The sequence below is a fragment of the Pyrgilauda ruficollis genome, unplaced genomic scaffold, assembly GCF_017590135.1.
Source record: "Pyrgilauda ruficollis isolate IOZ18807 unplaced genomic scaffold, ASM1759013v1 scaffold16, whole genome shotgun sequence".
NCBI lineage: Eukaryota > Metazoa > Chordata > Aves > Passeriformes > Passeridae > Pyrgilauda > Pyrgilauda ruficollis.
Genome location: NW_024514764.1, coordinates 5,077,233 through 5,212,427, shown reverse-complemented (window position 1 = coordinate 5,212,427; position 135,195 = coordinate 5,077,233). Strand labels below are relative to the sequence as shown.

General features: G+C 40.1%; 2 protein-coding genes across 4 annotated transcripts; one reads left to right on the top strand and one right to left on the bottom strand.

Moving 5' to 3' along the window:
• Positions 1-14,436: 14,436 nt before the first annotated feature.
• TMEM130 (transmembrane protein 130) lies at positions 14,437-24,826 on the bottom strand. Its single transcript, XM_041462434.1, has 8 exons — positions 23,983-24,826; positions 21,249-21,539; positions 19,648-19,816; positions 19,089-19,258; positions 18,352-18,436; positions 16,474-16,676; positions 15,378-15,490; positions 14,437-14,613 (listed from the first exon to the last, which is right to left on the bottom strand). The coding sequence occupies exons 1-8, from the start codon at positions 24,374-24,376 to the stop codon at positions 14,437-14,439; spliced, it is 1,602 nt and encodes a 533-aa protein (XP_041318368.1). The 5' UTR covers positions 24,377-24,826.
• A 175-nt stretch (positions 24,827-25,001) lies between these two features.
• Positions 25,002-100,404, top strand: LOC121350780 (transformation/transcription domain associated protein). 3 transcript variants are annotated; one of them, XM_041462433.1, is made up of 72 exons: positions 25,002-25,138; positions 25,340-25,414; positions 25,950-26,100; positions 26,467-26,516; positions 27,457-27,567; positions 28,122-28,226; positions 28,852-28,935; positions 29,678-29,734; positions 30,331-30,456; positions 30,781-30,858; positions 31,090-31,178; positions 32,052-32,148; positions 32,514-32,652; positions 33,150-33,228; positions 34,125-34,359; positions 35,120-35,447; positions 35,561-35,658; positions 36,328-36,522; positions 37,061-37,252; positions 38,660-38,825; positions 40,078-40,334; positions 40,929-41,129; positions 42,948-43,099; positions 44,124-44,323; positions 45,076-45,293; positions 45,413-45,610; positions 46,037-46,297; positions 47,253-47,414; positions 47,725-47,821; positions 48,271-48,392; positions 49,833-50,003; positions 50,719-50,787; positions 54,470-54,589; positions 54,908-55,027; positions 55,367-55,531; positions 55,934-56,115; positions 56,387-56,585; positions 57,004-57,132; positions 57,746-58,012; positions 58,539-58,745; positions 59,621-59,779; positions 59,866-60,000; positions 60,173-60,283; positions 61,116-61,262; positions 61,574-61,787; positions 62,466-62,591; positions 64,389-64,535; positions 65,711-65,913; positions 66,582-66,703; positions 67,563-67,776; positions 68,597-68,776; positions 69,110-69,256; positions 69,872-69,991; positions 70,285-70,572; positions 71,128-71,265; positions 71,650-71,762; positions 72,272-72,407; positions 74,732-74,923; positions 76,776-76,971; positions 77,590-77,855; positions 78,595-78,695; positions 80,868-81,069; positions 82,191-82,355; positions 84,340-84,430; positions 85,890-86,089; positions 86,844-87,105; positions 93,587-93,812; positions 94,197-94,414; positions 95,129-95,313; positions 96,849-97,052; positions 98,095-98,289; positions 99,113-100,404. In XM_041462433.1, exons 3-72 carry the CDS (start codon positions 26,001-26,003, stop codon positions 99,395-99,397), a joined length of 11,514 nt encoding a protein of 3,837 aa, XP_041318367.1. In that variant the 5' UTR covers positions 25,002-25,138; positions 25,340-25,414; positions 25,950-26,000; the 3' UTR covers positions 99,398-100,404. The 3 variants fall into 3 exon arrangements, with proteins under 3 accessions (XP_041318367.1, XP_041318365.1, XP_041318366.1); XM_041462431.1 differs by having other exon boundaries at positions 42,948-43,126; XM_041462432.1 differs by lacking the exon at positions 25,340-25,414 and having other exon boundaries at positions 25,059-25,138; positions 42,948-43,126.
• Positions 100,405-135,195: the final 34,791 nt, after the last annotated feature.

Here is a 135,195-nt window from a genome sequence, read left to right as displayed (position 1 = left end):
TTGTATGAGAGTGAGTGAGCAAGCAAGCCACACAGAGCCTAGCAGCTCTGGATTTCTGGATTGCATTCCTCAGCACAAGAGCTGGCAGGCTGTCAAGGATAGTCTTTAAGTATGCACATATATTTTACACTAAATATCTTAGCAGAAACCTGGTACAAATAGGAGATGTTTCCAATCAAAAGTCAACATGCTGCTGATCCAGCTCATCACTGTATCTTGCCCTTGGGGAGTAAACACATTGAAGTACCTGTCTTACATGAGAGGACAGATAAAGGAATTGGGTGGTTGGGACTATTACTTGTTGACTCACGCGCCTCTCAAGCTGCCATGGTTCCTGCACCAGCCCTGCAGCACACTGTTCAAAATTCCAGCTTTATCCCCTTTCCCATCCCTGGTTTATCTCCAGTCTCCTGTCCTGGGAGTCCTTTGACACCAGTGTGAGTTCTGAAAAATCTTTGTCTGAAACATCATTTAGACTATTTAGAAATTGTGTGACTAAATTGTGTGACTATGTGTCAGATCTGTGAATGTTGTCTGGGGCTTTGAAAAAAAGTACACATGAAGGAGCGAGGAGGAAGTGTATGAAAATCCTTGCCTTGGGTTTAAACAATGATGACTAAGGATTGTCTATGCAGGAGTTTCCTGTGCAGTGAGGTAGGTTTCGATGTGAAATGCTTTACTTAGCTGCAACTTCCATCTGCAGTGTCTGGATCTATCCCTCCCACAGGTTTCTGAGGTAGGAGCATAGATGAGTTTTCCAGGGATAAGAGAGTGGCACCTGAGGTGCTGTTAATGGAGACCTTGCACAGACTGTACACAAAACTGGAAATTCCTATTCCTGGGTATTGCTGAAAAATCTGTGTTCTTTAGAATATTGGAACAGAGACTGGGAGAGTTCATCTGCAGTGCTTATGGGGCAGTCAGAGGCAGGTGGAACATGCCCCTTATCATAGGATCCACATATATGTTTACTGTATGTCTTTAGAGCTTTGTATTCTAAGAGCACCTTTGCTGCTTGCCTTGAGTTACTGGCAGACCTGCAGTGCCTCCAAATACCTGAGATTGTACAGCTAGCATGGTACTCTGACAAACATTCTTAATAACTTGTTACTAAAGTCCGAAAGGGCAAAGAACTGCAAAGGTGCATTCAAAATAAATGAAATTCTGCAGTTCTGAGTTGTTTATTTCACAAAAACCATCTTGATAAGCAGGAAAGTAGAAGGACAACTTTCCAAAGCAGATGTAGGGTTGTTCCTGGCAGGACCCCTCCTGCTTTGTTGGCTTTCAGAACTGCCCATGGCCTTACCTGCTCTCTGGACTTCTGAAAATGTCCATGCCCTCTTGACACAATTTTTTGATAAAAGATAAAAATGCTTTATTGTGTATACTTTCCTCTCAATCCACTAAAACAAAGCCCCTTTTTTTGTTTTGTTTTCTTGTGAGATGGTCTGTGTGACATTCATCTTCCAGGCTGTGACATTAAATGCTCTATTCAGGTATTAGAGAGAGGAAGATAATGTCAACAGCAGTTATCAGTACTTCAGCTTTCAGAATATTTTGAGGATTCTCAGGCAAACTGAATTCAAGGTGTTGGAATGTGAGGACCCTTGTTTTCCTCCCTCCCCTCATAGTGTCTCTGACTCTTGCAGAGCACCAGAGCTCATCCTCCTTGAATCCAGGGAGAGAATGTGAGGAGTTGTTTCAGTGCACCTTCCTGGATCCTTGATGCACTCTTGAAGGGTCTTTGATTGCAGTGTTATTTCCTCTCAGAGCTGATGTGATTCTCTCTGTGCCACAATAAAACTTAACAATCTTTTTTCCCTTTCAAGAGAAAGGAAGCAATTTCAAAAAATATATAGCCACATATATCCCCAGCATTTCTAGGCGAAAAAATATATCACATTTAAACTGTTGTGGCTTTGGCTCTGCAGGCTTTCCCACATCTGAACAATACAGTGTCATGCTCCAAAACTTCATGAGCTATAAGATTCAGTGCTGGGTTGGTAACTTATATGTTGTATTTTTTGAAATGTTGCAGTGTTGTATATCATTGGAAAGAGAAAATACTTATTTGTCCTCTGATACTGAGCACTGATTTGTAGCCTTGTCATATTTGAATTAGAAATATTTTAAATTGTGGCACTCACCAACATATAAAAAGTATATTAGATTATCTTAGAATGCTTTTATGGCTCCATGTGAGTAAGTCGGCAGATGGTACAAAGGCACTCAGTTATAATGTTAAAGGAATGTAAAAAATTATCTTGTTTAAAATAAGAAAGTAAATTCTCTACAACACTTTCACAAGTGTGCTATGTGCTGCATAGATAAAGGAGTGAATGTGAATCCTTAATGCCATGCCTGCCTTAGAAACTCAAGTTTCAAAATCTCAAAATCTCATGAAAGTAGTAATGTTGTCCCACATGTACACTGAGAAAACATTTGCATTCCATGGCTCTGTATCTGTCTTGAAGATCAATGTGCATATGCAGGTACAGGCCATGTTCAGAGAGTACATGAGTTAGGGAAACATATCCAGCTGCTGTGAAATCAGGCAAAATTTGCAGCACACAAATTAGGTGGAAATTTTCCAGATTTGTATATAAAACCAGCATACTCAAGAGCTTTGGAACTAAACAAGCCCCATCTGTTTTAAAAATTATACAGCACTATGAAATAGCCACAGTATACATCAAAATTTGGGTTGTTGTATAAGAAACAGCAATTTCTAGGGTAGAAAGAAGTTTTCCAAAAAATGATTTTGTATGTCTCTTCTAGAAGTAGTTGATTAAATGCACTCATTGCCTTAAACAGTATACTAAGTTTTTCATGTTAATTTTGAACTATTTCCAAGTCCGATTCTCTGATGGATGTGTTCCCTCACACCTTATGGCTGAGCTTTTATTAGCTGGTGGGTCCTGCTGAGCTAGGAGAGGGAATGGCACCAGCCAAGCCATGGTTGGCATTGAGTGAGAATTTCCAGTGATATATGTATTTTCCACTGTCTGTGTCACATACCTGTTCTTCCTGGGACACAAGGAGGAGAAAGAAGGTGGTCAGAAGCAGTCAGCATAGATTGAAGAAGCAGGCCTGACTGACCTGATTGCCTTCAGTGATGAACCAACAGCATTTGTGGATGGGTGAGGAGCCTGCCTGTCATTTACCTTGACTTCAGCAAGGCTTTCATCAGTCTCCCAGACACTCTGGGCAGTGTGGGACATTACATTCTGGATGGACAGAGAGCTCAACAGATGGACAGAGAACTCAAAGAACCATATAACTTAGCTCATTGATCCCAGGCACACCCACAGGCATATACCAAGTGTGGCACTCTGGTATCTGTCCTGGGACCTGTTCTGTTCCTGACCTTACCAGTGACCTGGGGGAGGGGATGGAGCATGCTTTTGTCCAGTTTTCAGGCGGCACCAATTTCCAGGTGCTATCTGTCTGTAGCTTGAGGGCAGACCAGCCATTCAGAGGGACCTTGACAGGCTGAAAGGCCAGCAGGAGCCATACAAAAGTCAATAAAGATCAATACAAACTCTTCATGTGGGAAGAAAAAGCCCCGTAACAGTAAAGACTCCAAAAGGCAGAGCCAGACTCTTCAGTGTAATTGGTGGAAGGATCAGAGACAGCAGGCATAAACTGCACAAGAGAGATTCACACTGAGTGTAAGGAAAATTGTTTTCCCCAGGATGACGCTCAAGCAGTAGAGCAGGCTGCTAGAAGGGCTGTGAAGTTTCCATTCTTGGAAGCCTTCAAGACCCGACTGGACAAAGCTCTAAGCCACCTGGTCTGACCTCAGGCTGGCAGTGCTTTGAGCAGCAGGTTGCACATGGAGATTTCCTGGGCTGCCCTCCAACCTGAATTACCCTCTGTGATCCTCTAAGAGCTGAACATTTGGGATTGAATATTTTTTAGTCTTTTTAGGTGATGTAAACCAGAGCTGACCACAGAGGAGTCAGACCTTCATATATTAACCTAGGATTTGGTATCTCAAGTCTCCCAAAGAGTCTGGGACATAACAGGAGATGCGGCTCTGTAAAATGACAAACCTGCTGTACATTTATTGACTGAGTCTAACAGGCCTGCTCAGCTCTGTTTTCTCTCAAGTATCTCTGCTGGCTCAAACACTGGAATGTGTTACTATAATAAACAGGTGGCCACTCATCTGGGGTTTGCAGCAGGGCATCTGTATGTTCATTTTATCCAGGAGACACTATTGCCTGAATTACTGATAGTAGATTTTCTGTTCTAGCAAGAGAAGGAAGAAAACAGAAAAGTTGACTCAAAGCTCCTGTAAACAATTAGTAGCAAGTAGACCAGGGTGTGAACTGAGAGCACATCAGCTAACGCCCTGAATTCCTCTGTGTGAAGCAGCTGACTTCACCCAGAAGGTGCAGCCAGCAGGTTCAGCTGAGCAGGCAGAAGAAGCTACAGATGCAGGTGTTCCTCAGTGCTGCTGTGCCAGAGGCTGCTGCCCCTTCCTCTTTGCTGGCAGAAGGGTTTTGCCCAAGCACAGACAACTTTGTCCAGGCAACATCAGCAGAGGTGGCACAAAGTGGCCGTGTGGTGGGTGTAAGCTGCTGCCAGGGGACAGCTGATGTGGCTTAGGGAATGCTCCCGTGGGCTGCTCAGGGTGGCAGAGCCAGTGCAGGGACAGGTGCCAGCAGCACCTTGCATGGAGGAACATCTACCTGAAAAAGGAGAGGAACAGATGAGCTGTGAGTTCACACCCCTCTAGCATTGGCTTTGTCACTTCCAGAGGGTGATTAGGTTGCTGTGTCACTGCCAGTGAGTGATGGCACCCACCCACATTTTCTGAAGTGTTGTACACAGGCCTTGATTATCATTGTCTTCCTCACTGACTCTCAAGAGTATGAATGTTTTACAGAAGTACAGACGTTAACCAGAAAATTCTGAAGTTGTAGAATTGCCTCATACTTATAATGCTTTTAGCTTCACTTTGATATTTCCCTGAAGGATGCAATGCCTTCGTACATCTTTTTTTGGACAGAAAGTCCCTTTCTAATGTCCTGATACTGTGACTTCTTTTCTTTTTTTTCTTCTGTTTTTGTTTTTTTGGTTTTTTTTTTTTTTTTGGTTTATGCCTTCGTATATCTTTTTCTGGACAGAAAGTCCCTTTATAATGTCCTTATACTGTTTCTTCTTTTCTTTTTTTTCTTCTGTTCTTTTTTTTTTTTTTTTTTTTTTTTTTTTTTTTTTTTGTTTTTGTTTTAATTTAAAAGCTTGCTTTGGGAGTTGTTTCACCTTATATGACAGTGAGTCCCCACGAATTATTTCACTTTTATATAATGTGCACATCTGTGTTCTGTCTGTGGTGTGAAAACCAGCAGAATGCTGGCTGTTAATAACAGTATCTTATAACATATATGTTAAAAACATATGTCCACTGCTTTCCTATTGCCCCTATGACACTCCCCAAAGTCATTGACAATTCATCATCTTGTAGTAACTCCTAATGAGCAGCATGCATGGGGTGAATTCCTGATGGTTTAGTGTGGCTGTTGAGCATCCTCACTGGCCCTTCTGTCCTGAAGAGTTCTGTACTCTAAGGACAGTTTCAGTTCACCTGTCACCCAGCTGTGACCGCCTCTGCAACAGGCATGGCAAGTATTGAACAGGCTCCATTTGATCAAAAATAGGCTCTAAGGGTAGGATCTCTTGATGATTATTTATGGCAGACATTTACCTGTCCTGCAGTGACATGGGAGAACAGTTCCTTAAATCACAGGACTGTCAGCAGCTTCAAACATCTGTGGATGTGGCATCTGTAATCTCTCAGACCTTGACATTGCTGCTTAATCTCTTCCTTTTGCGACTACACTTTTGTTTTTATTTTATTTTATTTTATAGGAGTCATATAAAATCCACTGCAGGAAGAAATCACTGCACATTTCTCGTTTGAATGGCAGTAGATGCTGCAGGAATACATGTATATGCTTGGATATGTGTATCTATACACACACATATATATATATGTAAATAAAACCACAGGAAGCTTATTGCAAACATTACCACATACTGTGAGGCTAAATGGAGGCAATAGATATAGAGGCATGGGAAGGAGGTGTTGAGTTTTCAGGTGGTACAATAAGGAAAAGTTGATGTGCCTTGGTGTCCTGGTGGTGACACCCATGAGAGCCCAACACATGCCTCAAGGACAACACTCCCAGAGAGGTGCAATCGCTCCCTATTAAAGTGCTCATTGTTTTGGAACACAGGACTTCCTTTACTGATCAAAGAGCTGCCTTTGATTAATCAGTTTTGAAATGAATGAATTTCTAAGTTCTTATTTTTTGCTTTTCTTAGGGGAAATATTTCAAAAGCCTTTTGATCCTTGGTGATAGGCATTTAGTAAAAGGCAGGTACGCTTCTACAAAAAGAACCCAGGAAGTCTTGTTGTAAAGGGTAACGTGTATCAGAAAACATTCAGAACATGTTCAGCAGGTCTGTTGGCTTCAGCAGACCCCTGCACACTCACAGAATTGCTCTTATGCTCATTCTTTAACAGGATCAACGGTTTTAAAAGGTAAAATCAGGCTGCTGGTCTGGAAAAAAAGGGGCAATATCTACTTTAAAGGTCAGAAAATATTAATGTGGCATCTAACACTAACAGAGTACAGGCAGCACAAATCTCTACAAATAGGCATCCTGCTGGTAACCAATTGAAATGTAGGAGGTAGTTAATGTCTTTCAATTGTAAGTGTCATTTGATCCCCAGGGAGACATTTAATGGATGGTATTTTCCTACTGAGTCTTGTCTTTTCCTTCTGTACTTCATTAGTAATAGTTCAGGGTCCTCATGTTAATAAAAAATGTATGCACTGCTTACCTGATTTTTCACATTTCACACACTGTATTAGGAAAATGGATGTTTTTCTTACAGAATTAAATAGAATAATTTACCTTTAATTATACGGTGTCTTCCTGTCTGCAAGCACTTATTAACAAGCCAAAGAGAAGGATAGAACAGAACAGAAAAGATAACAGTACCTGAATAAAACAATGGCTATTTGCAAATCAGCTTGCTGTGAAAGTTTTCCCCCTCCCCATCCAAGCTGTGTGGTCTGGACTGGTCTTGGGAATTGTCCAGAATGCAGGGCCTATCTGAGGTGTCTGTGGGAAATGGATGCCTCACTTCTGCTGTGGAGGTGGACCTGTGATATGGAACACCCATTTAGTGAGTATGAATAATTTTGTCCATAAGTGGAATATTGCAGTTGTTTGACAGGGTAGAGCATTGATATCCTACTGCCATTAAAGGGGAAAAAAAATCACTGAACGAACTCAAAATTCCACAAGTAGAGCTACCTGGAGTAATTTCAAAAAAAACCTAATTTCAGGTTCCAAACTCAAGCTGTTTCCCTCCAAGTGTTTCCCTGGTGGCTCAGGGAGTCTATACCGACCCATCTCTCTTCCCCAGGATCAGGGGCTGGCATTCATTTTCTGATACTGTCTTGGGTGACTCCTGTCACGTTTTCACAGTGTTTTAACTCAAACTTACTTTCTGGTAATCTTGATGAACTCCCCAATAAGCAGATAATTTAGTAACAGAAACATCTTACTTTAATGATCTGACTAAATACAAAAACCCAGTCCAACATGCAAATAAAGAGCCTCCCAGGAGCTGTTCTGTGTTGATGGGGTTCAGTTCAGAAGTGCAGCTCAATCCATGTTAGTGACTGCAGTGTTCCTGCGTGGGGCACTTGCCTGGGATGGCAGAGAACAGGCCATGCTGTCTGTCATAAACCAGTCCCCTGTGACCCACAAAAATACTCTGGATTCATTGCAAGTGAACTCATTGAGGGTGGGAAAAACCTGATGGTGGCTAAAAAGTGTTTTTTTTTGGGTTAGACATGAGCTCTGCAGGTGCAGGAGCACACTGCACATGTACAGTGTGGTCCTGAGCACTGGATCTTCTGCTGCTCAGCTTTCCATCGGGCACTTTCCACCACCACAGGGAGCTGCTCCTCCTGTGTTTGCACTGACACACGTGTTTGACTGCTCTGCTGGAGCAGAATCAAGCGACCAGTTTCAATATTGACTTGTTTTTGTAAAGTTGAGCATGTTGTGTTTCGTTACATAGCTTGCAGTGGTGAGAGAAATCCATTAAACTTGAAGTTAATTAGTATGGGAAGATTGTAATTTATTGAGATTGCCTGAATGGAAGTAAGGGCATTGCAATTTAATTAGCAAGTACATTTGGATTTTTAGATTATTTTTCCTTTTTGATTTTATTCAAAATATTGTAAGTGCTTTGCATATAATGAAGGAAGAATAGATTAAGGACAGGCAACTGAAAAGACATTAAAAACCTATGGCATAATATTAATTTTTTTGCTATTAAGTGTGTGCTTTTGATCAGATAAGAGAACTTTTATTGCTGTGGTCTATTCTCATTTTGTATCTTAATTATGCCTGAAAAGATTCCTTAAATGACAAAGTCCTAATTTATATTACTACAAAGGACCAGTCTTACAGAGTTATTAAACCAGAACGTGCCTGTTTGTTCCTCCTTCTGCTTCCCTGCTTCTGAGACCTTCCACTGAAGTCATGGGCACCTTCAGGTGATTTCCATAAATATTTACACTCAGCTGTGTTTTATTCTGTGGGCTGCTCTCATTGTTTTCCTTAATTCAAGTCATTGTAGATTGAAACTCCACTAACAACACTACTTCTCCAAATGAAAAATGATGGGACAAGAGGAAATGGCCTCAAGTTGCACCAAAAAAAAGGTTTTAATTGGATATTAGAAAAGATTTCTTCACCAAAAGTTTGTCAAGCCCTGGAATAGGCTGCCCAGGAAAGCAGTGGAGTCCCCATCCCTGGAGGGCTTTAAAGGATATGTGAATGTGGCGCCTGGGGACGTGATTCATCGGTGGCCTTGGAGGCGCTGGGGGAAAGGTCAGACTTCATGATCTTGTTTCCAGCATCAGTGGTTCTAGAATTCACAGCTGCTCTCCTCCATGGAGAGTGAAGCTGCTGCTGCTGACAGGATGGACCTTGTTCCTCAGTTCCTAATCATGCAGCGTGTTGCACTGAGGGATGGTGGGATGGGGCACTGAAGAGCACTGGACAAAGCAGGGAAAATTCTCTCTGAGGAGCGCACAGCATGCTCAGTCCATCCATCCATCCATCCATCCATCCATCCATCCATCCATCCATCCATCCATCCATCGCCTCCCAGTGAAGGGCACAAGCCTTGCACAGGACAGGACAGCATTTTGCCACAGTGTTGACCCCGACCTTCGGGGCAGTGATGACCCTGAGCGTGGTCTCAGGGCTGCACGGGGCGTCACCGCACCCTCGCCGCTGTTTTTCGGGAGCGGCCGCCCCTCAGCCCGTCCCGTGTCCCGTGTCCCGTGTCCCGTGTCCCGTGTCCCGTGCCCCGTGCCCCGTGTCCCGTGCCGCGGCCATGGCTCTGAGGCGGCTGAGGGAGATCCCCGCGCGGCGGGCGCTCCCTGCCGGCCGGCTGGTGCGCGGCGGGGCCCGGCCTGGGCCCGGAGCCGGCCCCGCTCCGCAGGCCGCAGCAAACCCCCGAGCCCGCCGGGGAAATAAACTCTAACAGAGCCTTTTTAAACCCTCCGGGGTAGATAAACCCTCTGATACCTTTTAGTGCCAGCGAGGAAGGTGTTGCTTTATTTTGCTCAAGAGAGGTGTGTGTGTGTCTGTGTGGCCGGCAAAATTTCCCGGCCTCCACACAAGGTGCTGATATAAAACTTCTTCACCTGTTTGTGTATTTTTAGCAAACAAAGAGATTAATGTTCACTGATTCCAAATCACACAATTCGTTCATGAATTAGTATTCTGTCCTCTCTTGGTTATGGATTTCTCACTGTTCCTGCTAATTCATATTTTTAGTCTTTTTAGTATCTTTTTTCCTTCAGCAGGGATTTTCCAACACAAATATACTGAGTCTTTGTTATCTTCTTCTTTTCCTTCTGGTTCCTGAAAAACATCTTTGTGGTCCATAAATTTTTCACTTCTCGTATCCGATTTCAACAATACATCACTCTCTCCCAGGCCTTGCTCATTGAAGCGTATCAAAGTTAGATAAGCAAAACTTTAAGTTTCTGTAATTTCCCCAAGCTGTATTCCCCCAATACAAATTTAGCCCATGCTAAATTTTGGCTAAAAGTAATTTAACACATTGCTTATAATTAATACACTGGTTATGATTAAATAAAACCAATTAATTTAAATTAATTAAAGCCATTAATTAAAAATTAGAAAAGTTATATAATTTCCAACAGAAGAACAAGGATTTGGTAGATGGTTGTAATCTTTTTAATCTCGAATTTTATGCAGGTATTTGCAGCTGCCTGTGCTCGAGCAAGCTCCATATCTCTGCACGGCTCCCTTCTGCCTCCTGTGAACAGTGATAATATCACTTCTCTGCCTCCCAAGACTGCTGTGAGCAAGTGCATTAGAAAATAATTTGGCTGGGCTAGTCTTTTCTCTAGTGCTCTAGTATTATTTGCTCCTGTAGTTGGGAGAGTTGTACGACTGCAGTATTTTATAAAACACCATTTAGAGGCAGGGGATTCTGCACCCCTCAGGTGAGACCCCACCTGCAGAGCTGCCCCCAGCACAGGAAGGACCTGGAGCTGTTGGATGAATCCAGAGGAGATCACTACAGGGATCAGAGGAATGGAGCAACCCTGCTGTGAGGAAAGGCTGAGAGAACTGGGATTGTTCAGCCTGGAAAAGGGAAGGCTTTGGGCTGACCTGATTCCCCTACCTGAAGGGAGATGACAAGAGAGGTGGAGAGAGTACTTTTTACAAGAACATGTAGTGACAGGACAAGGCAGAATGGCTTCAAACTGACAGAGAGGAGGTTTAATTTAGATGCCAGAAAAGAATTGTTTACTGTGAGGGTGTTGAGGCCCTGACACAGGCCCAGAGTTGTGGATGCCCCATCCCTGGAAATGCTCAAGGTCAGGTTGGTCAGGTTGGATGGGACTTGTAGCAACCTCATCTGGTGCAACCATGGCAGGGATGTGGAACTAAATGATCTTTAAGGTCCTTTCCAACCCAGGCCATTCTATGACTTCATGATTCCATGATCTGCTGTGACTGCTCTCTTTGTCCACACTGCTGCAGGAGTTACACATGCTCGTGATGAGTATACCAGCTCTGAAAGAAGTTTCTGAAACTTCTGTGTTCCCCACTTTCGTGGCTGCAGTTTAAAAATCCACATTTGTAGTGCACGGTGTGCTGTCAAAGCTGAGATCTGCAGGATCTGAGCAATTTTGTGACAGCTGCAAGATGGCATTTCAGTTTCCACGGAAACTAGCACAAAAATCAAGGTGAAGTGTTGGCTGATTATCTAATAATAAAGCTGAGCATTTAAATATGAAGTTCTTCACCTTCCTTTTGCTGAGAAAACCTCTGTTCCTACAGCACCCAGCAAATGCTACAGAGGCCTCGTGTGGTAACAGCTTGGGCTGTGTAATCTCCTTTCCAGAGAGGACAGATGAAATTCAGCCTTGACCCATTCAGCCACAGAGCCTTATGCTCTGCTTTTAAGATAAAAGGCTGATTTGTCCTCACAATTACTGCACAAACCAACGCCATGGTTTATATGACAAATTACCGAGTAAAAGAAGTTCTTTTGCTTTGCTGTGTGTTTTTCTACTGTGCATTTCCAAAACTTTTCTGTGCTCAAATGCATTTCCTTGTAAAAAGTTCTCATTGCATACATTTTTTATCTGCCCACACTCTTGCTTATCGCCTGAATTTAATGGCTCTTTGGCTTTGCACTCACTGGACTCTTGTTTTGAGTCAGTGAGTTTGATCCTTGTGCTGAACATTCCTTTTTCAGGTCATTGATTTCTAAGGTTAACAAAATGAATCCTCCTCCTGATCCGTGCTGTGTCCCACTAATCTCATTGCTATATCCTGAACTGCTCAATTACCTTTTGTCTTCAATTTCAGATGCATTTATCAAACCCACAGATCAGTCTTTTGTGCAGGAAGCAGTTTCATATTGGATTCAAAAACATATTCGTGTGAATATTTCTCATACTTATATTTCAATTTGCGAAGGCTGTTTAAATTTTCTTGGTTAATTGGCTTCTTGACATACCCTTTTAAGTGTACTTTCTCCACTGCTTATTTTTTGCCAGAGATGTCTTTCTTTCTAACCTCTATTCTTGTCTGTTCTTGAAGAAGTGTCTTCCAGTATTTGATACTGTTGACTTTCTACTTTGCAGCACTTTATCTTTTCTACCCTCCTGAATAATTTGATTCATTTGCCATCCTTTCTTCACTCCAGGAAGAGTAAGAGCCAATGTTCTTTTGAAGGACATTTGTTCTGTTTTTCTCAGTAGGAAATTGGGGATTTTCTTAGGCCTGTCTTTTGTATCTCTAACTCCATGTCCGACTTTTTTGATGGGGGTTGATGCCTACTTTGCCAGATTTGGCATGATCAGTGGTATCTTGGCTTATACATATGGAGGAGAAATACAAACGCAAAAACCCAAAGCAGCAAAGTTCATGGCCTAAGTCCCCATGCCACTCTGGATCACCTGGGTATTAATTCAAAAGGGGGCCAAGAATAAGTCTTATTCCTTTTAAATGACCTGTTTCAAACCCAAAGGATGCCAGTTTCATGTATCTATAACTGAGTCTGCTCTCACAGATATTGTCTTTGCTAGTAGTACAATATGGAGAAGAAAGGGCTTTTTACACATCATTAACATGTCAATGGGTTGTCTTTAAGTGTATTGCAACAACAAGGACCACATGTCTTTCACAAATGTAATAAAAGAAGCCCAAAACCAATTCTGGCTGCAGAAACCCCTGTGCAGTCTCAGGACTCTGTCATTCTGAGCTGCATTTTGCATATCAGAAATCTCTTCTTTCCACTGCCCAAGGACCATGTAGCCATTTCCAAACTACACTGACATCCCAGAACAAGTCACTGCCTTTGGCAGTGGCTCAGAGGGCTGGGATCTCGGAATAAACAATGAATCTAAAGCTCTCAGACACAGTAGCTTCTTTGCTAAAGAGAGGCACATTCTTAGCAGTAACTGAATATGGCTGAAGATAAGAGTTTGATACCAGAGCACTGAGAAAGAATACAAAGAACACCACTCTCAATCAACAAGCTTGCTTAGAAATATCATTTCTAAGGAAGAAAAGCTGAAAGAGGTTCTGCTTTGGAAGGGACCTTTTGACAAAAGCTTGGATTTATAGGATTTGTTATCTTACATGATCCTATTCTATTTTAAATGTATCGAATTAATTAAGGGTCATGTAATTTCTTTCACATAAGAACTGAAGCTCTGGGCTCCTCTGAGGAAGCATAGAAGTTGAACATGTGAGATGAGTACCCCAAAAACCTCATGGTAAATCCCCTCACATTCAGACAATTATCTTCTCATCATTTGAGATAACATGAAAAACCTTAAGTCCACAATACCTGTAACATATGCTTTAAACAGAGGTGGGGAGGGTGTGTCACATTTAAAAAAAGAAGTGGACACAAAGGCACTTCTGTTTAAAAGCCTCCAGGGTACTCTGAAATGCCAGTGGGCAAAGCCTGGCTGAGCAGGAAGCTGATAGTAGATGATAGTCTGCAGCAGGCATGGAGTTTATACAGCCTTGAACATTGATTAAAAATTTCAATTAAATATGTTTTGCTGAACAGCTTTGAGCTACTAGTTGTTGCATTTTTTGGAAGAGGAACTTTGATGGCTAATTGGGGAGCAATATGAAGTATAAAACAAACATGAATAGCCTCAAAAAAAAGATAGTTATACAGATTAGAGTGGTATTCCATTTTAGAAAGTGGTGGGCATGTGGAGGTTTATGCAGCACCAAAATACTGCTAGCAGGTGAGCATGTCACTACCACTGCAGTCTGACAGAAGTCCATTAGCTTAAAAAGGAGTTTTTTAAGACAGGAAAAAGGACAACATAATTAGGCAGCCTGGTTCATTGGAAACACCTCTGTTTTCAACGTGGACACATCAGTTCCTTGGTAGAAGAAATACACATTCAACAGTATTTTGGGTGACTTCCATTTCCAGTAATGCTGTTGTACATAGGAAAGGAGGTATGTTTGTCTTAGGCATTTTCTTCTTTGGAACAGAGAACAGAAGGAACAGAGAAATTACAAGAGGTAGTGAATTTAGCAAACCTGCACATAAAACAATCTTTCATAAGAATAAAATGCTGCATTTACAGCTGTAAATGTACACACCCGTATAAGTTAAAAATACAAAGCTACTTTTACTGTGTTTCTTGTTCTTTTTAAGTTCAGAAAATGAAGTACTCAAGTGCTGGACTTAAAGTGGTGAACCTCATTGCACTGGTAAAACCAAACCATTCATGCAGCACCAGGCTTTTGACTTAGCCTAAGTGAGAAAGTTAGACAGTTAGTGCAACCAAAGTGCAATTGTGTTCTTCACAGTGTGTACATTTTGACTGGCTTGTAAAGTGAATGTAGAAGTTCATGACTCTCCCAGGCATCTTCTTTTGATGGTTGAAGAAAACAATATCTGCAACATACTGGGCCACAGCCTGACTTGGAATGATTAGACCGGTGTTCATCAGACAGTGGAGAAAAGTCAAAGTCAGCTACCTGGGAAAGGAACATCAAAAAGATAACTTTTAGTTCAGCTCCCACTGGCTCAAATCCAGCAAGAGCACATTGGGCTACAAATGGCACTTGGTCCTCAACCATTTTCACTCAGTCACTAACTTCAAATAGGCTTCTGATTTATACCTGCTGTGCACATGGCTTATAGACAGTGTCTCTAGAGGTATATAATTTATATTGTGGCACAGTGTAAAGGGTATTAGGTACTTTCCATAAGTACCGTGAAAGCTACTTTTGATTTAAGAACTCATGCTTATTGCAAGCACCTTTTGTAGCAAGTGAAAGTATATTAGAAATGGCAGAGAGCTGGGGAGATGAAGGCCACATACAAGGGGTAGGTAACAATTCAGGGCTGCTTTAGGTTTATTTTTATTATCCTGTACCCTCTTGCACTGTCTCCTTGCTTTCTTTCATGTAACTACTGTGAGACAGATCCTCTGGAATGGATACTTCAATGCAAGCATCTGCTTGGGAATATTAAAAAACTGCCCATTATTATTCTGACAATTCAGAGCTCTCTGCATCAAGCCAGAAGAATGGCTGTTTCTTCATTTGCCTACACGGCTTGGATTTTTTTTTTTTTTTTTTTTTTTTTTTTTTTTTTTTTGGGAGAATCACAATTAGCAGGAAAATTCTCCCTCCCACTCTGTTTGTCTGGGGATTAAAGAATCTTTCATATCAGATACCTTTCATGGCTGAAAGCTACCTAATTACTATCCCAGCTCAAAGTAAGAGTAACTGAATACCTCCACGAGATCTTTTTGTTGTGTGTGACTTCGAAAAGTCATGTACAGCACCAGTATTAGCATCACTGAAACCAGAGCAGTGCAGAGCAGAACAAAGAAAGCTGGGTGGATTCCTAGGAAAAAGCACAAGGATGCATTTCTGGAGTGACACAATATCCCAGAAAAAGGCAACAGTGAGAAGGAAACAATAATGAAATTTTAGGAGTATTTTTAGAAAAAAGAAGGAATGTGTGTAAGAAGGAATAAACTTTTCAGCTCCAATCACTCCAGGTGTTTCTGAAATCTCAGGAGTGGGAGAGGGATTTGTAAGGGTCTTTCCCTTTATGCCCTCCTTTGCACTGAAGAGCCTAGAAACCTCTACCCAGTTACATATGTTACCCCTGACTCCCCAGAGTGTTTGGGCTACCCCAAGACAACGGGAAGGACTCTCACCTTCCCAGCAGCCAAGAGCCTCCAGCACAGAGGATTCAGCCCTGCATGCACACCAGTGCCTTCTGGAGTGAGCTGCCCTGTGTGTACACAGCTGGCTCACAGTGACATGGTGTGACCACTCTGTGTCACAGCCTGGCTGTGCCCCGTCCTCTTCCCCTGGGCACCTAACCACTCTCCCAGGTGGTTTAGGGACCCAAGAGGGCCATGTGTGACCACACATGGGGGAGCCAGCTGGGGTCACTGGCAGGAGGGACAGAGACTTGGAATGAAACAGAGGCCTAGAAAAATCTACCCTCAAAATTCCATAACTGAACTAAGCAAAAAGAATTGAGACTGTTTAATTAAGGTAGCGTTTCAGATGCTTATGTTTTCCTAGTTATCCTCTCTAACTAAAAAAGCTGGACTATTTAAACTGAAAAATATTTCATCTAAGTAATACAGCCTTCCCAGTGTACTTAGTAGCTTCAAGACACTCTTGGGACTGAGGGTTCAGCAGAACACAAGAAGCTCAGGGCAATTGCAGCAGGCACATTATAAATTCTCATTCCTCTCATTTTAGGGATCTACACCACATTCCTGATACCTCATCTGCAGGCTGGTTAATCCATGCTTGTTCCTAACCTGTTTGGGACTCTCCGTGCTGCTCCGACTCCCTGCCCCTCACCTGCTGGCCGCACTTTGATCCCGTGGTAGGTCTGCAGCATTGTCACGCCGTTCTCCACCCTGACACTGAGGCAATACTGCCCCGCGTCCCTGAAGGTGTGGCTGAGGTTGTAGCAGGAGCCACTGATCTCCACCAGATGGCATTTGTCACCTTCAAGTGGAATGCACTCGGATTTTATAAGCCAGCATAATGCCAGTGGTGGGCTGAAACGACAAGAGCAAAAAGGCCAAATAAAAAAAAGGTGAAAACTCTGCACAAAATTTCAGCAAAGAGCTTGGTTAAAATAGCAGAATAATTTTTAAACTAATGAAGTTAATTTAGATACAAATAAAGAAATAACAAACTGCACTGTTGTTTGGTTTATAGCACATGCCAAATGAAAAAGTTCTTTGTGATGCTTCTATAAAGGCAGGTCTTTCACCTGAGAGCTGAATACCTGCAAGGGTCATCAGTGGGCCACTGGGTGTAGAAAACTCCATAGTCCTTCCAATAAAGTCCTATCCAATAAAGATAAAAGGAATCTTTTTTCCTGCACTTCCAAGGGAAGGTAGTTTTTAATTTGTCCTTCTCACACAGAGATCACTGTCTGTACCACTGAAGCACACCCAAGACTGTTTTATTTAAAACACCCTGCACATGAACCTGGAAAGAATATAAGATGAGCTCTGCACAAAGGACTAGTAGATGGAAAATGTAAGTAAATTTCAAGGATCACAGCATTCCCTTACAATAACAAAAGGGTTTTTATTTGCTATCCAGCAATTTAGTGCACTTCATGGCCATGTGGCTTCTCACCACATCTAACTGAAGCCTTTTATTTACCTTTCCAGATCCCTGTTTCAACTGATTCTGCTTGAACTCACCTTATGCACTATAGACTTTGATTCTGACAACAGACAGAGCTTTTCTTTACCCTATTTTATTAGTTTTTTGTTTCTTATCTCATTACAACATTCTTTGCTAAAGAAAGCATCATGTTTATGTGTTTAGCTCATTTTCTAGCTTTGTTTTTGATAACCCATCTCTTTGTCCCTGCATCTCTATCTTAAACTCCTCTTGCATCAGCCCCAGTCCTGTGACTAGGAGGTCACCAAGCCTGCTCTAAGTGATCTCAGGTTTGCCTGTCACAGTATTTGGCTGTTCCCCTTTACTGGGATGCCATCTCCAGTTCCCATTCCTGCCAATATGCCTTTCACTTTCTGAATGGAAACTGTGCTGCTTTGTCTGTTGGGACTGTTTATGCCTTTGCTAAATGATTCGGTTTGGGTGCTGCTCACTCCAAAACTCCAATGTGCTCTAATGCTGCAACTTGAGGGAGCTTGTGCTAGGACTGAGGTGCTCACAACCCTCCTATTTTTCTATGATCCTTGCTGCATGGGGCTTCTGTGTCTTGTTCATCTTGTGGCAATCTGAACTTTGCCAGAATCACTCCCCAAACCTATTAATCCCCGATGCCAGTCAGGCTTTGCTGCTATGCAACAGGGCTTGGAATATATTTCAATTTAATAACAGGGAAATTGATGAAGGAGAAAAGTTCAGAAAGAAGCTTTCAGATGTATTTTCCCCCACTATTTCTCTGGCTACTTGTCTTTTAACATTCCCTTTACCAAGAATGAAAAAAAAAAAAGGCATTTGCTTTACCTAAGAGGATTCTACTTTTCTGTAAAGATGAAGGGTCTTTCAGGCTCCTAGAGCCCATGGCATTTCAAGTCTGGAAAGTGCAATATTCAGCAGTATTTTGAGGGGGAAGGAGGTGGTTCTGGTTTTTTTAAAAATAATTGTTCTGTGGGGTTCAACAGACTATTTTTAGTAAACATTGGGGAAAAACACTTAAAGAGACAATTATGAGGGGGGAAAGAAGTTGTGTTTGCTACTTACGTGCCATTGATATGAAGAGATAAATTCAAGTTTTCCATTACGTGAGTCTCTCTGGAGCCCACTATGTTAATACTTTTAACAGCATCTGAGAAGAAATGAAAAGCCAAGGATGTCACACAACACGTGTAAACTTAAGTCTCACTGGTTTCCCAGTGAAGGTTTGTTTCCACAGCACAGACTTGCAGGTTTGAGCTTCATCAGTCACACAAATAATACTATTTTTCTCACACCCCAAAAGGAAACCTACCACTAGAGATGTTGTAAGTCTCCTGACTTTTTGTCTGATTCCTTTTTATATGTATAATCAACTTTATTAATTATTTACATTTTTAATTCTGTGTTTATTTACTCTTGAAGCTGATCAAATCAATGAGACTTTCCTAATGCTTGATTTAACGGATTTATTGTTTAGGGATAGCTGGTGTAAATTGAACAAACAAATCCAGCATAAGTTACCATGAACATTTTGTTGTTTGAATTGTGTGTAAGACTTTTATAAAAGACAGTAAAATTGTCTGCAGATTAAAAAGAAACTGAAGATTTTATCTGTTTTCACCGATTTTTCCGCCCTAGAAGAGCACGCAGTCAATTCTGCAATTGAAACACTTCTCCGAATGATGTTGACCAGTCCTTGTGCTTGAAACAACGTTGAAGTTGTGTTACCACGTCAAAGCTAGATTGTATCTGTACATGTAGGGCTAGTTCTGCACTGGAGGTGCAAAATGTTTCATAATTACCCAAGAGCTCCAGAGCTGTGGTAAAATCACCAGTTTTCTGCATCATTTCTCTCTCGTGTATGATGCTTCCAGTCTGCTCCCACTCAGCTACGACCTTCAGATGCACCGTGCGGTTCCCCCTGGAGGAGCAGTTGCAGTAGACAAAGGGCTCCTTGGTAATCTGGTAAACTCTGTGTGCAACAGGAGAACATTTAGCATCAAAACTGCCTTTTACCAAGTGCTTGCATATTTCTGGTTTAAAAAGGGACAAGTTCTAATATATTTTCTTTACAGACAACGTTCCAGTGGCTGTGATTCTAATACTACTTTATGACCATATAAACGAGGATTTATGTCTGTGGCATTACCTATAGAACTACAATTAGTGCAAGATCCAGAGTTAATCTCCACATGTTTAATTAAAGAAACTAAAAAAAAGAATTCACAAAATTTATGAAAACAACATTTATAGCCTGCAGACTACTGGCTAACTGATTTTATTGGGATTTTTTTCTAGATGAACATCTGCATCAGAGCCATCCTGAATACTCATTAAAGCAAACAGAGTAACCACACCTACCCATCTCCAAAATCCCAGTTGTAGACAAATGATGCTGACTTGAAGTAATGACTTGGGTCATGAAGAGAGAAAGAAATCCGGGTCACTGTGTCTGTGGAGGAGCTAGAACCATGTGTGGTAACTCTGCTGTGTTCTATCTGGGCTATGTTGAGGTTCCCTGTGATAAATTCTGAAGAATAAAAGAGGGGAAGGAAGAATGACAACATATGTGACAGAAGAATGACAGCATGTATGGCAGCATATGTGACAGAAGAATGGCAGCATGCTTCTACAGTATGCTCTGTGTGTGCATGAAAACATTCTTTCAGATGTACTGGGTAAGTCTTGCTGTGTCCCAGTCCAAGTGGTTAAGTGTATTTTACATCTATTACTCAGTGTTGTCATGCGTGTGAATGAGGCAGTGAAATTAAAATATTTATTGAGGGTTATACAATGGGTCATGATAAAACATCAGTAGAACTAAGATAAATAATCCTGGACTGATTGAGCTCAATATAAACTTTTACTATTTATTTTAAAATAACTGGTATCAATATCAAGCATCTAGTTTCAGAGTCAGGCCAGTACACAAGCTCATCATGTCTGGGATGGTGGTTTTTGTTTGTTTTCTGGATTTTTTAATGTAGCTTTTTTTCCCCCTTAGTTTTAGCTATTTCTACAGAAATTAAAATTTGACTACCGTGAATAACAGACGTGCTATATATTGTGAATACAGAAAGGGGGGATGTTTTTGTCAGCGAGATGTTCTTTGTTGGACAAAGAGTGGCAAGGACTGATCTAAAAAAATCCTCTCTAACCTGTGAACAAAGAAATATTATGAGACACCAGCTCATTATAAAATTAATGGGCTATTGATTACCAGTAACAGACTCTTATCCTGTTAACAATTCATTAAATCTGGTTAACAGTTTTTTTTGGTGATGCACAAATAATAATTGCAGTTACTGTTGGAATGGGGCTGTCAATCCCTGTATCAGAGATTTGGTTAACCATAGCACACCAGTGGTTAATTTGTAAATAAAAAAGCATATTTATGGTTATGAATATTCCCAAAAAACTGAAGTTGCACTTAGCAACATTTAGAAATGCAGCCATGACTTTAGATCCAATTTCAGTGCACTCAGACAGACCTTTAAAAGAAAATGTAATGCTCTGCTGTGCTGATGGGCTAAGATTTGCTGTGTCATGCAACAGGAGAAAGCAGGAGATTGGCACTGCTGATGGTCGTCCTAACTTTAGGTCTAGAAATGCTGGGAGGCAGTAAAAGAAGCATTGTTCTAGGAGTTTGGACATCACTGATCCATGCTGATGTGTGAATTGCAGCTGCTGAAGCATCTGGTTTCCAGTTCAGTTTCTCTAAGTGACAGAGGTAGGAAAACATGGGCAGCACCACACTTTCCTCCTGGTGTAGAGAGACTAGAGCGTGGCTGTAAAGGTACTGATTGCACCACACCCCCAAAGCCACCTTCAGCCACAGGGCTACAAATCAAACTCTGCTGTCAGAAGCCATATCTACACTGGCTTTCTCCCTGATGCTGCAGGGGCATGTATACTGAGTTCCTGGAGAGGTACAGGGTGTAAAGCCATTTTGCCCATTTTACCTGTAAGCTGGAGCACGGTGATGTTTCTTGCAATCGGCCGACACAACCAACAGTTTTTGTGAGTCACCCAGACAGACACAGGGAAAGTGCCAGGGAATTCACCAGTCACATTAATTATGGAATTAAACTGCTGCTCGAATTTCTCTATCAGAATCAGAGGAGCATAGACCCAGTTAAAGTGATACCAGTTTGATGTGACATTTTCATTCTTCATTCTTAGCCTGGCTTGAACAGTAGCTTGAGCTCCCGTTGTGATGGGACCATTGTTGGTTATTTCCAGACTATACAACTCTGTGGAAAGCACAAGAAAATGAGTAAACCAAACCTTGTTGTATGGCATTTTAAATTTCATTTATTTATTTATACATTTGAACTAGTCACCTCTAGTAATATGACTTACAATGACACTTATCCCAGCAAAGAATTTACCACCATAATTTTTTACTGTTTAAAATCTGGAACAGAAACTGTTGCATGTTTATATGAGTTCAAATAAATAGCAGTAAACAACATGTCAGACTGGGTGCTAGAAATGTTTGTAGTAGAAGACAGCTTCAGTCTAGGACATCACAAAATCTTTGATGAGGTTTTACACCCAGAGCTGGGTGCTGGCTACAGGTTCATTGTCACTAATGATCTAATGTGATCACTAGACTTCCAGCTACTGGAAGAGGCTCAGCTCTAATCTCTGTCCTAATGATGTAAACTTTCAAACTCAGGTGAGATTTCATTCACTAGATGCCTTTGCCAGCTCTGTTGAAAAATTTATCTAACTTTCCTCATAAGTAAACATAAAAAAACTCAGTAAAATCATTTTCTGTGCTATGGTCCACCTTAAATTTCCTTTTCCAGGGAAGGACCAGAAGTCCTAAGGCAAATAAAAGATGTACCATGCTGTAGTGGCAGCTCAGTTGCTGTCCACAGGGACCTGGACAAGCTGGAAAAGTGGGCCCATGGGAACCTCATGGGGTTGAACAAGGCTGAGTGCAAGGTGCTGCAACTGGATTGGGGTAACGCCCGGTGTTCAGTACAGACTAGGGGATGAAGGGATAAGAGAAGGACTTGGGGTACTGGTGGATGAAAATGTGGATTTGAGCCAACAACAACAACAAAAAAAAAACAGCCAGCAGGTTGAGGGAGATGATGTTTCACAATGAGGGTGGTGAAACACTGGCCCAGTATAAACATTCGTGGTCAGGTTGGACTGAGCTCTGAGCTACCTGACCTAGTTGAAGATGTCTCTGCTTGTAGCAGGGGGTTAAACTTGATGATCTTGAAAGGTCCCTTCCAACCCAAACCATGCTATGATTCTGTGAGACATCAAGGCATGAGAGGTGCAGGACCTGTGATGCGGAGCCAGCTCTGCTGCTCTGAATGACTCACCATTATCTTCTCTGCCATGTTTACTCAAACTACTTCAGATCTTCCAACTACTGCAATAGACAGTGTGGAGTTTTGTGGAAAGAATACATTAAATAAAAAAAAAAAAAAATAAAAAAAAAAGCAGTGCAGAAGCATTAAAGAATGTGCATGTGTTAAACAACAAAATCAACCCCTAAGCCCCAAAACAAAAGGAAAAGCAAAATAGCTGTGGATTGGGACAGAGCTGGGAGCAGGATCTGGTTGCTTGCCTCCAGCATGGAGCAAGTTCCCTGTGTCAGAGCTCTGCCTGGCTCTCCTCTCATCAGCAGTGCTGGGCAGAGCAGCAGAGCTGGGGGGGTCTATAGGCAGGTGCCTTTCCTTATCCCCTCTTTCAGCAGCCACCAGAATGCTACCAGGCACCTGAATCTCTGACCTTTAGAAACTGCATTTCTCACTCATCCATGGCCTCTGATACGAAGGGAGCATGGGGCTAGCTAACTCCTGTGCTGGCTTTTCTGCACCCATCATCTTGGGATGAGATGAAAGAGATGGCATTTGTGCCTGCATTTTATTTTACAGATCACAGATGCTGAACAATTCTGGAGGCAGAAGAACTGTGAGAAATGAACTGTAACACTACTGCCTGAGAAAGAACTCCACTGTTCCCATTTCACAGCACAAGAAATGGCCCTGAGTTCAATTTTCTGAGTTAAAAGAGAAATGCTTGTGATTTGATGAAATCTGGCAGAGGGAGGTTTCATGTCTCTATCTCTAGAAGATTCAGGCTATGTTCCACTTAGTTCCAGCAGAATTCAGGAAAAAAATAGCTGACTACCTCATGCTTATCTAGCACTTCTCCTTGGAGGATATCGCGGTGCTTTACAAATCAGGGCCATATCATTCCAACAGCTGCAGCAGCTGGGTTCAGTGGCTAACCCAAGGTCACCCAGGGAGTGACCGGCACAGCAAAACACTCCATCCAATTCAGGGATTTCTCCGACCTCTCTCTGCAGAACTGAGCTCTGTGAGTGCCACAGCGAGGGACAGCAGCTGCCCATGTGCCCTGTGACCTGCGGCGCGGGGTCAGCGGGTGAATCAGAAGTGCACTTTTGGGTCAGAAGTGCAAATCAGAACCCCGGCTTCCCGGGATGCCCCACCTTCACTGCAGGCACCAAGATCGCAGAGCTGGAAAATAAAGTCTGGAGAGGTGGGAGCGTGTCCAGAGCTGCTTCCATCCCTTGTCACACCTATCAGGCTCGGGCAGGGAACCACCCCCATCCGTGATGCAGCTCACTCCTGAGGTCTGAGCCCTCGCCCCCAGCACCCCGCACCCTTCGCCCTCTCCCCGGCGGCGATGCCAGCGACCCCTTACCTGCGGCCGGGGAGCGAGCGCGGCCAAGCTGCAGCAGCTGCAGCAGCAGCAGCGCGCAGAGCAGCCGCCGCATGCTGGGGGCGGCGGGGACGGGCTCTGGGGCCGGCTCTCGAAGCGGGAGCGGCTCTGGGCGCGCTGGGGCCGCGCTGCCCCGCGGCACTGCGGCTCCGTGTCCGCGCCCCCGGGACGCTCCCCCGCGGCAGCGCCCAGCCCGCCTCTCCCGGGGGCAGTTCCTGCGGGATCGCGCTGCTGCGCCACCGGGATGCAGAGCCGCCGGCGGTTTATACAAATAGTCAATAAAAACCACAAATGCCTCCCATCTGCCGAGAGCGTGAGGACATCCCGGAGCGTTTGGGAAGGGGTTTGTGCTGCTCTTTGGTTGCGGCAAGCACATATAAAGTATTCCTGCGGTGGCGCGGGGATGCCTCTGCGGGGGCAGTTCGGCTGCTGTTACCGGTCCCGCAGCGCTGCGAACGGCCTGTAACGGGTGCGCTGCTGGAGAGGAGCGACAGCAAAAGCGCCGGAATGTGGTTTTCTAGTGTTCTTTTTTTCTTGCTTTATTTTGTTTTTTCCTGTTTTGTTTTGTATATTTGGGTTTTCATTCGTTTACTTTTATTTTTTTTGTTTTCTTAAACTCAACATTCGAAGCTCTTTCTCGCTCTTTCTTCTGGCGGATCAGTCTCTCTGCGCGCTTCGTTTCCGGTGGTGCCGCCGCTCCCCCGGGTCACCGGCGGGGCGGAGCGGGCCCTGCGCTGGCCGGAGGCACCGGCCGCGGCCGCCCCTGCCCCGGTAACTCCTCTCCGGCTGTTACCGGCGGCCGCGGCGGTAGCCGAGCCTCCGGGGACGCGGGGACGGGCGGGGCTGGCCTCAGGCAGCGGCCGCCGGCAGCGCCCCGGCGGGGCGGGTCAAGGCGGGGCTGTGCGAGGGTCGCGGGACCGGCGGTCCGAGCCGCGCCCGTCTCCGCCCGGGGAGAGGCGCGGAAGGCGGTGTCGTGCCCGTCTCCGCCCGGGGAGAGGCGCGGGAGGCGGCACCGGGAGGAGGCGGCCGGAACTGAGCTCGGGCGCTTCCGTTGCGCCCATGCGCTGCCGCCGGCCTCCGGGAGCAACAAAGGAGGGAGCCGGGGGGCCGCGGCCGGGCAGTCCCGGGGAGCCGCGGGGTGAGGAGCGCGGTGGCGGCGCCCCGGTGGGGCCCGGGCTTGGGCGCGGTGGAGCGGGGCGGGGGGAGGCGGGACCGGCGCGCTGCGGGCCGGAGGGGGCGGCCGGAGCCCCGCCGGAGGCCTGGGGCCGAGCGCGGCACCGGGAGGGCTGAGGGACGGGGGAAACGCCACTGCGGCCGCTCACGGTGCCCGTGTTCGCAGGGCGGAGATGGGCTCGGCGTGACGGCGCCCTGGCGGCGGGGAGCGACCCGGGCGAGCAGCGCTGCGGCGGGGAAGGTGAGGGGCGCGGGGTCCCGGGCTGGCTCGGCCGGATCTGGCCGGGAGCAAAACTGACGGGGACCCCCCGGGGGAGGAGGGAGATCGCCGGTGTCTCAAGCTAGATGTGATTTTAGGCTTCTTTACGAGGGAGACAGGCAGCTTGTGGCGGCAGGACAGCTGCAGGCGGTCCTGGGAGCGAGTCCCGCAGGGGGGTGTCCGAGGGTCGCTGTGAGTTTGGGGCAGAAGGCAGGGGATGACAGGTGTGCGGTGTCGGGAGCATCCCCGAGCCTGGAGCCTGCTGCTGGGAGAGAGGAAACCGCGCAGAACACGTGAATGTTTGTGCTCAATAAACATTCATCTGTTAGTGAAGTCCTGTCACAATGAGTGCTGTACGTGCTTGGTGTTGTATTTGTAAGCCCTAAGTAAATGTTACAGTTGTGCTTTTTGGAAAAGGTGGTCCTCTTCAGTATGTTAGAAGAATGGATGGAGGTGATGGGATAGCTGCTGTTTACAAACTGTGTAAACTAACAAATACTTCTGTATTCTTTTGTAGGTGTGTTGATCTTGATTTTATGTACTGAAAGCTGATCTTTGCTCCTCCAAGATGGCATTTGTTTCAGCACAAGGGCCTACGGTGGTGGACCAAACCACTTTGATGAAAAAATACCTTCAGTTTGTGGCTGCTCTTACAGATGTCAATACACGTAAGAGACTTTTTTCTTCTTGTAAATTGCAGCTCTTCAGTAGTTTGTTTCACAAGCGTTGCAGACTTGTTTGAACAGCTGATGAAAGAGACAGTGAAATCTGTCAAATTCACTTTGAAATTTGTTTGAGTTTTGATTTTTGAAGAAGCAAAATGATGAGAAACACTTGCATGAGCCAAAGTGAGTGAGCTGTGTGTGTGTGTGTGCAGTTGTGTGGTGGTTGTTTGAGAGAACTGTGTGTCTTATAGTTGGGCAGTGATAGCTAAACTGATAAGATCTGATTGCTTCTTTGATCAATGAGTTTGTTGTTTTCCTTCATGACCTAGCTTTACACTCACATTTTTCTGCTTGAATTTTCATTTTCAGCTGATGAAACCAAATTGAAAATGATGCAAGAAGTCAGTGAGAATTTTGAGGTAAATAAAAAGATAATAACCCCAAGCAACAAAACCCCAACAAAACCCTCCTAACTTTCTGCAATGGCAGACTTTCTTGTGCTTAATGTATATTAATTGAATTTCTGATGTTATGCAGTTAAAATATTAATAGTAGTATCCTGTGACTAATGATTTATGTGGTTACAAGTCATTGATTCTAGGTTTGTATTTAGGAATTAACCAGGTTGTTGAAGAATTACATTTGGACTTAGTGAGCTTTCATTGCCAAATTCATTAACATTTAAATAAAAGTGAAGTAAGAAATTTTTCTTCTATTTTTTGAATGATGTCAAACGTCTGTATTTAGAGCTTTCTTTTATTTAGTTCAAATGTGTATTGTGCTCTTGTGAAACAGAGGCCCTTCAGATTCCTCTGAATATTCCACGGTGTGGAAATGAGAGAGGAGTTGTCAGATGCAGAATCTGACATCAGGAGTGGAGATGTCTCCAGGGACATCTTTTGCATGATGATGGACCATCTTTTTAGATGAGCAGCAGAGAAAATGTGAAACACAAGTTAACCCAGCCTTGTGTTAGCAGAAATTATACTTTAGTTGAATACTTAGTTGTTACGTGCCTGTTGTTATAGAAAACGAAAAATGATTCTTCTGGAGTTTATCTGCTTAAACTGTTTCTGAAAAAATTTATCTGACTAAAATAATAGTTTTAACTGCTTAGGCTGGTGATATGTTAGAATCTGAAGACTTAGTTGATTCTCTTTGCTCTTCCCTTCAGTAGGGAAGGGCTTGTATTTGTTTTGCTAATGTTCTCTTGGAACTCATGTGGTTCTGTAGTGTCAGCACTTAGTCACTGAATCTATTCAAAATTCACTGGAAATGTTTAATAGTGGCTTTGAATGTAACTGAGTATAATCTGTGTGATGTCTATTTTATAAGCCCCCATTTTTTGTGCTTAATTAGAATGTGACATCATCCCCTCAATATTCTACGTTCCTGGAACACATCATCCCTCGGTTTCTCACCTTTCTACAGGATGGGGAAGTTCAGTTTCTGCAGGAGAAGCCAGCACAGGTAAACTGTGTGGAGCATCTCCTGCCTTTTTGCTGTCCTTGATTAACCTAATGAACTGATTTAAGACTCGTTAAAAATAGATCTGTCATTTGGAGTGGAGCTGAAAAAGTCCTGTTTCTAAATAAGTTACTTATAAACTTTTGCTGATCTGGGCTTCTGTGAAAAAGGAGGAAAAGTAGGTGCAACAGAATTGGCTTTCTTTGTGAAATACTACACATTGTTACAAATTACTGACTTTACTGAAGGTTAGGAATGAAAGGCAAAAGTTGAATCTTTGTCATTAAATACTTGAAATTGTATTCCTTAAAAAAAGTCTAATTTTTCAGCTGTACATTAGTTACATTTGCCTCATTCACATAGGTGGGTAGTAGGAAGAGTTATGTCTTTGTACACAAGCCTATGTTTACATGAAATAAAATGGCTTTTTTTCTATTTCAGCATGCAGAATTATTAAGCTGAAAAAGATGCTGCAACTAATTGTTGGGTTTTGTGGCCTTTTCAAAAAGTTCTGTCATATCATTATTTTTATTTTTCCTTTATTTTTTTTTTTACAGCAACTCCGGAAGCTTGTGCTTGAAATAATTCACAGAATACCAACAAATGAACATCTTCGTCTTCATACTAAAAATATCCTGTCTGTGATGTTCAGATTTCTAGAGGTATTTTTTACTTCCTCTTAAAACTGTCAGAAACTTTCAGAAATATTTTCCTCTACTTTCTTCATCTCCAAAGTTTGCTGGGGGTAGGATTTTCAATCTGTGCTGTGCTGCTGGAGCAGGAATGGAAAGACATTCTGTTTTAAGCTTCACCCATGCCCTCTCTCACCATCTACAGGTTTTCTGCATGTTCTCTTTAGAAACTTGGAGTTTCTGCCCTTTAGAAACTTGGATTTTACAAATGCAGGGAGCTGTTCTCATGCTGGGCAGGATTTTCTGGCAGATAGAAAACAAGCTCTCAAAAATAAGCTATCTAGGAATTCACAACACTGTCATTGGAAGCTCACATGGAGGTCTCTTTTTGAGGGGCAATGGGAACAGACCTGATGGTACGGAGTGGTGGAAATGTCTGGGTTTTATTCCCCCAGGGGTGGATTTAATTTCAGCCGTAGTCTAGGGCTGCAGGGTATCCAAGGAAAGGCATCTTGCTCACACAAACCCATGTTGATGGGGCACTTCAGATTGTTGAGAAGAATATAATTTTACAGGGTTTTGAAGTACCCACTGAGTAGTTGGAGAATTCAGCAGTTAGCTCACTAAAAAGTTTCTTTTCTTTTTTTTTTTCCAGACAGAGAATGAAGAAAATGTACTGATTTGCTTAAGAATAATTATTGAATTGCACAAACAGTTCCGACCAGCAATCACTCAAGAAGTAAGTCATAACTCTTGTTATATGGTATAAAACCTGCTGCCATGCTCTTCAGAATTGCTATTTTGTTCAGCTGGGTTGATTGGTTTGTTTTGCTGTTATCCTTTTATGTTGCCTGACCTGTTGTCATAACCATATGTTTAATTTTATTTCCTTTTTTTAATATTAAAGTGATTTTTGAAAGATTGCATAATGGTAGCACTCTTGGGGAAAAAACCAAACTGTTAAAGTTTTGTTGTACTTGGTATAAATGTTTATGGACAATATGAGCAGTCTGAGGAATAAAATTCCCACACAAAGGAAGAGAATTTATGCCTTTTTAGTTTGTAAAGGAAAATGCTGAAAAGGAATTTACTCTGATTGACTTCCCCCTGCCTCCCCTTTTTTCTCTTGTGACTCATCAAGGGAAATTTGGAAGTTTGCATTGTTATTCTCTTGCTTTTTGCCTTGATTTTCTTTTGGGAAGACTTAGTTGTTTCACAGTAATTATACCTAACAACACTGTATTGGAACTCTGTAGAGATGATAGGTAGATCAGATTCTTTCCAAGTGAATTTTGAATTAATGCTAACTAAGCAGAAGGTAGGAGAACACTTTCAGATTATTTTCAATTATCATGAAAAATATGCTGTACTGGTGAATAGAGATTTGATGTGTTTGTACTGTTAAAACAGAATTCTAAAATTGTGGTTTTAAAATTATCTTTTAAAAATTTTTTTATGGCAACTGTCTTCTTCCTTCCTAGATTCATCATTTTTTGGACTTTGTGAAACAGATTTACAAGGAACTTCCAAAAGTAGTGGTAAGCTTTTTATTTCTTAAATTGCCCTTGCTATAGTCAGAAAATTAGTTTTTGTTTCTTAATTTTATCTCTAAAAGATATTGACATAATTATTTTGCATCTGGTGATATAAAGTAAATATAGTTTTAGTGAATCTGGTTATCAAAACTATGTTTAAAAAAGGAGACATTAAGATTTTGATTTGGAAAACCTTGTGCTTCTGGCACACTGTTAGTGGTAGGAGAAGATGGAGGTGAGCTGGAGTTCTGAAGCAGGGTGAGGTTGGCTGCAGTTGTCTCCAGGTACCCAAATGCATTAGTTTTGAGGGAAGGGTGAGGTCATGAAGGGAGGCTCCAGTCTGATCCTCCCTCCCTGATACAGAGTAACTTTGGGATGTTTCCTTTAGCAGAAGAGCCGCCTTGGCTGGGGGAGCTTTTCTGCTGCTCTGTCCAGGGGGAGAGCTTGCAGGGTGCGTGTCTGGCCCGGGCAGTGCAAACATCCCTGCAGGGAGGAGAAAACTGCTCCAGGGAGAATTACATGGGGCAGTTCTGAGGAGATGGATGGCCTTTCCACTGCTGCTGGCATTGTGATATTTTTCTTCTGCTCTTTGCTTGTAGAATCGGTATTTTGAGAACCCTCAGGTGATTCCAGAGAACACTGTTCCCACTCCTGAGATGGTTGGCATGATTACAACCATTGTGGTGAAGGTGAACCCTGAGCGAGAGGACAGTGAGACGAGGACAGTGAGTGTTCTGACTGCTCTTAGCTGGGGGACTGTCTGGAGCACAGGACCACAGACCATAATGCCAAAAATAACTGACTTCCTTTTTGCTTGTTTTCATTATCAAAACTTTTCTGTAGAAGCTGAGTGAAACTTTCCAGGTATTTCCTATGCAGCTGTAATTACAGGATTTTTATTTAATGTAATACACAATGCTTTTGTGTTTTGAAGATGTTATTGTTAAATATAGTGCTACTAAAATGAGCAGTTTCTGTAAAAATGTGTTTTACATACTCTTTTGAATTAATAATTAGACTGTTTATAAAGCTTGTATTCTTTCTTTCAGCATTCAATAATTCCCAGAGGATCTTTATCACTAAAGGTCTTGGCTGAGCTACCTATTATTGTTGTTCTCATGTATCAGGTTAGTACACTTCAGTATTTTGCATGTAAATACTTCATTACTGGGTGGCTCATGTAACTTCTGTTGGCTATCATATTAGTAAAAATTTATATGATATACTTTTGAAATTAAAATATCATCTAAAAATAAAGCTGGTGAGATATATTAATTTTTTTTTGCTGATTAGCTCTCCAGTAATTTGACTGCAAGTGTGACTTGTGAATTTTTCTAATAATACTTTCTTTTTTTAAGCTCTACAAACTGAACATTCATAATGTAGTAGCTGAATTTGTGCCCTTGATTATGAACACTATTATAATACAAGTTTCTGCTCAAGCAAGGTAAGAGCATTTAATGGTATTTTGATGATGTTTGAGATAGGTTTAAGTATCATTCAATATTGCTCAAAGTATTTTTGTCTTCTGTCTTGTGATTTTTCATTCTAATCTTATGCTTTTAATCTCAAAAGTAGCAATGATTATTTGACTAAAAATTACCAAGTTTCTGTAGGTGAAGTTACTGACATTATATGTCATTGGTTAAGTCCATAGTTGTGCAGTAGGTTCCAGTTTATTATTTGATAATGAGTAAATATAATAGAAATTATGATTTGATAATTTTTTAAAAATAGAGTTTCTGACAAAAATCCACATTGTCACAGACAGTGATGAAGACCCTGGGAGTGTGGACACTTGTCACTGTCTAATCTTTTTCCATACCATCAGTGATAGATCTGTGCTCTTCAAGGTGTAGCTTATATGAAGCCTTGTGATGTTGCAGGGATAGGCACTGCTTTCCTTGCCTCAGAGGGGAATGTTTCTGGAGAGCAGCAAGTGGTTCTGGTCAGGGCAGTGGGAGCAAGACCTCTGCCTTTCCCTGTCTGCCTGGGTGACCTGGTTAAGTGGTTGGAGCTTGAGAGAGACAGACAAGTCTGTGGGAGGGAATATTGCTTGGAAAAAAAAATTGGCCCCAGTTAGGGGAGCTGAGCCAAATGCGTGCTGCTTTGTGTTGGCTTGGCTTTCTGTAGAAAGGTGCTGCTGGGAATTTGAGTGGCAGAGGGCTGGTTGAAAATTGGCTCTTCCAGAGAGATTGTATTCTTTTAAGAAGCAAGAACTTCACTACAAGATGATGTAATTTGAAACTTCACTGAATTTTCTGAGTGAAGGTACTGAAGGGGAGGACAAAAACGTAACCACTGTTCCCTTTAATTTCAGACAACATAAACTTTATAACAAGGAGTTGTATGCTGATTTCATTGCTGCTCAGATTAAAACATTGTCTTTCTTGGCTTACATCATCAGAATTTACCAGGTAGGATGAATTTTTAATACTTTGGTACTTAATGCACGAGGTTTCTAGTTGCTTTATGTCAGGCAAGTGACTTGCATGTCTGCAGTGCATTGGGGTTGGAGATGGGAGCACTTGTGTAGAATATCTGGAGGTGGAGCTGTACTTGGTTATCCTTTCAAAAGTTTCCTCATGTGAATACAGAGTAAAAATGTGCCATTCCCCCTCCCTGGGCATTTATGGAATGACTACTGTGTTTTAGTTTTAGGATCAGATTTTGCAAGAGAAACTAGTGAATTTTAATGGAGTACTATTTTGCCAATGTAACACAAACTTTAAGAATAGAGCATTTTAGTAGTTGTACTCATGTTACTCTTTTTTTGTTGCAGGAATTAGTGGCTAAATATTCTCAGCAAATGGTAAAAGGAATGTTGCAGCTGCTCTCCAATTGTCCAGCTGAAACAGCACACCTCAGGAAGGAGCTCCTGATTGCTGCTAAGCACATCCTCACAACAGACCTGAGGAGCCGTATGTAGCACTCTTTATAAGTGTACCTGTAAACTGGAAAGATTTCTGCCATTGCTGTCAATTTTAGAGGCATATTACTTATTTATATTGGACTATCACAAGATGCCAGGCCAAATAGAATTGTTGTGTGCAGGGTTGCCCAATTTGTCATTTCCAGTAACTCATTAGTTATATACAAAAAGTTTTTCAAAGTTGTAAATAACCTGAGCACATTTTTTCTCTTTGCAAATGTAATTGGCTTTGACTGGGTACTGCAGTGTTACTCAAGGGGCAAGTGTCAGTGGAGTAGACAGTCATAAGAGATTGTTTGGAAATTTCCTTGTAAATGGTGCTGCCTTTTATAAGCTTCAGGAATTAATTTGGGGATAAAATCACTTTCTAACTTCAGGTTTAAATACTGAAGTTAAATGGTCTAATGCTTAACTATCTTATTTTGATTATTTCCTTTGCCAATTGTTGTGTATGGCTTTTTAATTTTTCTGTTTTTTAAATTCTAGAGTTTATTCCATGCATGGACAAGCTGTTTGATGAATCTATACTGATTGGCTCTGGATACACTGCCCGGGAGACGCTGAGGTATGAGAAAGTTCAGAGTAATGATCTGAGTGCCTGCCAGGGCTGCTTACTTTGGAAATTATTAATATTTACAGCAGCTTCTGTATAGGGTCCTAAATCTTCGCTTCCAGTAACTAATTTTACTGGATTGTTTTATTGGCAGAGCTTCTGCTCCTGTAATGGTGGCTTTTGTTTAACACTTTCATGGCACAGCATGGTAATGTGAGTGTAGGGCAAAATAAGAGAAATGGGTGAATGAAGATGATTTCAGTTTTTTGAATTGTGGAGGATGACCAAAACAGAGAAACCAACTCAGTATCTGCCCAATATTTCATGAAACATTTTAAATCTTATATCTGGTGTAAAATCTGAATGAGATTTAAACTGTTTTGTCAATGAATACTTTAAAACATACATGTTTGCAACTGAAAAAGTAAATGGAGAGAATACCTAACTTTCTATGTCTTCAATAGTCTAAATCTGAACTTCTTTTTCTCTAAGTATCAAGTGTACCTTATTGACAACATGTATTAGATTTAGAAGTATTTTCTCTGCTATATTAATTTATGATTAATTATGAAACAGATTACCAGCACTGCTCAGAATGTGGCTAACATGCATGTTAACTGCACGTAGATGAAAATATGTGGTGGGGTGTTCTGCAGTGAAGGAAGAAAGATCAGAGAAGCAGTACCACAATTGTAGGATAGATTGCTGCATCATTGGTTAAATTGCACAGGGTAAATTCCCTTGTGTAACTGAAAAAGCCTTGTGAACTCTGGGTTTGCATATGGAAATAGAAAACTTACATTGAGAAATTTGGAAGTACCTCCAGGCAGTAACTATTTGTTTAGTCAAATTAAGAACATTTTTAGTTGTGCTCAATGTGTTTTCCTCGTTCCTTGTTTTGGCTGTAGACCCCTTGCATACAGCACCCTGGCAGACCTGGTGCATCACGTCCGGCAGCATTTGCCTCTCAATGACCTCTCCCTGGCTGTCCAGCTGTTTGCCAAGAACATTGATGATGAATCCTTGCCAAGCAGTATCCAGACCATGTCTTGCAAGCTCCTGCTAAATTTGGTAGACTGTATCCGCTCTAAAAGTGAACAGGAAAATGGAAATGGTAGAGACATCCTTATGAGAATGCTGGAGGTATTGATTTGTTTAAAGCATTTGATAATTGCTTGGATACCCTGTTTTGTAGTGTGTTGTCAATCACATTCTCCTTCAGAAATGGGAATATATAGGAACAGCCTGTGTACTGTATTTCACTTCAGTGCTTCACAGGAGGGCTCTTTAAAATGCTCTGCAGCTGGGATAATATCTCAAGTGTAGTGGAGATGCTTTGTCAACTCAGCTTCATTCAGTGGTTAGTTTCAAAGCAGGAAATTTGATGCCTGTTTTGAGTAGCTTGGGTTTTTAAAAATAATTTTATTTTAAACTTTAGTTATAATTTTTTTTTGTTGTGTAGAAGTATGCAAGAATTGTATTTTTTAATGCCTTCCAGTTATGGATGTGCTTTTTGGTGTGTTTTTTTTTTTAAGCCCTGAAAGAGGGTCTTTGCACAGGTCCTTGGCATGGCACAATACAATCTGTACAATTAGAAATATCTGCTCTTTGAAGACCTAATGATCCTTTTTAAGGATCTTTATATGGAATGATTTTTTTTGTATTTTTGAAAATCAGGGATGCACTAGATGTTTGAAGAAGGCAAACTAGTTTATTGATACACTTAAAAATGTTTGCTGTCATTTGAATGACTTCAAAAATAGCTGAAAGTTTTATTGATCTCAGTCTGCTGATTTGAAATACCAGTGCTATTAAATTTAGGATGATTTTTGAAGAAGCAACTTGTTTTCTTTTTCTTTCCCCCCTCCCTGCTGTTTGATCTGCCTCTCCTCCTTTGCCTTAGGTGTTTGTTCTGAAATTCCACACCATAGCACGCTACCAGCTGTCTGTCATCTTTAAGAAGTGCAAGCCCCAGTCCGAGCTGGGGGCGGCTGAAGCTGCCTTACCTGGAGTGCCCACAGCAGCAAATGCAGCCCCTGTTCCTGTCCCATCTCCTGCCCCAGCCACTCCCGTGGCCCCTGCACCTGTACCTGTGTTTGAAAAACAAGGGGAGAAAGAAAAAGAAGACAAGCAGACATTTCAGGTCACGGATTGCCGGAGCTTAGTGAAAACTTTGGTCTGTGGGGTCAAGACGATCACGTGGGGCATCACCTCGTGCAAAGCTCCTGGTGGTAAAACTGCATATTTAATTGCATTTATCTCTCATAACTCTGCAGAAAAAAAGCCTCTCTAGAATGAAAGCAAATAGTATTTTTAATGCTTAACTATCTTATTCTTCTTTCAGAAGCACAATTCATTCCTAATAAGCAGTTACAACCTAAGGAGACTCAAATCTATATAAAACTGGTGAAATATGCAATGCAAGCGTTAGATATTTATCAGGTATGTAACCTGCCCACACAGCATTTCTATTTGTACAGTTACTGTATGTTACATCTTTTAATAAGGATTTATTTGTCAGCTAAAACAGAGATTACACATATAGTATATTTTCACTAAGTCTTTAATTGGTACCACAACTATTGAGAAATGCTCAATATGAAGAATTAATTTCAAAAGTGAATTTCAACGTACTTACTATTTGCAAGCAACAGGTTATTTTCTCAACAGCCATTTTTGTCTGTTCATGCAGGCAGGTCAGACTGCAAATAATTGTCTTTCATGTAGTGAATTAAATCTTTCCTTGAAAGAGGTAGTTTAGCTAACAGTTGAAGCATTCACGTGTCTGTGTTTTCTGTAGTTACACAAAGCACTAATGAAATGTAAATGTGTTTGATTGGGTATTAAGTAATTTAAAAATACACTGATATCTCCTGCTGTTGTTTTTCTCCATTTCTAACTTCCCAGTTTTAAAATCTGTTCTGAAAACACTCAATTTTTGTATTTTTAGTATTTTTGTCATGGTTGGCTCTTGTGCCCAACTTCTGTTTGTGGGGGCTTGCATGTAAAACCCATAACATCTCGGTTACTTTCAAAAGCTATTTTAAGAATAATGGAGACTGAGCTACTCAAATTCTGTAACCAGTGTATGTGTTTTCTCCATTGCTGTAGGTGCAAATAGCAGGAAATGGGCAGACATATGTTCGAGTAGCAAACTGTCAGACAGTCAGGATGAAAGAGGAAAAGGAGGTTCTGGAGCATTTTGCTGGTGTGTTCACAATGATGAACCCTTTAACTTTTAAAGAAATCTTTCAAACTACTGTTCCTTATATGGTGGAGAGGATCTCTAAAAACTATGCTCTTCAGGTATGTTGCTGTTTACTTTTTACATTGATAATGAGCAGCATGTAGGAAAGAGCTTATGCCTTGAGGTACACATGACTGATGTAGAATTATAAATATTGATATTGAAATTAGCATGTGAGATTTGAAGCAGTCTATATAAAGAGTAGTCTATGAAAATAATGTAAAAATGGGTTTTCAAAAAACCTTACCTAAGTGATGCAATACAAACACGAATACTTCAGTTTAGAAGATATGAATGGGATTCATTCTTGAAAAGTACTGAGCATTATGGACTTGTTGTTTTGTTCAGCTTGTTGTGCTAATGTTCTACTATTTTACAGAATGCAAATCCTATAATATCCATTTAAAATCTAACCTGAGACTTCAGCATTAAGCTACACACATGGTTGTTTTCCACTGAGGACAAACAGAATCATTTGGGTAGCAGCGGAGATGGGGAAAGAAATTTGTCTTAGGTTTTTTTTAAATGGATAGTGCATTTATCCTTTTGTTCTTTTTATTACAGTAGTAATAAGTTCTTTGTGATCTCCTTTTATAGATTGTTGCCAATTCTTTCTTGGCAAACCCTACTACCTCTGCTCTCTTTGCAACCATTTTGGTGGAGTATCTTCTGGATCGTCTGCCAGAAATGGGCTCTAATGTGGAACTCTCCAATCTGTATCTCAAGCTGTTCAAGTTAGTTTTTGGCTCAGTTTCACTATTTGCAGCTGAAAATGAGCAAATGCTGAAGGTAAAGGTCATTTGTTTTAAAAATAAGCCTGCTTTAAAAACAACACTCCTAAGAGTTGTGCACAGTCTAACATTTGAGAGTAATTTAATGTTTGAAGCACTATTTGTGACACATCTCCATTTTTTTTTTCCCAAATTCCAAGTACGTTGTCTTGTTTATGAGAGATGGTTTCTGTGAATATTTTCTTCATGTTTGAAACTATGGAGTGATGTACTAATTCTGAGTATAAATGGCTGATACATGACTGTGGTCTGTGATTGCTATAAGCCCATGTAACTTCATGGTCAGGACATGCACAAATTCTTGCATATTTTCTCCCTTTGTATTAACTTAAGAGTTTTGCTTGGATTGAAAGCACTTTTTTGTGTGTTGGTGAATCTTGTTCACTCATGTCACATTCAGTGACGTGGACCTCTTGAGTTAGATTTTTTTATGCTCTTGGGAAATCTGGGCTTATAGGAATGCTATTCTTTCTACTGACATTATCTATTCCAAGGGTCTATTTATGTTGATGAGATCATCTCATTATTCAGTGAATTTAGAAATGCTGAGCTTGTAGCAAGAGTGCACTTTCCTCATAAAAGCAGCAGCTGCCTGTATCTAGAAAAGACATTAAGAATTTAATGGAACACTGATTGTTCTCCCATACCTTCTCTTGTTTTAATTCCTTGTACTTTGTACCAAACAAAATTTCTGATACAGGTAACTGTAGAACAGAGGGGGATTACCAATTTCCCAGAATCTTTGAAAATTAACAGTAATATGAAGCAATATTCATATAATCTTCCTTTAATTCTTGCAGTTTGTCATCAGAATCAAGGTCATTTGGATTTTATAAGATGGTGATGAAGTTTAAAGAGTGTAATTTACTACCTTCACAGTTTCATGCTTCTGTTACTTTGTTTTGTTTCTGTAGGATGAATGGTAGGGGCCTTGGGCAGACAATTTAATTGAATGATGAAGGCTGTTTGCAGCATTTGCATAGCAATGTAGAAAGCTTTTTAGATGTTAATAATATCCAGACATGTTGCTTTTTGTCTCTGGTCCATGAGAATACTGGTATTTATCAACTATTTTTAATGAATCTTGCAAGATGTTCATGTCCTCTGCTCAAGGCCACCAGCTCCATAGCCTTTTTTACTTGAGAGAGTTTGCTTTCAAAATGAAATTTTAGCATTCACAAAAATTAAGAACTAACAATGAAATTAGATCATGGGTAAATTAATATTGTTAGGTGTCCTCTCTTTCATTCTGACACCTCAGATTTCTGCTCCCCCTTCCCAGATACTTGAGAGGAAATATTTCCTCATTGTGTCAGATTTGCAGAATCCCATGCTAAACTCTTGTACAGTATGATGATGAGAAAATTGATATTTTATTAATCCTCAAACTTTATTTTCTTTATAGCCACACTTGCACAAGATTGTGAACAGCTCTATGGAACTTGCACAGACTGCCAAAGAGCCCTATAACTATTTCCTGCTGCTCAGAGCACTGTTCAGATCTATTGGAGGAGGCAGTCATGATCTGTTATACCAAGAATTCTTGCCGCTGTTACCAAACTTACTGCAAGGTAGAGCAACACCTTCCTTCCCTGCTCCAGCTTCTGATTTTTTTATGTGAATAGTAGTAATAAAGTTATATTATGTAGTTGAAAATCACTCAAAACTAAAACCCTACCTCTGATAAGTAGCTTCTGATTTTGAGTTCAGTGATTGATTAAAATACCTTGAGTGTGCTTGTTTTCATTTACTATCAGCTGCTTCAGGCTCCATAGTTTTGGCTGTGTCACAATTTCTGCTGCTTGTTTTTCTTCTTTTCATTGTGGGGCTGCTGGGGTTTTCTTGTTTGTTTCTTTTACTTGTTTGGTTTTTTTTTTGCAGTGGGTAACTTTGTTGGCATAAAGCGTTTGGGGGATGAGTGAGTAGGCGAAGCAACGTTGCCAGGCCATTGCTGGTTTTGTGGGGAGAGCACGGCAGTGAAGCTCTGACTGTTCTGCAATTTAGGGCATGTGTGTGCACCTGCAAGGGCATGATAAATAGAAATTCAAGTAGTGCTAGACTGCAAAGAGAAATGGAAATAACAATCAGTTTGATTAATTGAGCATTTATGCTTGCAAGAACTGTGTTCCAGAAATACTGAGAGTGAGCAAGAAAATGTGGAGGGCTATTTAAACCTAAGGACAAGCTAATCAGAACTATTCCAGGACTGTAGACTGGTTCAGATCTACAGCTGTAGGGACAGTTTTTATTGTAGTTAGCAAATATATATGTTATCAATGAATCATTATGTAAAACTCATGTCAGTAGATTTATAGACTATGTCTATATCTTTATGGGGAGATCTAAATCTTTATGGGGAGAAAAATCACTTGGGGAGTGTGCTTAGTCTGTATGGGGCAATTAATGCGCTTGAACTCACTGAATGTTTCTTTCCAGGATTCAAAATATTTTAAAAAAAGTTCTGTGAGGGTTTATTTTTTATTGTTACAAGGCTGAGGTTTGAGTCAAATTATCTTTTTTCTTTTCTATCTGCAGTATTCAAATACTGCCTTATTGAGTCTAATATTAAACTTTAAAATATGTAGAGGTGCTTTTTCTTCTATATGTGTGTACATAAAAAAGGCATTCACTGCCTGACATCCTTAGATGTAAGTTAGAATAATGAATGGTATTAATATTTTGTAAATCCATTCTTTACAGAGCTGTAAGCTCTACAGTGTTTAAAGACGTCAGGCTCTTCTGAATTGAGGAAATAGCAATTTTGAACAGCAAACTGTGGACTGTCTTTTTCCTGTGAGTGTATAACTTATCCATAACTTTCAGGACTTAATATGTTGCAAAGTGGCCTTCACAAACAGCACATGAAAGACTTGTTTGTGGAGCTCTGCCTCACTGTGCCCGTTCGTCTGAGCTCGCTGCTGCCTTATCTGCCAATGCTCATGGACCCCTTGGTGTCAGCCCTCAATGGATCCCAGACCCTGGTTAGCCAGGGCTTAAGAACTCTGGAATTGTGTGTGGATAACTTGCAGCCAGACTTTCTGTATGACCACATTCAGCCAGTTCGAGCTGAGCTCATGCAGGTAAATGTGTTGTTTCCTCTTAGACCACAAGAGGTCATTGATTTGCTGAAGAATATCAGAAATTTGCGTGAAGCTTTGGTTACAAAAACATGAAAAATCTGTCATGAAACCCATACCAGTCTGATGTGAGTGTAGAAGGATAGTTGGTGTTGTGCCAAAACTATGAAAATTTAGAAGTGAATTAATTGTTTCTCCTATATACTTTGTTAAATGGTTACATTCTATTTACTTTATTAGCTTCTATATTTCAAAACTAGCTCTGAGCTTAATTCAGTTCAGCCTTAACTGGCCTGCTTTTTAAATTAACAATGTTGTTTAATATTTATCATAAACATGAAACTACACTCCAAGATAGCAAAAATTTTGTAGCTGATGACAGTAGTCTAAATCTCGAACTGCATTTAGGACTACCTTGTTACAAAGCACTTAGGCTGTTATGAACTGAGACTGCTGATACTCAGCCTTGATAAGGAACTTATGCAGGGTCAGTTACCCAAATACAAGAATCAAGTGTTTTCCTTGACTTTTTTTTTACATTACAAATTGAACAATGTTGGAGTAAGCCTGGCCTGCCCATGTACCTTAAACCCCCAGGCTCTGTGGCGAACCCTGCGCAATCCTGCTGACAGCATCTCCCATGTGGCTTATCGTGTGCTTGGGAAATTTGGTGGAAGTAACAGGAAGATGTTGAAGGAATCACAGAAACTACAATATGTGGTCACAGAAATCCAAGGACCCAGTATTACAATTGAATTTTCAGACTGTAAAGCATCCATTCAGCTCCCAATGGAAAAGGTAAGGGCTTAAATTACTTCCAATGCTGAGAAACTAACTTTAAAAATATCTGTCTGGAAGTTCTTTCTTGATTTCTTCTATAAACTGTGTAAGATTTCACCCCCAAAATGACAGATTTAGGCATGCTGTACTGCTCTTACAAAGTGATAGGCTAGGGAGCTAAACTGGCCCAAATAAATGTTTTCACAGAATGGGTAAGGTTGGAACTCCTGGTATATTGCTTAGGTTAGGAGCAGGAATCTCATCTAAAAGTCCCTATTTGCTTTTTGAAATGTATCAGAAATTTACTGTAGAAGTTCTTCAGTGGTGGTTATTCTCATGACTCCAGTGATTTGGTTTTGTTTGTTGTCTCTAGAAGCACTTTGTACTGTACTGGCTTTCATCTGGCAGTAATGGTGTATCACAAGTGCTTAGTTCTCACTAATTACAGCAATCTAATTTCTGAGACTGAAGCTGGATTTGGAGATAATTTGGTCTGTAGAGTTTTAAGACTTACCTTTTCAATTAGACTTTCATAAGTAGATACCATCTGAATGTGATAAGCAATTTTCTTCACTGACAGCGGCTCTCTGGCTCCATCCAGCCAACAGGATTAAAAATAGCTTGGAAAAGTGATTCTTAAAATGCAGATTTACTGATTTCTCTACTGATTTCAGCTGTACTGAAGCTGATTTATTGAATATGTATAAATACTGTAGTTGCTGACATTTACCTGTCCTGCTAGGCTTAATTAAAACTAAGTTTTCCAAAGGATTTTAGCATCTGGCATTGATATGGAGCAATCTTCCGCTGCTCGATGTTGACCAAGAAAATGTTATCTACTGAACACTTTGTATCTAAGAAAAGGAAATGCCAAAGTAAAAATGAAAAAAAAAAGTGGAATAAATTGAAAACAAGAAATCCTTGTTTTCTTTTAATGCCTTGGTAGACTTTTGTGGCTTGTACAAAACTAATTTTTCTTTTCATTCCTGTGATAAAAACTTAGGATGACAATATCTTAAGTAAGTGGAAATGCTAGGGAAGGAAAATGCCCACTTTGTAGCAGGGGCTTTTTCTGCATAAACTTAATAAGCATGGATGGTTAGATTTTACTTGCAATTGATAATTCCTTTTTTTATGCATTCCAGAACAATTTGTGCATTATTTTTTAACTTAATGCCATCTCATTTATCTTCCTGTCTTTTGTGGGAGAAGGATAGAAATCAGGCGGTTGTACTTTTATGTATTATCTTTATATATATAAGCACAAAATAGAAATTTCCCAAAGAGATGTACTCCCCTTTTTTAATCATCTTAATGTCTTAAAAGATTGATTAGAAGTATTCTGGAATGTATTAAATCTTCTTGCAATGGAAGAGTACTATTTCCATTAAATAACTGGTGTTTAGAAGTTGCTTGCAGGGACGTTTCATCATGCATGGAAAGGTACCATTTATATATGGGTATAAATGCATTGTATACATACAGTATAAAGGGATTAGACACAGCAATTATTGCTGAAGGGAAGACAAGGGAAATTACTTTTTGGGAAAGGGGAGGGACACAGTGAGGGTTTACGTCACTCATAACTTAAAATGCTTTCTGACCATGGAGATATTTGCCATGAAACTCAGCAAGTACAAAACCACAGAAAACACCATGGCATTTTCAAGCCACACTCTCAGGCCCTCTCTGCATTTCCTAACTTGGGCACTCCAACCTGTGCCTACTTTGAAAGCTACTTTTAATATATATATTAATGATGCCATTCCCTTGATTAATGACCTTATGGTAAATGCCAAGAGTAAGAGGTGTGTGGATTCTCTTGTCCCATTCCAGGCAATCGAGACGGCCCTGGACTGTCTGAAGAGCGCCAACACGGAGCCCTATTACCGCAGGCAGGCCTGGGAGGTCATCAAGTGCTTCCTGGTGGCCATGATGAGCCTGGATGATAACAAACATGCATTGTACCAGCTCCTTGCACACCCCAAGTATGACAATTCTCTAAACGTAAATGTGTATGTAAAATTTATGGTGTCTTTGGAGCAATCTAGTTTAGAGACAATAATTAGTCTGTGCAATTCATGGGGTTTTTGCCTGCTGGTGAAAAGGAGTTTTGTTAGCATGTTTTTTAATGCCAGTGACATGTTAATGTTTCATAGTTTAATTTTCTTTCCCTAATTACAGCCCAGTGTATAATCTATTACATATGATCAATATGATTAATTTTAGTTTCATATATTTAAATAATTGGAATATTCTGGTGCTTAATTGTATTTTAGAGATTCATTTAGATTGTGACATTTTGTATGTACATGTAAGCTTTTACTGAAGTGAAAGACAAAATTCAGTTTCATTTAGTGACTAAGCTATAGCATAGTCACACGCAGCCTCTGTTTATCTTGGTGTGGGAGCCTTTTCTTGGAGCTTTTGTTACATGTTTTGCAATTTTAGTCATTGATATTTCACGAGTTTATTGCTTTTAGACAACCTTAACATCTTTTGCCCAAGAAGTGTGGGCTGACTTTGACTCTTGCAATGCAGTAAGTGTAGCTAAAGAGCATAGTAGCTTTCACAGTTTGGGCTTGTTAGATTTGACATAAATATAGCTTTGCAATGAATAAGTTTTGTTGGGCAGTGATTTGATAAATAATGTTTCAATCATTCAAGATTAAAATCAAATGTCATTTTAAAAACGGGAAAAATGTCAAAATATTGAAAATGACATTCTGTAATTGAGTTGCAGTGCGAAGCCTGTATACCTATTATTGTACATACGTGGCTTCTTCTGAACCACTCTCTTTAAATGTTCCTGATGAAATTGAGCTATCCATCATGCTGGAGACCAGTGGCTGACAAAATTAATTCGTACTGAGCAAACTGGTCTAGCTCTACCAAAAAGAGGGGAAAACAGGAGGTGGAGAAGGAGTTAGATATGGACAGCAAACTTTGAATGCAGTTTGAGCTGGGGGTGCTGCAGTTCGGGGCTCTGTTGAGCACAACCTTGTGTTTCAGCTTCACAGAGAAATCCATCCCCAGCGTGATCATCTCGCACCGCTACAAGGCCCAGGACACCCCGGCGCGCAAGACGTTCGAGCAGGCCCTGACCGGGGCCTTCATGTCGGCCGTCATCAAGGACCTGCGGCCCAGCGCCCTGCCCTTCGTGGCCAGCCTCATCCGCCACTACACCATGGTGGCCGTGGCTCAGCAGTGCGGTGAGTGAGGGCACGCAGCTCCTGCGGCCTCCTGGGCACAGCTCGGTGCTTTTACACACAGCTGCTTGTTTTAAAAATCACAATATTGCAGTTGCGTCTGGGTAACTGCACTGGATTTTTGTTTGACGGTCGAATTGTGTTTTAATTCTTTAGAGCAGTGGGAATTATTAAACAAATTTTAAAAGGCAGTCAGTTACCTAATAATGCTCTGTAAATGCTACAGCAATGAAATAATTGCAGCATGGAACAGCTTATACAGTTCCAAAGCGTTTGTGTAACATAATACTCACAGTACTATTTGCAGATGGTCTTTAATTAGGTTGTTTCCAGTTGTGGTTTTGAAGGACCTTTAGGGGAACTAAGTAAATGCTGGAGCATTGCAGTGTCTTATATCCAAGAAGAAAAGTTTTTGTTTGGGCTGTATGACAAATAATTTGGTAAAAGGCATATTATAAGCATATCACTCTTCATTGTCACATTAATGTAACTGATTCTTCATTTTTAATTAATCTTCTTGCAGTGCATAGTCTAGTGTATAGAAGAAAATGTTCAAGTAGATGTAATCTTTTTTCCTTCTAGAAGTGAAGGATGCCTTATAATCCATTTATATGCAAATAGGCACAGGGCTTACTGGTTTTGCCATCAGCTAGTCCGAGGAGTAGTAAAATCTAATTAAAAGACTATTCATATTGAAATATCCATTGTTTTGTCTTTATTTTCCCTCCCCTCCCATTCCCTGTTACAAATTCCAGGTCCTTTCTTGCTGCAGTGCTATCAGGTTGGGAGCCAGCCTAGCACAGCTATGTTTCACAGTGAAGAAAATGGGTCAAAAGGCATGGATCCCTTGGTGCTTATTGATGCCATAGCCATCTGCATGGCATATGAGGAGAAGGAGCTCTGCAAAATAGGAGAGGTGGCCCTAGCAGTGATATTTGATGTTGCAAGCATCATCTTGGGTTCGAAGGAAAGGGTAAGATTTTCAAAAGTGTATTGAAATGATTGAGTTTCAGCCAATGCCATTTTGCTTCTAAAATTTTGTAGTCTACCAGTAAGCTGAGAAAAGGAGACTGACAATTTCTTTGTTTCCAGGCTTGTCAGCTTCCCTTGTTTTCATACATTGTGGAACGTTTATGTGCTTGCTGTTACGAGCAAGCTTGGTATGCTAAACTAGGAGGTGTTGTGTCCATTAAATTTCTTATGGAACGGCTGCCACTGATCTGGGTCCTCCAGAACCAGCAGACTTTCCTGAAGGCACTTCTCTTTGTTATGATGGACCTAACTGGAGAGGTATGAATTTTATCAAATTGAATTTTGTCAAATAGTGTGGGGAAAATTTCTGGCCTTAAATTCACACAGATTGAACTCTTAGTAATCTTGATTTTGCTGAACTTCAGAATGCGTTTTACCTGCAAGAGTTAGTGAATTCTAGTCATTTTAACTCAATTCAAGATCTGAAGTTAGAAATTAGGTCAGATTTTTCCACTTAACTTTGCTGAAGTTTTTGAGACTACACTTGCTGCTTTCAGAGTAGAAATGTGCGTGTAGATCACAAAAGAACACAGATTCACTGTCACTTACCACGGAATCCCTAAGCTTAGTTGGAAATCAAAATCACAGGATTCATCAAAATAAAATTCTAAGTTGATGAGTAATGTGTAGATTTGTGATCCTTGTTCTGTACTTAGCTGATAAAAATGATCTCTGATGCCTCAGGTTTCCAATGGAGCAGTTGCTATGGCAAAGACCACATTAGAACAGCTCTTGATTAGATGTGCAACTCCTTTAAAAGATGAAGAAAAAACAGAAGAAATCCTTGCAGCACAGGAAAAGTCTTTCCATCATGTCACACATGACCTTGTTCGAGAAGTGACCTCTCCAAACTCCACTGTGAGAAAACAAGCCATGCATTCCTTGCAGGTGCTTGCACAGGTCACTGGAAAAAGTGTCACAGTCATCATGGAGCCACATAAAGAGGTAAGCAGAAATATTTACTGAACCCCATCTTAAAGTTGTTTTCCAGTTTGGATTTGCAGAAATGCTTTCTTGGTATGTTTTTGCATACCAGTGAATTAAGTTCATAGTGTTTTGATAGCATATGTTTGTCATTTGCTAAGTTTTGTTGTTCAAACATACACAATGGCTGGAGCACTACAGAGATTCATACAGGCTCTGCCTGACTCTTAGCCAGTATTTATGCTGTCTTCAGGATGATTTACTTCCTTAAATTATGGGCTGCCCATCCTGCCACCAATCAGACATAGGCTAGGCCATGTTGCAGTACATTTTGATACTCTGTTTTGTTATTCTCTAAATATGTGGCATTATTGCTATGACTTTCCCTATCCAGAAAGAGACTATAAAATTCAAAGCTGGTTGAATAGCTTTTGGCTGGATACTCCTTAAAGCTGATATTGTTTAGTCTTTTGGAAGAGAATTGAATACACATAAGTCTTAAGGGCCATGACAACATTCCAGATTATACTGAGAAGCTCCCTAGTTATATCTTTGCTAAAGCTGTTTAATGAGGAAAGTGAGAAGTTGATGTAATGGAAAAAAGTTACACTAACTTTTTTTGTTTTCTGATGTTTTAGGAGCTTAAAATATTCTTGTTACTTGACTGTTTGAAATGCTTCAGTCTATGAATTTCTTTGTTGTTCATGATGTTAGTGTGAAGTTATTAAATATCACAGATCTGTTCACAGAGAATATGTATTAATTACAGCTACTGTAATTAATTAAACTGTTTTGCAAACTGACTGTGAATCAAAGTAATTCAGAGAATTTCCTCTAGCTTAATTTTTGCTCAAGACACATCTGGAGCGACAGTAGGAAATGGATAGAAACCTAGAGCCATGACTAATGGGGTCTTCTCGGTCTGTGGGGTCATTTCAATAGCTGCTAATTCAGTAATCTAAATTACATCATGTAGGTACTCCAGGACATGGTTCCTCCTAAAAAGCATTTGCTTCGGCACCAACCTGCAAACGCCCAGATTGGCCTGATGGAGGGAAATACATTTTGCACAACCCTGCAGCCCAGATTGTTTACAATGGATCTGAATGTTGTGGAACACAAGGTTTTCTACACAGAGGTACTTTGTTTTTATGTTATCATCTTTGAATGTAGATGCTTCTGTATGATGGCATTAGTACTTTCATTGTTAAAAATACATATTTTTCTTTTTGCATTTTAAACTTTGACTGAAATGCAAGAATTTCTCTTTTGAAACATCAAGTGAAGTCTGCTTTGACTGCAGCAGTCAATGCAGAAGATCCTCTGGTTTTGAGTTAAGACAAAAACAAAATGCTGTAGATGAAAAGCTGTCTGTAAAGGTGGGGGTGAGATAGTGGTGTTTCAAATGTGAGTAGCAATATTAAAATGACTGTTTGTTTTTTTCCTAGTTACTGAATTTGTGTGAGGCTGAAGATGCTGCCCTAATGAAACTGCCTTGCTACAAAAGTCTTCCATCACTTGTACCTCTGCGAATTGCAGCCTTAAGTAAGTGAAACATCCTAAACAAGACTTGATGCAGTTAAGTGTCCTTGTGAGCAATGGGCAGTCTGCTTCCTGAGATCAGCAGAAAACCTGAGCCCTGGAAGACTGATGACTGCTCTCCTGAGGTTACAGTTTAATGGAGAGAATAATGGGAAAGTATTGCTGCCTTTTTAATGACTAGAATTCAGTTTTCTGAAAGGAACCCAAAATATTTTAAGATTAATTATGTTATAAAGTATTAGGAAAACTATAGAATGTTAATAGAATTCTCATTCTTTTACTATTTTATGATGCCTGTTGATTTTGGCAATGCATACAATACTTTAGCTGTCTGCAATTTGAGATGACATAAAAAGAAACTATAAGAGAAGCAGTGTAGAATTAGGGTTTATTTTCTTCTCTCCTTTGAAATTGAGTTAACAAAGAGAACAAATTTACTTTGATATTTGCAGATGCTCTAGCTGCCTGCAATTACTTGCCTCAGTCAAGAGAGAAGATCATTGCTGCACTTTTCAAGGCACTGAATTCAACAAATAATGAGCTGCAGGAGGCAGGAGAAGCATGCATGAGAAAGGTGACTGTATTCAAACAACATTCCTTTTGAGGCCATTGTTCTCTCTGCTTTACTTCCTTGGTACAAGACTTCTTGGGAAAGTTCTCTACAGGAAATACTGTTGCTCTGTTCAGCTTTTGTTAGTGATGCTGATAAAAGTTTGTGTCAGATGTGTTTGTTTGCGATTTGAACTTTTCCATAAAGAATTATCCAGGTTGCAATTAAGAATTATAAGCTTTTGGATAAGGACCATAGTTAATCTTTCAGTCTTTCTGTGCAGTCTTTCTCTCTTTCTGTTGGGCTAGTCTTTGCAAATGAGTCTTCTTTTCTAAATAGCTTTAGTCCTTCTCAGCTGTTTTGCAAATGTGCAGGCTTGGCACTATTGTAAAAGCTCTTCCCATGTTTTGTTTGTGTTCCTAAAAGAAGTGGTGGAGATCCCATAGTTGGTTTTGGAAAAGTAAAGCAGGACAGCAGAGTTAGACCTGCATCACAGTGTGATGGTTACCTTAAGGAACAGGACCCTGGCTGTCCTGTTTGAGGTCAGAATTAGTGTCCCTGCCTTACACTGCCCTGTCTGACCTGTGGATGCTACATTATCATCTCTAAAAGCTGGAAGGACAGGGAAAGGATATTCTTTCATTGCCATTTGTTGTTCAATAGCTGTACCTAATTCTGATTCAGCATGATTTTAATTCCATTCTTTTAAATAAAAAAAAAAAAAAAGCTAATGAAATTACTTACAACCTCTTTGCAATGCTGTGTAGATGGGCTGACATGGGACAGAGAATGTAACTGCAGTAATATTGGTGGTTTGCATTTGTTTGTGCCATTGACTGGCCAGAGGTTGTGTGACTTTTCATGTCACTGTGATCATGAGAGAGAATGTACTTATCATTTATGGCTTGTTAACACACAGTTGGGTTGAGGGGTAGCAAATAGGGGTTGTTCTGACCTATACATCAGATTTGTCTGATTGTTTTTTTTTTCCCCTGGGATAAACTCTTGCCCACAGGATATTTGGTTATGACAGAAAATATTCTCTCTGGCTACTTGCAGCCAGGCTCTTTTGACCTTTTCTGTTGCTCAGGATGCATGCAGATTGTAACATAGGAATTTGCTCTATTGCCTTCAGCCAGATTCACAGGCAGCTCTTAACAGAGTGTCTAAGTAATTTGTTCATAGCTGTGTATTTAATTTATAGCTGTAGCAGTTTTTCAGTCTGTCTGTAATTACGATCTCCTACTTGATTATTTTATGGAATGTCCTACTGTATGTCACAAATACCTCAGTGCTTCCCAAATCCATCTTGTCACTGTGTCAATTTGCAGCATTAGATTGTATTGTATTGTATTGAAGGCAAAAAGTAAAGAAGTCAAGTCAGCTGAATCTATTTTAAGAACAATGTTTGCACAAAAGTCACGTCCCTCTCCACCTGTATCTTAATTGTGCACTCTCTTGCAGTTCTTGGAAGGAGCTACCATAGAAGTTGATCAAATCCATACCCACATGAGACCATTGCTGATGATGCTGGGAGACTATCGGAGTCTGACCCTCAACGTGGTGAATCGTCTGACATCAGTCACTAGACTTTTCCCAAACTCTTTCAATGATAAATTCTGTGATCAGATGATGGTAAGCCCATCCAAGTTTTTATTATAGCTCTTCCAGAAGAAATTTTCTTCTAGCTACTATTTTTATTGGTGAAAAATCAAAGAAGTTCAGTAGTGACTCAATGTATATGTTGGAAGTAAAAGATTTTTGTTTCACTATTAATAAAAAACCCCAATTTCTTTAAACATTTTGAGTAAATTTCTAAAGGGCTTCTAAACCAAAAAGTTAAGAGATTTTATTTTTTAGTGAAGACATAACTAGTTATGCTAAGATTTGTTTGGACAAATTTATCTTTAAGCAAGGTGCCACTTTCACCTTTAACAATTTTACTTCTCAATGCACTTAATCTGTTTTGGTGCTTTCTTGATTTATAAAATTTTGGGAGGTATTGCTCTGTGTATTTGCAGCGATTAAACTGAATATGTGAATTCTTTATCCCCTTTGCATGAATATTTAAGTATTTAAATGCATAGACATCAAGCAAATCATCAAAGAGCGTAAGACTATCAGATTTAAGTTTTTTGTATATATATGTACTTATAATCCCTGCTTTCTTGAATATGGAGAGGACTTCTAGCAACAGTAAACTTTTCAACTTGAGGGAATGTAAATAATGATAATTCTTCCCTTTGTTTCCTTCAAAGAATTATTTCTGCCTCTATATTGTCTCTTGTAGCATATGCTAAAATGGAACAGTCTAATTAGAAGAATAATACTAATTATCCTTTCTTTGTAGCAACACCTGCGTAAATGGATGGAAGTTGTAGTTATTACACACAAAGGTGGACAACGGAGTGATGGAAATGTAAGTTAATGAATGCTTTTGTGTGAGAAGAGAACAAATAAATATTATTAATGTTTTGGAATTAAAGAACTCATTCAGTTGTAAATGCTGCCATAACTGATTACACACTGATGCTTTGTTGCAAGCTAACAGACTTGTTGAATTGAATATAGAATATTGAATATCTGTTAAAAGTCTCAGTAAGAGGAGCTTCTTATCTGCTGACAGTGGTTACTTTAGAGACTGTTCTAGGCTCGTGTGGCAGCAGCTCAAGCATTTGTATTTCTTTTCCCCCTCAGGATTTTCTGCTTAGAAGTCTGTTCTTCACTGGAATGGCTGATGAGCTCAACAGCATAATCCCCCATTTTTTATTAATATGTTTGATGTTCATAATATAGCCTTTTGAAAATTATACTTAATGATAACATAATCCCAGTTAATTTAAAATTTAATTTATTTAAACCAAGTTCAATATTTACTAGTTGGGATCACATTAAAATCACTCTCCCAGTGAAACTAATGGCCTCAGTGTAGAAACAGGGGAAGCTGATCAGTTGTCTTATAAATGGAAAACTGTGCAGTGTAATGTCAATACTGTGTGCTCTTAGCAATACTGATGGGAATTCCTGCTTCAGTGCAGCTTCCTGTGCATTACCAGAGGTCCCACAATTCTATTAATGTTTTACTAAATGCTTTTATTAAGTGCTGAGATTTATGATTGCACCTAAGAAAAAAAGAGGGGGAATTCTATTAATGTCTTTGTTTCTCAAATTAGAATGAAATTACATTGGCTTTTTATTTCCCTCAAAACATGGAAATGGCTTAATGGCTTTTCATTTCTCTTTGCTGTATTTGCAAGGAGAGCTTTTAATCTGAATTTGGTCATTGCTTTATATTAGATCTAGATGTTCTCGAATGAAGTAGAATAAGATTGCTTTCTTATGTTTTAACTGAAACACTGTGCATTCTTCAGTTAACCTCATTTTATTCATGCCAGAGTAGTTCTAAGGCCTTCATATACTTTTGGGATTCACTTTTCCTCAAATATGATGATTACAGATATCTTGCAGATCTTTTTGTAGCCATGATCTTTTAAACCACAATGTGGCACCTCCAGAACTGTTTTTATTTGTCACTAAGTCATGTTTAGCTGGGAATTCCCCTGCTTTTGATGTTTTCTGTGTAGTTATGTGTTCAGAGAGATATGTTGTGTGGGGAGAGGGACAAGAGATGTCTGGAAACATTTCAAGTAGAATTGTGTCAATGCAAAGCTGATTGTATATTACTCTTCTGCTTCCTAGTTGTTGCTCCAAAGTTTCCTTAAAAATAAAAACTCTTAAGAAACTGCAGGAGCACACAGCTTGGTCTTTGTACAGTTGCTGTGTCAGGCTGTGTTCATGTATCTGTATGTATATTGTGCTGTTGAAAACCAGGGATTGTGAAACTGGTGATCAGTTATTGCAGCTGGCATTTCACTTTCTCTCCTGTCTTCACGATCCTAGTGAGATTCCAGCCTCTGAGGAACTCATTAAAAGCAGTGTTGGGGAGTAGACTGGATCATTCAGACTCTGTGGTTGAGTAGAGGAGCTGCTGAACACTCAGTGGAGAGCAGAACTGAACATCAGGAAAGCCTGATGTTCCCTCCCTGTGCTGGTGCTGTTCCAAGCATTCCATCCTTTTCCAGCAGCATGGGATGAAGGTGCCCTTTGATGATGGTGTCAGGCAGTTCTCCAGCATTGTGCAGATAAAGGCTGGTCAGCAAAGCCTCTTACAGAATAGTTAAAAGGTGTGTGAAGTGAGTTTTCATATGAAAATGGTAACTACAGACAAACTGAAAAATTAGTTAGAAATGCTGCATAGTTATGACTGTTGTAAAGATCCTCACTGGTATCAGAATAACTAAGCCTTGTTCACCTAAATAATTTATGACAGTCCTGCTGTGATCCTGAGCTGTGATCTGGCTGTTTAGAGAAATGAACAAATTAAAATGTAATATATTAAGTAGTGATTAAAATCTAATTCATTGGTCCAGGGAATAAAATATTTGATTTAAATCTTTCTTCCTCTCTTCCTTGTCTCTCCAAGGAAAGGCATGGGATTTCAGGTCATGTCTGGTAATTTAAGGAATAAGTTTTGAGTAGATGGTTGCCTCCAGCGGCCTTTTGTGAGAGGATGGAAATTTCCATGGTGGAAATTCTGCATTACAGCCTAGGAGGAGTTTAGAGGACTTTGTAACTTGGTAGTTCAAGTACTGAAAATGGTTTTGTAATAGATGGTGGCCAAATTTGTCTTCAAAGATGCTAAAATGTTGTTTCCACTGACTAAAAAACCTTTATTATCTTTTTATTCCGTTTAAATATTTGAGAAGCTATGTCTGATCAATGTAAAAGTGGAAAAAAGGATTAATTTCATCCTAGTTCTTAGGAGGACAATTTGGAGCGTATGAGATGCTCATTGTCTCCATTCCTTCCGTTTGAGATGAGGAAGTAACTGAGCTGAAGTTAGACTGCAGCCTGAAGAATGGCATGTGCTGATTTGTACATTTCTTTGATATTTTTGTGGGCTTTTTCCTTTCATGCTGTGACTTCTGTTTTGGTTCAGCCTGCCACGGAAGGGGTAGAGGTGAGAAACTCAGTGCAGGCACCAGGAACTTTTTTTGTTGTCATGGTTTCTTTTGTTGTTGTTTAGTTTGGTTTTATTTTTTCTTTTAACTTGTGGTTTGTTAGTTTTATCTTTGTGTTTTGGGCACAGTGCACTGTGCCTTTGAGTGCAGTGCTGTGAATTGTCTTCTCTGTGTGTGCAGAGCTGTTTTGATCACGTTGCAGTTAAGGATGTTGAGCATGTTTGTACCAGGAAGAGCAGGATTTTTAGTTTCTGTGAAGGCATAAGTGGTTTCAAAAGGTTTTTATGTATTCTCAGCCCTTCACTTCAGTCCATGAGAGGGGTCTTGTGGGGTCTGTCTGGGCAGATCAGGTTAAAGGAGTGGAGCCTAATGCTTTGTGTTTAAATTCAGTTGAAAAAATGTAATGCACTCGATAAAATCATCTTGGCTACTGGAACTTGGTTTTAGAGAGATGGTGAGGGTAGTTTCGTTGTTTTGTTTCTTCCTTTCCCTTTTCTTACTGAAGGAAATCTCCACTCTAGCTAGCTGAAATACAGTCTCTATTTAAATTGCACAGTGGAAAAAAATGCAAAATGATTTTGGACTCCTGGAGAATTTCGTATCTAGTGGGAGAAGAGGGCTGACTTTACAGTAACCAGCTGTTTGTGAGATAGGCTGAACAGTGCTGTGACAAAGCTGAATCTCTTCCTGTGTAACCTGGGGGTGTGGGTTGTATAGCAGAAATGGTTTAGGGGGAAGGTCTGGCTGTTTGAGGCTTGACCCACTTGGTGTAGAGCAGTGAGCACTCTGTAACTCCCCCATCAGCAGTGTCATTACAGTGTTTAGCTCTTACCTGTAAAACACCACTCCACTGGCAAGGAAAATAAAATTTAAACCATGATATTACCAGAGAGGGTAGGGCAGACTTCCACAGGTGCAATTTCTCATGCATTATGGTAAGTAGATGCTGTGTATATATTGACCTTTTGCATTTGGCTGCTGGCTATGCTAATACAGAGGGAAAAAAAGAAGTAAGATGTGTGATACTGTTTTTGTACATTATAGCCAGTAATATTTATTTGTGTTTCTTTGTATCTGTAGGAAATGAAGATTTGTTCAGCAATTATAAATTTATTCCATCTGATCCCAGCTGCCCCACAGACTCTGGTTAAACCTCTTCTGGAAGTTGTTATGAAAACAGAACGAGCAATGTTAATTGAGGTAAAAGTGGAAGTTAACATTGCTGAAATTTTTGCTTTATAGTCTTAAACATTAGTGTATGATAATTATAATATTTTAAATATGGTGTGAGAACATTTGATGCTAAAATATGCTCTTCAAGCCTTTAGGAGGTATTAACATTTGCCTTACACCCTTAGAAGTGAAGTTTTGAAAGTATCAATAAATCTCATCATGCAAGTTCTGAACATTTTGTGTCTATATAAGCACCAAGTCAAATGTATTTTTCTGAGTGGTAGTAAATTAGTGGGAAATACTCTACACTCTGCATTTTTAATTTAAGGTTTATGAATTTTTCAGGCTGGCAGTCCATTCAGAGAACCACTGATAAAGTTTTTGACACGTCATCCATCCCAGACTGTGGAGCTGTTCATGATGGAAGCCACTTTAAATGATCCACAGTGGAGCAGAATGTTTATGGTAAGCTGTGTGGGGAGAGGAGCCAGAAAAAACCCCTCAACTTGACAAATCTGATTAACACCTTTTGCATATTTTTTTGCTTGTATGTCCTCGTAGTCCTTAATCGTGGTCTTACTCATGACTGCAGGGTTCCTGTTCCTGGTTTTGTTTGTCCTGAAGTGTTGATTTTATACCTTTCCAGATCATGTAAGGCTATTACTGAAGTGTAGATGTTATTTTTATATACATGAAATACAACCTCTGCAACTTTAGTGTGGAACATAAAAGCTACAGGATGATATAGTCGCTTGGTATTTTGGCTTTTAAAGGTTATTAAAATTATTTCTTCCCCTTTTACAGAGTTTCTTGAAACATAAAGATGCCAAACCTCTGCGGGATGTACTGGCAGCTAATCCCAACCGATTTATCACCCTGCTGCTGCCCGTGGGTGCCCAGGCAGCCGTGAGACCTGGCTCCCCCAGCACCACCACCATGCGTCTCGACCTGCAGTTCCAGGCTATCAAGGTATTCATTTATCTTGTTTGTCTCTGCACTGGGTAGCTGAAACCTCTTCAGCTACAAGCCTCTTACATCCAGGCTTTCAGTGAGAGTGTGTGTGTATTACAGCTCATAGAAAACCACTTGTAAAAATGTGAAGTGTTTGTAGCCAGAGCTGCTTTGAGAAGGGAAAGGAGACTCAAATTATTTCTGCTTTTGTTGTCAAGTTGGATACAAGAGGACAGCATGACAACAGAAACAGAAATTTATTTTTTTAAATCTAAACTATTTTGTATTTCACTCTTTTGTTTTGCTGTTGAATATTTTAGCACCCCTAATTGACCTTAAGCAAGTGCTCATATATCATTGTTTCTCCTGACAGATCTCTTGTGTCTTGACTGTGCATTTGTCTTGTTTTGCTTTGGACAGATCATAAGTATTATTGTTAAGAATGATGAATGTTGGTTAGCAAATCAACACTCCTTGGTGAATCAGCTGAAACGTGTATGGGTGAGTGAAGCTTTTCAGGAGAGACATAGGAAGGAGAATATGGCTGCAACAAACTGGAAAGAGCCCAAGCTGTTGGCCTATTGCTTGCTGAATTACTGCAAGTACGTAAAAATCTTTAGTTTCTAGACCCTGCATGTATTTTTTGCATTTTAATTTTGAAAATAATGTAAAGGTATATAGGCCTACTAAAAATGGTTTGCAGTTATTGAAGAGAAAGTGTAATATATCTCATAATACTGCTATTAGATTTAAAACCATGCCTGTGGTACTGGCTGCCCTTGCTTCTCTGCTCCTTTAAAAGATTAATTTCATCAGCATAGTAGTTTGTGTATTTTTTTTCACAGAAGCTTTGCGTTTTATGTGTTTTCACAGGAGGAATTATGGTGATATAGAGTTACTTTTCCAGTTGCTTCGAGCTTTTACGGGCCGATTTCTCTGCAATATGACTTTCTTAAAGGAATACATGGAAGAAGAGATCCCCAAAAACTACAGTATCCCCCAAAAACGGGCTTTGTTCTTCCGGTTTGTAGACTTGAATGACCCAAACTTTGGAGATGAGCTCAAAGCCAAGGTAACTAAAGCAATTAAATCAAAGAAGCATGGTATTTAGGTTTAATTTTCTTCTTGGGAACTAGGGCAACAAAACTCCCTTACTTAAATGTCAACGAGTTTGATAATTGGCAGAGTCATTTGGGTGAAAATATCATACCTGAAAAAGAGCAATAATAACCAGAGACAGCAATTCATCTTGTGTTCAATGCTGGCTGCTTTAGTTTACACTTTCTAAGAATCTATGCCCTTGGAAGGAAGAAAGAGGGGAAAAAAATTGGTGTGTGTCTTTTTTCTTGGAGTTTTATGTATAGTTTCCTTGTGTAACTCAGTGAGTTTGTCCAACAGGCAGGTTTGTGTGTGAGACTACTTGAATGAATGTTGCTGCCATTAGAAGAATATAATAGTACAGTAAAACTTGCTGTGTTTATATTCTGTAGGTGCTGCAACATATCCTGAATCCTGCTTTCTTGTACAGTTTTGAAAAAGGAGAAGGTGAACAGCTGTTAGGCCCCCCAAACCCAGAAGGAGATAATCCAGAAAGCATCACTAGTGTTTTTATAACAAAGGTAATGATCTGTTTACATTGAAGTATTTGAAAATTAAAACAAAAAGTTGTTCCTCTCATTTGACTTCTCATCCTGATTTGATTTAGTTGTTCTGTTCTGAATATTATGGTTATGTTGAATTGCTTCATAATGTTGAATGTGAGATCCATTAGTCATCAGTAGGATGGGACTACAATTTTCAGTTTTTGCTGTTTTCAGATCTGGAATGTGGCTTTAGAAATGGGCCTTACTTGGCTATAATCCTGGTGCTTTTTATGAGGAAAGCTTTCCATGACCCAGCATCAGTGTCTTTCTAATTCACTGCTATTTCATGGAATCAGTCAGAAGTTATAAAACAAATGTTGTTGAAGATGAGGGTTGAGGTATTTTCTTTATTTCTTTTCATAGGTTAGCAGTTTGGGAGTTCCCAGATATGCTCATTATTTAAAGGTTCACACTTCAGGAGGATGTTTTGTGGCTACTAAACTGAGTCAAGAAAACAATTACAATTAGTTCTTAGTCTTCTTAAAAACCGCTCAAAAAGCAAAAAAATTGGTACTTTGCCTTTATAATAAAAAAAGTTATTTTTTTTTGCCAACTTCATTCTCTCTTCTTTGATCCTGCCTGGAACTAGGTACTCGATCCAGAAAAACAGGCTGATATGCTGGATTCTCTGAGGATCTACCTGCTGCAGTTTGCCACGCTGCTGGTGGAGCATGCCCCCCATCACATCCACGACAACAACAAGAACAGGAACAGCAAACTGCGGCGCCTGATGACCTTTGCCTGGCCTTGCCTCCTGTCCAAGGCCTGCGTGGACCCAGCCTGCAAGTACAGTGGCCACTTGCTCTTGGCACACATCATTGCCAAGTTCGCCATTCACAAGAAGATTGTTCTGCAGGTATTGACCACAGGCTTGTGTTAAGTTCATGGAGTGCTTTCTGTTATTGTAAGATTCAGAGTAGAAGCTGCACAGTGGTTTTGAATGCTGAGTGTAATTGAAACACCACAAACAAATGCAGAAGCAGCAGGCCAAATGTTTAATACAGATTTTCTGGGGAATAGGAGAGTATAGAAAGAAGAAGGAAGGGTAAGTAAGACAAGTAGACATTTTGGTTGAATTAACAAAATTGGGAATGTTTCTTTTTTTAAGAGACATACCCTTCAGTTAAGACACAATGTGGGGACCAAGGGAAAACTTCAAATTGGACAGAGGAGAGGGAAGAAGAAAAGGGAATAGAAAGGAAACAGAAGTATATGCTCTATGCTTCTGCTGCTGATGTATCATGATATTTCTAACAAATTATGGGCCTTTAGTGAAAAATTGTGTTCTTAGAAAAACGTGTTGTAGTTTCCCTTTCTTTCTAAATGCTTTGTTTTTGTAAATGCATGCAGTATTGATGTTGATGAGAAGCTCTGCTGTTCAGGTTTTTCACAGCCTTCTCAAAGCTCATGCAATGGAAGCCCGGGCTATTGTCAGGCAGGCCATGGCTATCCTGACTCCAGCTGTGCCTGCTCGAATGGAGGATGGACACCAGATGCTCACTCACTGGACACGAAAAATCATTGTGGAAGAGGGCCATACAGTGCCCCAACTAGTACATATTTTGCACTTGATAGTGCAACATTTCAAGGTACTTGTACTGTTACTGGGTACTCTCTGTATCTCCTGTATCAAGGAAGTAAACAGTTTGATTAGAAAAACAGCATAATCTGATTTATTTGGTTTAGGTTCAAAATGCATAATTTGTCTGTAAAGATACTTATCTATAACTGAATACAACTGTTTAATAGCAAGTAATTTATTAAGCTCTGTCGTGGTTGAAGTTAGAACTCCAAATGTCAGGTTAGAGTCTGCAAGATGAATTCATTGCACATGCATTAGCAGTGTTCTTTAACAGGTCTGTGAAGATTCTCTAAGAGTTCTTTAAACAGAGTGCAGAACCATATTCTTTGCCATCTTCCAGTAATCCTTTTTTTGTTTGGCTTTATATATTCTGTGGGATTAGCCAGATCACTTTTATTTGCAGCCTGGGTATGTTGGGAAACATCAAACAAATGGGGGAATGGTGCAGAATGTCAACATAGGAACATTTTTGAAAACACATATTAAAATGCAATCCAAAGGGACAGATAATACACATTTTTCAGGAACTGATGCCTCAAAAATTTTTGAAAGAATGTCTGAGTGTGTTCAAATGTGAGTTGAAGCTCTTTAAAAGGCATGAAAAAAAAATTGTATGATTGGTCCTTGAGAAAAACTATGAGTCTTAAAAAGAACATGTTCATTTGAGTGCATGAAATCAGTAGTCACTACTGAAAGTTGTAGCCAAAATACTATTTTCCATGCACCAGTTACTTTTCCATATTGCAAAATTTGAAGTGGTACTGGTTTAGCAAACTTTGGGATTGATGGCTGTTTTTCAATTTTGCTTTATTTCAACCTTGTAGGTTTTGTGTAGAATGTTACTGATTAATGACTAACATTTCTGTGAAACCATTTTTTCAGGTTTATTATCCTGTGAGACATCACTTGGTTCAGCATATGGTTAGTGCCATGCAGAGACTGGGCTTCACTCCCAGTGTTACAATAGAGCAAAGAAAATTAGCTGTGGATCTTGCTGAAGTTGTTATTAAATGGGAATTGCAAAGAATCAAAGACCAGCAGGTAGGAAATCAAAATAAATGGGTAAAGATTGAACTGTTCCACAGTTTAATGTCCTTTTTTTAACATGCACATTGCTGATATTTCAGCCAGATTCAGATATGGATTCAAGTGCAAGTGGAGAAGGAGCAAGTTCTGCCTCATCTGCTGTTAAAAGAGGATTGTCTGTGGATTCTGGCCAAGAAGTAAAACGATTCAGGACAGCTACAGGAGCAATAAGTGCTGTAAGAGAAAATCAGGATTTGTTCAGAGACTCTAAGTAGTGTAATTGTTTTTTCCACATGACTCGAAACTCCCTAAATGGAAGGTTTTAGCTTTAGCAAGTATTTTAAATCTGTTCTTGTTGTTTTCCTCCTTCAGTCTGGCTGATGGCTTTGGTGTTTTGTGTGCATGCAGGTGTTTGGACGGAGCCAGTCCTTGCCAGGAGCTGATGCCCTCCTTGCCAAGCCCATTGACAAGCAGCACACAGACACTGTGGTGAATTTCCTGATTAGAATTGCTTGCCAGGTACTGTGGTTACTCTGATATGCAGATACCAGTGTGGAGTAGCAGCCAAACCCATAAACTCCTGTTTTCACACCGGTCCTTTAGGCTTGGATTATTCTAATGTTTCTGTTTTCAAGATTAATTTACATATTTGGGTGATGCCGCAATGTGTGTTTGTTCTGTTGCCTAGGTTAAATGTCAAGAATACTTCATCCCAAAATATTTAGAGAGTTTATAGGGAATGACTGTATCCAGGGGTAATGATTGTATATTTATTTTCAAAATCCTACACATGGAATTACTTTCCTGCAGCATGTAGTGCTAAAGTTTTTCCACCAAATTTGGAGGGAATTAACTTTTGTAGAATGGGACAGATTATCTGGGTGTACCTCCAGGCTGGCAAATTTTATGGCTTCTGCTCCTGCAGCAGACTCAGCTGGTAAGTAGCATGGGATTTTATATCCCACAGTCCATTGCACAAAGCAGATGTACTCTTATGTATAAAGATGAGTTGAGTAAAGAGCTGCACATATTTGTGGTTACCTTGCAAACAGTAAAGATTAACCATCTTGAGTATGTTCAGAGTTGCAGTAAAGGATGGCATGAAACTTTTGTTTAAATACACCTTTGATGGGTGATTTGGGTTAATTAGCAAGCAATTTAGACACCGGTTCTGGTGTTTACTATTAGTTGTCAGCTTTTTATGCATTAAATGCTGTGTGACTGTACTGATAAAACTACTTAAGCTCAACCATTTCAGAAATAAGAAATTACATGCTTGCATGGAATGAATAATAAATTAATGACTTGGTTCCAAAAGGGTGTCATTTTGTTAACTCTGATTAATTGCTAGGTAAATGACAACTCCAACACTGCTGGATCCCCTGGGGAGTTGCTGTCTCGTCGCTGTGTCAACCTTCTGAAAACAGCTTTGAGGCCAGACATGTGGCCCAAGTCAGAGCTGAAGTTGCAGTGGTTTGATAAGCTGCTCATGACTGTGGTAGGTAACATTCTAGTCCTGTAGGTCTTTAGGTTTCCCTGGCATGTGGGATGATTGAATACCAGTCATATCTGGATATAGATTTTTACAGTACTAATCTTTTCTTTGTAGTGAAATAAATAAGTTGTTAAGTGTGTGAATTGCAGCAGTGGTTGTAATTTGTAGAGCTGCAGTACTGACTGGTTGGTGTGGTTTGTTTATTTTTGGGGTTTTTTTTCTTAGTAGGTTTTAACAGATTTGATCTGAGTTTAGTAGTCTGTGTAATTCTTGTTTACCCCTACTCACTGCCTTTTTGTATGCTTTCTCTTTAGGAGCAGCCCAATCAGGCCAACTTTGCCAACATTTGCACTGGCTTAGAGGTGTTAAGCTTCCTGTTGACTGTGCTACAGCCCCCTGCTATCCTGAGCAGCTTCAAGCCCCTCCAAAGAGGGGTAGCAGCCTGTATGACCTGTGGGAACACCAAGGTTTTGAGAGCTGTCCACAGTTTGCTGTCTCGCTTGATGGGAATTTTCCCCACAGAACCAAGTGAGTGGTGTTTGCTTCCTCCTTTTATCTTTTATTGCTGCATAACTTAAGTGGTTGAGGGGTGGGATAAAGCACTCTTTGGAATGTGCTAATATTCTGTTTTATGATTTCTGCCTTTAATGGTCCATTTTAGCTTGCACTTTCAACCTCTGATTAACAAAGGAAAAGCTGAAAGAAGTAATCATGTGGAATACATCATTATCCATTGACATAAAAACTTAATAACCTGTGGCTGTCATAACTTTAGTTCAAGAAATGCATGCTATAAATTTAATGTATTTTTGCAATTAGAATTTTTCAGTTTCAGAAGTGCAATTTTTTAGTTATTAAGTTTTGCTGTTTTGCTGAAACAAGGAAGGGGATAAGTGTAAAAAAGAAAGGTAATAAGTAATATGCTGTGTCTTAATAGAAACTAATTTAGATAATATTTTCTTGGAAAAAAAGTAAATCAGTAATGTAAGACTGCTCATCAAATTGAGTTACTCAGAAGAAGTGGTACACTATTATCAGAGACATACTGGTATAGTAAAGAGGTTTATATAAATGAAGGATCTGCCTGTGTCACCTTAGATTGTTGGCGGTGTAAGACTACAGTGATGTTTCAGTGACATTGTAATTGTTCTTTGCCTGTTCTGTGGGTAATGTTACCAAAACTAAACACACCTCTGAACTCTGCAGGTACCTCAAGTGTAGCTTCCAAGTACGAAGAGCTGGAGTGCCTTTATGCTGCAGTTGGGAAGGTTATTTATGAGGGACTGACTAATTATGAAAAAGCCACCAATGCCAACCCTTCCCAGCTCTTTGGTAGGTGTCCCACACCCCTGGCAGCTCTGTGGGAATGTCCCTGAATGAGTCATGTCTTTGTCACAAGTTTCCTTTTCCATAAGGAAATTGCAATCTGATCTGATGCAGAGGAAGCTGTGAGAAGCATTTCAAGCTAACTTGAGAGATGAGCTTGGGATGTCATGTCTGTGGAGAAAGGGAATGGAGATGAGCTTGGGATGTCATGTCTGTGGAGAAAGGGAATGGAGATGAGCTTGGGATGTCATGTCTGTGGAGAAAGGGAATGGAGATGAGCTTGGGATGTCATGTCTGTGGAGAAAGGGAATGGAGGGGGCTTCATTGTGTTCTGTCTGCTCCCTGAAGTCACTTGGGAGCAATTTTTGGAGATGGGGAGCTTTACATCTGCTAGGTGGAAGCCTTTTGTATTCACAGTGCATAGGGAAAAGGTGCAATGTTGATATTAGCCAAAAAATAAAGTAAAAGTTACTGGCAGCTTCTTACATGGAAAAAAAACCAAATCCTGCAGGTCCTCTGAGATAGAACAGTTCAAGGAATCTGTGTAGAATCTTATGTGTTCCTGCCTTTCTTTTTAATTTTTTAAAGCCTCATTTATTAGCTGATTTAGATAGTGTATTAAGATGTATGTATTTATAGGTCTTAAACTCCCAGTAATCAAGAAATTACAAAAATGTTATTTTTTTGTGTGACAAAATCTGAATTTTTAGCATAGACCATTCTGAAGAGCAGAAACGTTTTTCTTTTCTTGTTTTTTTGTACTTACTGAACTGCTAGACAACTCAGCTACATAATAGAATGACAAAGATATATAGGAATAATAGAGTTTGGCCCAGAACTAGTTGTGTTGGTAATACAGACCTGAAATTGTACAATGTTGGAAAACCTGCTGATTTAAATGGCAAATGTCCTTCACTGTTCTGTTCTGTGAGCTGTGTAGATGGCTGTAATTTTACCTTGGGAATTGCCTATTTGTCAGATGTCAGGACGTGCTTTACATCAAACTAACCATGAAAGATGTTTCTTACATTTTGTCCAGAGCTCCCTTAAAAGCAGCACCACCATCAAGCTGTCAGGAGGTGCATTTTGCAGTAATTCTGTGGCTCAGAGGCTGAGCTTTGTGGGCCAGATTTTGTGCCCATCTGATCAGAAAAAGAAATCAAAACTTTGGCAGGAGCCATTCAATGACGAGAGCGTGCCTCTGTAGATATGCTGTGTAGGTACACTGAATTAGAAAGTTGCAGTAGGTTTTTTTAGTAGGTATAATTTTACACGATGTGTGTGCTTTTGTTTTTAAAGGTTAAGTAGTCAACTTGGGTTAACTTCTTCAATCTACAGCAACTGATTTATTAAACTTTATAAAAGTTTCTAGGTTAGAAAATCCAAGTTATGATTTCTTAATTACTAAACCCTACTAGTAGGGTTACTTACTAGGCCTACTAATTTAAAAGTTTTTCTACTTTTTGCTGCTAAGATAAATATGCAATATAAGGAGTAGTTACATTTTTTTAAGGTCTTGGGGAAGTATTTGTTCTCAGTCCCTTTCTTCCTGTCCTCCCTTTTTCTCCTTGCTGTTCATCACACACTTGTATACAAAACTTTGAAATATTTTGATTAGTGCAAAAATAACCTTTTAGACTTAGTCTAAGGACTGAAGTTGAGACTGAAATTTTTCTCCAAATCTCTCCAGATTTCTAATGTTGGTAACCTGAGTAGTCCCGTCCTTCTTTAATGGCATCTTTACCTTACTCAGGTCATGCTCAAGAGAAGTTTAAATTCCTGAAACCTTGTTTTTATCTCTAGGGACTCTGATGATTCTGAAATCTGCATGCAGCAACAACCCCAGCTACATTGACAGGCTGATCTCAGTTTTCATGAGGTCCCTGCAGAAGATGGTCAGGGAACACCTGAACCCACAGGCCACAGCAGGAGCAGCAGAAGCAAACACAGGTATTACCTTGTACAGTTTGGTAACGATTAGAAGTGTTGGAAAGTATTAAATATCTTCATCCTACAGGGATTCAAGTGACTCTGCAGTTTGTGTGCATTATAACTTGTTTAAAAATACTTCAGCCTTAGTGAGTAGTGCTACTGAAGTATTGAGAGCTAAAAATGCACTTATGAGTTCCAGTTACCTGCTTAATATATGAATTTAGCCCAACCTTTTCAGTGCAGGGTTAGTGAAGCATTTGTTGAGCTGCAGCATAAATAGAATTACTGAAATTCTTCAAAACTTTAGAGGGTTGAGGGGAGAGGGGCTGAATTTTTTTGATTGCTCTGTGCTTTCACTTTTTATTTTATTCCTTCCTATTTTATAATATTGGAGCAAATGTGTTTGAATTAACTTGTTGGAGCTGATGCTTTTGCTATTAATCTTAAAATAGCATCTCTTTCAGTCAGTATAATTCTGTCTGTTGTCCAATGAATTAGAAAAAATCAGATCTTCTTGTAGAAGAAAATTCAGTGCTGGTAAAGGGCCCTGTAATTTACTAATGAATAAGCTACTGGAGTAAACACTTTGAAAGAATTGTTGCTGTTAGATTGCCAGCCCAAACTTTAATTAGGTAAATGAGAACCTTGTAAATTCTGTTAACACTGAGAAACAATTGGAAAATTATTAAACTTCATAGATAAGCAAGTCAGGAAATGAGCTGAACAGAATTAGAGAATTAGCTGCATCACAGACAATTTCCTTCACGGAGTTAATTGTAGTTTTTCAGTATTAGGGGTCTGGAATACCTTCTACTAAAGATCTGCAGAAAGGAAAAAACAGGCTTGCCTTTAGGATTTTGAATGGATTTGGTTCTGAAAGAAGTCACAGAATCATAGAATGATTTGGGATAGAAGGAGCCTTAAAGATCATCTAATTCCAACCCCTAGCCATGGGCAGGGGCACCTTCCACTAGACAGTTGCTGAAGGCCCATCCAAGCTGGCCTTGGGTTGTGCCTTAGTTGTGTAGGAATGTAAAGTAGTAATTCTGAACACACTATCTCTGGGGATATGTTTCCAGGCATTAGATGATGCTGATATTTTTAAAATTACAGTATCTTATCTGGAAAGTTTTTTTCCTAGGTGGTTCATAGGTGTATGCACAACTGTAACCCTTTTTTTTTTGCATCCATAGCAGGTACAAGTGAACTGGTAATGCTGAGTCTGGATCTTGTAAAAACTCGCCTGGCTGTGATGAGCATGGAAATGAGGAAAAATTTTATACAAGCCATTCTAACATCTCTCATTGAAAAATCCACTGATGCCAAAATTCTTCGTGCTGTGGTAAAAATAGTGGAGGAGTGGGTGAAGAACAATTCCCCAATGGCAGCTAATCAGGTAAATTGAGTAGATGAAGTCATTATTGCACTCAAATACTAAATAACTATGGTTAGCCAATATAATTAATCAGTTTTGACAATGAGGTTTGTAATGAACTAATCTATATGTTTAGATGCCCTTGATGGTGTTTAGACTATTTTCATTCCCTGTGAAAATAGCTGCAGCTATAGATACTTGGCATTTTATAGGCTTATATTTGATCTCAAATGCTGTTTTGTGCTTTGAAGTTTTAAAATATATTTCACAATAACCTGGATAGAAAGACTCTTCAGGAGGAAGATGACTAATGCTGGTATAAATTGTGTTACTCTGTAACATTTTGTGGCCTCTTCAATCTGGCATATTTTTGTGAAGAGTTGAGCTCTTTATGACCCAGTGCTGTACAAAAGGACCTACACTTTTTATAATATACATCAGAGCTTTTTAGTCCCTGAACAAGTTAAACTTATTTTTAGTCACAATTTAAAAATTCTCCAGCACATATTAGAAGGATAAGTGCTTGAGTTATTTTTCCTTTTAAGAACTACAACCTACCAAGCTCTTTTGCAGTACTTTAGAAGCAAAAGAGTCATGTAAAGAGTGGCTGAGTTGTAGTTTGAATGTGCTAGTTCTCTGCATGTTTTAAGATGAATTGACAAAATTAATCATGTGTTCTTTTACCACAGACACCTACTCTCCGGGAGAAGTCCATTTTACTGGTGAAAATGATGACTTACATTGAAAAGCGTTTTCCAGAAGACCTTGAATTAAATGCTCAGTTCTTAGACCTTGTTAACTACGTCTATAGGTAATTATAGCAATTAATCATTTATTGCAGCTTATTGGTTCATAATTTGTACCATATATGAACTTTATAACGTGTCATCAATCCTCTTTGGTCTGAATTAAGGGATTTTTTTTTTCCCTAAAATGCAAAATCAATTCCCTTTACTGAGACTACAGTGCATATTTATGGAATGCAATTTGAAAACAGAGGTTCCTTAGTAAGGATTTTTACATTTGGCACTGATAAAATACCTCCACCCCAACTTCTTTCTTTCCCAAGATAGCAAGGCATCCTTGTAGCTGACTGTATTCTCAACACTGTGGTTACAGTTAAGATCTATCTTTTCACATTCATAGGATATAAAGATTATTTTTCCTTGAAACTCAGTTGTAAATTACACTTTCAGGAGAGTTACTTTTGCTAGGTGGACTTGAAGATTTGAATCGCAATGAAATAAATAAAATAGTCCACCTTATCAACAAATGTCAAGATTTAATGGTGTGCTGCTGCTTCACATTATTTTGCAGTCACTTTGCTGCTGTACTCTGCTGATTCACTGTGTAAAACTTTCGTGTGCACAGAGTGCTCAGAAAGTTTTATCAATCAATAACATTTGTCATTTCAAACAGCATACAGATGTAGCTCAGTGTTTCACAATTATGATAAGATTTTATCCTGAAAGAGTATTTCTGATAGTTCTGGGCAGTTTTACAACAAACAGCTATATTTTCTTTGCTGTTTCTCTCAAAAACTATGCCTGGATGTTCATCACGTGTGAGTTTTTACAGAAGGTGATCTCTTGGGAATTTTAGTGCATTATACAAAACCTAGGAGTCTTCTCTTTCTAATGGCTCTGTTACTTGATCTTGATTCATTTAAGGGATGAGAATCTTTCTGGGAGTGAACTTACAGCTAAACTGGAGCCAGCATTTCTCTCTGGTTTGCGCTGTGCCCAGCCACTCATCCGAGCCAAATTCTTTGAGGTCTTTGACAATTCCATGAAACGTCGCGTCTATGAGCGCTTGCTTTATGTGACCTGTTCCCAAAACTGGGAAGCTATGGGAAATCACTTCTGGATAAAGCAGTGCATCGAGGTAGGGAAACTACTTGTATCAGAAATGCAATTAGAAATGTGTTTTAGTCCTTATTTTAACTTGTTGTGTGTAAAAGCATTGTGTGGTGCGTGTTTTGTAGAGTGTATTGTCTGTATCAAAGCTGAAAATACCAAGTCTGCAGCCTCAGCTCCTGTGGTGCTTAAAAATATATATAATGGCTAAACAGTGAAATGCTGATGCTTGGAAAGTGGCTTTAATACAAATGTTTATAATCTATTTTCTCTGCCAAAAGCTTAATGACCAGGTTAATACTTCTTAAGGAAAACAATCTCTTATAATTCATAATGACTATGGAAAAAGCCCCAAGAATTGTTATAGGAGAAGATTCCTAGAAAACTGTTAAAGCTGGAATGTTTCCTAACAGTATGACAGCTGTTAGGTGGGATTACTTTGAAATGAAATTGCATCTTTGCCTGGGTTATTTAAAATAAAATGGGACAAAACCTTTTATTTTATGCTTTAATTTGCATATTAAAGCATGAATTTAAAGTGACTGTGAACATCCGTTTTAGGATAACAAAGTCTGTATTTATTAGCAGATTGAGGGCACTTAATACATGTGTTAAAAAGTATAAAATTAATAGAATCTCCTAGCCTTTAGGTCTAGGAGATTCTATTAATAAAGATGATAAAAAGGCCTTAAACTTCCTATAGCAACTTTTATCTTGTTTTTAAGTATTAAACTTAAATATATTTAAATATTAAACTTAAAACATATTTTAAGAATTAGTGATGTTGTCTTTGAAGTTCTGCAGTAAAGTGCATGTTCAAAAACTCTTGTTACTTCTCCACGTGGTAGCTGCTGTTGGCAGTGTGTGAGAGGAACACCACGATTGGCACCAGCTGCCAGGGGGCCATGCTGCCCTCCATCACCAATGTCATCAACCTTGCTGACAGCCACGACAGGGCAGCCTTTGCCATGGTCACACACGTCAAGCAAGAGCCTCGGGAGAGGGAGAACAGCGAGTCCAAAGAGGAGGTAACTGACAGAAAATACTGTGGAGAAAGCAGTCTTTTGGATGGAATTCAGCTCTTCCTAGTTTCTCACCAGATAGCTGTGGAGAATGAGTGATGGAGATGATGTGTGCAGATTGGTCATGTCTCCTGTGGTTTAAGCATGCATGGGTCTCTCAGATCTCTCATTCATTCATTCATTCATTCAGCACTCTAGGCAATTACAGATCTGAGCCTGAAGAACAAAACAGTGAGGCTGAAATAAATTGATCAGGAGGGTGTTTTCTATTGTGGAAAATAAGCAAAAGTACACAGAAGATGTCTATTTTTACATACTGTGTTGTTTATTTCTGTGTAGGATGTTGAAATAGACATTGAATTGGCTCCAGGAGATCAGACCAGCACTCCCAAAACAAAGGAACTTTCAGAGAAGGACATTGGCAACCAGCTGCACATGCTGACCAACCGGCACGACAAATTCCTCGACTCCCTTCGGGAAGTGAAGGTAGGTGCAGGACAAACCACTTTAATCCTAAAACTTCTAACTGATCTGAAGTGGGTTTTTTTTTCCTTTTCCTATCTCACACTTCTCATTTTTTAGCTGAGTTTTCTTATGTAGACATCTCTTACAATATGTAGTTTCTTATTTGCCTATGGTAAAAAATTTGTAAGCCTTCACTTTGTTGCTAGTTATAACTGTATCCCTTTCCTACAAAATTAAATATCATCCTTTTTCACCATAAGTATATTTTAACAATTCAGTTCAGAAACTAGTGATGACAAACACAGGGCATAGGATCAAAAATGTGTATCAGCATCTTATGATTAAATAATTTCTAAGAAAATAATTTAGCTGAAAGCTATGTTTAAATAACTCCACACTAGCAACAGCTCTATCCAATTAACCTCATTATTCCGATTAGCAAGATGATCAACATCTGCCCTTTTTCCTTCTTTTTTTTGATGGTTACAGTAATGAATCAGAGTCTTGATCAACATAAAAATAGGATTAAATTTTTGTTGAAAAGACAGTATTACTACTGAAACAACTGTATGACTGAACTGTTTTGCCACAGGATTAATTGTATTTTCCTATTTCTGTACATCTGTCTGTTTCCAGACGGGAGCGTTGCTGAGTGCCTTTGTTCAGTTGTGTCATATTTCTACACCTTTGGCAGAGAAGACTTGGATACAGCTATTTTCACGACTTTGGAAGATCTTGTCTGACAGACAGCAACATGTGAGAACCTCTCTCTCTCCCATTTGCAGATTCCTCTTTGTAAATGACTGCTGTTACAGGAAGATGTGTTTGTGTGGTGACTTTGTTTACTGGCTTTGAAATATTTGCCATTCTCAGACTGTTGAATGCTGTGTACCTGTATCAATACATCTTTTGAAAGAAATAGGGCCTTTCCTTTTACAAAGAGAAATGTGCTTATTGAAGGGTTGTTCCCTGTACTGAAGAGATGTTAAATCTTATTTCTCGAATTGAATAATCTGAATACACAGCTAATATTATGTTTTTTCTTCTAGGCTCTAGCAGGTGAAATAAGCCCTTTCTTGTGCAGTGGAAGCCATCAGGTGCAGCGAGATTGCCAGCCAAGTGCCCTGAACTGCTTTGTGGAAGCAATGTCACAGTGTGTTCCTCCCATTCCCATCAGACCTTGTGTCCTGAAATACTTGGGTAAAACTCACAACCTCTGGTTTCGTTCTACACTCATGCTGGAGCACCAAGCCTTTGAAAAAGGACTCAGTCTGCAGATCAAGCCTAAACAGACAACAGAATTTTATGAGCAGGAAAGCATAACTCCTCCTCAACAGGTAGTGTTATATTTATTGAAATATCTCATGAAATATGAAGAGAAAAACCTAACACTGACAAGTCCTCCACTAAACCGTGTCCCCAGGTGTCACATTTTACATGTACTTTAAATACCTCCAAGGGCAGTGACTCTAGCATTACCCTGGGCAGCCTGCTCCAGTGCTTTACAATCTTTTCACCGAAGACATGTTTCATAATATCAAATCTAAACCTCCCCTGGTGCAACTTGAAGCTGTTTCCTCTTGTCCTATTGTATTATTGACTTGTTGAAAATTTTTGTGTTTTATGATTTGATCTGTTATGTTAGGGAAGGCAGGCAAGAGTCAGTGTACAAGCCTTAGGATGTTTTTGTCATGCAGTGTTGTTCTCAGTACATGGTTGTTACTAATTCCTTGCCTTGTAGAGTTTTAAAGAGAGTTTTTATGAGTTTTATAAGCACTTCTCTATTCCATGTCTCTCTCAGCTTGCCTCAGTGTAGAACGTGGGGTTTGCTACCTACTGTGCTTTATAAAAACAGCTTAACTGTGGAGAAATATGTGTTCTTAACCTTGCAGGAAATCCTGGATTCCCTTGCTGAACTCTACTCTTTGTTACAAGAAGAGGATATGTGGGCTGGGCTGTGGCAGAAACGCTGCAAATTCCCAGAGACAGCAACAGCCATTGCCTATGAACAGCACGGCTTTTTTGAACAGGTACAGTCTTGATTTTAGAAATTATCTGAGTAGTTCTACTGTCAGGATAAATATTCTGGTCAGCAGGAAAAACCTCTGAATATTAATTATTAACTTCAGTCTCCTCAAATGGAAAATGCCATGGCTTCTCTGCTGTCTACAGTAGTAGTTTGACACCTTTTAATACTGAGGTAAGGTGAAATTTTTGTGCACACCCATCAGATTTTCATGACATTTGTCAAGCTGTCAAATAATAGCTATATTCAGAAATGAATTTAACACACTTGACTTTTTTTTTTTTTAAGTCTATGAAGGTTTTCTTATCACTTGTTCTTAAAAATAAAAGAGTATTGAGTTATTGTGCACATAGCAGATGGAAACCTGGAATGGTTGAATTTTCTTTAGGCACAAGAAACTTATGAAAAAGCAATGGAGAAGGCTAAAAAAGAGCACGAAAGGAGCAACGCTTCCCCTTCCATCTTCCCTGAGTACCAGCTCTGGGAAGACCACTGGATTCGGTAAGACTTGCAAGCTGACATGGAACAAGTCTTTTCACCCTGCAATAGAAGCAAAATACCCTGCTCTTGGTTTAAAGCATTAGTTATGAGAATAAACTTACTTCAGGACTTAGCTCAGATACAGGGAAAACCTAAGGGAGTAAAAAAAGCTATTTTGTATTCCCTTAACAGAGCCTCAGAAGTGATATGCCTGAATTGCTGTAAAAATGTAATTTGCTATTGGTGGAAACAGACTGGAGCTAAAATTTGTTTTTCCTATTTAAAATGGTTGCTCTGGGAGACACAAAATGCAGCTCTTCCCTGTTCACAGATTTCTGTATTATAACTGATAATAAGTAAATAAAAAAAAAGTCTTCCCATCTGAATAAAACTTCTGCAATGCTTGCAAAGCTGTTTGTAGACAAACAAATATGCGGATAATATTCTGATACACAAACATTTATTGTCACTTTTATTGAAGTTTTGGGGTTTTTTTTCTGTAACAAAATTGACACTGCATTTGCTCTTAGTTGCTCAAAAGAGTTGAACCAGTGGGAGCCTTTGACAGAATATGGCCAGTCCAAAGGTCACATAAATCCTTACCTAGTGCTGAAGTGTGCGTGGAGGGTCTCCAACTGGATTGCTATGAAGGAGGCTCTGGTGCAGGTGAGTGAGGGCTTTTTGTGCTCATGTTTAGTTTCTCCTCATCCTGCCTTGGGTATCTTCATCCCAACTGCTTTAAGAACCATCCCATGAGAATAAGCTGGTGGTTATTGCTCTTGAGGCTGCTGTAAACTGCCAGGCTGCATGGACATCTTGAGCTTTTTGGGGCCAGTGGCAGACTTCTGTTGGAGCTGCCACTAGATTGTCTGGAATTTTTTTTAAGTGTTGTATTTGGTGTCATTAATATAAAGATGATGAAAACCATGGGGTTTATTGTGTGTTTTGATTAGGTTTTTCTTTGGGTTTTTTTTCTGTTTTGTTTTAATTTTAAGGAAATGTATTCTCTCTTCATGGTAGGTAGAGTTGTTCATCTGTGATGAATTAATATAGAAACATTAACCAGATGTAAAACTGAAATCTAAGAGGTGAGAATACTGCATTAAATCAGGTAGAAAGGAGCTTGCAGATATTTCTTGCACTGTTGTGTAAAGGGACAATACTGGAATTACTCTGCTAAAGATGCCAGAATTTGCAATAAAAAGGTGAAGTACATATTTAAAATGCAATGTGAAGCCAAATGTCTGAGCAGCAAACTGCACATGCAACAAAAACTGTCTTATGGGTGCTATTTACATTTTAATTAATTTCTTTTGTTCTTATATCACTTAGTATTCTGTGTCCTATTTAAGTATGCAAGTTCAGAGGCTAAGTATAGAAATATTTGAGAAACCTTTAAATCCTAAAATAAGAACTATATTGTACAGTATATTATAAGCCTTGGGCTTGAAGAGAGTGAAATAGATCATATCTGACAGCTTCTGGTTTTGGACAATTGCAAGTTGAGTGGAAGTGACAACCCTGAGTAAGTGCTGATATGCTGTAGCTGCAGTTGTATTAAATGAGGTATTTTCAGTAATGAGACATTTATTTTATGACTGAGGAGAAGATGCTGCTGAAGCCATAAATGGAGCCTTTGTGACTCTACTCAGGTTCTTGTAAAAGTGTCAGCACATGTTTGCATAAATATTGGGATCTGAAAGAATAATTGATTCTATGCTGCTGTACCTCACTACTGCAATTTTATTGATATTCTTTAATGTGGCTGTTTTTTGTCAAGTTCCATGGTTGATTCACAAGAGAGGCCAGAGACTATGGCAAATAACTATCAGTTTTTGTAAATCTTTGTGAAAGATTTTTAATAATCTACCCATTAAAGTTGAGCTATTAAAACAGCAAGTAGCCTTTGATGGGACCCAAGACTCATTTCCATTTGCTCACACTGCCATTGTGTTTAATGATCCAGTAGATAACATAATAAAGAAGGAGATTATTTTCACAGTGTATGTGTAAGGATGCTACCTGGCACTTTCTCTTTGCTGGCTCAGGCGTAAAAGTCAGTTGAGGATAACAGGAATAACAATTGTAATGGTCACTATACAGTTTATCAGCAGGAGGATAATGCAGGGGGATTTCTCTGTTGCACATCAAACCATAAAGGGCTTGTTGTAAAGTGGAGGAAAAAGAGGTGAGAAAGATGTAGATTAAAGGCCTGCAGCGTCAGCTGGTGAGCACTGGTTCAGTTTGTTGCAAAGTGCTCACAGAATTTAGGTGCTGCATAATTCAAGTGCTTTTCTGGGTTTAGTTGCCATATTTCTACTGTTCCAGAGGAAGTGGTTTAAAATGATTTTATAAATTATTTTAGCACTGTGACCTGTCTTTGCACCTGTGCTCAGGAATTACTTTAACATAAATGAGAATTTGGTTGTGATTACTTGAAAAAATATCAGCTGTTTATTTTCATAAATTTAGCAATGCCCTAGAGCAGACAGGGTGTACAATGCTGCATGATGGGGGACAGGTAGGCACAGGATTCTTTTAGGTGAGAAGTTGCCATTACATGTTCTGGAGCCCCTGAAGCATTTCAGACATAGTGTGTGTTATCTGCTGAGAAACATCTTCTGGCTTTGTGCAGGGTGAATTGTTTGCTGTGAGCTTCCTGCTCCTCTGGCAGGGCTGCTTTGGGCTGGCTCAGCTCTTTGAGATGCATTACAGTTGTCAGAGTAAAAATACCCCAGCAGCAGCTTGGGCATGGGCACTTCTGCTCTCGTGCTGAATTGGCAATTCGTGTGCTAGCCTGCCCTTGCCAGTAACTTTGGGAGAACTGAAACTCCTCTAGTGACATAAATTTTAATACTTCAATCTGATGTTCTTAAAAAATGAGATTATTTTTAAAACATCAAAGCTGTTGGTTTAAGAAGGCTTAAAAAAAAGTTAACTGTTTGAGTAGCAACAATCTTAACTGGATGTTTTTCCTATTCCACAACCAGGTGGAACTGAGTTGTCCAAAGGAGATGGCCTGGAAGGTGAACATGTACAGGGGGTACCTGGCCATCTGCCACCCCGAGGAGCAGCAGCTGAACTTCATCGAGCGCCTGGTGGAGATGGCGAGCAGCCTGGCCATCCGCGAGTGGCGGCGCCTGCCGCACGTCGTGTCCCACGTCCACACCCCCCTGCTCCAGGTAACAACAGAGTTCTTCTTTCCAGTTGTCCTCCAGTAGCAGAACTTTCAGTAGCTGCAAGTGTGAAATATTTTAGTGTATATAATATATATATATAGTGCTGATAGTTTTTGCATCATGGTATTTCTTGGTTCGAAGTTGCAGAATGTGTGTTTCTGTTTTTTCAAAAATACTTGTTGCTTATCAGGAAGAGCTTGTTAGTGATTAAACCCACCTTTCTTCAGATCTCCAGGAATATTTTTGGGAAGCACCTGGCACAATTGTGATTATATGGAAGATGTAGTTTAACTATTACGTGAAATGACATTAACATGTATTAGAAGGTGAAAAATGAATGGTTGTGTCCTTTGAAACTTTCACGCAAATTTTACCATAACAAAAATAGATTTCTCTTTCCTTTTGAAATGTATAAAATATCAACACCCTGTTGTTTTCTCTTGGATTTAATAATGTATATAATTAATGTTGCAACTGTAAGAGAAGAATTTTGGAGAGTAGATGTTTTATTGAGAAGTATAATCCAACAGAAGTAGAGGCCTAAATCCATCTTTAAAAAATCTGATTTGGCCTAGAGTTACTTTCAGAAGATTCTTGAAAATGAACCTCATCTGCTCTGTTCTGTGTGGAACCAGTGTGGAAGTGGGGCTGTGGCAGGATTGTGCTGGGCTTGGCAGTGTGGGATTTAGGCAAAACATTCCATTCATTTGACATTTAGGTTTTGTACCTGTTTAGATACCCTATAAATATATGCCTGACAAAGCCCTTGTTCCTGTGGAGGAAACCTTTCATCTCCAGTGGAGAAATTGTGGAATATCTCAGTTTTCATTTCCTGATGGGCCATTACTCAGAGATCTGACACTGAGCCCTGCCTGTGTCAGTGCAGAGGACTTTGCTTTGAGTTCTCTTTGATACAGAGGCCTCTGTGTCTAAGATCGGTAGTTTCACTCTGGGTGTGTGATTCATAACCAATCTACATGGTATAAGAAGGGACCTCTATAAAATGATTGTTCCTGTGGGAAGAGCTCACACAGCAGCTCATACCTTAAAATTTTTATAATATAAATTGATGTGTCAGATAAAGTGAATGAATATGGAAGTTTTGTCCGTATTCAGAAGAAGTTATCAAGTAAATAGGTACAATTTGTGAGCTCACACAATAGCATTAGATGGCTTCTCAATTAATGTAATTCCTTCCTGCTAAGATTTCACCCATATTTCATATTGGCCCCCCTCACCTTCTCAAGAATGGCAGCATCTGCAGCAGGAAGATTAATATTGCTAAATAAAGTATTTAAGTGCTTTCAGATATCAATTAAAACAAGCTTTTAAAACAATCTAATATGTATATATCCTTCATGAAGGAATGATAAATTAGTCAGTGACTGACAGAGGTACAAATGCAGCCTAGAATTTGCACTGCAGTAATTACTTTTTTTAAATATCAGATAGTATGTGATTAAATACCCATGAGAAAATTAAATTTATGTGATGAATGGGTGTAGGATGAAGGTTAAGCTATTGTGAGAGCTGATACAGAGATGATTGTAGGAAAATATTACTTTAATTTATTTTGTTTCAAGAGATTTCACTCTATAAATTTGGACTGCCTTTTTTTTTTCTCAAATAGTTATCTCATATGGTTGATTAACAGTGAATACAACTGTTATCTTCCAAGTGGTAGCTTAGAGAATACTACACTGGCTTTATTGTACTACAGGTAATTAAATTCCATTAAAGTTTGTGGGCCTTTTCTTCAGGTGGTTGAAGTTTTAACAAACTGTCTGCTGCCTTTAGTGGGTTCGAGACTGCTGCCATCTTCTGTTTGTTCCTTATTTATATTTATGTTTTCTAGGCAGCACAGCAAATAATTGAACTTCAGGAAGCAGCCCAAATAAACGCGGGATTGCAACCAACTAATCTGGGGAGGAACAACAGCTTACATGATATGAAGACTGTTGTCAAGACTTGGAGGAACAGGTTGCCTATCGTGTCAGATGATTTATCCCACTGGAGCAGCATTTTCATGTGGAGACAGCATCATTACCAGGGTAAGTCTTGCCTGGTCCAGCATGCATTCATCATAGAATTTTCCAGACAACACATATTGTATTTGTAGGGATCCCTGTGGCAGGGAGGAATGGTGAATCTGACTCCATGTTCTCAGAAGGTTAATTTATTATTTTATGATGCTATATTATATTAAAGAATACTATACTATACTATACTAAAGAATATAGAAAGGATACTTACAGAATGCTAAAAAGATAATAATGAAAACTCATGACTCTCTCCAGAGTCCTGACACAGCTTGGCACTGATTGGCCAATGAGTCAAAATAACTCATACCAGAAACCAGTGAAACAATCTCCAAACACATTCCACACATGAGCACAACACAGGAGAAGCAAATGAGATGAGAATAGCTTTCCTTTTTCTCTGAGGCTTCTCAGCTTCCCAGGAGAAAAATCCCAGGCAAAGGGATTTTTCAGAGAATGTGAATGCCACAAACAGCTAAGTTCTTGGTGGCTTGATTTTGGTGAGTTTTAGTTCTTATTCAATTTCCATTGAAATGTTTGATTATCTTGAGACATGTATGTTGCTGTGTAAGGTGCTGCTCTCTGTGTAACGCCATTCCCAATGGCAAACACTTCACGTTGCCTTTGCAGCCATTGTGACTGCATATGAGAACAGCTCCCAGCACGACCCCAGCTCCAACAACGCCATGCTGGGCGTTCACGCCTCGGCCTCGGCCATCATCCAGTACGGGAAGATCGCGCGGAAGCAAGGGCTGGTCAACGTGGCCCTGGACATCCTGAGCCGCATCCACACCATCCCCACCGTGCCCATCGTGGACTGCTTCCAGAAGATCCGGCAGCAGGTCAAGTGCTACCTGCAGCTGGCTGGAGTCATGGGCAAAAATGAGTGCATGCAGGTAGGGCAGCTGTGTTCCTGAAGCTTTGTTGGGACTCGTGGGGTTACAGGAGCCATCGGATGCATTGATCTAAACAAGCTGCTTGTATCCAGAACAGGGGCTGAGTCACCTTGGCCGTGTTATACCCTGCAGGGAGTGTTGTTTTGAGTCATGCTGTCAGTCCAAAGCAGTTAATGTCCTCTGTGAACTGGATATTGTGAATATATTAAAATATATATTCAATATATGAAAAATCAGCTGGACATATTAAAAAGCAGCTGACCCAGAAGTAAAGTGGGAGTAGGTTTTTTGAAATCTTACAAGATGGATAAATGGAAGGACTTTGAAAATGGCATTATTTGTAGTGGGATAAAACAACACGGAGTGTCTGACTCATGAGTGGTGGATGCTGTCAAACTGAAGTAAAATTGTACGTGTTGAAAAGGAAAAAGTGTGATTTCAGGCAAAACCCACTGGCATGTGGTTGATGAGCAAATGAACCTTGAAATACAACATAAGGATAATTATAACATAAACAAGGTAGGAAGATAACCTGCTAAATGCTGTCTGTAGTATTTGATTTGCATAGGCCAGTGGAAACTTAAAATTGTCAGTCAGTATTTTTTAAAATCAAAATTAAATACTTGAAAATCATGCTATTTAAATTTCAAGAGAATATTTTGACTGTTGTTTTATGGCACTTTCATTTAACAAAGCCTTCCCTTTTAAAAGACTTTTCTCACTAAGGCTTATTTAACAGGGTCTTGAAGTTATTGAATCAACCAATCTGAAGTACTTCACCAAGGAGATGACTGCAGAGTTTTATGCTTTAAAGGGAATGTTCTTGGCACAGATTAACAAGTGAGTATGCTGGCTGCAAGAGGCACTAGCACACATCTGAAAAAAAATGCAGCTGAAGTATTCAACACAGTATTTGAGCAGAAAAGCCATTCCATATCTTTATACCAGCCTAAAATTTCTCACTCCTGTGTAGGAAAGTAAAAGTATCTGTGAGAGTTCCTTTGCAGTTTGGAGATGTAATGATTGGTCCTATATTGAAGCCTTGTAGGGCAGAAGTAGTAATGGTTTTGCTTTCCACTGAGAGGCATTTTACTATTCTGAGGAAGATCTCTCTTTAATTCAATAAATAAATAGCTCATCAGTCAAATTTTGTTTGGTGATGCCAAAAAGACCCCTTCAAATTTCAAGAGCACTTAGTGGGCAGGGGATTTAATGACAATTTTGCTATGTGTTACATATGGGTGGAATAATTCCTTTACCCACTGCATTGTGGCCACTTACAGAATGAAATCCATCAGGTCTCAAGCTGTACGCTGCAACCTCACATAGCAATTCAAGTCAGGAAATGATGAATATCTTCTGTGGCTGCAAGAGAATTTTAAATAGGCAGAATGCAATTACTTGGATGGAAAGTACATTGGGCTTTTACATGGTCATTGGCTTAATTGTAGTTGAGATGTAAAGAGAAGAAAGTGTGCCTCCCGCATATTGTTAAATTTTAAAAAGTTCTTGCAGAGAATTGTCTCTGTTTGTTCCTTCAGGATAAAATGGATAATGGTTTCTGTTCAAAAACATGGTTCTGATTTACTTGCAGTTTCTTAATCTTAGTAAAAGCCACAAAAGCATTTTTTAGCACTGGAGTTAAGGCCAGGAATTTAGGAAGTTTTCAGTTAGGACCAGTGGCAGTGTTGAACCTGAAAATGGGACTGCTGATTGATTACCTGTGTGTCAACAAAACTGAAGTTAAAGGTCACCTCTGCTCCTGCATCCTCCTGTGCTGCCCATTGGCTGGGCAAGGTGATAGAAACCATTTTAAAAAATCACCTCAGGTGTCAAGAGTGATGGATTGTAGAGCGGGAGAAAAGAAAACGGACAGAGAAGTCCCTTTCTTATAAAGGAGCAGTAGTGATACAAAGTCATCCATCAGGCTGCTGCTGGGCTGGTTCACTTCCAACCTTCATCCGGGCTGCAGGAAGCTTCTGAAAGCAAGGACATGAAGGTAGCACAAAAACCAACACATGACAGACAAAACTGTTTTCCTTTTTAGATTCATGCCTCAGTATCTGGTCATTTTAATTTAGTATTACAATCCCCCAAGCTAATATTGTTATGCTAAAAATACACTGCAGGTAGTTTAAAAAAATGAGTCAAACAAGCATCATGTTACTTTGATATTGGTTATTTCAGTGCTTACTCTGCAAGGGAGAAGTGAAGCTCTTTCTGTTAATAAAGAGTCTTGAAAAACTTTAAGTTTCTTCTTCTTGGTAATGCTCACGTGAGTTTTCTCATCCTTTATTTTTATGCCTAAGAAGTAACACAGATTCCAGGGCTGTAAATATATTCAGATGAATCATGCCAAATTTTGGACTTGTGACACTTGAGGAAACATGGACAAAACCTCAGAAGTAGCAAACAAATAATCTTTTGGTTACCCAGAACTGTGTGGTAAACTTCAAATTCTTTCACTTTTCCTGTTGAAAAAAAGAAACTTTTACAGCTGTGGGGATGAGGAACTGACTGTTTCCAGAAAATGTTGATTATAAATGTTTTCATGACTTCTCTGGAAAAGGAATTAAATAAGATCCATTCCTCTAAAAGATAACTTAAATAACATCTTCCCAGTGTTGCTTTATTCTTTTTCTGCCCAGTGGAACAGCATGTTTAAATGATTTTCCTTCACTCCCCTTGTGTTATTATTTGCTCTTCTTTCCCCCAGTTTCACTGCTTGGGTTTCCACTGCAGTGTACTGGGAGTTTTTTTCTTGTTTTAAGGGAGTATGTGAGATTTTTAACACTTATGAAACTGTTTTCATTATGAAGCATTTACTTTTGTTGGTGCTGAACTTTAAGGAAAGCAATGACAAATCAGTTGTAAGGGACCTTATTAGTGAACTTAACAAAAGTATCACTGAATATTAAGAAACTAATTTCTTGCTCTATCAGAAATCTGATTTACACTAGCAAACAGTGACTAAATTATATAAAACTCACATTCCTACTTGTCACCACGCAGGTCTGAAGAAGCAAACAAAGCTTTTTCTGCAGCTGTGCAAATGCACGACGTGCTGGTGAAAGCGTGGGCCATGTGGGGGGATTACCTGGAGAACATCTTTGTGAAGGAGAGGCAGCTGCACCTGGGGGTGTCTGCCATCACCTGCTACCTGCACGCCTGTCGCCACCAGAACGAGAGCAAATCCAGGAAATACTTAGCAAAGGTGAGGTCTGGGTTGTTTAAAAAATAAACACCAGGGCTCCACCCTCTTGGGAAGGGCTGGGATGATGTTCAGTACTCAAGTTTTTGCAATTAGAGAAAGAGTTACTGAGGGAAAGCTTTAGTGTAGATGGAGGGGCTGTGTGTGGTTGCTCATAATGCATTTTGGGGTCAGTGGGATGTCTGGGTTTTCCTTTAGATGTGGAACCTTTCTGTAGGAGGAAAGTGACAAATCACATCTAGCATTTCTACTACGTAGTGTGGTGGAATACTTGCAAAAAGGCATCCTTTGGTGCTTTAAAAAGTAACATATGTTGAGGACTGTTTATCATTACTATGGATAAATAGTATTGATGTTTACATAAGTATTGCATTTTATTCCAGATGAGCCTTTTTTGTACAGTTTTACTCTGAAATTCAGCAAAATTTTGGCCAGAAAAAGCTATTTGTGTTGTATGTTTCTCACTTTGGGGATATTTGATCTCTCTCATGGACAAAGTGAAAAAATTTTAGCAGACCAGGGAAGAACCAATTTGTTCTGACCATGAAACAAATACAGAAAATATTGTTTGAGATTAAAGGTGGCCTCAACAGTACTCTGAAGTTTATTATTCTCTCTGTCTGGTTGCATAATAGTTAATGAGTTTTAATATAAATATTTATAGAATATATAATATGCTTAATATATTTACATTTAAATTAAACTGGGGGTGGACAGTTCAAATAATTAAGAACACCCAGAGAGATAATCAAGTTGTTGTATCAAGGTTCATTTATCTTAGTTGCATATTTTAGGTTCTATAAAATTGCCTAAATTTTTATCCACACCCCCAGCCAAAATCCCAAAGAATTTCTGGAATGCAGTCATGTTCGTTTGCTCTTTTCTGCCTTATTTCATAGTAAGGAGTACACTTACATTTATTTTTTACATCCTTTAAATATTATTTCTGAGGGAAAAAATAGCATTGGCCAGGCACAATGAATGGAAGCTCTTGTCTTTGAGGCAGCTTTAACAGTTCCAAGGACTCCACAGTCTTATTAATAAAATATCTCTGCTTTTGTGCATTGTAATGATTGATGTGTCTTAAACTTAAGCACTGAGAGAGCCTCGAAATTCTCTTCTAGGTTCTTTGGCTGCTGAGTTTTGATGATGACAAGAACACCTTGGCAGATGCAGTGGACAAGTACTGTATTGGTGTCCCACCCATCCAGTGGCTGGCCTGGATCCCACAGCTGCTGACCTGCCTGGTTGGCTCAGAGGGCAAACTCCTGCTCAACCTCATCAGTCAGGTGCTGAAGATAATCTCTAATTCTTTATGGTCTGTAAACTTCATTTGTGAGGTGACACATGAATATTTTTTTAAAGCAAATTACAAAAATGCCAAGCTTTAAAAATGGTATTGTTTGCAACTGTTGATGTGTTAAAAAATGGTAATTTCTACTTTTAAGCAGGATATTTTAAATTTAAATAAAGTGAGTTTTGCTCGCTTTATTTAAATAAAGTGAGTTTTACTTACTGAGATTAAATCCAGTGAAACTGTATTCCTATTTGTATGAGGCATTATAGCTCTCCCTCTGGAATTCTATTTAATGTATTTTTGTGAATAAGGTAGAACACATAAAATACATAACTAAAAATGCTTGTAACATAGGAGTAAAGAGTGGTTAGCTTTAGTAGCTAAAGGGCAAACTCTGAAAGTGCTTTGGTGTTTGTTCATTCAGGTTGATATAAAACAGTTGTGAAGTCCCATTAATGCACAGGTGGCCATGGGAAGCTCTCACAATACCTGAATTCCAGGCCTGCACTGCTCCACTCTTTCCTGGAAACTGGCACAGGACAGCTGTTGTGCTGAATTCCTCACAGAACTCCTTTCTTTTCCTCCCCTCTTGCTTTTTGAGATGGAATTTCTGACCATGCAGGTCCTTCCAGTTCAGGGTATTCTGTGATCCTGTGAGACCGAGTTCCTTTTATCCTATCCCCTGTCCTTGCTCTTTCAGACCTCTGAGGGTGTGAGTTTTTGTAGCTAGAGAATGTCCATTTCTGTTGGCGAGGGTGAACGCAGCTCTGGATATGTCTGTGTGTGCAGAGCTACTCATGTTCCCTTCCCTCCCTCTTCATAAAATTTAAATGTAACTTTGAAGAGACCATGCTGCTAAGCAGCTTAAGATGCCAACGTAGGAAAGGCAAACTTTGATGGGTATGGCTTGGTGTTGTCTGGCAACACCACTGTGCTCTACTGTCTTCTGGCACAAAATACTAATTTCAACACTTTGCAGACACTTTTTTATTTATTGAGATCTGTATAAAATTTGTAGAAGTGAGTGTTTGCTCAGAAGTCATACACTAGTTGGAGCTTAGACTTGTAAATATCACAGATACTCCTGTTTGTCTTACCTTTAAACTTCAGGTACATAAAAAAAGCATTAAATCAAAAAATACCATATTTTCTGTGTTACTATTTTAAAACTCCACAATTCTCTTCAAATAACTTTTGAGTTACAGCATGAGGCATGTGTGTGTCAGCTTAGCAATCTGTCATAAACATCAGATTACTGAATGCTTCAATCCCATTGCTATATTTCCACCACTTACCATATCCATTTGGATGGAGAAAGGATATATGATTTAGTAAAATTGTGGCTGAAGAAGCCTCAAATGATGTCTTAAGATGTGCTCTATTGCAGGTAGTATACACATGGTTTCTTTCCTTTAATAGATACTGAGATTTACAGATTTAAATGGGATGCTGAATGTCAACATCTCTTTAGGGTTGTTTTTTTTAATGGAAGCCATAAAATCCTGGTTTTATTTTTGGGTGCAGTTGGTATCCCCTTACATTAAGTGCCACAATTAGGTGGAGTAAAGTTACTCTCTAATGGGCTTTCTTATCAAGTATCGTGGGGCTTGCTGGGAATTGTGGCCTAATTTAAAGACTAACTGCTGTCATTATGTCTGTTTTTTCTTCCATTATGCACATGAGTAAGATCTTTGAGCTGGCCCAGCTGGAGCTCTGACATTATGCTGCTTTCAGGTTTATTAGGCAATATGATCTGGAAACCCTAATTAGGTAATGTCTTAACAGTGTGTGCAGGGAGCTACCAATTCATCCTCTTTGGGTTCCTGTTACTGAAAGAATCTTTAATTTCCATAAGCTGTTATTTAACACAAAGAGCTGATTATTCCTGAATTGGACTCATTTACAAGAGAATCTGTCTGTGTTGATGTGATCTCTAGTCGGTATTCTTTAACTGAGAAATGTGTATCTCCAAATAGGTGGGAAGAGTCTATCCCCAGGCTGTTTATTTCCCTATCAGGACCCTCTATTTGACCTTGAAGATAGAACAGCGAGAGCGCTACAAGAGTGGTGAGTTTGGTCCTCATGGAATTGTTTGGACTCTTTGTAACAATTGTTAGGTTAAGTTTCACTGGATATTACAGAGAAAAGAGATTCTCTAGAAAACATACCAACTTAGCAAGACTAAGGAAGAAAACTCTTGATAAGCTCTGCTTGCATTGATTTGTTTCTGTCAAGTTAAACCTGCAGATGGCTTGAGCTGTCTTGAATTTTCTTGCATAAAATACTCACCAAGAGGAATTCCATCTCCTTCATTCTCATATCACCTTAATTATTGAGAATCACATGTTCTTTACTGGATGTTTTTCTTGATGAATTTGTGGAGAAGTAGAAAATTCTTGGTTTACAAATACAGAATGTCACAGTTTTCTAAGATTCTCTTGACTGATTTTTATTGGAAGCATGAACCATGCAACATTTAGGAGCCACACTTGAAAAAAATTGTGTCTCCATAATACCTTCTTATGGTGAATTTTCAAGTAAAATGAGCATCTCAGATTATACCAGATAAAAGCACTGTTGGCTTTGAGAAATGTTTGGGAGATGGGGAAAGCATTCAGCAACTTGCACAACAACTGTTTTCCCAAGAACAAATCACATCTGGAATAGTTCTGTCAAATGATTCCACAGAATTTAGTTGTTCTTTTGTCCCACATAATTTCCTGGGAATCCTGGGAGAGCTACTTGAAGAACTCTCATTTCAGTTCTGTGTTCTTTATTACAAAGTACATTGTTTATTTAATTGCCCTTTCCATTTGGGAATTAGTTCACTAAACTTCTGTATAAAATTTGAAAGGGCACTAATTAAATAATGTTTTATTTTTGTTTGGGTACTCTTTTGCAGAAGGAGATGCCCACATACCCTCATAATTTATTTTTTCCAGCAATATTAAAATGTTTCCCTGTAGGTTCTGCCAAAAACCACTGCTGGGTGGTGGGTTATGTGAGTTACTGGGGGTCATCTGATAAAGCAAAACTGCTTAATCACTGTCTGATGGAGTTGTCATGCTAGGGATGGTTTGTCCTAAAAGATACAGACTATGGCAGTTTCTGTTGTTGGCATAAAAACATTTATTCTTTAGTTATATGTGGAAGGTGTCCCCAAAAGGGTTGTGAAAAAACGACCCTAATTCAAATAGTTTGATCCTATATGAAATAATGTCTGTTACTTCAAGAGTATAGGTTCATGATGTAAAAGCTACACCTCCTATGTGTTTTTGAAGAGTGTTTATTTTGCTTTAATGTTGGGAAGTCTGTACCACTAAATAGCATTTGGTGCAGAGTTTTCTCTAAAAAACCCCAATTTTCTTTCTAAAAAAATTCTTTCTGAAACTCAGTAAGGAACACATAATTAATATTTAATGTAAATCTCAAGCCAATTCTTGGAGCAATTTATTTTATTTCAAACAGACACATACCAAGTTCATGAAAGGTCATTCTTATTTCCTTTTTCATGTTTACTTTCCAGATTCAGGGCAACAGCAGCCAAGTTCAGTTGGAAATCAGTCCCACTCTGCCTCAGACCCCGGGCCCATCAGAGCCACTGCCCCAATGTGGAGATGCAGCAGGATCATGCACATGCAGCGGGAATTGCACCCGACCCTTCTGTCCTCTCTGGAAGGCATTGTGGATCAGATGGTCTGGTTCAGAGAGAATTGGCACGAGGAGGTATTTGGCTTCAATGCACCTTCAGTGTATGGATCATCTAAGGGAAAGTTAACTGCAAAATATTTACCCAGAATTAATTTTAAACATCAAAGCATAACTGTTTGTTTTGATTAGTAAACTGATGTTTGTGGAACTGACTGTTCTGATTGGAGTTTCAGGATCTTGGTTATTTCTGGAAGCAGTACAAGGGTTTTGCAGAACTGTTAATGTGATGAATGCCTCTAGGATTTAAGCTGTTGCTCATACTAACTGAAAATGTATATTCTTATACTAAGTCTCAGAGATACCAGTTTCCTTCTTGATCTGGTGGTCTGTGACAGGTGGTGATTGTTACCTGAAATTTGCATTGCAACAGAGAGCAGATGGACCTGCCACTCTGCTGTTCCTTGCTTCCCAAAGTGTTGGACTACTGTTCTGTCTGCCTAGCACAGTGTTTATTTGAAGGTTTCCTCATGTCACCTTTTTTTTCATAGATCTCAAACTATGAAATCTAAAAGTTACCTGCTGTTGAAAGAGCAAGTTGTCCTCTGTGAAGAAGCATTTCCCCTGCTCAGTTTGTTTGTTTGCAACGCTAATGAAATTCAGTGCTGTCATTCTGATTGACCCTCTGATGCAGTTTAATAGTAGAGCTTTAAGCAGATGTTTCTGAGAGCATAATTTTACTATATAAAATGCAGTGGGAATGAATATTTGGTGTCAAATCAGAAGGCCTGATCTTCCTGACTATTTTGTTTTTTCTGTTTTTCATTCTTAGGTGCTCAGACAACTGCAGCAGGGCTTGGCCAAGTGCTACTCTGTTGCCTTTGAGAAAAGTGGAGCCGTTTCAGATGCCAAAATCACTCCTCATACACTGAATTTTGTCAAGAAGTTAGTCAGCACCTTTGGAGTAGGTCTTGAGAATGTCTCTAATGTGTCCACCATGTTTTCTAGTGCAGCCTCAGAGTCACTAGCTAGGAGAGCACAGGCAACAGCTCAAGACCCCGTGTTCCAGAAGTTAAAAGGCCAGTTTACAACAGGTAAATGTTTAAATTTTTTTAAATGTTGCTTTTAATCTCAAGAAAATTTCCCCCCACAGTTCAGCTGTGAGGGCATTCTGCTTTCTTTCCTGAGAGAAAATTTCAAAAATGGTACTTTTCTGTCATTCAGCAAACCTGAAAATGTTTTTTTCCTGTCTTTTGTGCAGTAATAAATGTAATTCAAATGGAAAACAGACATCAACCTAGAGAATAAATATATTGTTGTATTTTTATTATTGAAAACTGTGGTTTGATCACATATGTGTTTAAAGATAAATTAGATTACTTCAGTGTAATGTTTTTGCAATTTGAACAGAACTGCTGGCTGTATGTGAGGGACAATAATGATCTCTGACTCTCTGTGATGCCAGAATTTAATGAAATTTTCACCCCAGAACTCCAAACTGATGATTTTATGTGAAGTCTTTAAAACAGCCTACTTCTGATGAGTAAGATTACTTTAGTGTTTTGGGTAACTAGATTATAAAAATTCTATTACCCAAATTTACATCATTGGTAAATTGAATCAATAACTTTAATCAGATCTAATAAAAAAATATACTTAAGGGAAGTAGCTTTTTTGCTTCATTCATTTTCTCTTAACCAGTAGTTACATATCTGAGTATCTGATCTTGATTTGAAATTCTTAAGAAAAGCTTGTTTACAAGCTTGATTTGTTTGGTGAAATGTGTTAAGGCCACGCAGCTCATACCTGACAGAAAGTGTTTTGGGTTGCCAGAATTTTGAGTTTTGCATAAATTCCATGGCTTTCCTTTAAACGTAACTGAGAGTGTTTGACAAGTAGACTTGGGGTGTTTTTTCAAGCATTTTGCTGATAATATTGTGAAAGTAAGGGAACTGATGGGAATCCTGTGGAAGTGACTGAGTTGTAGAAGTGACCTACATATCTCGTGCACGCCATGCATTGCACGGTGTCCTTTCTGAGGCACAGCAGTTGCATGACAGCAGATAATGAAAGTCCTGAACCATATGATTAAATTTTTACTGGATGAAGTGTACTAGGGAGGGAAATTGAAGTAGAAACACTTTGTGTGTCTTTAATGGGAGCGTACAGGGGGGAAAAAATCATTGTATAATGATTAATGGGGTGAAATTTCACCAGTCCAAGTACTGGATTCTGTACCTGGAGCAGAGGAATAATGGCAGGTACAGGTGTAAATGGGGAGAGGAGAACAGCCCTGGATCAGGGATCTGGGGATGGTTGTTGTAGATCCCTTCCAGCTAAATGCCTCTACATTAAATGCAAGTTTGGACTTGATTTTGGTTTTTAATAATGGTTTATAGTCTTTACATTGCAACAGTGGTATAGCCACTTATTTATTGCTGTAAGTGTTGTTGATATGCTTGGTTGGATTTGAGTTATTTTTGATCTGTCACAGTAGCTCCTACTTCCTTTCCTGTGAGCATCAGAGAGCTCTGGAGTTTCCAAGGTGTAAAGGAAAAGTAAATACAATGCCAGAGTACAGTCTGCAATATCTGAAGTAATATTTCAAAACATTTCTAGAGAAACATTTAAGAAAGCTTAATTATGATTCGGTTACCACTTTTAGTTAAAAAGTGGAGAGGATTTCCAGTATTTTTTATGCTGTTTTTATTTTTTGCATATCTTTGTGATATATAAATGGCTGTTAAGGTTTTCAGATGTTCTCTCTTAATTAAAAAATTATATGGAACAACATATAAACCAAAGTATGACATAGGCCTGGTGATAAAAATCATGTAAAGTCATCAAATGCAAAGTGTTTCTTGGTAAACTTCAGTTAAGTAACAGTAATTACTTTCTTTTATTTGAAGATTTCATGTTTTATTTTTCAAGTGCAATGAAATATGAATGTCTGCAGGATACACATAATTATTTTGCTTAGTGTTGGATTAGATTTTATTTTAATCTATTACATTCAGTGTTTATATTTACAAATTAAATGTGGGAAAACAGAAGAAATTAAACCAATCAGCATATTTAATAATTTCTGTGATTTAATTCGTTATGCAGAAAATGAAAATAAGTTTTTTATTGATTTTGCAATAACAGTAAAATGTATGTAAATAACTGAATAGGATTGTAATTACTGTACTGAAGATTGCAAGGGTTTTTTAAACATTACAAGAAACCAATTGTAGAATATGCCTGATGTGTCCTTCTGTCACACCACAATGTTCGTGTTTGTTTTTCCTGTTCTCAGTATCAGTTGCATTTGGATGATGGACAGATAATTACAGTGGTTGTCTTTCATTTCAAAAGTGTCCAAGCTAAGGAGCTGTCTTGGAGTAAACTTTTTGTCAATTATTCCCAGATTAATGTTGACAGCTATGGTTTATAGACACTTTGAGCAGGGTGTGGTTGCATAATCCTTTCCATCAACATCAGAATGTGTTTTGATTCCTGTTTGGAGCCACTGGAGAGTCTCACACCATTTCTTATATTCTGAATTCTTTGTCTGTAGCAGTCTGGACTGTTGGAGCTGTGATAGGTCATCTTTATCTATTCTAATGTTATATTATAAAAACAAATTTTACTTTGAATTTTTTTTTCTAGAACTTCAGATGCACAGTTCTTTGACCATCTGTTCTTTGTTCTTTCCTTTTCTGCTAAACCTTTTGACATCAAAGAAAAGAAAATGCTGAAAAATGCTCCCTTTGAGAGCTCTCTCAGCAGTGAAAGCAGCAGAAAAGCTGCCTCAATTGTCCTTTTGTGGGCAGATGATAGTTTAGAGTTTGGATCAGCTTCTTTCTGCAACCATCTCTACTCTCCAGCTGAATATGAGTGGAGAGCTCCAAAATACCCCCTTGAAGGGCATGGTAATTTCCTTGAGACTCTGTGCCCCAGCACAATGAATCCTTCGCTGTGCTGGTGGCTCTGTCGTCAGGAGGAAGCTCTTGAAACCCAAGTGTGGCTCTGAACTGTTAGGAGGGGACAGGGGGAAGAGCTCTGTTCATTTTCAGCCTTTTTAAGGATTTTGTTTCCTTTTGCTCAAGAGTGAACATTGTGTACTTTGGTACCTCTTTCTTTGCTTCCATTGTAATTTTTAGGTAACAGGATGTTATGCAGAAAATCCAGATAAAGAGATGGATGATATTTGACCTTGGTGTCTGGTACATGCAGTCTTGGTTTTCTGGAGCTGAGTGATAAACCACAAGTCCTCTTCCATATTTCTGCTTTCCTCTCACTGAGATTTTTCATCTTTACTGGTTTTTTTTCCGAAAGTTCTTGTGAGATTGGAGAGAAGTTTTGGGAAGCAGAATATGTAAATGTTTGAATAATGGCTTCAAAAGCAAGACAGCACTTCAATTGTGGAGAATGCTTGGATCTTCTTCAGTGTCATGGGCATAAAGAATTGTCCTGCTCCATGAAGCTAAGCTTACAACTCAGTCCTCAGGGACACCTTACATGATTAGTGTCTTGGCTTTTTAGCTGGAGATCCTTGAGATGTGAACCTTTAATGGAATCAGGCTTTTCCTATGGTCAGAATTATCTTTAAAATCTTCAAATGAACGGTTTCTTGCTCTAACAGCATTAATAGCCTGTTGCCTTTGATCAGAACTATTTTCTTCCAGTGTAGCACAAGGGTTTTTTTATATAGTTCTGGAGTTTTAGTTTGGAGGTATTCTTTGTTTTCTTAATGCCATGTTAATGTGGTGTAGGTCAAGGGGACTGGGAGGGACAGGGGGTTTGATACTCTAATTTTGCTACTCAAGTGTGTTTTTGGTGTTTCCTCCTGAGGAGTGATGGTACAGCCTTCAATCCAAGTGTGTTAAGAGGCATCAGGATTTTTTTAGGTCTGGGGAGAAGATTCTCCTGTTTCTCCTTCCATTGAGAGTGGCAAGAAACTTCAGCAGCATTGAGAAGAGAGAGCAAACTGCATCCACTGCAGTCTGTGCCATGGCCTTCTGTGAAAATCCCCATTAAGGATGAGGGGGAAAACTTCCCATCCTTTTTAGAAATAGGTGGTGCAAGTAGTGAGGTACTTCAGACCAGTGTGTGTTAGCTTGAGAAAGGTGTTTTCCAGTACTAAAGACTGAAGAAATGGATTTTTTTTTTAGACAATACCACTGTTTATATAGATTAAGATGTCTGCAAAGCAGAGGGACTTTGTACACAAATAATGTTTGGTCTTGTATTTCCCTTTGTTCCAGCTGAAGTGATTTTTCTTCTCAGATGGGTTCTCTGTGACACGAGCAGAAAGACTAATTGAGCTCTCTGTGTTTCCCATCTGCCACTGGGAAACAAAAGAACAACAAAAACCCTAAAATAGGCATTCAGCAAACTAGAGCTGCTCTTGTGGTGACTTTTTTTTCGAAGGAAAATATATTGATACATGCTTTTACCTCTTGGCTGATTCACATTAGCACAAAAACTAGTTGCAGTTTGTGGGTACTTTCCTGCACTTCAGAGATTCGGGAGATAAATGATGCAATAATTTTGCCACTTTGATGAAATGATTTACTCCCACTGCTCACTAGAGGGTAGGCTTGGGATTTTAATAAGAGTGTTTTACAGTGATATTGCAGTAGATGCACTGCCCACAGCAGGCAGAAAAAGAAAAGGGAATATTACATCCATAAATATGAAACTGTATTTTTCATTATAGACTTTTTTTCTTACAGAAGTGGAAAGGATTTTGTATGAGCTGGCTTTTTGCTCTGTTTTAGGCTGGTAAACTTAGGTCTTTCACTGAAAGGTTTTAGCATCTCAGTTTATTGTGGATACACAGTGAAATATGTTGAGTTACATGTTCTCTGATACTTATTTGAGTAACAGAAGAGCAAAATGAAAGCAATCCTGAAGTGCATTGTTTTCTTTGGCATTAGAATCCTGGATTAAAGAAAAAAACGTAGGAGAGTGTATGTGTAGAATGACAGGAACTCTGCTGACTAAATGAATATTTTAAATTGTTTGTAGGAGTAAGTCTTTTGGACTTACAAATCAGAGTTTTGAGTGGTTTAATTGTGGTTGAAAAAACTTTCATAATGCAGTAATTGCTGTGTGCACATACTTAATTCACTCTTGGCACACTTGCAGGCAGATGCTTGTAGAATATTTATGTGGTCAAATTTTCTGAACAGTGCTCATGTTTGTTTGTTTTTTGGTATTTTTGTCAACTTAGGAAAATATTGAGTGTATATGACATATTGAAATGGAGGTTCTGCAAGAAAATTTAAACTAATTTTTAAGTCTTAATTTTCCATTGTGTTGAATAATACTGAAGATTCTGTTCTGCTCTAGCTGTAAATCTCAGAAGTACTTAATTGTCATTCTGGGTTTTTTTTAGTTGCTTTTTCACTTGAGACATGTTGAGCTCAAAATGGCATCCTCTAGGGAGTGAAGAAGAGTTAAAAATTCAAGTCTGTTGGTTAACTTGCATAGTTTGGGATGCCATAACTAATGAGGTTTACAGAGAGCAGTTTGTCTTCTTATCCAAGTGTGTTTAATCTTTCATTGTTGTGGCACTGAAGTGCTGAGCCATCATTTCATGTGTGTGGTTTATTCATTTTCCCTCTTTTGGGAAATTCAAAGACATTTATTTATTTTTTTATTTATTTATTATTTGCTTTGTCTGAAACTGTAGTGAGAGCAGTGTTGGGAAGATGGTGTGGCCCAGAAAATGCTCAGTATTGCAGTGATTTCTGTTACAGAATTCCTTGCATAGTGTACTGAAGTCCATATATTGACCTTGAGAAAGTTCCTTCTTCACCTGCATGTGGATTAAAGGAGATATTCTCACTCTGTTGTACTGTTGACATTGCAGTGGAAAGAGCAGGCTGTTTGCATAATATTGTCATTTTTCTTGGGCTTCTGTGGCTGTTCTTCCTGTAGTGTCTTTCAGTTGTTGTCTAAGGAAAGAATAAGAATTTTCTTGCAGTTGAGAATAGTAATAATAACAATTTTCTTATTTGTCCTGAAGTTCCTCATGGATTCTACATTGTATCCTCAATTGGGGCTCTTTCATTTGTTTTGGGAGTAAAAAGTCTCCACTTATTTTAAATAAATAAGTGACTTGTAATGAAACAGGTAGAAAATTATGGTGCTGTAAAGTAAGCCTACTTTTCCACTGAGTGGTCTGATGTAATAATTTGGGGTGTTACTGCTTTCTTTCTATGCAGTATGTCTGGTTGCAGTATATAGAGAATTCAATACAGTAATAGTATTTAAATTTTTCACTATATGCTTTTCAATGTTTGTGTGACTCTAAAAGAGAAAAATCTTAGGAAGCTCGTTATGTACTAAATAACAGAATATTTTAGAGTTGTATACAGAAAAGAGGTAGCAGATTCTGACAGGTTTAAGTTATTATTCTATATAATGCTAGGACTTTGCAAAAAGGTTTTCTATAGAATATTGAAATATTCAACAGAGCCTGTCTTTTAAAGGCAGTTCAGATTAGTGGAGGTGTGTGTGTTGGACTTGCACTATTGAATTGAGTGATTTGTTTTTGTTTGGCTTTTTTTTTTTTTTTTTTAGATTTTGACTTCAGTGTGCCGGGATCAATGAAACTCCACAACCTTATCTCCAAACTAAAGAAATGGATCAAAATTCTGGAGGCCAAAACTAAACAGCTTCCAAAGTTCTTCCTCATAGAGGAAAAGTGCCGCTTTCTAAGTAACTTCTCAGCTCAAACTGCAGAAGTAGAGATACCTGGAGAGTTCCTTATGCCAAAGCCAACACATTACTACATCAAGATAGCAAGGTAACCTAAAAATTCCCTTTGGTAGCTGTAATTCTGGAAACAGAGAAGAAAATTAAAGCCTCATCCATCCATCCATCCATCCATCCATCCATCCATCCATCCATCCATCCATCCATCCATCCACTCTGCAAAAGTAGATAGATATTTTATAGTAGATAAATATTTTATATATGTGTATTAAATATCTACATATACATATGTAGTCAAACTTGGGTGTAAGACCTTTTTAATTTATCCTCCTCCAATAACTTTACGTTTGGTCACTAAACACCTGCACTGTTCAGAGCGGATTTGGTTTTCTTGTACAATGCTGTGAGTTGATCGTAATCACTAGAGATGCTGTTGTTCAAAAGAGTCACAAAGCTCTCTGAATGCTCCTGGCAGGTTCATGCCCAGGGTGGAGATAGTGCAGAAGCACAACACGGCCGCCCGCAGGCTGTACATCCGCGGGCACAACGGGAAGATCTACCCCTACCTGGTGATGAACGATGCCTGCCTGACCGAGTCGCGCCGCGAGGAGCGCGTCCTGCAGCTGCTCCGCCTCCTCAACCCCTGCCTGGAGAAGAGGAAGGAGACCACCAAAAGACATTTGTTCTTCACAGGTACTGAAAAAAGACAGAGCTGTGTGGCTTTTAAATGTAAGTTGCGCTCAAGGGTTATAATGGCTGGAGGTTTTTGAATATTCAGAAGGTAAATTCACATCTGTCTGGGTGGTTCGTTCTTGTCTGGAGCTGTAGCATCCCTCTGGAGGAGTGCAGCTCATTGCGTGGGGTCTGGGGTGTTTTTAGAAATGCTTATGTGCCTTGTTTATGATATCAAGTGCATTTGTGAATATTTAAGGCAGAGATTCACTGGGCCTGTTGGTGTGGAAATGGGCACACATACTTCATAGCAAATGTTTAGAGACAACTGAAGAGGGACAGAACAAAACCTTTTCTCCCTGAGTTGTGATGTAGGAATATTGAATTTCTTTTTTGTCTTCCACATAACACTGAAGAAATACTTTTTATTTTTGCTGCTGAATTTCATCTAAACAAAGTGTTGCCCTCTTTCCTGAAGGTAAAGAAAAATAGGAAGAATGATGAGTACTCATTTTTTTTTCTAAAATACCATTGATATTTCTATTAAGATTAAAAAAAACCCTACCGTAATTATTTTTTACCTGAGCTTATAAATTAGTTATGAGCACAGCATTAAAGTTTTCTGTTGATAGGCTCCCGCTGATTATCAGGGTTGTGTTTTGAGGGCTGGTGTGTCAGCATTTGGGCTCTGATGAACTCGGTTTTGCTTTGCTCTGTGCCCCACCCCGTGTGCAGTGCCGCGGGTGGTGGCGGTGTCCCCGCAGATGCGGCTGGTGGAGGACAACCCCTCCTCGCTGTCCCTGGTGGAGATCTACAAACAGCGCTGCGCCAAGAAGGGCATCGAGCACGACAACCCCATCTCCCGCTACTACGACCGGCTGGCCACGGTGCAGGCCCGGGGCACGCAGGCCAGTCACCAGGTACTGCAGCACGGGGTCAGCACAGGGGGGTGCCCTGCTGTGCCCTGCTGTGCCCTGCCCCGGGCACTTCCATCCAGGGCTGTGCCCTGAGCCCTGCCCTGCCCTGCCCCGGGCAATTCTGTCCCTGGGTCATTTCATCCAGGGCTTTCCCCAGCACCCTGCCCTACCTGGGCAATTCCATCCCTGGGCCATGTCATCCAGGGCTGTCCCCAGCACCCTGCCCTGCCCAGGCAATTCCATCCCTGGGCAATTCCATCCAAGGCTTTCCCCCGCATCCTGCCCTGCCCAATTTCATCCAAGGCATTCCCCAGCACCCTGCCCTGCCCAATTTCATCCCAGGCTTTCTCCAGCACTCTGCTGTGCCTTGGCAAATTCCCCCCAGAGCTTCTTCAGAATTTAGGAAGTTCATTATATACTAAAAAACAGAATATTTTGGAGTTTAGAAAAGAGGTAGCAGATATAAGTTATTGTTATATATAAAGGTAGGACTTTGCTAAAAGGTTGTCTATAGAAAATATTGAAATATTCAGCAGAGCCTGTCTTTTAAAGGCAGTTCAGCTTAGCAGGGATGTGTGTGTTTGGTAGATGTCATTAGATGTCAGACAGGTACACAGTGCCCGGGTGGTGGTTGGATTTTTTGCATGTGTTTTGACTTTGCATAATGAGAACTCTATATCTCTTCAGAGTTTTAGGTGATCTTGGAATGATATTTGATTTAAAAAAAACTGTATTTGTATTGCTGGAAGTTGTTTTGGGTAAATGCAACTGAAAACAGGCAGGGTGCTGATTGATTTTTGTTTTTTTGCTCTCTTGTTTAATGCTTTAAATATAATTAATTGACAGCATGGGAAGCAGCATTCTAATTTACATAAGCAGCTACAGCATGGTATGTGAGGCAGGCTTCCCATGTTCTTCTATTATTTCTCTTAAAATTGCCAGTGGATCCATTCTTCCAAGCCAAACAGAAGTAGTTGGGCAATCTCACCTAATAAATGAAGTACTCAGAAAGAACAAAGCTCTCTCTCTGTAACCTCCACCAAACAACCAGTTGTGATGTATAAGGTGGTTTTATGTTTGTTTTTTTTTTCAGTTAGGGCTAGTGCAAATTCATAGATAAAATGCCAGTCCCATTCCAAATACAGCTATTAGAAAATACACAGTAAATATGTATTTCAGACACAGTCTAAACAGTTCTCAGACTTTGTTACAAAATAAAAATGGAAGTGCTATGTAACACTTGTTTCTATTTTCAGAATTCTTACATTTGAAACTTTAACAGCCCTTTAACTGAACTCAACATGACTATCCTGCTTTCTGGTGTTACAGAACAGATCCTTCTTTTTCTAACTAATTAGGCCTAGTGTATGCTATAGTAATTAAATATTTTGGTAGATTTTTCTTTTTTTTTGTTTTTTATTTTCCTAAAACGAGATGCAGCAATTACGAGCAGATTGGTAGCTGCTTTAGGTCGATTTGTCTGTTGCTAAGAAGTGCATTAAAAATGCCTTTTTCCAAGTAACCCTTTTGCTGTGCAGGTTCTCAGAGACATCCTGAAGGAGGTGCAGAGTAACATGGTGCCTCGCAGCATGCTCAAGGAGTGGGCTCTGCACACCTTCCCCAACGCCACGGATTACTGGACCTTCCGGAAGATGTTCACCATCCAGCTAGCCCTCATTGGCTTTGCAGAATTCATCTTTCACCTGAACAGGCTCAACCCTGAGATGCTGCAGATTGCCCAGGTATGCTTCAGTTTGCTCATTCTCTCGTCTGGGATCAGGTGGGTATTTGCACTGTGCTTTTGAAATGAGTCCAAGTTCAATATAGATAATTATCAGTGCATTTCAGTAGGCTTGTTATTTCTGTGTGATTGCACATCCTGGAGGGAGCACTTTAACCTGCAGTCCCCGTGGACCTCATTGCTGCCTTCTGTGGTGAGAGTTTAGAACTTTGTGAAATTGTTCTTAGATATTTGAACTCTTCATGTAAATGACTGATAAGTCTCTCTTTATAGTCTTCTTTCAAATATATTGCTTTCAAAATACCTTTGTATTAAATCAGTTAGGTGTAAGAAAAATAAAATACAGAGCTTCATTTTCTTAAAGGGCTATTTTGAGCATATCCATCAAACTACAACGCCTATTAATCATGATTTTTCTGTTTTAAGCCAATATTTAAAATGGGGTTTGCCACCTTAAAAAAGAGCAAAGGTGGTATTTCTTAAAGTCTTAATGTCATTTTTATGTATGGAGAGCTATAGTTTGTAGAGTAATTAGGGTTTTTTGATCCCTCTATTAAGTGTTCAGCTGTTTACCCACAGTGAACCTTGGACACCCAGAGGTCTATTGGCAGTGACTCCATACAGATCAGGATCCAGAGGAATCTACTTCTTAAGTTTGGTATTACATGTTTTTAGTGAGGGGTTTGGACACAACATTTTGAGAGAAACACTTACCTTTGTGCATGCCATTATTTATAACTTCATAACACAACATTTTGAGAGAAATACTTACCTTTGTGCATGCCAAAGAATCTACTCCTTAAGTTTGGTATTACATGTATTTAGTGAGGGGTTTGGACGCAATATTTTGAGAGAAACACTTACCTTTGTGCATGCCATTATTTATAACTTCATTCCTCAAAAGTTATTTGGCTAAACAAGTGAAATGCTTTTGAAGCACTGTTGGAACTCAGCATTAACAGACACAAAATCCACCTGCTTTGGTTCCATGGAGGAAAATGGGTTCCTTTAATTGCCTTTGTGCATGTTTCTGTTAATCCCAGGACACTGGCAAGCTCAACGTGGCGTACTTTCGCTTTGACATTAACGATGCCACGGGGGATCTGGACGCCAATCGCCCGGTTCCCTTCCGGCTCACCCCGAACATCTCGGAATTCCTCACCACCATCGGGGTGTCAGGGCCCCTCACTGCATCCATGATTGCAGTAGCTCGCTGCTTTGCACAGCCAAACTTCAAGGTTTGTATGCCTTTTTTTTTTTTTGCAGGTTTGTATTTGGCAATTTATAAACAAAACAGCACTTTTTTGGTAAAGGTAGGAACTAAATGATGGTGAGTAAAATTTTACCCTGAGGTCATCACAAAGGCCTGCTGAAATGTTGGAAATGTTTTATGTTATGTATAAACGTTTAATTTGACTCAGACTGGACACATAAAAGTTTGCTTTAGAAGCTTGAGACTGTTGGAGTTGGCAGATTAATACCAGTAACTCAGTTCAGTGATGAGAAAAAATAGGAAAGTATTTGTTGCAGGCATTTCTTTTTCATCCAAAGGTAGAACTGGCCTATATAATATATATATGTATATATGTTCAATACATATGTATGGATGTTGTAGTCAGTGTTCTTTCCCTGTGAAGCAGAAAATAATATTCCCCAAGAGTGTAATGATTGCAAAAAAACCCTTCAGCTCTTCAAAGTACTCCAGATCTTTTCCCAAGACTTCTGTCTGTGCGTGTGTTGTAGAAGCCATGAATTTAGTGGAGTAATTTAAAAAGAGGATGTGCCCAACTGTGTGTCAATATCTTAATATATGTTATTAATTTCTGTAGGAGCCATTGTGTTGTGTTTTTGTAATGGAAACTTTTTGTGAAAAGAAATATCTGGAGAGGAAATAATAAAGATGTTTGGAAGCCATACTCACCTTGAAAAGTCTGAAATTGCAGTGTGACACCAAAAGCGTCAAAATGCTGTCCACTAAAATCTAGTTACAGTTCTGTAATCTGATAGAACCTGATTGTTCCTTGGATTAAGTGCAGTAATCTGATTTTTTTCTTCACATAGGTTGATGGCATCCTAAAAACTGTGCTGAGGGATGAAATCATCGCGTGGCACAAAAAAACCCAAGAGGACACCTCGTCTCCACTGTCAGCAGCTGGGCAGCCCGAGAACATGGACAGCCAGCAGCTGGTTTCCCTGGTGCAGAAAGCTGTGACTGCCATCATGACTCGCCTCCACAACCTCGCCCAGTTTGAGGGAGGGGAAAGCAAAGTCAACACTCTGGTGGCAGCTGCAAACAGCCTGGACAACCTCTGCCGGATGGACCCCGCCTGGCACCCCTGGCTGTGACGTGAGCTTTCAACAGTTTTGGGGGGTTTTGTTGGTTTTGTTGTTTTTGGGTTTTGTTTTTTTTTCTGTTGTTGTTTTTATTTCCTCCTGTCGTTTGTGGTGTGAGCCATGTTTTGTGTTAAGAAAATGTGAAAAGAGCTTTCCAGACGATGGCTTACCTGTCACACTGCGTTTTGTCAGTTTTCATTCTAGCTGTGTTTACAGTAGTATGGTGTTTTTACTGGTTTTAATTTCATGAGGAGACATTTCCTCCTGTTTATGCAGTTGATATGCAACAGCAGCTTTTGCAAATAGATTAAAATGAAGAGAGAAAAATAATATACAGAAAAATCTAATTTTATGATGAAGACTATGAAACTAGCATTGTTAGATTTAGGGTCTGCCATTCCTAATAACCTGCAGTATATGAATTTTTTATACAATAGTAATTACTACAAAAAGAGAAAAATACAGTAATCCCAGTTACTGAGTTTTCCTCTATGAAATTTTACTTAATCGCTCTCTTCGTGATGCCAAATTGAAGGCACAGATAAATGCTCTTAACTTTTAAGTTTGCTTCAAATTTACATGAGCAATGTTGCTTTGTACAGACAATTTTGTACCAAATGTTATAGAGGTGAGATTTTGTTAGGCACTGAGAAAATGATGATCAAATTGTGCTGACTTTTCCTGGAGCACAAGCTATGTACAGTAAAAGTGTAAACCATTTAGAGTATTTGGTTTAGCTGTGGACAGTGTTTGGGAAGAAGTTTAAAAAAGGATGGAAAAAGTCATCCTTTGATACCTGTATTTGTCTGTAATAGAGAAAAAATGAAATCTTATCAAGTTCCCTTTACTGTTTAGACTTACAGTAGCTTCTTTAGAATGAATCTGTTCCTTTGTAATTTAAGAAGAGCAGTTTAATGTTTCACTTGTCTTTCTGTTGTGTTAGCATTTTTATAAAACTTCGGTGTTGACAATGTTAAATTTGTACAGAGTGATTTTTTCCAAATAAATATTTTATAAAACTCTCTGTGGTATTAATTTTATTTTTAATATTTTTAATATTATCCCATGAGTATGATTTTGCCTCATTGTATGATGGATGAAACAAGCATGGCCCTTCATTCCCATGCTTGGTGCTCCTTTTGTATCAAGGAGAGTATTGCTCTATGGCACTATGTACAAAAGAAAGCTGAAATAAATGAGTGCTAAGGACTATATAAGGATTTGGAAAACAAACATCCTTTTTTTTTTTTTTTGCAAAGACTTCCTTAACAAAATCATGTTGGCAAAAATAATCTTATAAAACATAGCACTTCCTGCATGTGTCACAACACGCTCTGTGTGCAGTCATTCACAACTGAGCTCAGTGCTTTCATGACTTGAAGGGAATTGTTGCCTTCCCTTTTTTGAAGATTGTAATATTTGCAGCTGTGAAATACAGCACACACTGCACAGAGGAGATGCAGGATCATTTCTCATTTGCACCTCTTGGATATGTCTGAGAGATGACAGCATTCCCTGACAGGAAGTCATCAGATAATTCAGCCACTTTTCTGTCCGTGATAGAAATCTTAATGGGAAAATGCGAATGTGAGTTAAGAGACAAACTTTGTTGTCTTTAGATTTGTGACATCTCTCTTGCTCTTGGCATCATCTCAGATATACTCCTGAAAGAAGACTTGGGGTGTGAGGGAGCAGAGAGTTATTTTAATGAGTTCCCTGATGGTGTTAATGTGCAAATGTTAATACCTGGTGCTCTTCTTTCACAAGCATATGCCGTGGATGCACCTCAGTTTGTGAGAAGGCTTACACAGTCTTAACCCAGAGTTTCAGCACCAGCTCCAGGAGATAAATCTGAAAGCTTTTATACATGAGCATTCTTCAGAGCCTGGGGGATATCTGACATCTCTTGTATCAGCAGCAGCTGTCCATTAGCAGGAAGGTGGTTTGACAAAGTACAAGGTAGGAAGTTCCTGATTATCTTCACGAACATGTGACATCTATCTTAGCTGCATTTAATTTTTTATGACTGTAGATAAGGGTTGCCTCTGTCTGGTTAGAGATCCATGCTCAGAATGCATCTTGCTGAGCAGATACTGGAAAGTGAACTACATTAAATGTCAATTAACTCTTAAGTATTCCCTTCAAGGTTTCTTCCCTCAGATTAGATACTACACAAAAAAAGCCAATGTCATTACTCTGTAAAATCAAACACTCAAGAGAGGTCAAATTTAAAATTCACTCTGAAATTTGTGTGTATGAGCATTATGCCATTCTGAAAGTTCTTCCTGTTGTGTTTGTTTTTTAACCTCTGTAGAGTTATGGACAGGTTTCACCAGATCTTCGTGAGGGTAACTAGTCACAAGTCCTTGACACCAAAGTTGTGCCAGCCATAATTCTGTATACAATACAGAGATATACATGTTGGTAGGCTGTGGCACATTTACCTGTGTTGGTGTGAACCGGGCACTCTGGGAGGTCACTCAAGGCACAGAAATACTAATAACTAAGAAGCAAGTTGGCATGAAAACCTGGATAAAAATGTAAGCTGTAGAGATTATATGGAGAATAAATAGTTGTCAGGTTTCTCAAATGACACTGTTTTATCTCCTGACTTTTGTAGTCATGTTTTACTCTGTCTTTATTAGATGATGCTGCTGCAATTTAACTTTTTATTATTACACTCTGCTCTCAAAGTAGATTATGAGAACTTGTTTGCTTAAGTGAATTGTACTCTGAAACAAAAGCCTTTAACAGTTGAGTGTTTGAGTCCATCCTCTGAAAGTGGTGTGCCACTTTCCTCTCCTGTAATTGGGCTGTCCATGAATTGTCAGGTACAGAGTGAGCAAGGGATTAGTTATTACTGGAAGATGATGACTCAAAGTGTTTCAGGGGCAGACAATGAAAGCTCTGTTTCATAATGGCAGTGGAATAAAGTTGCTTTTAAGGCTCTGATCTGTTTCAAATATGATGTATGAAATGTTCCTTTGTGGTGTAGAAGCCTATTCAGAGAGAAGATTTCGCACTCACAGGAGCTTTTAATCAGCTCAGTGTGGGTGCATTTCACATTTAAGAGGTTCAAGAGAGCACATGTGAAACAACTGGTGACTTGTATGTGGTTTATCATCATTGTCCCTTGACTGTGTTGGGTCTCGCTGTCCCTGTGTGCATGAGCTGTGAGCCAAAGGGCAGTGTCACCTCACCTGGGACTTCCAGGTGCTGAAATGCAGGGAAAAAAAAAAAAAGAAAAAGAAAATAAGAACTCTGTGAAATTGGTAACTGTGCTGAACATCTCTTCACTGTGGCTTTTTCATCCTTAAATGAGCATTGCCTTTCCCTGAGAGCTCCAGGCATGGGTTGTGCTCCCTCTCTGCCTTCAAACTTCTCCCTCCCCTGTTATAATCCAATGCTTTACTCTGAGAAATATTTTTATTTCTTCCAATTCCCCCCAGGAAACACCACATAGAATTGGAGCATCCAGGTTCCAGCTGGGGCCCCTCAGCTGCTCGGGAGCTCCTGGCACTGCATCCCCCCTGTCCCTGGGGCACCTGCTGGGTGATCCCTGCCAGCCCTGGGGACAGAAACCCTGGCGAGGGAAAGGGAAGGGAAGGGATGGCTGATGGGCACCATTCTGTGCTGCCCCTGCCCTTCTCCAAGGGGAGGGACCGAGTGGAATCCTCTGCAAAACCAGGGAATTTTAGGCAAGGAAGCAGGAGAAGAGGAGCAGGCAGAGGTGAAGCTGAGCCAAGGGAAACAGGAAGAAAGAGGCTGCCCTAAGATTTGTTTCTTTGTTTGTTTCCTCTCAAGGATGGAGTTTCATGTTAATTGCCAGCAAATGGAGTGGAATCCCCCAGCCCAGACTGGCTGAGGACAGTGAGCAGCCTGGTAAATGTTTTCTGCTGGGGTAATGTGCTCTGATGGCTGGGTCTGGCTCAGAACATCGTCAGGGAAACTTGGTGAGGGATGTTTTGGTGTTACAAAATGCATTTTTAGTTTGTTTGTTTTGTTTGGGGTGTTTTTGTCCTTTGGTGATGATTTTCACTCCAACTCCACTGGAGGACTACATGTGGTTAATGTAGTCTTTGAAAATCCATCCTGAGTGAGCTATAAACCCGTGCTGACCTTGTCTGCCCTGGAGGATCATGCCATGCTGCTTGTAAGAAATGAGGTGGCAGAGCTGGCTGTGTCTGTGCTTCCAAGGGAGAAGCACTAACCAGTGTGGGCACCTCTCCCTGCCCCGTTTTGGCAGTTCATTTCTTATTGTGCTCAGCAACACAAACCTCATTAGAGCTTTGTATGAACTCTTATCTTGCCATTTAATCCACAATGGTTGGATTTCTTGGAAGAAAACACTTAACTGTCACAGAAATCATCTGTCATAACAAAGCACTGGTAAAAGCCCATTTCCAATCCACCTGGTTCTTGTGCTGAACATGTTGTAGACATTTGGTATGTTTGGAGGTGCTGTTAGCTTTGGCTTGTTAAATTCATGTGCTCCACACCCTAATACCAGGCTTCACTTGCTGCCTGCAGCCTGATTTTATTTATTTTTTTTTTTTTTTTTGGGAAAGGATATTTATCCAGGCTGTAAAATACTGTCAGGATTGTACCTTAATCAATCATTGCTTACCCTCAGTCCAGTCCCTGAGAACTGTTACAGTACCAGCTATATTAGAGAAGCTTGCTCAGCCTGAGAGCTGGGAAAGGACAGACCTTTGCTGGCTCTTTGTTTCTCTTGTTACTAACACATTAATTACTGTCTCTCTCCACTCCTTGCTGCTGTTTGTAAGAAAGTGGCATTAAAGAACCTATTCTGCTTATTCAGCAAGAGTTCTCATCAGCAGCAATTCATAAACCACTTTGGAGCGGGTCAGTATTGCTCTACCATCCCTTGAAGTGGTGCAGAACTTTTAATTGAGGTCTGGTGGTGTCACTGAAATGTTGTTTCTTTGTGTAATAGCTGCCCTATTCCTTTCTGTAATACAAAAAAATAGCCATTATCAAGTAGAGAAAGATGCCATATTAATATTCTGTAAATTAACAGCATCCATTATTAAAAAGTCGGTTTTTAACCTCTCATGCAGTACACTATGCTACCATTTATTTTTTAGCTTGAGCATGTGAAGGAACTACTCCCCATCTTTGTGAGTTTCTGTGGAGGATTGGAACTTCAGGGTTCCTTGTCCAACTCTGTGTGTGGTGAAAACCCTCTGGTATGAAGTAAATCTGTGGGGGAAAATTGATATTTTTGATACTTAGGATGTGTATCTGTGTTGTAAAACATAGTGGCTTCGTGAGTGAAAAAAAGTGTCTCCAAGTTAAAACAATTTTCTTGCCTTTCTTGTTTAGGTACTGCAGTCTGGGTGGTCCAAACTCAATTTTGCTGGGATTAAATGAATTTAGAGAAAGTTTTCTGGGACAGTGTCCAAAATTCTGTGATCTCCCACAACCCCTTTGCCCTCTTCCCCCTTCCACTCTATGTGCCTGGCAGAGGCAAACAGGCAGAGACAAAAGGCAGGGACATGCACAGACCCACAGGAGATGGCACAGTGACAGTAAAACTGAGGCAGGTCCGATGAATTTGCCCTGGGGGCTGGATCTGGTTTCCAGATGTGGAGCTGGATGCACCCTGTGTGAGATGTGCTGCCCTTGCTTTAGCCTTTGGAAACTTCTGGAGTGAAAAGAAAATTTCTCACGGTGGCCTGTAAACTCTCAGTGAAAGTGTTGGGATTCTTTCGTATTCTGGAAATGGATCAAAAATGGAAGATTTATGAAACACAGACAAAGAAGAACTGGAATATTGGGGACCCTTCCTTTGACCACCTTCTACCTGCTTTTGATCTGGTGATTTGGGGAAAAGAAAGACTCAAACTTCCTGAGCCCTTCACAGTCTCGCAAAAAAATAAACATTAATTTGGGGTGAAATGATGACTAGCTTGTCTCTGCTTTGACTCTTTCACTGAGCTGGTATGTTGTGAATGAGGTAACCATTGAACTTGCCAAAATGCTTGTTTTATTCCTGCTGTGACAGATGTGATGCTGTGGAGCTGTGGGATGGCTCAGCACAGATATGAATTCTGTGTGCAGCTCTCAGGCTGTCAGTCATGCAGGGAAAGACACCTAGCTCCGTTTAGCTTTCATTCATGTGTATTTTTTTAGGCATTATGTGTACTATGGGATCCATCAGTTCTTTTCTATGACCTGAACTATTTTGCTGTAGTAATAGTTACATCCAAGGGTGCTCAGCTTCCTTTGTAGCACTCTTCTGTAAATCCTCTTGGAAGGAGAACTCAGCTTTGGTAACTGTGTCTTTAACCCACACATGGTTTTTTTGTGAAATAAGTTCATAGACTGACACAAAACTTATTCTTTAGAGGGGCTGATTTAATGTCAATGTAACTTAATTTAGTGTCTAAACCCCCACTTCTTAATCTGAGGTTTTATTTTAGAAAACAGTTTATAACTTTTTAGGCTGTTTCTGAATAAGACTGGATGCTTGGTTAGGCTGTGCTTGTGTAGCTCTTGGTATTTATTGCAGCATGATAAGCAATGCTTGAGAAGAGGATTTTCACCAATTTTTAGTCCTGTCTTTGTAAAATATCAGAACCATAGATTTCAGGGGTTTTGTTAAGAGCAACATACACAGAATTAATGGCATCACCCCTCATTCCAGATTCCAACAAGACAAAATACTGTGATGCATTTCCTTTACAATGAAAAATACTGCCTTTAGCTTCTCACTGTTTCTCTTAGTTTCAAATGTTCAGTCAAAGAACGGCCTTGAGTTTTCTAAAGAGCTTTGTCAGATCACAGTCTTAAAAACCTCACTGTTATTTACACAGACCTACATGCAGATGCAGAATTGGAATTATCCCCTGACTGCAGATCATTCTTGGAGGAATGCAGCTGAATGGTTCCAAACTCAGTTTACAGTTCCCACTGCAAATGTGGGAATGTGAGAGAAACTCTGACACCTGCCAGCCATGGCACAGGCTGGCAAATGCCAGGATCTGTTTTGTGTTTCCCATTGACTCACTTTGTCACCGTGGCTGAGTTACTTCACTCCATCCTCCTTCGGATTTCCCTGCTACTCTTTTACATTTTTCTTGAAGGAAAAGCTTGAACAGAGCTCGGCACAAGGCAGGACCATGTCTTTTAGTGTCCCTGCTGTGTAAATAATGTGTTGCTCTTCAGCTGTGATTAGTTTCATCACTCAGGAACTGGATACACACAGAAAAGAAATGTTACCCCTTTTACCTTTAGCAGAATTGTTCCCATTTAATTTATCTGTGTTTGGCACTTTTGAGGTATTCTACTTTTCCTAGAGTGGAAGAAAACACAAACAGATTAATTGCCTTTGCTGCAAAATTTTTCTGCTCTGTATTTGCAAATTTGGTTAACAATTATATTCCTATTTTTCCTGAACCAATTGTAAGAACAGCACACTTGGAGCTGTGTGATTCACCTCTCCATATTCTTCTACTGTTATTCACAAGGAGCAGGGATAAATGCTCTCAGTTGAAGCAGTAGATTACAGAACATGAATCAGTGATAAAAATGTGCAAATGGACCTGACATCGGTGGTGTAGCTGAAATATTTTTTCATGATTGCTCTTAGGGATTTGCAGTATCTGTCCCCGCCATCTTTAATGGGTAGCTGCTCATGAATCAAATAATACAATTTCAGTCAAGAAGCAACCTGCCAGTGGGAGGAAGTGTATGAACATAAATTACATAATTATTATTCCACTTGCTTCCATGCATTTAATCACAAAACAGTAGAAGCCTGAAGATACAAAATAAACCTTAAAGGTGTCATAATCTTAAACAACAGTAGCAACACACCAACAAGTGCCCTGTAAAATAGAAAAAGGTTAGTAAAAGAGTGACACTTCTTAATTAATTTTCCTCTTTTGTGATCATTAGGCAATAACACTAAATTAACTCACTGTATTTGCTTACCAAGTCAATAATTCTTGAAGCAAAGCTGCAGAGAGAGCTGGAAACTTATTGGGATATGAGGATGGTACCTCCTCTTATTAGAGGAGAAGAAAAAAGAGGGGATTTTATCTATATTTTCTTAGGGCAGCCCTCCCTGTGTGATAGATGTAACTCGCAGTGATGTCTGCCTCAATTTGCAGAGGGCCTGCAACAACAGACCTGAGGGGAAAAGTGCTTCATCTTTTGGAAGTGGTTGCTGACACCAAGGTCAGTCACAGCTTTTTTTCCTTGTGAACTGTGTTCCTGTTTATGAAAGAAGAGCAAGAGTCCTGCAGTGGATTCTCATCATCAAGCAACACAATTTCTTCTGCAGTCAGTCAATAATCAAAATAAAATTAATTCTTCTTGCCCATGAGTGGATATCTCCAAGCTCTTCCCTTTTTCTGGGTACATTTCAAATATTTAGCTTGCCTTGGAGGTACAGGAAGCAGAACAAACATTCAGTGCTTGAGTGTGGCCATGGGTGTTTCTTTTGCAGTGGATTACAAGCAGTGCACCTTGGACTAGAGACACTGGCCTAGGGAAGAGGATATTTCAGATTTAGATGTTTTGGATATTTAGCTATGGCACAGTGTGTTTGCCATTTTTGCTCCTTCAGCAGCGATTTTGGCTGTTTGCTGACTTCTCCCTGGGCTGAGCCCTCCTGGTGCCTGCGAACCAGAGCCTGTCCCTTGTCCCCAAGGCCGAGGTCCCCGCGCCACCCCCGGCTCAGAGGCAATGTCACATTGTCCCTGCAGGACCTGCCACCCCAGCTCAGCCTGGTGACGGTCAGACTCACCATGGGTGGTGGGGCAAGAGGGGAATTTGTGCCCAGTGCCCTGGGGTGGATGTGGCCCTGAGGGCGCCCTGCAGGAGGAACACGGGATGGGATGGCAGCAGAGCTGGCTCAGGACTCAACTGCATCCCAGAAAACGACCCTGGGATCTTATTTTTGTTACTTTAATTCTGTATACATCACAAACAAACAAGCCATAATGGGAAAACCATTTTATCAATATCCTGTGTCAATGATATGGAGATTAAGGGCAGCTGGATTCCAGCACAAGCACAAAATGTTGGGCAGAGCATTCCTATGCAATTTAATCCTTTAATCCATGCAGTAAATAAATGTTTTTGATCTGAAACACAATCATTTTGATTATAGCAGCAGAGGGGCACATTTTTTATTCTGCATATTTTTTATTCTGTATATTTTTTATTCTGCTATGTGGACTAAATAGGAAAAAGACTGATAGGGGAGGTTTGGGAGAGTAGGACCTATAAATGCACTCTCTTCCTGGTATTTAGACAAATTAATCTGTGGGCAAGGGCACTGTCATTAGCAGAACAGACCAAGGCTCAGTTTCTTGTCACCCATCTCTCAAGTATGATAAGTATTCTCCCAGAAGAGTTTTGTTTTCAGAAATTTTGCTTTCAGAAAGCAATATAATTGTTGTTCTTTTTTAAAACTATCTTCAAATTAAAACAATTTTGATTTTTTAAAAGTTCAATGCATTTTATGTGGAAAATTTTACCTTCAAACTCTAAAAATAGTAAAAATAAATTTTTAATTTTTTTTTCAGTTCAACCAGACACAGTCAACTGCAACTTTTTTGATGGGATATTCTCAATTTTACAAGCACTTCATTTTCATGTCAAATTAATACCAAACCTTATGGTTATTTTTTAAATGGTAAAAAAAATAGAACATTTCGGCTTTGTTACCGTGCTAGTGTTGACTTATATTTTAAGCTGACCTACAGCTGGTATTTAAAGGAACCTTATGCTTTGGGGCTGCCCAATTAAAATAATTGGGTACAGCACAGACCCTTCTACACTGATGGGGGAGCAGATCACTGTAATTAAAGGTGGTGAGTTATTTTGAGAGTATGAATTTACATGAGGTAAAAAAAAAAAAAAAACAAAAGATTTTTGGACAGAGATGCATTTAACAAAGAATTTGAAAAGTTCATTCAGAAAATGATGAATCTTTGCATATCCTGAGTGCAGCACTAAGTGAATAAAGCAGCATTCACTGTTCCCAGACTATATGGAGGTACTTACGGGGTGTCACTGTCATGTTTTCTGGAAAAATCCCTTGCCCAGGATTTCTCCCCTAGGAAGGTGAGAAGCCTCAGAAAAAAAGGAAAACAATAATTATCTGATTTGCTTCTCCTGTGTTTTGCTGCTTAGGAATGTGCTAGGTGATTGTTTCATTGGTTTCATGTGAATTGTTTTTACTTGATGACCAACCACGGTCAAGCTGAGTCAAGACTCTGGAAGAGAGAGTCACGACTTTTTGTTTAGTATTTTTTCTTTCTTGCTTTCTATCTGTGTCCTTTCTGTATTCTTTAGTATAGTTTAGTATAGTTTTAATATAACATTCTATAATATAATATCATAAAATAATAAATTAGCCTTCTAAGACCATGAAGTCAGATTCCTTCCTTTCCACCCCTGTGTCGGGGTCCCAGAAAAGACAAGAGTGGGGAATGTATAAAAACGAAAGGAATGAGGGAATTGAGATGGTTCATTGCAAGCTCCTCAGCCCTGGCTGTTAATTGCAGTGGGAGCCCTGTCCAGGTTCCCTGCCAGAGCTGCCTCCTTGCAGGGATGGAGCTGATGGGCTGAAAGTGCAGGAGAGTTTGAGTGGGATGGATTATAAAAATCTAGTTAAATTAATTGAGATCTAAATGGGGCAGGCCTTTGAGCATCTCCTCAGTAAATATTGGCAGGATTTAGGGACTTGAGTTTAGTTTGCCTTTCACAGACACCTCTTGTGATCTGTGCTTTGTGTTTGCAGTGTGGCTCTTGAGAACTCCTGGGTTTTAGCTACCTCTTGCTAATGACAGTGGTACACTTCAGAAATCTCAAGTTTATTCTTGATTTGCTCTAGTCCATTTTATTAAAAGGGCCACTGGGCCCCTTAAAACAAATTTTACTGTCCAATGTCTATGCCTGATTTTTCTCTTTCTTAGTTTTGCATCCCAAACCTGTTGCCCTTTTCCAAAATTCAGAAAATATCATCCCAAATCACATGTGGATCCAAGCTTGGTGGCTCTTGGGAGTTTATTTAAATTATAATTTGTTTGTAATATCCTTTTACTTGAAATGTTATGGAGAATATTATTTCCATTTATTTTTCTTTAAAGAGAAAACAGAAAATGTTGTGGATCCAATTTTATTTTTAAGACAGTAATTAATTATATTTTGATTTTTGAATTATCAATCCCTTGTGATGTCTCACATAGATCTTTTTAAGTGTAGAGCTTAAACTTTTTGTGAAACAGCTGTCATTTTCTTTATCTACATGCTGCCCACTACAATGGGGTTTTTATTCATCTGAGCTGTCCCAAAAGTAAATAGTCAAGTGATGAGGCACTTTCCTCAGAAATCCAGAGGGGCTTTTTAGTATAATTTTTTTAAAATGTAATATTTTAAGTCTGGTTTTCCTTCCTAGGAGCTATAAATCATACCTGTTTACAGATATGTTTGGAATTCTGTGGACTAATGATTTGAAAGTGCTATCACAGGAAAACAATGGTGTTGCACAATAGTTGACTCCCCCAGGAAATTGCAGAGCTATCTCAGTGCTCAGGAGGTTTAAAACTGTCAGTGCTTGGTAAAGATGAGTAATAGCAATCCTAGGTGTTCTCAGCCTTGAGTTTTAAAATTGTTTTCAACTCTCAATGCAAATGTCCCTTTCAAGGTGAAAAATGTCACACCAGAAAGGCTGAAAAGTTTCCAGGCAATTACACTGGTGAATAAGTGTGTATGGGTTCTTGATAACTTCAAAATAAGCTCTTTTAAAATAAATAATAATAGTGAAAAAGACAAGAGGCCCTTGTAATTTATATCTGGGTAGAGTGGAGAAAATAAAGCACTGAGTAAATCTGTAAGGCTATTTACTGATTGCTCAAGTCTAGAAATGATTTTTTCAGTTCTGCACTGAGGTTGCCCCTACAGACCAGCTCCACCAAGGCTGTCAGGTATTATGTAATGACATGATCTAATCTCAGTCAGTGATGCTCAAAGCCCCAGATTTCATTTTAAATTGAATATAATACAAACCAGTATTAATAGGCAGCAGCCCATCCACAGTTTATCTCTTGTTAATTTGACAGAATATATAAGCAGCAAAGGTGGTTTCACTTTTTTCTCAGCTACAGCTTTCTGCTTAGAGAATATGAAATCTTTCACAATAATCTTTTTCATGTTCATGTTATACCTGTTCAACAGATGCAAAAAGCCTCCTTTTGTCTTTTCCTGGCAATTTTAGGAAGTTTAAAGTCAGAGACACAGAAAGAGTGCTGTTACTGCTGTAATTGCAACTCAGAAAATGAAGGTTAATATTTCAGAGGACAGGCAGGAGTTTGTTTGATGTATGCTGTGATTTTCAGAATTTTCTGTTGGCATATGATGATTGGTCGATGGGCACCCAAATGGCAACATATTAATGTTTGACACAACTGAGATTTAATAGCTGTGTTGTCCCTCTGTAGAAAATAAGAATCCTTGTATGTCAGGAAACAAACATAATTCCTTGAAACTATTGTTTGTAGACACTTTGAAAATTACTTTTTAATCCCTGTTTAGCAAATTCCCTTATGCAAGAGAGAATTTTTATTATTTAAACAATTATTATTAATTAATATGAATTTGAATTTTAAATAACCCATTTCCAAAGAAATATCTACACCTTACTGCAATTCTTTCTCCCATCATTATCCTTTAGGGGAATAGTACATAGTGTGCCTGGAGAAAACTGAAAGCACTATTAGCAAACTGCATCGTGTCTACAAGGAAAGGGGGCATATTTAGATGCTTTAAAAATGGCAGAAATAAATCTGGTGTCGTTTGAAATCAGGCACAGATTTGTAATCTAAATGGAAAGAGCAAATATTTCTTTTAACATTGCGACTCTGATGCATAATAGGTAAAAGAGCTGAAAATACAAATTTAAAGCAACATTTCTTCAGGCAAAAAGGAGCAAAGAGGGATTAAAGCAGGTAAAGGAAGTACATAAATGGATAACTGGAGGAAAGAATTATGTGAATCATGCATTACAGACAACTTTCAGAGATATGAGGCTCTACAACCATTTTTATCCAGTGCTTTATGGCTGCAGTCTGGAAAATTGCTCACACACGTATAACATGGAAGCAATTCCATTGCTCTCAGTGAGTCAGAAGAAAATGGGGCAGCCATATGTGAATATGTTTTCCAGCTTGGAGCTATCAGAGTCTCCTTTGTGCCTGTTCAAAGCATCCAGTGAAGTCAGTGGGAATTTGGGCCAGTTGGAGATTTCATCTGGAGTTCATTTGGAGCAGTCTCACAGCAGAGTTTGTGTTTCCTTTCAGGATGTAACTCGCACAAAAAGAAAAATCAGGCATCATTTCACCCTTTCATGTGGTCTTTTCAGGACAAAACACATTCTGATTGCTGCTCAGGAGGGAGACCTCAGGCACACCATGGCTTCACCTGGAGGGATTTACCTCCCAGCTCTCTGGACTGCAGAGCTGTGAGAGCATGGCCAGGCAAGCCTCATGCCAAAGACAGTGCTGGCTGCTGAATCTCTTCTTCAAAGTTGAAATTTGGGCTTCTTGACCACATGGTGAGTGCCACGAATGGGCTGATGCCAGTTTAGAAGCTTCTTGTCCTGAATCCTCCCTGCCTGGGGTGAGCACACCTGTGTGTAACCAAACTAACCACCCTCCACTCGTTTCCAAATGTGGCTTGGGAAGGACCAGCCCTGGGTGAGCTTGGTGTGGTGAGGTGGTTTGAAACAATGGGCCAAATATTGCCACTTGCTGAATTATTTGTAGTACAGCTGAAAAGAGTAAAGATATCAATGTCTGGGTATCACTGCTCTACTCCTGAAAATGCTAACTGTGATTTCAGTTACAATTCTTACCTTTAAGGATCAATGAATGGTGTGTATAAAATTGCAAGCTGTTTCCATTATAACTTATCAACAGAATAATATTTGTATTTTCTCACAAGTGTCTCCTTTTTGCCTGTGAGAAAAAAAAAGAGTTTAAAAGTATTTTTCCCAAAGGAATAATTTTTCATGATATATTCACTTAAAAGCAGCACCTATCATGAAAACATCATTCCTTACCTACCAATTACCTAGAGTCACTGAATTGAAAGCTCACTGTACATTCCTACCATGAGCAGATCAACACCATGCATCTCTGAAGCAGTGCATTGATATGGACCTATTTAGATTTTTATCAGTTTCAGCTATGTGTAACCATTTTATTATAATTGACCTGGGTTTGTTTCTACATGTCTCCCTCATTAAAATGTATAGCACCTGGGCTAATGGATTTTGTTTCTATCAAGATATAATGAGGACTGGCATATCTGCATATTCTCTGAGTGCACCAAGAGCAGAGACAAATACTCCATTTTATTACCATCTGACAGAGACATAATGATTGCTGAGAAACTCATTACCATCATATTATGCAATGATTTAACTCAAAAACCTTGCTGTGCTGCAGCCTGGCAGTGGTAGAGCTGTTGGAAATGCCTGGTTTGTGTTTGAATAGTGTGAGCTGAGCCTGTTCCCTTCACCCGTGTGCTGCACACAGCCTATTTGCTTTGCAGATTTCTGACTGACTTTGAGTGAATTTCATTACTGTGTAATTAAGGAATATCACTGAAAGGTTGGAAAAGCACACACGGTGAAGATACAGGTAGTGAAGGGAGCTGGTGCTAGAGAGAGAACTAAATATTTTTCCTTCTCTCTCAGTTCTCCCTCATTTCCACACCCCAAAACACTGTGGTTTACAGGTGAGGCACCCTGGCTCCTCCTCTTCTGAGGCAGCTGCTGAGAGGGGTCCAGCAGCTCCTGGTCAACTTTTCTGCAGCTTTGCAGATACAGACAGGCACTTAGTGATAAAAGCCTTTCAGCTGCAATTTGTGTCTTCGTTCTCTGTACAAGTTTCCCCTTCCAAATGGTGCTGCTGAGCTGATTCCTTCAGAGCTCAGTTTAGCGCAGAGGACCATGACAGAAAATGTCACTGAGCACAGTTTATCATCTGAACACAAAACCCCTCAGTAATGCAAAATAACACGGTTCAGCTGGCAAATGTTGGCTGCAGTCACTCTGCTTCCATGCTACACAGGGGTGCACTGATAATTTGTCTCTGTCACCTGAGACAGGAGGTTCTTAAGTGTTCTAAATACCTATATAATAGTCAAGAAGGTTCTAGTCAAGTTCTAACCCCTTCCAGCCTGTTCGACAAATTCACCTCAAGGTTTAACATTTCACTGTATGTGAAGGGGTGGGAGCAATGTCCCCATTTCTCCTTCCAATGTGTAGAATCCACAATGTTGAAATACGTCAAAGGGTTTATTCTTTCTTATATATATCTATAGAGAAATGCACAATTTTAACAGGGGGATGGTAAGAGAGTTTTGGTATTTCGTAAACTTTTTCAAGTTCAGACATTGTGTTAGCATTACAAATTTCAAACACTGAGCAGCACTAACCAAATGTCAAGGTGGACATGTGTTTGGGATGGTAGTGTCATTTTATATCACTGGACAACTTCTTCAGCCACTTGGATCCCTTTGAAAGGAATTTGTTCTTTTAAGTAAATTCAGTTACTAAAGAAACATACAGGGTGTTCACACCACAAAGATATGATTTATTTGGTAGGTGAGAGGAGGAGTGATTTAGAAATGTAGAAATCCAACTTTAGCCATTTGATTTCAGTACTGTAAAGTCAATGGATGGAGATTAGTCCCTGTATGCAGAAAGAATAATGCCAGGGATGATTAATAAACCTGTTTTCATCTGATCAGCAATGAGAACTTTGCAATACAAAAGTCTATAAAAACTAAATTCAATCCTGAGCATGTTTGCCTGTGTTTTAGTATTTAGAAAGGAGGGTGGGTAAACTTCTTCTGTTTATGGACATTGGTGAGTGAGTTAACAGGTTCAAATGCCTGCTGAGAAAGGTAATGTGAAATTGATAAAATAGGTCATGCATACCTGAAAATAAATGCAAAGCTTTCTCCATATTCAGTGCTTGATCATGTAAGTAATTTAGCTGTGTTGTATCATAGAATTGTGAGCACAGGATTTCACCTGGGAGAACTGCTGTGGGTTTATAGAGCAGGTTTCCCAGTTGGAAAATGAACCATATGGTGCATATGTCAAACCCAGGGAAGGAGGTAAACCTTACAGAGACCTAACAGATTCACTCTTAATTAAGATCAGATGGTGCCTGCCATTAATCAGGATACCCAGGCAGTCTATCTATGGATCTTGGGTGTGAAATTGTTGTATGAGCAAACTCCTGCAGTCACCTGGCATCAGTGGAGTTTCACTGATGTGGATGAATGCTCAATGTGACCCTTTGTGCTGGGGGAATTCTTGTGAGTGGAGATGGGAACATCTCTGGACAAGCCATGTGTCTGCCTGAGCTTGGAGAAGGAGAGCACACAGAGCAGCAGGGAGCTGGGGAGAGCTGTGTGTGATGGAACTTGTTTCTAGAGGGCAAAAAGGGTGAGATCCCTTAATTTCTCCTTGCTGTTTCCATCTAGCTCCTTGCTCTTCACTGTGCATTCAGACTCCAGAATGCACAAAGGATTTTCAGTCTGTTGTAAAAGGCTCATTTGCTCTTGAAAACTAAAGATTATTTTACATAAATGGTGATGCCACCAGTCCTCAACTGCTAAGTTTTGTTTTATTTTCTGCACACATTTAATCCAGCCCCAGCTGGCTCAAAATCATTCAGCAATATTGTGTCAGTCCACAAAGGCTGGGACTCTTCTCACCCAGTGGGTACCATCAGGCTGGGATTTCCTCATCACTGACATAAGCAAAGAAATGTTTCTTTTGTAAGGCAACTTATGAGGAAAAGTTTAAACCACACTCCTCTGGAAGAGTCTGTAGATAATAGTTACCAGCCAGCTTTGGCACTGAGGCTGTGGAAAGACTTTCTTTTTTCACAGCATTTTTTTCTTCCCTGTAGCTTTATCTGCACTTTGGAGAAGGCAGTGACTCTCTCCATGTCTTATATCCAGGAGTATGGATTGTGCAAGAAATATTGCCATACTGAGAAGCAAAACACAGTTGTGCACAGAATTATTTCCAACAAATCAGAGGATTGCTGTCCCAACATACAAATTTGGAGCTCAAACGCTTCCCCACCTTGCATTACTCTTGCACACAGAATCCCATGTTGATTGTATTGACTGGAAGGAAATAAGGTCACTGCACAGTGAGGCATTGAGCTTATTACTGATGTTTTAAAGGATTGTTTTCCTTAGGTAAGTACAAGGATGTTGATAGCTAAAACATATTGTGTGTTTGTTTTGGGTAAACATTTTGCTGTAATTCAATTTATAAGAGGGATCTTTCTTTTAAAAGCATTGGGCATGTCTGCATACTAATAAAAGATTATGTTCTTTAGCTCTACATACTGGAGAGCCTGAAAACAGGTAATTTAAGTACAGGAGAAGCATTTTTACAGTGTAATTATGATAAAAAAAAGACAGCACCCAAAACAACCGGGCTGCTGATTTTGGAAACCTCCTCTCTTTGGAAACAAGAGCTGTGTTCATTCTTGTGTTTCTTGGGTTGGAAGACTAGTAAGTTTAAATGTAAAACATAAATAAACCATAAGATAGAGGAAACCAGTGAAAATACCTATAGCTGTGCAAACTTCAGAAGGATGAGAATTGTTTCCCCAGGACAGGTTTGTGTCTACAATGTGCCAAAAGGAGTCTGTTGATTTTGCTGGGGTTTTTGTGGGTTTTTAAAATTTTTTTTTGTTGTTCCTCAATTGTGAACAAAGCAGGAAGTTACTCTGTAGTGAACAGCATTTGGTGTGGCAGCCAATTTGTGGTAAGAATAAATTCTGAGGGAAATCCTTTTATATCTATAAGCATTCAATCCTCGTTCCAGAGTTTGGTAAGTGATTCTTTCCACTGTTATACACAGATAAACTGTTTAACATGAATTCCTAACTCAGAGGCTGTGTTTGCACAGCTCAGGGAAGCCCTGACACCAAACCTTTTACTCCAGATCAGCATTAGGGAAACTTTCTTCACTGAAAGGGAGGTCAGGAACTGAAATAGGATGCCCAGGGTGGAATCCCCATCCCTGGAAGTTGAAAAGGCGCCGTGGATGTTGCACCTGGGGACACGATGGTGCTGGGTGAAGGTTGGACTCAAAGGTCTTGGAGGTGTTTTCCAGCCCAGATGATTCCAGGAGGCTGCAGGTGCCCGTGGCCGTGTTCCACCCGTGCCAGGCTCCCTGTGGCCCCCGGGCAGAGCCAGGGTGTGGAGCTGTGTCCTGCAGGGTCCCTGGGGACACGGCACAGAGCCACAGGCGGACCCTGCGCTGGTGATTTCCCTTCCCCAGTGGCACCCTGGAACAGAACAGGGTGTTCTGTTCTTTATTTGCTGAGTTTTCATTGTCTGTGGTTTAGGAGAGCTCCAGTTTGCTCTGCAGGTCTGTTTTGTGAGTCAGCCAGAAAGTGTGTTCCTGAATCTGATAAAGCAAAGGCCTGTGCCTGCTGTGAAAGATGAGCCTGATTCACAGCCCTCTTGTGCTCCTGGAAGTATTTCCATTGATTGCAGCAGGCTTGGGTCTATTCTTATTTCTGTGAAAATTCTGAAATAAATGAAGCTGCTTTAGGTCATTGGGAATGAAGGATAGCAGCTGTAGGTAGAGTGTTATTACTGTGCTGCCAATAACCTCCAGCTGCATTAAAGCTGTCACAGGGTGTCCATGGGAAATAGTTCTTTTTGTGTGGGACAGATGATTTCAGAGTTCCATATGATTTTTTTTTTTGGCTTTTCACTCCTGGGTTGTCCTGGTTTCTCTGAGGTTCCTGGTATTTTGTTCTTTTTTCTCCCATTGGAGTTCTGGTCACCCAGGGAGGCAGCAGCTCATTAGGGGTCCCGCTCTATTCCAAAGTTTGGCTTTTCACCTGGAGTCGTGGGCTGACTCTGGCTGGACACCAGCTGCCCAATAAAGCTGTTTTATCACTTCCCTCCTCAGGTGAACAGGGGAGAGAAAATATAAAAAAAAGGTTCGTGGATCTAGATAAGGACAGGGAGGGATTACTCAACAATTGCTGTCATGGGCAAAACAGACTTGATTGGGGAAATAAGTTTAATTACGAAGATTTCAGGAGTCACATGATATAAAAAAGCTCATTCTCTCTTGCATTTCCTCCTCCTTTTTCTCTGTATGATGAGGGCCAAGCTGGATAATTAAATTTTCCTTTATTTAATCACAGAGTGTGGCACAGTGATGGGCTGGTGATGCTGTCAGTGCCTTGGCTCCGGAACAGTGAAGTCAGCCCAAAAGAACAGTATGAGCTGTTCATGCTGGACCTCCTCAGTCTTCATCTCCTCTGCTGAGACAGGTGTCACTCGATTCAGGAGCAGTGAACGACTTTGATGATGTGGAGACTTCTAAATGAGGAACACGAACAAAGCTCCTTGCTCAGAGACATTCCAAAGTGTCCATTTGTCATTGTTACTGCCTAGGATTTGGATCAGAGAAAATCTCTGTCTTTACTAGAATTCTTATTGTCTTGATCGTCAAAATCAGTAACTTAATATCTTAGCCTAAGAAATAATGGCAAAAACATGAGCTGTAGGCTGTAGCCAGTCTCCCCCCCAAAAAGACTGGTTTTTCTTACTTTTATTAATATTTTTTTTAATATAAACTCTGTTGTACTGCCTGGCTCAGTGCTGTGGAAGAGTCTTGCTGGAGCACCAGGGCTCCCAAACAACCTGAGCACAGAGGCTGCAACCACCACAATAATTCCTGCTTTTGGGACACAGCAGAGACTTCCCTGCTCACCCAGCTGCAGGAATTGCACCCAGACCTACAAATCCACGTAGAGACAAAGCTCATCTGCCTCCTGCAGCTCAGCTTTCTACTGAGCCCAGTTAATTATCCCTCTGACATGGTCCCTTCCTCGCCATGGTTTTCCAGCCCTGAATTCCCCACAGGGCTTGCAGCATTCAGGAACCTGCCTGTTTGAGAGCTGCTGTCAGGGAATATCTGTGTTGCACTGACTCTCAGGGGAGCAGTCAGGGGCAGGCATTTCTGTAACGATGCCATTAATTGTCTCAATCATAGGGGTGAGGTTTCACAAGCACTTTGAGCCAGCACAAGCAGATGTTACTGCCAAGATCACCAGTTCAACCCACGCTATGCTCCTGGCTACTTTTTCCCATCCCAGAATTGCCCTCTTTGATGAACTTTATTGTTTTCATTCAGGTAAGTTCCCTACGTGGCCACACAGATACTTGTCAGCAGGGGTGGAGGAGTGGAGCTGAGAACAAACAGCTGGAATCACAGGGGAGGGCAGGACTACCTGTTGTGGTGCCTGTCCTAGCTTAAGTTGGCTTAAAGTATATGCGAAACTACTGCCTCACATAAAATAGTTCTGTTTTACGTCCTGTTCCTTTAGTTCTTCATGGGCTCTCTCTTCAAAGTGCCTGTGCTGCAACGTGTGGTTGGAAGAGTTGAGTGAGACAGTGTTTGTTATGCATTGAAGATGGGCTTATTTAATCAGAGTTTGAAAAAGGATTGGATCTTCTCTTACAAGCTGAGAAATCTATAGTTTATTGCAGGGATAGAGTGGGGGAAACAGCTCTGAAGGCATTTTAAAAATGCATCATCTGGAAGCATGGGTTTCCCTGGACTCTTGGCTTGCTTCTCCCAGGAGAATTATTGGCTGGCCAACACTCTTGACTCTGAATTTAGGTAGATTTTGAGTTGTTTTATGATATCCATGGCTGTTCTGTCTCTGGCTTTGGATTTGGGAGAAAGAAGGAAGACGGTGTGAGGCCACCTCAGCTCCCTGTCTTAGCTGAACATGCTTTTGCTGCCCTGTGGATGCTGAAACACCACCCAGGGCTGGGATGCTGCCAGCTGGAGAAGTGTGGGGACACTGGGACAGCCTGGGAGCTCTGCCCCACGAGCTGGGACTGCAAGGGGCACCTTGGTTTGTCTCCTTCTGCTTCCTGCATGGCTCAGGCTGTGAGGGAGCTCTCTCATTCTCATGCAGGGCCACCTTTACTCAGCCTCACCAGCAACGTCACTGCAACTCAGTTTTAATTGGCCAATTTTTTAAAAGCTGCCACAGTCTTTGGGCTCCTAATGACTCCTAAAACATGAAACGAATTCCTAGTCACTGAGGCTGAAACAAAAATAAAAAGGAGCTCAGTGCCTTCTCCACTGTGTTCTTCTTGCCTTTTCATGGGTGAATTATTATAAAGGAAGATATGTATCCCTGGAGACATTCATTATTGTAATGATAACTGGAAAGGGCTTCCTTTGAGGAAATAATAAATGTATCCTGGTTTGATGAACTCCAAGAGAGAAAACTCTGTCCCTCTGCCTGTCCCAGCACGGTGTCCCTCCACAGGGGCCTGATGATTTTGCTTGATGTGGAGCACAAGGGAGAAGCTGCTTCTCCCAGCACCCATCTCTGGCTGTGTTTGGGACTCCAAATGGGAACTCAAATGAGAGGTAACAGAGCTGGGAAATGCATTTACCTCCCTCTAGGTGCCCTCTGCTGTCCCCTCCCATGTGGGGACCCTGCCAGGGCAGAGTGGGCACAGCAGCACAGCAGTGGGGAAGGGGCAGTGAGATGTTTTCAGCTTGCTTTGGGAGGCTCCTGGCTGCTGAGGGAGAGAATGGCGCTCAGGGGAGAGCTCTGTGAGCCTGAGAAGCAGAAATTTTAGAAGAGCAGCCACTCCAATGCTTTTCTGCATTCAGGAGCATTTCAGAGGGAAACCTTGGAGGGTTCCTCTCCCTTTTTCTAAGCTCCACAGCCTCAAGCCTGGCTCTCATTCCTCTGAACCAGCTGTAAATGGGGAGCGCTGGTAGACAGGGCAGGAAGGATAACCATGGGCAAACAGTTTGGATGAAATCATCTTCCTTTGTGTGCACATCTGCTTCTGGGGACCTTTTGGACAGTTTGGGTCGTTTATTGAGGAGTGTTCACCCAGGGCTGTATTGGGGTATTTAGGTTTTGTTTAAAGTGAGCTGGGGAAATGTATCAGTTCCAGCAGGGAGAGCAGAGAACCATGCAGAGTGTATGGCTGACTGAAAAAAAAAAATTAAAATAATTAAAGGAAATCACTGACCTTGGATTAAATGTTTTCTGTCAGCTGCTCAGAGCATGTAGCTTTGCATAGCTGTGGGGTGATTATGCACATCAAATGCACAACCAACCAGAAAATAGGAATTCTGTTTTGTAAAAAGCTAGAACTGTGCAACAGTGCCACAACAGCATCTCTGCACTCAGGGTGGCTGGGGCAGGGCTCCTTCAGTCTGTATCAATAAGCTACACACACAGAGGCCAATCAAAATTCTCCTTCATTCAAAATCCTTTTATTCTAGATAAAAAATTTCATGGTTAATCATTATTATCTTGTTCCCTTGCTAGGTAATTAGTATTGCATTGTTGCTTTGTGCCTTTCCCTATGTTCCCTTCATGTTAGAGAAGTTTAATTGACATTAAAAGAAGAGGAAATTAAAGGGATTTTAATCAGTTGGTCTGTTCTATCTGTTTTAAAAAGAAAAGCTGGAGTAATAGAAAAATAGGCTGGTGTCTATGCTCTCTTATCATCCATTTTGCTGTTCATTACTGAATTGATGAGAATGTCTGCTTTGCATATTTAATCATAGAACTGCTTAAAATACAGCTGGGGTTTCTTCCTGTTAGTGCTTTCCTCGGCAGCACTACAGGTGTCAACAAGCTTTTGCCTAACTATTATCTCAAATTTTTCAGTTTTCACTCAGAAACCAACACTGTGAAGTGAAATATGGGCACTTACTGTGGTTTCCTAGAATATTCTTTGATACATAGAGTAAGATTTTGTCTCATAAAGAGCTAAGTAAGAAAATAATGTTATCTGTAAGAACTCTTCAAATCTACATTTAAAACATAAGAGTTTGCTTGAAGCTCTTTACTTGGAGATTTTCTGAATCAGGACTTTGGTGCATTAAGCTGGCAGAATCTATAAATGCCCAATGTCTGAGTTATAAAATAGTTAGTAAACTTACACTGAAGGCAGCCCTAGAGTAGTACAGGTCACAAAAAAGAGTATTTGGACTATATTAAATATTCAAATCGTGACAAATTTTGAAAACACTCAAAATAATAAACCCTTTCTAGATTTTGACTCAACAACCTAAAACAAGTTTAATGTATTGTACTGACCTGGATGAAAACAGAAACAATTGGTCTCATTTGTCTTAAGCAAAGGTGCTGAAGAGCTGTTATTGTTTGTCAGTTTTTCCTATTGGGAAAAGCAAAAGTGAATTTTAAATGCAGTGTTTATTACCCTCTCTTCTGAAAATTGCAACAATAAAGAAAATCAGAGAACATTCTTTAAACAGCCTTGGAATAAGAGTTCTGCAACTTATGGGATGCTGTTCAGAGGTGAACTCAAACATGCCACTACCAGGCATTTAATATAAAGCAAATTGTTAGGGACTTTGGGTTGTACACACTGGAACAAGCAGGAGGGCTCCCACAGATTTCACTGTGCTTGGAATGAGGCAGTGAAAATGAAATCCTGGCAGTTCTCCAGTGCAGGCTGATCCAAAACTCCCATTGCTTCATTAGGGGCAGCATTTTGTGCTAGGTTTTGCTGAGACTTCATTCACACCAAACTTTTATCCTCAAAAGGAAGGAGGGCAGGAGATGCATCTCCTTGGGTCCCTGCTGTTGCTGTGCAGGTGAAAAGCAGGCAAAAATACCATGGTTGGGTGTGGCTTTAGCAGCCTGGCTGGTGATGGGAGATGCTGATAAAGAGTTTTATTGCTCTTTTTTGGGAGGGCAGCCTCTCCTGAGCAGGTGCTTACAAGCTCTGAGTGTGAGGAACCTGCAGAGTGACACACTGGTGGGGACAGGCTGTGGAAATGATGGATTTGGAGAGGGAGGTGCCTTGCTGACATCCTCTTACTGCCTGTGCTCATCCAGCCACGTCTCCCAGCCATGGAGGTGGGCAGAGTTTTTCTAATCCCAAGGGACAGTGTTTCCATTTCAGACTTTTTTCCTTTCTATTCCTGGCATGTGATAGCAAGTTGGACAAATTGCTTATAAACCTCAAGACCCTCCCTAGGATTTATTGGATCATTGAGCTAAGATTTTCTGGGTCTCAGAGGTCCCTGCAACCCCAAACACCAATGAATCTTCTGTCTGTGGTGAATGTATGAGAGAGGAGATTTCAACCTCTTCTGTAAAAACAGCTACAGTGGAAACTTTGCATAGCACCCATTCTGATTTGTTATCTGTAGACTAAATTTGGAGATCATTTCAGAATTGACAAAAATAAGCAGAAGGCTTATTTATTTTGTAATTTTGAGACTTGCTGTCCAAAAATGACAACTCAACCGTTCTGATTCTGCTGAAATGAACACAGCCTTCTTTGCCTTGATTTTAGTAAACAAAGGATTGGTTCCTCTGCCTATGTGTTAGTAATTATGAGAGTAATTGTGTGTGACTGTAATTACTCCTGTGCTTAATTTTCATCCTGGTTAAAGGCAGAAGGAAGTTATCAAATAAAAAATGGAAGTGGTTTGTCCCCAGATATGGAATCAAGTTCTTGCATTAAAAAAGCTGTCTGACAGACTGGATGAAATGCAGATCTCTTCTGGGAGGCCTTCAGCTATTGTGTGCCTAAAAGGAAGTGTATTCACAATAAAATATATATTCCTCTCAGATTTCATGTTGGGTGTCTTTTGGAGAAGATGCATTTGTCTCTTTGAGGGACATCACCTACATGAAAATCACAAACCCTTGGGAACGTGTGCTTTCATGTTACAAGTGAATTTTTAAATGAAAGAATGCAAGGACAGGTGCCATGGATTCTCCCAGGTTCCTCTGTAGCATTGGCCATTGCCTCACTGAAAGAGAAAATGTATTTCTGAAACTTTCTTTTCTGAAGCCCTTAATTGGGAGGTCCTTAGATTGATTTAATTTCTGGATCTCCTTATAAATCACTGCCTAGGTGTCGGAAAGCATGGAAGTAATTTAAAAATGCTTTCTTTGATTTATGATAACACTGCTACAGGAGTGAAGATGCTGTCTAAGCTGCCAGGAAACCAGCTCTGTGGATCTGGAGGAGCAGAGTGCCAGCAGTACAGGGTAGTTACAGGTGGAAAAGCCCCCCTCATTTTCAATCCTGTGAGGCCAGCACTAGGACACAGATGCATTGCAGAAGCTCTTTCCTGTTCTTTCTCTTTTGAGTGTCTGCAGTCTCTAAGAGGAACATAGACACCACCTTTAGCAAGGGACAAAGATACAACTGTACTGCTTTTCAGCAAGTGGGAAAATAGAATTACTTGGAAAGGAGATTTGAGGAAAAAGAAGACTCAAACCCACAGACCTTTGGTTAATCAGCCATCTCCATCCAGCAGTATTCCCTCTTACAATCCCTGTGTAGAGTTATTTCCTAGCAATGGCATTGAATGACATTACACCTCTCTGGTCTTCTCTTTCCCTGTCTTGTTTCTGGGCTGGATAAGCAGAAAGCTTTGGTACAAATTGACAAAAGTCCCAAGGGTTTCATAGCAATCAGCAGCTTCCTGCAGGCTTTGCAGGGTGTCCTGGTGTGAAGCCTGGAATGATGAGAAATTCCCTCTGCACTGATGGCTGGGTCCATGGTCACTGTCCAAGGTCTCCTGGTGGACTCCTGGTGGGATTTCCCTGTGCAGAGCCTTGCTCCCTGAAACTCTACTCTTTTGACCTGAAGTTCTCTTTTATTTATTCTGGGATAGGAGCCTTATAATAAAGGCCCTGCACGTCAAATTATCTCAATGAATTAGACCTATAGGAAGCCATTGACAGAAGCCTGTGCTGTGTTAAACCATCATCCCTGCAGGTGTGCCAACTCCACAGCACTTCTCCAGGCCACCACACCACACAGGCTGTGAGCCACAGGGAACTGCACCCTTGCAAACACAGGTTTTTGTAGTCTGCCCAGTTTCTAGCAGTGCTGGTATGAGCAGGTGGCCTTTGGCAGAGGATCAGGCTGCCCAGGGAGCTGTGCCACCGGGATGCTCTGCCTGTGCCACGAGGGGGAGGCAGATGCTGCTGCATCATCCCCGAGGATGCACTCAGAGATGCATTCCCAGGGACAGGTGAGGTGGGAGGCTGCTGGACTGACTGTGACACCCAGCCCTGTAATGAGCTCTCCTCTGCAGTCAGACTCACCGTGCTTTCAGTCACAGGCGGTGTCACCGTGTCACCGTGTCACAGGTGGACAGCCTGCCCTCCACAGCTCCACTGTGAGCTCACAAGGCTCTCTGAGAGGAGCTGGGTGACAGGACACTCACTGGATGCCTGTCTCTGGCCCAGTGTGGTCTGCAAGGGGCAAATGCTCCTTCCTCATCTTGTCCTCACACCCCTGGCTGGACAATACCTGGATGGTTACAGCGTTGTTGCGTTGTGTGCTGATCTGCTGTTCCTCAATGCCCAAAGGAAGCCTGCTGCAGTCCTTCTGTTTCAGGTGCTACAGGTAATTTTTCAGCTCCCCCCACATGGGAACATGCCCTGGGAGCTTGCTCAAGCAGAAGTTTTGCTGTGCTTGCTTAGAGAGCTGTGACCTTTCTTCAGAAATGCAACCATTGCCCTTGGTTTTCAGCAAAGAAAAGATGAGCACATATTTACAACTTCACATAATTATATTTTATGATAACCTGATGCTAATGTGAACACCAAATTGAACATAAGAATCTAATTGTGTACTTCCTGTTGAATAATGCAAGACAGTAGCAGTCATTAGCCTTGTACTGCCTGAGAATGCAAGACTTTTCCCTTTGGAAAGCACATAAACAGAAGGCAAAGAAACAAAATCTTCTCACAAGGTTGTCATTGTTCCTTTCTCTCAAATCAGCAGCAGCGAATCAGATTCCCAGCACTGAGCACTCTCTGGTGTCTAGATGCTTAAAGAAAGAGTGTCAAACATGTTGTACCAGCTAGCAAGCCATCCTGGCCTCTCTGAAACCAGAGGTTGCACTAAGTGTCCATCTGGTTTTGAAATGCTGACCTTGGTCTGACACTGCACACTCTGGTGGCCTCAGTGGTCCTCCAGGGCTCTGCTAATGTGGTAAAGTGGAAGGACAGGGAAGAAAGGAAAAATTTGATGTTGAGTCTGAGGGATAGAAGGAATGAACAGTAGCAAATGGACCAGCACTCTTGGCAACACCACCTGTTTCCAGGTAACCACCTCTATAGCACTCTGCAAAGTGTCAGGGGTCGGGTGTCTCCAGGTTCACTCACAGATTCAAGTTTGGGACTTGGTGTGAGGTCTTGATTTTCAAACCTCTTTTCAGTAAGGAACCTTCCTGTGGAGAGGGTGGGAAGCAAAAGAGGAATTTTGTTTGAAGCAGAGTGCAAGGCAAAAGAACCTGCAGACCTAGCTCGTTAATGAAATTTGGAAGTGGGCTGCAATGTTTTGACAAGGCTGTCAAAACTATTGTTCTCAAATAACTGACCCAAGCTGTGGTCACTCAGTGTTTCTGCAAATCCAGGCTTTAGTATGGGGTTATTCATCAATTTAGAGAATGTAACTGTAAAACAAGAGAAACATACAAAATGGAGTGAAATACCAGATCAAAGGTTTCTTGATTTGTGCCTCAGCCTTCCTTTCTGTCCTGCTGGTGTTCAGGGGGCAAGGGAAGAGAGCAGAGGGCATCTTCCCCCTAATATAATCTCCCAGCTAGGGAGAATTTTCCTCTTTAACAGGCAGAAGGCTGGGAGAGGGATTAAAAGAGGCCTGAAGGTTATCCTTATCCCCAGTGTTTAGTGCTGGCACTGGGAAGAGTGGCAGGATTTAATTCATGGTGTGCTTCCTTTGTATCTCCCCTGGCAGTCACATCCCACTTACAAACAGTTCTTGCACTATTATATCCACCCTGGTGGGATTCACACTTGCACTGTGGTGGATCCAGGCAGCATCATGCACCTGGATATCCTTCCTGTGTTACAGCAGAGCCTGCTGGCCCATGGATGTGACAAGCCAGCAATGCACAGCCCTGGGCAGGTAAAAGCCATGGAGGAGGAAGGAGTGACTGTCACACACAGAGCTAAAAGTTCAGAGAATGTCTTTATGTCTTCTGATTTGCACTGGGAGCACCAGCTGCCAATGCACAGCAGAGGCAGCTCTGACTCACCATTGTTGCTGTTTCTGGCAATCTCAGTATTTGCAATCACCATTGGGCTAATTGTTATGAGAAGTGCCACTCTGTTCACACTTCTGATGTGTGTTGATTGTAGCTGTAGAACAGAGCAGTTTGTAACCTTCTGCTTCTTGTCTGTATGAAAGGGATGTTTCTTTTCACTCATGTGACAATTGAGAAGTTAAAAGCTGTCTCAGCTGGGGCTGTGCCTGATCTAAGTCCTGTGCCTGCCTTCTTCTGTCATAGAGCTCCCTTTATTCCTTTGGGCAAGCTGTGCAAGCGAGGGTTTGCTTATGTGAACGAGCACGGGCTATTGTGCCTTCAGATTGCAAGGAGGAATTTGTAAGAATTCAGAATGTATGTGTAATTTTCTAGGCTCTGAAAGTGCAAACCATTGCTCCTGAAGTCAATTCAATGCGATTTGAGGTGAATATGGGCATGGCAGGAGTGTCAGGCCCTTGGCAGGATCACCTGGCCAGGCTGGCCTCTGTTGGAAGCGCTGTACCCAGGAGCGCGGTGCCAAGGTCAAGGTGTCCTTCTGTGCCCAGCCTTGAGAGGACAAGAAGGATGTTCCTGGCCAGTTTACAGACTTGGTTTTGTAAATGTGTCTCTGTGATGTGAACACATGGAAGATGAAAGTAGCATAAGTTTGGCTGCTTTTTCCTTGAGCTGAAGGTTGATGATTTGCCGTTCAGTCTTATGCAGGGTGTGAGTGGTTTGGGAGAGTTCCTTACGCTTTTCTTTTCCCTCACATTCCTCCTAGACCTGCATAAATCCTAAATTCAAGTCTAATTGGCACAGCCAAGTGCATTTCTTAGATGTAAGTCAGGTGGGCTGTGCTTGGGACTCTGGCATTGCTCACATACAGCTACTGTCCTTCTCTCTTGTGAGTTACTGCCTGGCTCTGCTGGGTTTTTCCTTCCTGATTTTGGTCAAATGCTTATATCTGATAAAGCTTGTGAGCATTATGAAGATAACTAGCATTATGAGCTCTCCTTGTGTCTGTAGGCTGTCTAAAATATGGTCAGTAAGATTTTTCTTAATGGCAAAACCAAGAATCTCAATGTTTCCAGGGCTGCATTTCTATCTGTACTATGTGCAGGTTGCAAGGTGAAGGAGGGTTTTCCTCTGGGGCTGTTTATGCTATGCTTACCTTTCCCACTCTCTGTTATAAATGGGTTTTTTGGATAAATTTGTATCTCTGAGAAGCTAATTCCCTCTTTTGGCAATTTATCTCACTCTTTTTTTTTAGTCTTTCTTTTATTTTTTTTTCTTTTCTCCTAACCTGTGCAAGAACAATTTTGCCTTGCTCAATGTCAGATCCTTGAAGAGGAACATTTTAACTATGGTTATTTGAGGATTGTAAAGCAGCAGTTCTGAGGCATATTTAAAAAGAATATTATTTTCCTACCAAGAAAAGGAAGCATTGACTGCATTTTTCTGTCAGATTGCTGGACTCTCTGCCTTCCCAGGTTGAGTCTGCTTGTGCCCTTGTCCCATTTTTGTTATTGCAAATGCTTCTCTTGCAGACTTACTTAGTACTGGTCAGTGTGTCACAATTGCAATGGTTCCCAGCCATTAATCATCCCTGGAAGTGGAGCTGTGCCATTTCAGTGCTGGGATGGTCCCCACAGCTGGTGTGACACTGCATGTGCTGGTGGCCTCAGCCACTCCTGGCACGAGGCTGGGAGTGCTTCCCTCTGGAGAGCACCTTGCCCTTGTGCCTGCACTGGGACTGCATCCAGCAGAAATCACTCCTCCAGGTCAGCAGGGGCAATTTCCTTAGAAGGAAAATTATCCTGGCTGGATGCTTCACCTTGCTCTAGCCTAGTTGTGAGTGGCACCAGGGTGATTCCCACTTCTGGAGGGAATTGCCTCAAGGATGTACAGGGCATGAATAACAAGAAGTGGCCAAGTGGCCACTGAACTTCAAATAGGAGGCCAGGTGCTTTTAATAATTCTAGCACATATTTAAATATTTCTGTTAATGTAGATTTTAGTTGTTTAAGACCACATCTCCTTGAAAGACCCTGGGGCTTAGCTCATTTGCTGAGGCTTTCAAGGGAGCTAAGGCCAATGCTCTGATGCCTGTGAAAGTTGTACAAGTCTACCCCTCAACAAAGTGTAACCTACACAAAACAAAACAAAAAGTACTGCCAGAAAGCACTCTAGGAGATTTAGCAGTTGTATGAAAGGAAAAAATTGTGGAAGAGAATGGATCTGATGGACAGCATCATGACCCTTTTTCTGGGAAATGGCTTGAAATGGCATGCAACAACATTTTCTAATCTTTGCAGAGCAGAGAAAAGGCTTTCAGCTCACTGCTTGTAGCATTATGTGTTGTGGCTTGGCTTTGTACTGAAATACCAATAATTTAATGTTTAGCTGAGAGTAAATGTCTTTGAAAGCAAGAGGGTGAGAATGGCAGCCTGCAGCCTGGAAGGATTGGTGTGTTAGGTCTGATTTTTATTTGATTTCTGAATATAACGGAAATGGTCTTGATACGTCAATAACCAATAACTTCTCTGAGCTTCTTAAATAAAAAGGGTGAGTGGGTGTTCTGCAGAGTGACATCTTGTGCATGCACAGCTTTTCTTTGGAAGGCTTTGCCCTTTGTCATTCACATCACACTGTCACTGGAGCACTGTCATTGTTTTTGAAGATGAAGAATTTTTCCTTTCCAAATTATTCCTGCTAATGCTACTTAATTTTTTCAAACAGATCAGTATATTGACTTACTAGCTCTAGTCACAAGAAAGCAGGAGCAGTCCTGTGAACACCAGAGGATAAATCTGTCAGGAGAGGAGCAGGGATTTGTGTTACAGAGAAGTCAATACGAGACTGTTGTCCTGAAGTCCATAATCCATTTAAGCTCTTGTCTCAACACACATTAGTATGTACATTTTCCTGTGGAGTAATCAGCATTTACCCAGAGACATGTCCCTGCCTTGCAAGGTAGGGACAGCAGGGCAGTGCCTATTTCCAATATGACAAACATATTTAGGAAATATTTATTAATTATTCCACAGCACTTATACATTGACCCTTTTGTTTTCATAATCTCAAGGTATTGAAGAAATTCTGTCTGCATTCCAAACCCATATGAACAAAGAGACTATTCCTTTATGGAAATATGGCATGCAGTGGGCAAGTAATCTTGAAATTATTTTATTTTTTAAATCCTATAAGGGAACTTCAAACCTACCAGACTCTTAGTACATCATCTAGGGGAAGGGATTGTTTATTTCTCTTGGTTTTGTTTGTTTATTTTCCTGTATCACAGCTTTGCACCAGTAACTTTTGTTATGTTGTTCTCATGAACTAGTGTTATATTCCCATTTCTCCCTCTCTGTTCACCGAAAATGGAGATTCTAGTTAAAAATCCACTCCTCACAAAATGTTTCCAGCTGGGAGACAAATCAGGCCTGTATCATTTTTATTTGGTAGCTGTCAATGTCATTTTCCTCTGAGGTACTTTTTGTAAACCATGGCCATGATTGTTTTGCAGCTATTGCTTTCAGACATGCCATGCACTTCATCTGTCAGAGCCAGGAAATATGTCTTGGCCTAATTATGGTGTTTGTGAGGAACAAACTGATCAACTGAGTTCTAGTTTATTTCCAAAGATAGGTCTGAAATGATGCATGTACATAATGTGGTGGCTTTTTGTGTGGTCAGGGGAGATGACAGTGAAACCTGGGAGGAAGGAAGTGGCATGTGGATGTTGCAGCTCTTGCTGCTGGTTTGTATCTGGCACTGACCAAAGGAAATGGCTGAGGGATATTGGCTGTTTTGCCCCACTTTACTTAACCAGGCCTGTTTCGGCCTGTGGTTTTTGTCAGATTATTAAACTGCAGCACTTGTAGGCAGCTCTCTGCACAGGCACAGCTCTTATAGTTGGTGGAGTATGGGCACAAATGATGACCAAGGTTTGTTTTCAGTCTTGCAAGCATGATTCCTTCTGGAGGCTGATTTTCTGGTTTCTCTTTAGAAACTGCTCCTCATATGTCAGGTTGCTCTGTGCTCTATGTCCTGAACAGTGATTTATTTTACATGTGAAATAGGTAGCACTACTCAAAAACTCATTATTTGTTTTGTGTGACAGTGGAAGGGTAAGAGCAGGAAAGCTCCCTCTCTGGGATTTGTCATTGCATTCCCTGGGATAACAGAGCCTCCTTTCCTCCTCTGTATGTCTTGAGGACGAAGTTGAGGGTCTTGCTTGGGTGACCTTTTCACCTGTAGGAAGGGATAAATAAAATCTATGAGAGTTTTATCAGAGTCCATCTGCTAAGGAGAACTTTACAACACTGAGAAGTCAGCTGGATTAAAGGATCAAGATAGCTTTCTGAAATTTCAGGGCTGAGAGTTCTTTTCTGGCTGTAAATAACCTATTGCAGGCTTATCACAAAGGTATATACCACTTAATGGATGGTAGTGAAAATTCAGCCATCAAATTATGAAATAAATAATCTCCAGAAAAAAACCCATCCTGATACATGTTTCCAATGGGTTCTAGCTAATAGGAAATTCTTCATCCTTTAAATTGGTCTTTTAGTGTGTTCTTTAATGAAATTACCTTTCTATGGAACTGATGGGATGTATGTCTTCACACACAGTGGTAATTCATTGAGGTAGAGTCAGGGACTTTTCTGGAAATGTTGACAAGAGAGTGACTCAACTTCCCAGAAAAACACCAATGACCTGCATGGCTTTGGGTTCTGTATTTACAGTGGGCATCTCAAAGGCAAGACTGGCATATTTACATACAAGTGAAGCCTTATACTCAGTGTCTGTTCTTACATTGTTGGTATTTTTGGTCTGTTCCATGCCCGAGGATGGGTGAGAACTCTGCAAAATTCTGCTGCCCATATTTGTCTTGTGAAGTGTAATGAGTGCATTTTCACAAGGCTGTGCTAATGGAGTGAGCTCAGGTTTCTCGTGTGTCAGGGTGAAGTCCTGAGGGTGGCTGTGAGATGGCAGAAATGTTCTTTGGAAGAGGAGAACAAACACAATAATTGTATCCTTTCCCTTACCCAAGTAAAAATGAAGCTAGCCTATTCAGGAGTAAGAGCTTCTCTTTTACTGGAACCTCTGTTTCAGAACAAATTTTCAATCTGAAATAAAAAGCAGAAACATCAATGCTTCCTGCAGTTTGAAAATGAAAAAAAGTGTCAGGTCAGTTCTACCGCTTCTTATTAGGACAATATCAGAATGATTACTCAAATTAAAGAGTTTTAATTGAAATACTGATTTAAACTCACTTTGAATTTGTGATTTAGGTTATGGTATTTAACTTTTATGCTTACCTATTAATTTCTGAATCTATAGTGACATATACTGAAATGAATCACATTTTCAGCACTGGAGATGCTCTGATAGCCTTGCACAACAAAACAACAGCAAAAAAAATGAATAGTTTTGATTTTGTATTCAACTCTTAACCTATATCTCAGACAAAGCTAACTTCACCAGCTCCTTCTTTATAAATAGAATATGAGGACCATAGAAAGCTTCATTCTAAACCAGTGTCCTTGAATCCAGATGAGATGGATTGCTTGACCCTGAGGTTATTTAGGTGTCAAGTGTGTAGAAGTGGTTCTTTCTTTGCAGCTTTTGGGAAGTGTCTCTTCCCTGACTTGGGTCTGACCCTTTTGCATCCAGCGTGGGCAGTGCCTGTGCCTGTAAGTGGAAAAAAGCAGCACCTGAGCTCTCTGACACCTCAGCTCTGGGGGTGCCACTGACCATGCCAGAAGCCACTGCAGTATTTAATGTGCCACTCAAGCTGTGCACAGCTTTTAAGAAATCAGTGATTTTACATTGCTAAATTCCAGTGGTGTCGAGTGGAAAAGTGGATGCTCAAGTGAAAATGGCTCTTGTTTTCCCCCACCTTGATATTTTTATTTCCCTTTCTTTCTGATTATTTCACCAAATACCTTCCACTGGCTCATCTTGACCTTTCAAGGACTTGGTATTGCAGCTTCCTTTCCTCCTTAAAAAATCTTCCTGTGGTTTTGAACAATGGGATAGAAGGGGTAGCCAAGACAGCTTGGACCATTAGAGTGATCACCTGTTGTGTTTTATCACTGGTAATTTTTCTCCAGCCAAGCTGCCTATTGTTATTTGTCCCTTTCTTTTTTCCACAGCTACAAATATAATCAGTGAATTGGAAAGTTTTCAGGGGTGGTGGCTGTAATGAGTAGGAACATCCTGCTTGCTTCACGTCCAAATTTAGGCCATGGAGCATCTTCCTGGTTTTGGCAGACTTAGACTCATTTTGTGAATGCAAGGGGATTAAGAGTAAATGGAGTCATTATATTTAAAGCTTTTCTGCTGTTTCTCTTCACAAAATATACCTGCAAGCCACACCTTCACTGTGTCATGTCCAGGATCCTGACTAAACCAAATTTAATTTTCTTTTTTGACTTCAGTCGTGTTAGGACACAGAGAGGAGGTACCTATGTATAGAATGTTACTCTACTGATGCACTGCCTTAGGGATTGCATGTAATGGCATTAGTAAAATCTCTGCTCCTCCCAAATCATCATCCTAAGACAAACCTGTGTGAATTCAGACTTTTCGTAAAACACCATACCTGTCCCTTGTAACTTGTTACATCTGTGGATGGTAGTTGGTGTTTAGAGCCCCAGTGCTGCTGTGTATTTTCTTTAGGAATCTCCATATTCCACCTGCCAAACTGCAATTCAAGTTGAAGTGTAAGACTTTAAGCACCCAATTTCTACCACAGCTTACCCTAATGACCTTGAGGGACTGTTCATACACTGCAAAGTCATAGAAAACAGCATGAGGCAAAAGAGATAGAGAAAGATATGCAGGGTGGCTGACTGTAATCCAATCATGTCCTCATTTTATTTTTATTTCTTAGAGATAATAATACCCTAAGCACAAACATACAGTGAATCTTTGCCTACTGAACTTGCTCCTCCAAGTCTATGAGCATAAATCAGCAATTATCAGTGGCAATTTCTTGAGAAGTGCAGGGCTTGGGGCATGTGTACAGAATTACAAGCATGATGCAAACAAACCTCAGGGTGGTTCCCAGAGAGCCAGGGAGGCTTCTCTTACCCTGAGATTACTGCCAGGCAATAGTCTGGCCACATCACTGTGTTCAGTCTTATTCTCATTGTTCACTCCGTGGTGCTTAAAAAGGTCCATGCCCAAAAACGTAACTGACATTTTTTTTGTCTGTAAGAATGTTTTTGAAAAATGCAGTAATTCCAAGGATGTGGTGCTTGGTGTGGTTATGACCTCAAGGAGGAAGAACACAAGAGTTTGGACTTGTGCCTCCACACATGTGCATTTTGGGAGAACTAAATATGTGTTCTAGGCAGAAGGAGAAGCAGTGACTTCCCAGCCAGCTAAATGCTTTTTTGGCCCATTCCCCATCTTCATTATAGCTGCACTTGCAGCCTGACTCTAATCCATGGTAGCTGCCTGCCAGTCCTTTGCATGAAATCTTTGCAAACAACCAGTTTCATTAAAAAGTTGGTGTTTGGTACAGTTGAACCAGAAACTTTCCCTTTGTGGTTTTCCTCCATCTCCTTGTTCTCCTTCTCTTTAGTCTGAGGAGCTTTGAGTCATGTTCTTATTTGGCTGTTCTGTTTCCAGCTCAATGGAATAGGTTCAC

What these genes read in the sequence shown, in the direction of transcription:
- TMEM130 (XM_041462434.1), bottom strand. Translation starts at nt 24,376, where the DNA reads ATGTGCTTGCCGCAACCAAAGAGCAGCACAAACCCCTTCCCAAACGCT. An exon ending in CACCGTGCTCCAGCTTACAG is followed by an intron (nt 19,817 to 21,248) that starts GTAAAATGGGCA and finishes TTTATTCTTCAG; the next exon opens with AATTTATCACAGGGAACCTC. An exon ending in CACAGCTCTGGAGCTCTTGG is followed by an intron (nt 18,437 to 19,088) that starts GTAATTATGAAA and finishes ATTTCTTCTCAG; the next exon opens with ATGCTGTTAAAAGTATTAAC.
- LOC121350780 (XM_041462431.1), top strand. Translation starts at nt 26,001, where the DNA reads ATGGCATTTGTTTCAGCACAAGGGCCTACGGTGGTGGACCAAACCACT. An exon ending in TGATGTTCAGATTTCTAGAG is followed by an intron (nt 28,227 to 28,851) that starts GTATTTTTTACT and finishes TTTTTTTTCCAG; the next exon opens with ACAGAGAATGAAGAAAATGT. An exon ending in TGAAGGAGGCTCTGGTGCAG is followed by an intron (nt 72,408 to 74,731) that starts GTGAGTGAGGGC and finishes TTCCACAACCAG; the next exon opens with GTGGAACTGAGTTGTCCAAA.